Source organism: Balaenoptera borealis (assembly GCF_965194805.1).
Source record: "Balaenoptera borealis genome assembly, chromosome: 19".
Lineage (NCBI taxonomy): Eukaryota > Metazoa > Chordata > Mammalia > Artiodactyla > Balaenopteridae > Balaenoptera > Balaenoptera borealis.
This window is the reverse complement of record NC_138878.1, coordinates 62,505,205-62,607,111: the sequence shown is the minus strand read 5'-3', so window position 1 is coordinate 62,607,111 and position 101,907 is coordinate 62,505,205. Positions and strand designations below refer to the sequence as shown.

General features: G+C 55.2%; 7 protein-coding genes across 16 annotated transcripts; 4 read left to right on the top strand and 3 right to left on the bottom strand.

Moving 5' to 3' along the window:
- Nucleotides 1-13,231: 13,231 nt before the first annotated feature.
- ATF5 (activating transcription factor 5) lies at nt 13,232-17,244 on the bottom strand. The gene is made up of 3 exons (XM_082367663.1): nt 17,106-17,244; nt 15,560-15,856; nt 13,232-14,685 (listed from the first exon to the last, which is right to left on the bottom strand). The coding sequence occupies exons 2-3, from the start codon at nt 15,735-15,737 to the stop codon at nt 14,021-14,023; spliced, it is 843 nt and encodes a 280-aa protein (XP_082223789.1). The 5' UTR covers nt 15,738-15,856; nt 17,106-17,244; the 3' UTR covers nt 13,232-14,020.
- Nucleotides 17,041-42,673, top strand: NUP62 (nucleoporin 62). Of its 2 annotated transcripts, XM_082367643.1 has the most exons (3): nt 17,099-17,180; nt 22,016-22,071; nt 39,958-42,673. In XM_082367643.1, exon 3 carries the CDS (start codon nt 40,022-40,024, stop codon nt 41,570-41,572), a length of 1,551 nt encoding a protein of 516 aa, XP_082223769.1. In that variant the 5' UTR covers nt 17,099-17,180; nt 22,016-22,071; nt 39,958-40,021; the 3' UTR covers nt 41,573-42,673. The 2 variants fall into 2 exon arrangements, with proteins under 2 accessions (XP_082223768.1, XP_082223769.1); XM_082367642.1 differs by lacking the exon at nt 22,016-22,071 and having other exon boundaries at nt 17,041-17,180.
- Nucleotides 17,051-56,383, top strand: IL4I1 (interleukin 4 induced 1). Of its 3 annotated transcripts, XM_082367616.1 has the most exons (9): nt 17,051-17,180; nt 20,203-20,406; nt 22,016-22,071; nt 50,562-50,800; nt 51,491-51,603; nt 52,217-52,418; nt 54,523-54,591; nt 54,943-55,079; nt 55,437-56,383. In XM_082367616.1, the coding sequence occupies exons 2-9, from the start codon at nt 20,216-20,218 to the stop codon at nt 56,344-56,346; spliced, it is 1,917 nt and encodes a 638-aa protein (XP_082223742.1). In that variant the 5' UTR covers nt 17,051-17,180; nt 20,203-20,215; the 3' UTR covers nt 56,347-56,383. The 3 variants fall into 3 exon arrangements, with proteins under 3 accessions (XP_082223742.1, XP_082223743.1, XP_082223744.1); XM_082367618.1 differs by lacking the exons at nt 17,051-17,180; nt 20,203-20,406; nt 22,016-22,071 and adding exons at nt 50,085-50,119; nt 50,438-50,472; XM_082367617.1 differs by lacking the exons at nt 17,051-17,180; nt 20,203-20,406; nt 22,016-22,071 and adding an exon at nt 46,637-46,772.
- Nucleotides 56,384-56,649: 266 nt separating this feature from the next.
- Nucleotides 56,650-69,706, bottom strand: TBC1D17 (TBC1 domain family member 17). Of its 2 annotated transcripts, none has more exons than XM_082367614.1 (17): nt 69,503-69,706; nt 68,964-69,062; nt 68,680-68,754; nt 64,061-64,184; nt 63,076-63,283; nt 62,490-62,616; nt 62,228-62,386; nt 61,733-61,861; nt 61,542-61,645; nt 60,917-61,011; nt 60,341-60,457; nt 60,147-60,247; nt 59,969-60,068; nt 58,381-58,478; nt 58,098-58,214; nt 57,465-57,551; nt 56,650-57,383 (listed from the first exon to the last, which is right to left on the bottom strand). In XM_082367614.1, exons 1-17 carry the CDS (start codon nt 69,521-69,523, stop codon nt 57,177-57,179), a joined length of 1,968 nt encoding a protein of 655 aa, XP_082223740.1. In that variant the 5' UTR covers nt 69,524-69,706; the 3' UTR covers nt 56,650-57,176. The 2 variants fall into 2 exon arrangements, with proteins under 2 accessions (XP_082223740.1, XP_082223741.1); XM_082367615.1 differs by having other exon boundaries at nt 62,490-62,601; nt 69,503-69,692.
- A 141-nt stretch (nt 69,707-69,847) lies between these two features.
- AKT1S1 (AKT1 substrate 1) lies at nt 69,848-78,228 on the top strand. 3 transcript variants are annotated; one of them, XM_082367656.1, is made up of 5 exons: nt 69,848-70,000; nt 73,928-74,313; nt 75,416-75,493; nt 75,587-75,756; nt 77,170-78,228. In XM_082367656.1, the coding sequence occupies exons 2-5, from the start codon at nt 73,935-73,937 to the stop codon at nt 77,311-77,313; spliced, it is 771 nt and encodes a 256-aa protein (XP_082223782.1). In that variant the 5' UTR covers nt 69,848-70,000; nt 73,928-73,934; the 3' UTR covers nt 77,314-78,228. The 3 variants fall into 3 exon arrangements, with proteins under 3 accessions (XP_082223782.1, XP_082223783.1, XP_082223781.1); XM_082367655.1 differs by lacking the exon at nt 69,848-70,000 and adding an exon at nt 70,540-70,642; XM_082367657.1 differs by lacking the exon at nt 73,928-74,313 and having other exon boundaries at nt 69,907-70,000.
- A 200-nt stretch (nt 78,229-78,428) lies between these two features.
- Nucleotides 78,429-85,281, top strand: PNKP (polynucleotide kinase 3'-phosphatase). Of its 3 annotated transcripts, none has more exons than XM_082367640.1 (17): nt 78,429-78,949; nt 79,042-79,159; nt 79,415-79,578; nt 80,218-80,264; nt 80,605-80,913; nt 81,684-81,763; nt 81,843-81,900; nt 81,993-82,100; nt 82,481-82,552; nt 83,592-83,640; nt 83,758-84,002; nt 84,090-84,186; nt 84,263-84,324; nt 84,603-84,712; nt 84,792-84,879; nt 84,965-85,026; nt 85,108-85,281. In XM_082367640.1, the coding sequence occupies exons 3-17, from the start codon at nt 79,428-79,430 to the stop codon at nt 85,223-85,225; spliced, it is 1,656 nt and encodes a 551-aa protein (XP_082223766.1). In that variant the 5' UTR covers nt 78,429-78,949; nt 79,042-79,159; nt 79,415-79,427; the 3' UTR covers nt 85,226-85,281. The 3 variants fall into 3 exon arrangements, with proteins under 3 accessions (XP_082223766.1, XP_082223765.1, XP_082223767.1); XM_082367641.1 differs by having other exon boundaries at nt 78,450-79,159; nt 83,758-83,828; nt 83,910-84,002; XM_082367639.1 differs by having other exon boundaries at nt 78,429-79,159.
- An 822-nt stretch (nt 85,282-86,103) lies between these two features.
- Nucleotides 86,104-95,312, bottom strand: PTOV1 (PTOV1 extended AT-hook containing adaptor protein). 2 transcript variants are annotated; one of them, XM_082367653.1, is made up of 13 exons: nt 94,965-95,212; nt 91,945-92,082; nt 91,724-91,806; nt 91,598-91,655; nt 91,347-91,454; nt 89,656-89,811; nt 89,051-89,137; nt 88,879-88,952; nt 88,745-88,802; nt 88,469-88,573; nt 86,697-86,894; nt 86,517-86,588; nt 86,104-86,232 (listed from the first exon to the last, which is right to left on the bottom strand). In XM_082367653.1, the coding sequence occupies exons 1-12, from the start codon at nt 95,133-95,135 to the stop codon at nt 86,577-86,579; spliced, it is 1,248 nt and encodes a 415-aa protein (XP_082223779.1). In that variant the 5' UTR covers nt 95,136-95,212; the 3' UTR covers nt 86,104-86,232; nt 86,517-86,576. The 2 variants fall into 2 exon arrangements, with proteins under 2 accessions (XP_082223779.1, XP_082223780.1); XM_082367654.1 differs by lacking the exon at nt 88,469-88,573 and having other exon boundaries at nt 86,697-86,819; nt 94,965-95,312.
- Nucleotides 95,313-101,907: the final 6,595 nt, after the last annotated feature.

Genomic DNA, 101,907 nt, shown 5'->3' with positions numbered 1-101,907 from the left:
GACTCTGCCCCACGTGCCTTTTCCCTGAGCTGATTTTAATCTCTATCTTTGTCCTGTAATATACTGTAACCATGAGTATAAAAGCTTTCAGTGAGTTTTGTGAGTCCTTCTGGTGAGTTATTGAAATTGAGCTTGTCTTGGGGACCCCCAAACTTGGTAGTAGACTATAATTATTTTGGGGAGAGCCTTGTGGCATCCTGTCTTGGGGAGGTGAGGTAGGAAGTGGGGGGAAAGTGGGTCAGCGGTCCAGAGAGGAAGGAGGAGGTGGGGGTAGGGAAGGCCCAGTTGGAACTGAATACAATCAGTAAGATGGCTGGGTGGTGGTCCTTGGCTCTGAGAGAGGAGACAGAGAGCAGAGGGGAGAGCACTCCCAGGTCACTGGGCTGGGTGACTGTGTTGATAGGGTCCATGAGGAAAAGCCTATGTGGGTCATGATGATCGTCTAAGTCATCGAGAGGCAGTCAGCACTGCCCAGGGGCTGGGTTGATGAGCATCTGTCCCTCTCCTGAGGGTTGGGACAACATAGGAATGAAGGACACATATCTGGGACCACTCTGCTGGCATCCAACCCAACTCCTCAAGTGACTGGAAATGCATGTAGTAAAGAATTAACCTCATCCAAAGAGAGGCGTGGGCTTTACCCAGCTCCTGGGAGGGAATCCTAAGCCCTTGGCATGTGTGTCTCAGTGTCCACATTTCCTTTTTATTTTTTAATAAGAATACCGGTCATATTGGATTAGGCCCACCCTAATGACCTCACCTTAACTTCATCACCTGCAAAGACCCTGTTTCCAAATAAGGTGACATTCACAGGTACTGGGGGTTAGGTCTTGAACATCTTTTTTGGGGGGACAAAATTCAACCCATAACAGGCCCCCAATAAAAACGCTGGACACCAAGGTTTATACTCCACAAATGCCGTCACACATCATCGCTGGGAGTATTGGTCAGCTCTGAGTTGCCATAAGATACCACACACTGGGCAGCTTAAACAACAGAAATGTATCAACACTTTCTCACAGTTCTGGAGGCCAGAAGTCCAAGATCCAGGTGTTAGCTTGGCAAGGGTCTGCTTCCTGGCTGGCAGATAGCTGCTTTCTCACTGTGCCCTCACATGTCAGAGACAGAGAGAGGGAGAGAGAGAGAACTCTGGTGTCTCTGTGTCTCTTCCTATAAGGGCACAAATCCTATTGCATAAGGGTCCCACCCTTATGACCTCATTTAACCTTAATTACCCCCTTGTTTCTATCTCCAAATACAGTCACATTGAAGGGGTTAGGGCTTCAACATATGAATTGAGGATGGGGGGATTCAGTCCTTAGCACTCAGACAATTAAGCACTGTCCACATGACTCCATTGGGAGAGGCCACTGGAACCTTGTGCCTGGTCTCCCTTGGGCCCTGTCCTATGAACTTTGCAGATTTTATTCTATTCTATTCTAAATTTTTTCCTTTGGTCGTGCAGCGTGGCTTACGGTATCTTTGTTCCTCCACCAGGGATGGAAGCCGGGGCCCCAGCAGTGAGAGTGCGGATTCCTAACCACTGGACAGCCAGGGAATTCCTTCCTTGGCAAATTGTAATGTGTATCCTTTTGTTGTAACAAATCCTGAGTATAACAGTTTCTCTGAATTCTTTAAGTCCTTCCAATGAATCATCAAACTTCAGGGTGGTCTTGGGCATCCCCAGAACAGTCTGTTTCCCTCCTCCTCCTCAGACTGTGGTGCAGAAAGCCACTGTTTACCTAAGTGGGGGCGACGGTACCCACCTGCCTGGGTCTGCCCATCCTGGGGACCAGCGCTTGCGTTTTCGAGCGCCCTCTGGTGGACCTGCAGTGGTCAGCTCTCAAAGAGCCCAGAACTTGTCTAGGATGGGAAGTTGCTGACCGGGAAATTTGCTGAGTTTATCACAAATACATAAAAAGGAAATGGGATAAATGCAGCCTGAAAAGCACAGAAAATGCACAGAGGAAACCCTCAGTTCCTTTTCATCTACAACCAGTTTCTCACTTTACTTCCCTATCGCTTGTCTCTCAAACAGGAGGCAACATCCCTTTTTTTTTTTTTTAATATTTACTTTTTTTATTTGGCTGCTTGGGGTCTCAGTTGTGGTATACGAATCTTCGATCTTAGTTGTGACATTTTGTTTTGTTTTGTTTTTAATTGAGGCACGCAGGATCTTCAATCTTCCTTGTGACATTTTTGTTTTGTTTTGTTTTTAGTTGCAAGATGCAAACTCCTAGTTGAAGCATATGGGATCCAGCTCCCTGATCAGGGATCAAACCAGGGTCCCCTGCACTGGGAGTGAAGAGTCTTAGCCACTGGACCACCATGGAAGTCCCTGGAGGCAACATCACTTTTAACTAAATGGTCCCAGCTGGTACCAAGGTGCCCATCCCTCCTCTTGCACTTGCTACACTGTCATCTACAGCCCAGCCTGAACCCCACGGAGAGCAGGCCTTGGGGGCAGGGTCTGAGGAGAAGGGAAACCAGGATCTCTGTCTCTGACTCAGTCGCTCTGCCTTGTCTTGGTTTGAGTCAGTTTTCCAGTTTCTACAGAATTGCAAAACAGGCCCCAAAAACTTCCCTTCTTTCAAATCAAGTAGACTATTCATTGCTTTTCCAATAGATGGCCAGAAAGAATGGGGGTGGGGAGGTTAGCCACTGGTAGGATTTCTGGGAGACCCAGGACCACACAGCATGGACACTTAGTGCTGAGGACCAAGGTGTCACCCAAAGTCAGGAACACTATTCTTTCTCTTCCATGGGAGATGTCATTGCCTCTGGGCCTCCTTGGCCTGAAAACTAGGTCCAGTTGCCTGGATATAGAGCTCCACCATTCCCGGGAGAAATAGTAGGGTGGAGAGTTTACCCCAGGACTCACAATGAATAACACCCAAATGTGTGTGTGTCAGCTTGTGTATGTGTGCAAGTGTGTTTGGGGCTCAGAGCAGGCCATCTCAAAATGTGCTTCAATGGCATATTGATTATGTTGCATTATAGTTACTCAAGAAACCGCCAGGACTTCCCTGATGGTGCAGTGGTTAAGAATCTGCCTGCCAATGCAGGGGACACCGGTTCGAGCCCTGTTCCGGGAAAAATGGAGCAACTAAGCCTGTGCACCACAACTACTTAGCCTGTGCTCTAGAGCCCGCGAGCCATAGCTACTGAGCCTGCACACCACAACTACTGAAGCCCATGCACCTAGAGCCCGTGCTCCGCAACAAGAGAAGCCTCTGTAGTGAGAAGCCCGCGCACTGCAACGAAGAGTAGCCCCCCGCTCACCACAACTAGAGAAAGCCTGTGCGCAGCAACAAAGACCCAGCGCAGCCAAAAATAAATAAACAAATAAATAAATAAATACAAACGGCCAACTCAAGAGGACACTGACCCTCCTTTCTGCTTCCCTGAGAGCAGGACATAAATCTCTCATGTGAAAGGTGCCCTCCCCACATCTGGAGGGAGAAGGACACCCTTATCAGCAGACCTAGGGAATTCGAGGCGAGAAGCCTGTGTAAACAAACCTCGTTACTTCTTTAATTTACTATCCCAAGCCTAAATTCTCACTAGATTCTTCACTAATTGGGCACCCAAAGCCTAAGTCTCTTTGTCCTGTCAATTCCTCACAGATTTGTTTCTTTGCCTAAAACGCATAAAACCTGCCCGATTTGGCCACTTCTTAGGTCCCATTCCAGGTGGAGGATTCCAGAAGACAGTGTATGTGATTGGCTGAATAATGGCCCCCAGAGACATCCCCGTCTTAATCCCCGGAACGTGTGAATACGTGTTACCTTGCAGGGCAAAAGGCCTTTGCAGTTGTGATCACATTACGGCTCTTGGGGTGGAGAGATTCTCCAGGTGGATCCTCATTGTGATCATAGGTTTATAAGACAAAGGCAGAGGGAGCATGGACCACAGCAGGGGTAAATGATAGATGATGATCAAAGAGATTGTAGTGATGCCGTCGCCAAAACCTGCAAGAAGCAAGAAAGAGATTCACCTCGAGATTCTCCAGAAGGAACCAACCCTGCTGACACCTTGATTTATCTCCCTGAGACTCTGTTTGGCCTTTTGGACTCCAGAACCGTAAGAGAATGCATTTGGGTTGTTTTAAGTTGAAATTGAAGCCCTACGCCCTTGAGAGGCTCTAGGGGAGAATCCATCCCCTTGCCTCAAGGCCCCTTCCGCCATCTGCAAAGCCAATGGCATAGCTTCTTCTCTGTCTGCCTCTGCTTTCATCTGCTTTTCCATCACACGGGCTTCTCTTCTGTGTTCAAATCTCCCTCCACCTCCCTCTTAGGAGAATGCTTGTGGTTACATTTAGGGCCAATGCAGGGAATCCAGGATAATTGTCCCATCTCAAAACGCTTAATTTAATCACATAGGCTAAGTCATTTCTGCCATAGAAATTAACATTCACAGGTTTCCAAAGATTAGGAACTGGATATCTTTGAGGGCTTTGTTCTTGCACATAAATATTGCATGATTTCCTTTACATGAAGTATTCGGACTGGGCAAAGCCACAGGGACAGAAAGCAGATTAGCGGTTTCCAGGAGCTGAGGGGAGAGTGGTTTTGGGGGTGATTGCTTAACGGGTCCAGGCTTCCTGTTTGGGGGTGGGGGAGGGGATGAAAAAGTTCTGGAACGAGATAGTGGTGACGGTTGCACAACACTGTGAATGTGATAAATGCCACTGAATTATACAGTTTAAGATGGTTAAAATTGTAAATTTCATGTTATGTATGTTTTTATTGAAGTATAGTTGATTTACAATGTTGTGTTAGTTTCAGGTATACAGCAAAGTGATTCAGTTATACATATATATCTATCCTTTATCAGATTCTTTTCCATTATAGGTTACTACAAGATATTGAATATAGTTCCCTGTGCTATACAGTAGGTCCTACTTTATATATAGTAGTGTATATCTGCTAATTACCAATTCCAAATTTATCCCTACCCCGCTTTCCCCTTTGGTAACCATAAGTTTGTTTTCCATGTCTGTGAGTCTATTTCTGGTTTGTAAATAAGGTCATTTGTATCATTTTTTTAGATTCTACAAATAAGTGATATCGTATGATATCTTTCTCTGTCTGACTTACTTCACTTAGTATGATAATCTCTAGGTCCATCCATGTTGCTGCAAATGACATTATTTCATTATTCTTTTTTATGGATGAGTAATATTCCATTGTGTGTGTGTATATATATATCACATCTTCTTTACCCATTCATCTGTCGATGGACATTTAGGTTGCTTCCCTGTCTTGCTGCTGTAAACAGTGCTGCTATATATTTTGTATTTTTAACACAATTTTTTTAAGTCCTCAGGGCCACTAATACAGAAACAGCACATTTCTGGCTATTGTCAACATAGTAAGTCAAACTAGCTATGAAACAGGACTGAGTCATTTACCACCTGGTGGATTATTTTCCTAGCACTACTGTAATAAAGCACCACAAACTGTGGTGCTTAAAATAACAGAAATGTATTTTCTCACAGTTCTGGAGGCTAGAAGTCCAAAATCATGGTGTCGGCAGGGCTCTCCTCTCTCTGAAGTCTCTAAGGAAGGACCCTTCCTTGCCTCCTCCAGCTTCTGGTGGCTGCTGGCAATCTCTGGCATCCCTTGGCTTGTGGATGCATCCCTGCCTCTGTCTTCACTTGGCCTTCTCCCTGCATGTCTGTCTCTGTGTTTCTTTTCTTCTTGTAAGGACATCAGTTATATGGGATGAATGACCCACCCTACTGTAATGTGACCTCATCTTAACCAATTACATCTGCAATGACACTATTTCCAAACAAAGTCACATTCTGGGGCTCTGGGAAGAACATAAATGTGGAGGAGACACTATCCAACCCAGTACACTTGGTCAGATGGTCATTGGGAACTCCAAGTGAAACTTGAACATGGTTGAACATTCAGGGCAAGACCACAGAGCCGCATACGTAGGTGATACAGGAATCTTGGGACCTGTTAATGTAACTGACCTTTGCCTTCTGGCCCTGTTAGATCCCTTCTCCTGAAGGAGGGCTAATGCCACGCCCAACCTTACTTCATAATTCATCACAGTTCAGTACTGAAGAGGCAGTGTAGCTCCATAACACTTATTGACGAGCTCACACTACTTTCTCTTTATGTCTTTACTGCAATCTGGATGTCGTTCATTGTAAGAAAATGATTTATTTACTTGTCTGGCTGTTCCACTGTCCCAGAGACAGGGCCCAATGCTAGATTCAGCTGTGACTCCAGTACTAACTGTTGTCTGGTTGGACCCTGGGCTCCTTTGGAGTATTTCACTGGCTTTGGCAGCTCCCCCCTCCCCGCCCCCACCAACTATGCCAAGGGAACTGGGTTTACTTCTACCCCAAGCACAATACCGAGGAAAACCTCTGGGCGTGGAATCAAGATCACTGGACTCAACTCAGAGATCTCCCTAGGTGGGGAAATGTGGCTTTGGTGATTCACTCCCCTCCTCTGATCCTCAGTTTTCTCTTCTGTAAAGTGGGAATTTTTAGCAATTGGTTTAACAAACACACCAGGCCCTTCAAAGTGATTTACAAATATTAACTAATTTAATGCTCAGACAGCTCTATCAAGTAGGTGCTATTAGTCCCATTTTAGAGCAGAGGAAATTGAGGCACAGAGAGGCTAAGCAAGCTGCCCAAGGTCACACAGCCGCCTGGGTTCCACCCCGGGTTGTCCCGCACCAGACTAGGCGGGGAGGCCTTCCTGTACCGTCAGGGTGGTGAATTTGAGGTCTCGCCCGTCCTCCCATACCGGGATGTGAGCTCTGGGAGGTGCACAGAGGCATTTAACAAACATTGTGGAATGAAGAGATGAGTGGATATTTGAGGATGGCCACATCCCTTCTTGACCACCTGCGCCCTCCTGCCGCTCTCTGTTCTGGGAATTCTATTCGTGGTCAGGGCTTCTAGTCCCAGTAAACCGGATCCTCAGGGCGAGAGGGGACCCCAAGGAAATCACGGGCTTGGGCTGAATCGAGGTTGGAGGTTAACCCCCTCACAGCGTGGCACGGGCGCCACCTGGCGGCGGAGTCCTGCTAAGACAGAGCCGCCGGGAGACCAGGACCGTTTGCTTTGGGCGTGGTGGAATCGGCATCTTTGAAAGGGAGTTGATAGCGGGTGGGCAGTTGTCTGAAAATCAGTATTTGATACTGGGTGCTTCATAACTTTGGCTTCCAAACTTTTCTGACCGTGATGCAAAGTAAGATATGATTTCACATCAACATAGTTTCACAAAATACCACTCTGTGATACATGGTATTTTATATTCTGTTCTATTCATATCTTTAAACACTGGTCAGAATCCTTTAAATTGATATCCAACTCTATAAAGGGTGCCCATCTGCACCATTTTTTTCAGCTCACAAAGAAAGATTATGATGGAGAAAGGGTTAGTTCCCAGATCCAACTCTTTCCAAATTCCTCGTGATTTCTCTCCACATTTGTACTACCTCTCAGGTCCAGCATTGCCATGCCTGACTTCAAGATAAGGAACCTAAGCTCAGAGAGGCAAAGACGCCTGTTCAAGGCCACACAGCTTGGATGTGCAGTGCCACCTTCTGCCTCATTTCTGGAGGAGAAAAAGCACTAAGTTCTCCTAATTTCACTGTTATTAAGTCAAGTTTAATTTAGTTCTTTCTCCTTGTTTACTGATAAGATCGAGCTGCACTGGCCTGTGGTTTTCTTGTCATGTACAATGTAAATTATTGACATTCCAGAGCTCGGGCTTTTTTTTTTTTTCTGGCCTTAAAATTGCAAGTCTTCATAGGTAACAAAACGAATCAGAGATGGAGATCAAGAGTCTGTGCCTATTCTAGATTGTTCAAACAAACCATCCTTCTTAAATCTGCATAAAGGTGACAGATAGAATATGAAAATCATCTTCTGAGCAACAATTGTCAAGGACCACCCAAGCCAAAATCCACAGGAATGCCAGAGGAGAGTTAGCACTAAAGATAATTTGTCTTGCGGGCCTTGGCTGCTCCAAGCAAACTTGAACTTGGGCTTTTTTTTTTTTTTTTGATTCCTCATTTTATTTATTTATTTATTTATTTATTTTGGCTGTGTTGGGTCTTCGTTTCTGTGCGAGGGCTTTCTCTAGTTGCGGCAAGCGGGGGCCACTCTTCATCGCGGTGCGCAGGCCTCTCACTATCACAGCCTCTCTTGTTGGGGAGCACAGGCTCCAGACGCGCAGGCTCAGTAGTTGTGGCTCGCGGGCTCTAGAGCACAAGCTCAGTAGCTGTGGTGCACGGGCTTAGTTGCTCCACGGCATGTGGGATCTTCCCAGGCCAGGGCTCGAACCTGTGTCCGCTGCATTAGGAGGAAGATTCTCAACCACTGCGCCACAGGGAAGCCCCGAACTTGGGCTTTGACATTTGTGTTTACTTCTACTAGGTAGCAACACCAGTCAGGGATGCTTTAAACTAAGTTCGAGCTCTGAGGGTCCCTGTCCCCCCAACTACGAGTACCCAGAATGAATATCCACAGTAAGTCTGGGCTGTGGCCACAGCTTCTCAGAGATGTATTTTTCCTATTCTTTTTTTTTTAATCTTGCTGTGCTCAGCACCAAGAGATGAAGGATAATGAAGTAAAAGAGGTCCCCAAGTGGGGCATCTAAAAGATGACCCTTGGGACTTCCCTGGTGGCGCAGTGGTTAAGAATCTGCCTGCCAATGCAGGGGACACCAGTTCGAACCCTGGTCTGGGAAGATCGCACATGCCGCGGAGCAATTAAGCCCTTGCGCCACAAGGAAGAGTAGCCCCCGCTCGCCGCAACTACAGAAAGCCCGCAAGCACTAACGAAGACTCAACGCAGCCAAAAATAAATAAATAAATAAATAACTTTAAAAAAAAAATTGGAGGGAGAGCGTGCATGTAAAGTAACTGCTTAAAGGGCATGGGGCTATATTTTGGCATGATGGAAATGTTTTGGAACTAGATAGAGGTGGTGGTTGTGCAACATTGTGTGAACTAAATGTCACTGAATTGTTCACTTTTAAATGGTTAATTACATGTTATGTGAATTTCACCTCAATGAAAAACAATTCAGACTTGGTAAAGAAAGACTTTCTTCGAAAGGATTACTGCAAAGCAGAGGAGGGGCTATTGCAATGGGAGAGGCATTATTATAATCAGGAAAACCGCCATAAGATTTGCAAGCTGCACAAGGGTCAGGCAACAGAGTTTTTCTTTTATAGAGAGGAGTAAACAAGGCTAGAAAGAACGAGATGTGGGGAAGTGGGATGACAAGATAGCTTGCTAGAACAGTAGATCAGAGAGAATGGTTTATCCTGAGGCCACCCTATTCAGAGGTTGTATTAGGGCTCAGGCTAAGGATGGACCAAAATTCTGGAAGGGATGTGGTGGGAGACTTAACTTAGGTTTGGTTAACAAGCATTTTGTGCCGACTGATCCATGGCGGGCAAAACAGCTAATCGTTTATGAGTCCAAAAAATGGAAATTAGGAGGATCTGTGTGTTGCCTTGTCTTAGGTCAACAAGGGGCTCATCCATGGGTCTTATCTAAGTCATATGGGGAAGGGTGCTTCTTTGCAGTAAGCCACTTCCTGGAAAACAAAAGTTGGGGGTGGGTGCAGGGCAGGGGATTTCTTCTGTGTTGTCCAGATGCATAAGGCTCAGGTAAATGTCAGCACTGTCACAAATAAATATGCTTTACTGTCGGGTGGAGAAGGGCAAAACCTGCCCCTTAGGACAGGTCAGCCCTCAGGTGGAATTTCAGCCCCAATTCACAACACTTGGCTGGCCCAAGTGTCGAGACTCGAATTTAAGTAGAAATAAATACGAATACAGCAGTTCTCACCCTTTTGGGTCTCAGGGACCCCTTTGCACTCTTAAATAAATAACAGAGACCCCAAAGAACTTTTGTCTGCATGGGTTATATCTATCAATATTTATAGTCCCACGTGCCAGCACTCAAACCCAGCCAAAATCCAGAGTGGGACTTGAAACCACAGTCTTTTTTTTTTTTTTTTTGGCTGTGTTGGGTCTTCGTTTCTGTGCGAGGGCTTTCTCTAGTTGCGGCGAGCGGGGGCCACTCTTCCTTGCGGTGCACGGGCCTCTCACTGTCATGGCTTCTCTTGTTGCGGAGCACAAGCTCCAGACACGCAGGCTTAGTAGTTGTGGCTCACGGGCCCAGTTGCTCCGTGGCATGTGGGATCTTCCCAGACCAGGGCTCGAACCCGTGTCCCCTGCATTGGCAGGCAGATTCTCAACCACTGCGCAACCAGGGAAGCCCCCCACAGTCTTTTAATTGAGATCACACACCTGGTCTCAGAGGACTTAATGAAGCTCAGGTTCTTGATGTCTCATTTCAGAAAAAATTCAGTGAGAGACAAAGTGATAGGTAAGAAGTGGATTTATTTAGAGAGAAACACAGTCCACAGACAGAGTGTGGACCATCTCAGAAGGCAAGAAGCCCTGAAATATGGGGTGGTTAGTTTTTATGGGCTGGGTAATTTCACAGGCTAATGAGTGGCAGGATTATTCCAAGTATTTTGGGGAAGAGGCGGAGATTTCCAGGAGTTGGGCCACTCCCCACTTTTTGGCCTTTTATGGTCAGCCTCTGAACTGTCATGGCCCTGGTGGGTGTGTCATTTAGCATATGCTAATGTATTACAATGAGCATATAATGAGGCTCAAGGTCCACTGGAAGTCAAATCTTCTGCCATCTTGGACCTAGTTAGTTCTAACCAGTTTTTGTCACGTCCTATGGTTATGTCATCCTTTTAAAGGTTGAGCCCTGTTCCTTTCCTTCCTGTTTCAGTTTTATCAATTAAAATTGCAAAACTTTTAAATCGAGAATACACAAACACATATTCCATTAGCCGTCAGAGTAACGATGTCATACATCACATAACCTCTGGAAAATTCCAGAGAGAGAGAGAGAGAGAGAGGGAGAGGGAGAGAGGGAGGCAAATAACATCTTACTATTACTATGAAAATAGTTTTAACTTTGTAAAATACCTGAAAGTGCCTTGGGGACCCTGAGGTCCCCAGACAGCACTGGGAACTGCTGGCCTAGAAGCCCCTGTGTCCCTGTATTCCTGACCCTGGCTGACTCTCTTAGTTCTGTCTTAATGACCAGACTCCCTAACATCCATTTTCCCCTTTTCCTTTTGGTAATAGGACCACCTAGGCTCTGGCTGAGAAAATGACCACCCATCTAGAGACTACATTTCCCAGGCTCCTTTGCAGGTAGGTGTTCCCACGTGACAAATTTCCAGCCAAAGGAAAGGAGCAGAAAAGATGTGGAAAGCTCCCAGCTCACATCCTTAAAAGGAGGGTCCTTAAAAGGAGGCTGCTTGCTCTCCAGTATCTCTTTGCCCTTTCCTGCTTGCCGTAACAAAGTTATAGTGATGATGACTTGGGTTCAACCGTCTTGAAGAGGCTGACACTTTAGGAGAATGGTTCCCAAATTGTGGTCCCCAGACCAACTGTAGCTGCAGCAGTGGCACCTGGGGCTTTGTGAGAGAGGCAAATTCTCAGGCCCCATCCAAGACCTGCTGAATCAGAAACTCTGGGGCATGGGGCCCAGGACTGTGTTTCCATAAACCCTCCAGGGGATTCTGATGCACAATCAAGTTTGAGGACCAGAGCTGGGAGATGTGGAGCAACAAGATAGAAGGAACCTGGGTCCATGGATCACCTCAGCAGGTAGGGCCGACCTACTCCCTGCCCCATCTACCAGTGTGGATATTTACATGAGAAAATCAATCCATCTCACTAAAGCCTCTGTTATGTGGTCTTTGGTAAATCAAGTCAATACCTTAATCGACAGTATATTTGAATACACTCCTTGATTCTTTTTGAATTAAAAATTTTAGGCGTACACCACACAACCATCAGGAATGGCTACTATTGGGTTGGCCAAAAAGTTCGTTCGGGTTTTTTCCATGATGAACCTTTTGGCCAACTCAATATTAAAAAAAACAAAAAGGAAAAGAATAAGTTGGCAAGGATTGGAGAAACTGGAACCCTTGTGTACTGTTGGTGGGAATGTAAAATGGTGTAGCCACTGTGGAACACAGCTGGGCATTTCCTCAAAAAATTAAAAATAGAATTACCATTTGATTCAACAATTCTACTTCTGGTTGAAACTTGAGGACCTTGAATAGTACCTCATATAAGTGGAATCATACACTATCTTTTGTGACTGGCTTATTTCACTTAGCATGATGTCCTCAAGGTTCATCCATATTGTAGCATGTGTTAAAATTTCCTTCCTTTTTAAGGCTGAATCATATTCCATTCTTACAGCTAGGAGTACCCATGTAACATAGCTCTAGACAATGAGATGTAAGCAGAAATCTACCAGAGTCAGCTAGGACAAATTTGACTTCCTGTCTCAAATTTAGATACAATGCCTGGAGCTGCGGCCTCCATCCTGTGACCATGATGTAAAAGCCAAGAGAATCAGGGAGACCTCGGTAACAGCAGCACCCTCCCTCTAGACTTCTGTGGAAAAAACTTACGTGCGCACCACTGATGGGCAGGTCTGCTGTTACTTGCAGCCAAAAGCATTTATAACTAATACACTTGGTCAAGTTATATCACCTCTGTCTCCCCAACCGGAATGTAGCTTCCACAGTGGCAGAAAACATGACTTTGTTCACCACTATGTGACCAGCCCTTCCTCTCCCAGCCAGCGCCCGGCAGACACCACACAGTTGGAATGAGTGTTTGTGGTTATTCATCCAAAACCTAACAATACCTTCCTTTTGGGTTGACTAAAATAACCATGCAAAATGCTTAAAATAGCACTTGGTACACAGTAAGCCTTCAAAACACAGATGTAGCTGAATGTCTCCTCCATGGCTACCAGGCCACCTCCCACTTCCTCCCGACTTCCCCTGGGAAGCTTTGCTCAGACAGCTGGCTCTTCATCACAGGGTACCCCACAACTGTGCTGCAGCCATCCAGCCCCTTTTGGTGTCACCCTTTTTGGTGACAAGGACCACGGGGAGCTTGCACCTTTGGCTATTCTCTCTTTTCCCTGTCTACGTAAGTAACAAATGGAAGCTAAAAGTGGGTCTTGTACCTTTACCAGTCAGTCAGTCCCATCTTGGCCTTGACCGTGTGTCGGTGTGTGTGCTTGACCGTAAGTATTATGTTATTTCCGTTACTATCATTATCATCTTTGGTCTAAGACTGCCCTCCGAGCAACTTCTCCTCTCAAAGACAAGACGCACAGCCAGAGGAAATTCTTCATTTTATTTCCACTCACAACCCCCAGAAAGGATCAGTCCCCGCCCTCCCTCACCTAGATGCAGCCCCTCCCCCAGCACCTTCACAAAACACTGATTTCCTCCCAGAGCTAAAATGAACACCCAGTCACCCATTATGGCCATTCCCCTCACCCGCCCACCTCCCCAGCTGCCCACTTATCCACCTGCTCTGTGAACTCGGCCACCTTTTGGTTCCACCCCCAAATGTAGTTCCCCAAGGTCACTTGGCTTATTTTGCTTGTATTCTACGGGCACCTTTCTTAAAGCCCTCCCTGACTTAGTCTCCAGATGGCTTCCCTGTCCTCCTTTGCATAGACGTTCTGCAGAGATTCCTGGCCTCACTTCCCTGCTTGAGAGACCAGGTTTCCAAGCTCTCCCCTGCCCCCCCAATTCCCCATGGGCCTCTGTTCCTCAGCTGTTAGTTGAAGGGTATAGATGTTGACTAAGGCCAAACATTCCATGATTCTGGGGAGGGAGGAGGGGAGCAAATTCAGAATGGACAGGAAAGGAGGCAAGGATAAAAGGGGAGGGGGGGAGGGAGAGGGAGAAGGAGGAGGAAGGGGGGAGGAGGGGGAGGGGAGAGGGAGGGAGAGGGAGAAGGAGGGGGAAGGCGGGAGGATGGAGAGGGGGAGGGGGAGGTTTGGAAGGCAGCCAGAGGCAGGGGGATGACTGGGGACCTCCCACCTCAGCCCCAGAAACAGAGTGAGCCACAGCTGAAGACCAGCACCCCCGCTATGGCCTGAAGACCCTGCCCAGCTAGCTGCTCCGGGTCCTCTGGCTTCGAGCCTTGTACACTTCGATGAGCAGATCCTTGACGTACTGGATCTCCCGCTCCACCGACTCAGCCCTCTCCCTCAGCTCCCGGTTCCGGGCCTCCAGCCCCTGGCACTCGCCCTCCAGGGCCTCGCCCTCTGCACGCTTCCTCTGGCGGTACCTCAGAGCTGCTGACTTGTTCTGGTCTCTCTTCTTTTGCTTGCGGTCCCCTCCGGTGGCGGCAGGATTGGGGTAGGGGGTGGGGCGGGAGGGTTGAGGGGGAGGAGGAGGGGGTTGCGGTGGGGGGGACAGGGGCGCCAACCCCGAGTCCCCCTGCGCGGCCTCACTGCGGCAGTAGATGGCCAGCAAGTCGAGGGTGTCCGGGTCAGGGGTCGGGGGGAGGTCAAAGGTGGGCAGGGGGAGGGGGAGGGAGAGGGAGGGTGCCGGTGCTGGCTGTGTCGGGGGTGGGGAGGACGGTGGGAGGAGTGGGGCATCAAGGAAGAAGTCTTCCATTTGCTCCAGCTCCTTCTTGAGGAGGGAGGCCATAGCTTCCAGGTCAGGTGGTGGTGGGGAAGGTGGGGGGAGGGCACCTGAGGGCAAGGGGGTCTCCAGAGGGAGGAGGGCTGTAAAGTCGACCCGCTCGGTCATCCAGTCAGAGAAGCCGTCGCCTGGAGGATTGGAGAGGGACAGAAAGCTCCTTGAGTTCCTAATCCTCCACCCAGCCAGGTCCCACTCACAACTACCTCATTCGTCCCATTCGTTGAGTAAAACCACCAACCAGCCAATCAGTCAACCAACCGATCAACGAATCATCAAACCAGTCAACAGACCAACAGACCAGCCAACTAACCGACCAATTAGCCAAACAATCAATGAACCAGTCAACCAACCAATGACCCAAACAACAAAACAGTCAACCAGCCATTTCTTCAACCATTCCAACATCCTCTTTACTGATTAGCCTGCATCTGTGGTTTCTTGATTTACCCTCTAGTTTACTTGGAAACGGCAAACTAAATCACACATAAACACACCCTGTTTCATCTTTAATTAATTATTGAAAACCCACTGTGTACCAAGCATTTGGGATACACTAATGAATAAAACACTTCCTGCCTCAGGAGCTCTGCCTATGCTGTTTCCTCCACCTGAAAAGCTCTTCCCTTTTCATGGCTCATTCCTTACCATTCTTTAGGTCTCAGCCAAAATGTTACTGCCTTGGAGAGGGTTTCCTGGCTCCCCGCTCTAAACGTGTCCTTGTTGTCATTTTTAAGCTCAGCTACTAAGTGTTTCCCACGTATCCCCATGCATCATCATTTAATATGTCTCTTGTCTGTCTCCCCAGTAGAGTGTGAGCTCCAAGAGGGCAGGGATCATGTCAGTCTTGTTTCCAGCTGTATCCCCAGCACCTAAGACAGTGCCTGACATATTATACATGCTCAATAGATACTTACTGAATGAATGAAAAGTGAATGAATGAATTCTTCTCCCCTGCCCCCCACAGCCCAGCTCACCCCACCTCCATTCTTTGCCTGCCCTTACCTGACAGGGGCTCTCCCCCCCCTGGAAGCCCGCCCTCCAGGGCTCCCCCAAGGACCTCATAGGGGCCCAGGGGGGCAGGGGCCAGGGGGAGTTTCCCATAGTCTACGAGCCAGCCCAGCCCGCTAGCTGGGAGCAGGGTCCTGTCCAGCTCCAGCCCCAGGGTCGCCAGGAGTGACATGGCTGCAGCACGGGCGTTGGGCACGGATGGCAATGGAGAAGGCTGCACCAACAACTGGGAGGAGGCTCTGGAGGTTACTCAGCTGGACGAAGACAGGCACCAAGACACAAGTGGAGTACCTACGAGTGTGACACAAAAGTGAGTGGGTCGGGGCCAGCCTCACCTACTGCCAAAGCCACGGGGAAACCAAGCCATACCCCCAGGGCCCCGGGATTCCTTGCCCTTTCAGAATTCTAAATCTGCCCTTTCTTTCCCCAAATCTGAGCCCCACCCACTCCCAAGGGAATTCTCTTTAGGCCCGACTTACTTTTCTTCAGAATTCCCCAGACCCAATTCTTCCAATACAGAAACCTTATGGTCTCCCAGGGGAATTTCCTTAAGTCCCTCCCACCTACTGCATAATATTCCGTTTCATTAAAAAAAAACCTCAATCCCAGGGGAATTTTCTTGCAGCCACACCTCTTCCTCTAAAATACAACCTTTAGGCCCCACCTCCTCCCTAGAGTCCATCTCAAATCTCTTCCCAGGGGAATTCCCCCCTGTCCCGCCCCTTCATCAATGTCATCCATTCGAATCCCACCCTTCCCTTTGAATTTTGCGGTGATCGCCACTGTCCCTCCAAGTCCCGCCCCCATCCCCTCAGCTAACGGTTTTCTTAGTCCCGCCCCTTCTCACGGTGTGTTACCCCCCCCCCAGCCCCACCCTCCGTGACGCCTCTTATCCTAGCTCCATCCCCTTAAACGGGTCGTTTCTAAGTCCCGCCTTCTCCCCTGTCAATCTAAACCAGCCCCCCCACCCCCAGCAGGTGCCTGAATGAAACTGAGGGAAGATGAGCAAAGTGGAGGCGGCGGGTGGAGCCTGCAGGCAGAGAACAGCTCCCCACTCTCCACCATCCACACGCGGCTCTCTCGCCGAGGGCTAAAGCGCATGCTCCACCGCCGGAGCGGCCCCATTGCTCCCTCAGGCCTCCGCCCTCCTGGGGGTCAGTGCGCACGTGCGGCTGCTTACTGCCCGCTCTTTGCATAGAAATACTACCGCTGGTGGACAGATGCGCATGAGCAATCGCTCGCAGACTCATTCAGAGCGGGGGGGGACCACCACCCCCTCTGGGAACTAGTGCGCAGGCGCAAACGCACAGGGGCTGTCTTTAAACACCAACATTGTCTGGAAGAACGCACCCTCCCCCCCCCAATCGGGCCGAGTGCGCATGCTCGATCGCGCGCGAACGGCCCGTCTTCCCTCTTCTGCGCCTGCGCGACCGTGATTCCTCAGTCTCGTCTCCCTACCCCCCAGGTCTGGTCGTGAGGGCCGCGAGCTTCGAAAGGGCGGGAAAGGCCGTTGGAGAGGGAGAGGCGAGCGGTTACTCACTCCATGGCTGCGCAAAGGAGAGGCGGCGGCGGCCTCGGCTGAAGAAAGAAGGCAGGAGCGGAGAGCGCAGGCGCGGTGAGCGGGGAGACTGGCCGGGGGCACAGAGGGGTCGCGGCTACAGAGCCATGGCCGGGGCTACGCGGGCTGAGGTGGCGTCGCGGTAGTGTGAGGAGAGATCATGATCTGAGGATGGGGAATGAGGCGACCCCGGGGACTGGGGACAGATATACCGGGGGTGGCGCAGCACGGCCTGCCCGGATCCTTCCGCGCCCCGCCCCGCGCGGCCTCAACCATGCGGCGGGCCTCACCGCCCGCCCTCGGGGATCCCGGGATCCAGCCCCCTCCTCCTTCCGACCCCGGGAGTTCGGGCCTCTCCTTTCTCTGACCTGTGGATCTAGCCCCGCTTTCCTCCCGACCTCGGGGGTTCCGACCCTTCTTTTCCTCTGACTCTGGGGTCCGGCCCCATCCTCCCTGTGGTCCGGGATCCGGTTCTCTGCTCCCTCTGATTTGGTAACTCGGCCCTTCCTCTTCCCTGAGACCCGCACTAGTTTATTTCTCCTTTCCTTTCCCCTGCTTCGCGAATTTCCGGTCAGCCACATGTTGATCTCTTTATCCTTAACTGCCGTCCCACGGTGAGAACAACACTTTTTGTGGCTTAGAATCTGGCGTGAGTCACAGAGCACGCTCCGTTCAAATCAGAGACCGGCGAGGGTGGCCTTGGGCAAATAACTTAAATTCTCTAGCCTCTTAGATAGGGGATTATTTGTAAAGTAAGGAGAATAATCAAGTGTACCTGGTGGGGTCGTTTGTGAGAAATAAGTCCATTCCTGTGAAACCCAGATCCCACCACCTACATGCTCGCTCAGCCTCTTTTATGATAAGTAGGAGGGAACTCTGGGCCCCAGCGTCAACCGTTCCGAACCCCGTGGCCGGAGCCCCAGACACTTAAACATGCAACACTTGCTAATAGGTCGTTCTTGTGTTTCCTTCACCCCTCCAAGGTGATTTCCAGCCATCCCCGCCCTCTCCCATTCGCATGATGGACGCTCAGCCCCATCTTGGTGCAGGGAGTCTGTCATCGCCCTCAGTCTTATCTTTTCTCCATCCCCTGCCTACCTCTCCTCAGCCCTTATCCTTAGCACTCCTTTCAGGCCCGTTGGTTCATTCTTCCTGTCCCTGCCCCTCCCCTAGACTTCCTTTCGAAGGATCCTCTACCTCGGCTGCACCCCCCCCCACCCCGCCCGCTGCCACTAGATCAGTCTTCACACTCTGCCAGAAAGAGGGAGAGCTGTACTTCCATTGCTTAAAGAAATGGGTCTTCCTAGCCATCCCCTCCCCCTGCACTGGACCCTCCACCAGCCCCAAGTGGATGTGGGTCTTTCCTGTGCAGCAGAAACCCCTCCTTTTCCCACCCTGCATTCATCCACATCAGGACCTTACACCTGGAGTTCAGCTTTTCATCACTTTTGTGGTGCTTATGAGACTGAATCAAGATCCAAAGAAGGTGGGGGACCCTGATCTTGAGCGTTATCTGGGAGTGAAGACGCACAGGTTTTTTTTTTTTTTCCTTCCAAACGCGTGTGCTCTTTTTTACGCATGTCCCAGTTTTATTGAGATATAATTGACATGTAGCACTGTATAAGTTTAAGGTGTGCAACATAATGATTTGACTTACATACCTCGTGAATTTATTACCACAATAAGTTTAGTGAACATCCGTCACCTCCTACAGTTACAACACTAAAGAAATAGAAAAAATACATACGTTTTTCCTTGTGATGAGAACTTTAGGATTTACATTCTTAACAACTTTCATATACAGCATATAGCAGTGTTGATTATATTTATCGTATTGTACATTATATCCCTCGTGCAGGCTGCTGTTGCGTACAGGAAGTCTTCCACGGGATCTGACCGTGTTCCCTTAGGATACTTACTGTCCACTCTGCCAACTCTTGCCCTATAGGGGCTACGTTATTACCAAGGCAGCATGGAGTAGTGGTGAAGAGCACAGTCTCTGGAGCCAAGTTGTTGGGTTCAAACGCTGAGTACACCCCACTTACTAGCCAACTGGCAATTTCCCTTCCCTGTGCCTCGGTTACCATTAACAGTACCAGAATAAAGCATGGAGTTGAGTTAATAGAAACGTACTGATATACGTGGCCGTTAATAGTACCTGCTTCTTAGTACTGTTTTGAGGATTAAATGAGTTAATCCAGGTCAAGTGCGCTTAGACTAGTGCTTGGGACACAGTAGGTGCTACATAAGGGGTTTTTATTATTACTGTTACTGAGGTGGGTATGTTTTATCTCCATTGCTAAGCAGTAGTGCTTTTTTTTTTTTTTTAAAGGAGAGTTTTCCCTTTCCTTTGTTTTTTTTTTTTAATTAATTAATTAATTTATTTATGGCTATGTTGGGTCTTCGTTTCTGTGCGAGGGCTTTCTCCAGCTGTGGAGAGTGGGGGCCACTCTTCATCGCGGTGCGCGGGCCTCTCACTGTCGCGGCCTCTCCCGTTGCGGAGCACAGGCTCCAGACACGCAGGCTCAGTAGTTGTGGCTCACGGGCCTAGTCGCTTAACGGCATGTGGGATCTTCCCAGACCAGGGCTCGAACCCGTGTCTCCTGCATTAGCAGGCAGATTCTCAACCACTGCGCCACCAGGGAAGCCCAGCAGTAGTGCTTTTAAAGTTCTTTTAAGTAAGAAGTAAGGACCGACTTCCACTCCTCTCAGTGTAGATATTTGAGCGATAGCAGGTGGGATTAGGGGAGTCTTGGACAGGCCGCTGGCAGTGAGGGGGCACAGTCACTCCCCAGTCTTCTTCGAAAAGACCTTCTAGATTATAACAGGTGGACTAGGTAGAGTATTTTTCTTTAAATAAACTTTTTATTTTGGAATAATTGTAGATGTACTGAAAGGCTGCAAAGACAGTGCAGAGTCCCCTTATACCCCTCATCCAGTCTCTGTCACTGGACATCTTGCATTACGCTCGTACATTTGTCACAGCTCAGGAGCCAACATCAGTACGTTTCTATTACCTAGACGCCACCTTGTCTTCTGATTTCACCAGTTGTTCCCTAACGCCCTTCCTTTGTTCCAGGATCCCCTCCAGGATGCCGTCTTGTCTTACACTTAGTCGTCGCGTCTCTTTAGCCACCCTTGGTCTGCGAAGGCTTTTTAGACTTTCCTTGTCTTTCATGACCCTGACAGTTTTGAAGAGTGCAGGTTGGATATTCTATGGAATGTCCCTCCATTTGGTTTTGTCTCATAGACGGGGATTATGGGGTTTTGAGAGGATGACCAGGTAAGATAATTTTTTAATACCTGGGAATGAACTTAGTGTGGGAATCTTGCTGCCAGTAGATTGCAGTGTTTGCTGACTGAGAAGACCCTGGTCCCCCTGTCCCAGCCCCTTGTGCCTTTTTCTCTCTCCATCTGTTGGGTCCCATAGAGTTGAGTTCTGGTGCCAATTACCCCACCCACGCGGCCTGACTCAGTCCTGCAGAGCTGGTGCCAGCTTGCACACTGAGCTCCCTAGCCCTTCAGGGCATATTCGAATTTATGGGCGGTGGGTCATCAGTGGTGCCTGTGAGCCCAGGTCTTGGCACCCTGAGCCCTCTCCCCACGCCCACCTCTGGACCTATTGCCCATCCAGGACTCAGATGCCTTGGCCTCCCCCAGCTTCACAAAGTCCTCTGGGGTCCAGCTGCCCCAGGCCCTTCAGCTCCTGAGCTGGGGCTGGGAGCATGGGTGGGGCTGCTGGGGACTCTTTTTCAGTGCGGAGGAGCCAGGCTTGGGGAGTGAGGTGGCAATTGCAGGCAGGTTGCATCACCCTGGCTGTTTGATGGGGAGGGGGAGTGGGGGGATTCTCTGGGGGCCCCCCTGCGCACCTGGCAACGGTTCCTGGTTAGTGGAGCCCTGGATTGGAGAGAGGCCCCAGCACAGCAAGGGAGGGGTTTGGGGAGGGGGAGAGAGAGCAACCTGTGCAGGACCCTGAGAATCAGGCTCGATGCCAAGAACTACCAAGAACAGACTCAGATCACAGAGGCTGACCCGCTCAGCTTGCAGGGGGCAAGGTGTCGTGTGCAGTCACACTGCTGGTTAGAGCCCGGGCCTCCGCCATACAGCTTCCAAAGCCCTGCTGGTCCCAGGGAGAGCCTGTCCGCTCTCAGATGTGTGGGGTCCCTGACCCCCAGCTCAGGATGTAGCCTGCTGGGAGGCCACCAAGCCTGGACCTTCACCTCGGGTCTGCTGCTGCTCACAATTGCCAAATTGTATTGATTGTGACCTGCCCCTCCCCATCCCCTGTCCCAGAGGAGGCCCTCCTCACCTGTCCTATCGCAGAACCTCAAACTGGTCTCCCAGTCAAGGTGACGGGCCTGCCGTGATGGCAGAGGCACCGAGTTTTCCATCAGATGGACCCAGGTTTCAATCCCAAGCCCATACCACCTAGTTCTGGCCAAGGGTGCACACGAGGCCCTTACTCTGCCTTGGCCTCAGCTGCCTTCTGAAAAGTGGCTCAGATCACTTCTCAACCTTTTGGCTAAGATCAAGTGAAAAGTGGCTCAGAGCCTTGACTCTGGAGCCAGCCTGCTGGGTTCATATTCCCAACGCCACTTATTTGACCCTCGGCAAGTGACATCTTCTCTCTGTGATTTAGTTTCCTCATCCATAAAATGGGGATAAGATGACCCACCTCCTGGGATTATTGTGAGGATTAAATAGGTAAATGTATGTAAAATTCCTAGAACGGAGCCTGCCTAATTATGAGCATTCATTATTTCTCTTTAAGGCTTAGGTGCTGAGGGGATTATATGAAATGATGTAGGTAAAGCCCAGCTCTCACTAAGAACTCAAGGTCAACCCATGTTTGTTTCTCTTCGTATTCCTACCCCACTTTGTTCTGCTTTCAGAGCCGCCTCGAAGGCAGACGTCTGTGTATGTGACTGTTTCCCTGAGCACTTAGAGGGTAAGTCAGGACCCTCCTCATTCCCAAGAATCATTCCTCACAGCCCCCAGCCCTGTGCTGTAGCCTCACTAGGCATCAGTTCTTTTTTTTGGGCCGTGCTGTGGGGCATGCAAGGATCTCAATTCCCCGACCAGGGATCAAACCCGTGCCCCCTGCAGTGAAGCACGGAGTCCCAACTGCTGGACCACCAGGGAAGTCCCGCATCAGTTTATTTTTAAATGAGTTGCTCAGGCACAGAGACTGGGGAATTCAATCCTGTGGCCTCTGAGGGGGCACTAGGGCAGGTGTCTGCGTCATGCAGGCCAGGAGGGCAGAGGTTGGGGGTGGGCGTCTTGGCAAACAAGGGCCGGAAGGCCAAGGCCAGTTCAGCTGGGGAAAGGGCAGTGCAGGGGCCAGGCACACAGAACACAGGTCTGCCACGTGGCCCAGCAGCTCAGAGTCCTCCAGAGTCCCTTCCCTCCCCTCGCTCCTGCTACATCTTCCTCAGCAGAGGTAGCCACAGCTCTCAGAGCCTGGCGAGGCCCCATACTGCTGCACCAGCTCCAGCACCCTCGATGGTCATCTTCTGTTTTCATTTCCTGTGACCACTGTAACAAATTGCTGCAAACTTAGTGGCTTAAAACAACATGCGTTTATTCCCTTTCAGTTCTGGAGACCAGAAGTCTAAAAGGGGTCCTTCTCGAGGCTCTAGGGGAGAATCCATTTCCTGGCCTTTTCCAGCTTCGAGAGGCTGCCTGCATTCCTTGGCTCGTGGCCCCTTCCTTGAATCACTTCTACCTCTGCTTCCATCATCATGTCCCCTATCTCCTCCTTTGATACTCTTGCCCTCCCTCTTATAAAGACCCTTGTGATTACGTCAGGGCACACCCCAAAAATCCAGGATAGTGTCTCCATCTCAAGATCCTTAATTTAACCACGTCTGTAAAGTCCCTTTTGCCGTATAGGGTAACGTTCACAGATTCTAAGGACTAGGATGTGGACATCTTTGGGAGCGTTGTCCATCCTACCACGCCTCCTCTCTCGGAGCCTCAGTTTCCTCATCTGGGAGCTAAAGGCTAGCGCCAGCCCTGGCATACCCCTCCCTCATGTGCCCACAGGGAGTGGACAGGGTAAACTGAAGGTAATTGACAGCATAGTGTCCTGGAGCTCAGGACACATCACTTACCACCGTGTGGCCTTCAGCAAGGTGCTGTGCCCCCACGTGCTGCATCAGAAGAGCAGGGACAATAGCAGAGGGCAGTGGTGAGGACCAGAGATAACGTGTGAAAAGGCCTGGAACGATGCCTGGCTCCGCGAGCGAGCTGTCCCCGCAGGCACGGGTGCTGCTCAGGGTCGGCCCACGTGCCCTGCAACAATGCCGGCCTGGCAGCACAGAGCTTCGGGTTTTATAGAAGTGAGAAATCCAGACTTTTCCATGAGATCCAAGTTTTAAAAGGTTGGTGAGTCACTCAGAGAAACCTCAACAAACCACGAGTGTGGATAGGCTGGGGCCGAGGGCCCTCCCTGACCTTTGTGTGCAGTGATTCCCACCCCCCTACTCCCAACCCCACATCTGTCATCCTCTGCTCAGAGCAGAGAACTAAAGGAACTGAGGACTCCTCGGTGCAGGGCCACACACACCCCCGAGCTGCTCCCCCCCACCCCCCACCGGACTGACCCAGCTTGAAAGGGTGCCGGCCTCACTTAGACTCTGCCCAGCCTATGTGCAGTTGGGGAGGGCAGTGTTTGTGGGGAGTAGGGAAGGGGGTCTCTAGGGAATCATCTGGGAAGGTTGGGTTCCTGCTGAAGGGGGGCTGGTGTCCTTCATCAGCCATCCATGCCCCCAGGACCACCAGTACATGTAGTCAAACCATTTGGGTTTCTTGCTTGTCGCAGCTGCGGGACCACCCACCTTGGGGGCCCATGGGGCAGCTCAGGAAGGGGGTGTCAGAGAGGACTTCTAGGGTCTGGGCTGGGTTAGGTGACTGGGGAGGGTTCAGGGAAGAGGGGTTTTGCTCTGGATTGGAGGCCGGCAGGGAGCAGGGGCAAGTCTGTGACCAGCATCCTTTATCAGTGGAGTTGATGCTGTGCTTAGTTAAGAAGCAGCCGTCAGCTCTGAGCCAGGAGAGTGATGTTTGGTCACCTTTGTGCTTTGGACAGCGTGTTTTCTGTCTGTGTTGAGACGTGTCAAGATCCATCACAGTCAGGGTGGCCTTGCCTGATGTGTTCTGTTAAGTTGTTTATGCCCAGCAGGAGAGTAGCAGGGCCAGCTGTCAGGGCTGCTCTTCCCTTTCTCACAGCCCACCTGCTCCTCGTGCCCAGTGGGGGATGGGAGGTGGAGGGCAGCTGCAGCGCAGCCTGTGCCCCTGCCTTGAGGTGGGCCTTGGAGGCGCCACACCCCCAGGTTTGCTTGGGCACAAAGGAAAGTTGCAGGGCCTGAATGAACGCGGTTGGCACCCATTGGGATGGCCAGTCATAGGGGGAGCCGAGGGAGCAAGAGAGGGGGTTTGAGGCAGAGGCAGGGAACCACAGCAGGAACACGTCACAGGCCTGAGAGGTCCCCCAGGACTGCCCCACGGGGGGCTTTGAGGGCCAGCAGCCAGCAGGGCCCCAGACCTCAGAGCTGTTAGGTTTGTTCAGTAGCCCTTTGCCCGTCTTCTCCTGCCCGCCCCCACCCAGAGCAGGAACAGATTCCGGCAGGGGCCGGGGGGGGGGACGCGGGGCAGGAAAGAGCAGCTGAGGCCCCCGCTTCACTCCAAGCCATCAGGAGTCTAGCCTGCAGTGGGGGAAAGCAGACGGCACCGAATTGGATTTGAGAGTGAAACCTGCACCACTAAATTAGTCTGGAAGGTGACAGAGATGGCCTGGGATGTCATTAGGGAACAGGAAGGGGGTGCTGGACATGGCACGCGATGGGGGGGCGTAGTGGTGAAAAGGGTCACACTGGAGGGGCTCCTGATGCCCCAGCTTAGCTCTGGGGCCAGACAGCCTCGGTCAGTCCAACCACCTGGGCGACTTTGGGCAGGTTACTGAAGTTCTCTTGACTTCAGTTTGCTCATCTGTAAAATGGGAACGCTGGTAGTTCCTGCCTCTTTGGGTTGTAGTCAGTACAGGTAAAGCACTACAAACAGGGCACGGCACATAATAAGTGTCCAGAAGTGTTAGTGCGGTGGTTGATACCCAGGGATAGGTAGGGGCTGTGATTGGTTCTAATCTCAGAGTCAAAGCCACCCTGCCCCCCACCTCTGGTGGTTTTCACCTGGTTCCCAGAGAAGCCATCTCCATGGCAACTGCCTCTGCCACAACCTGGACCTTTGCATCCCTCCCCCACTGACATCACTGCCTCTCCCCTGGGACACTGGTGTTGATTACAAGAGAGAGGCTGGGGAGGGAGCACAGGTGGTGTGGTTCTGTCTACAGAACACGTGTCCACCTGTGGTGCTCTTAAAGTCCCTTGGCCCTGGTGCTTCAGCCCCTCACTGAGTCTTGTATCTGTGGTGTATCTGTGCCAAGCTGCGTTTCCACTGGAGCCCCTTGTTGGCCTCAGCTGACTGGAGCATTTCAACTACAGTCTCCTCCCCAACCCATTCTCAACCAGCTGTACTCATCCCCGCAAGAAAGTGTGATCCTATCTTTAGAAGCAGCTCTGCCCAGCCCCTGCCTTCTCAGCCCCTCCCTGGCATCCCATGCTTGGCTGGTTGGTTTAATGGCTTTGTTGAAATACTGCAAAAAAAAAGCATAATTCACCTCCGTTTATTAAAGTGTAAAATTCAGTGGTTTTTATACATTCAGAGTTGTGTACTCATTACCACAATCTAATTTTAGAGCATATTTATCACTCCAGAAAGAAACCCCGTACCTCTTAGTGGTCGTTCTCCATGCTCCCATCCCTAGGCAACCACTAACCTGCTTTCTCTCTCTGTAGATTTGCCTATTCTGGACATTTCATATGAATGGAATCATACAATAGGTGGCCCTTTGTGTCTAGTTTTCTAGGTTCATCTGTTTTGTAGCATATGTCGATACTTTATTCCTTTTTAAAGCTGCATAATAATTTCATTTTATCCATTCATCAATTGATGGACATTTGGGTTGTTTCTGCTTTTGGGCTGTTACGGAATATGTGTGTACTAGTTTTGTATGGACATATGTTTTCATTTCTCTTGGGAGATACCTAGGAGTAGAATTGCTGGATCATAGGATAACTCTGTGTTTAACCTTTTGAGGAACTGCCGTACTGTTTTCCAAAGTGGCTGCACTATCTTACGTTCCCACTAGCGATGAGGGTTTGAGTTTCTCCACATCCTAACCAACGCTTGATATTGTCCACCTTTTTTGTTATTGTCATCCTAGCGGCACCAGTGAACTGGTATCTCATTGTGGTTTTGATTTGCATTTCCCGACGGCTAACAGTGCTTTTCCCATGCTTATCACCCATTTGTGTATCTTCTTTGGCATCTTGTGGTTTTCACACAGGGCATTTAACACTGTTCTTCAAGGCAGCCCTTGCCCATCTGAGCTTTTGCCTGGAATGACCTATTGATCTAACCCCTTCCCACCCTGACTAACTCCTCCACATCCTTCAAAACAGGCTGAAACATCCCTTCCTTCTCTAGGACAGTGTCCTTGCCCCTCCCCTGGGCTTCCAGTAGGTTCTAACCAAAGCTCTTTCATAGTGTCTACCTGTCGTCCAACAATTTATCTCTTTGTTACCCTCAGTAAACTCTGAATTATTTAAGGGCAGGAACTTTGTCATATCCTGACTTTGACATTTATGTTGACATTGAGCACGTTACTTAACTCTAAAAGGGAGATGCTAATGGCACCTACCCTGTGGTAGAAGCAGTGAGAAGTAAACCAATTAGTATATGGAAAGCACTTAGAATAGTACCTGGCACAAAGCAACCTGGATCTGTTTATTGGGTTAACAAGCATTTGCTGAGTGCCCCCAGTGACCAGCAACTGTCACAGACATTGGGGTACAGCAGTGGAGATCACGGACCAAAATCCTGCCCTTCATGGAGCCGTCGTTCTAATGGGGAGACAGACAACAAACGAGGTCTGTAAATGGAATATATTGTATTTCAGATGATGCTGGGTCCTAAGGATAGCTGGGGAAGACCTCACTGAGTAGGTGACATTTTAGCAAAGACCTGAAGGAGGTAAGGGAGTGAGCTATGGGGCCATCAGAGTGTTCCAGAGAGAAAACAGCAAGTGCAAAGACCCTGAGGCAGGAGTGCTTTAGGCGTGTGTGAAGAACAGCAAGAAGGCCTGTGGGGCTGGAGTGGAGTGATGGAGGCAAAGGGTGGTTAGAGATGGGGGCACCTTTTGGCTGTTGGGAATAATGCTGCTGTGAATGTTTGTGCACAGGTTTTTGTTTGACTACCTGTTTTCAATTCTGGTAGCTTTTCCTTCATCACATTTATAACACTGGGTTTTTGAGGACGGGTGGCCATGCCATATTGTCTTTGTTTGCCCAGCCCAAGGCCTGTCCTTTCCTAAGTCTCAGTGGATGTTTGTTGACTGAATGAATGAGGTATATTTGTGAATTACCCAACACATGCCGACATACAGTGGTGCTGAATGGTTGGTGCTTTTATCATTATTATTTTTTTAATGCAGTTCATACATCAGGTTGGCAATACCTTCCTAATTTCAGGTGCTGGCAGGTTGTAGGGAAATGGTTGTCTCAGGCACTGCCAGTTAGAATAAAAGCACATACAGGCAAGTTGGAGGGCAGTTTGGTTGTCCCTAGCAAAACCAGAATGCAGGTACCTGTGGCCAGCAGTTCTTCTGGGATCTGCCCTGGAAAAGTGTCTGTGCCTGTGCCCGAGAAAGCATGAGTGAGCGTGCTTGTTGCAGTATTGTTTATAATAAAGAAAAAATCAGGAGCATTCTAAATGTCCATCAGTAGAGGCACGGATAAATAAAATGTGGTCTAGTCACACTGTGGACTGGTTTACAGCAGCTAGAAGGAGAGGAAAACCTGTTGAAAACGCTACAAATTTTGGAGTGACACATGCAGTATGATCCCCTGTGTAGTAGAGAAAACATATGAATAAAATCCTTTCCTCTGGCTATGAAGGTACGCACAAGTACGTAGATAAGAGATACACAGCGGCTTTTAACCGGGGTGCCTCATGGGTGTGGGGACCAGGATCAAGGATAGTGACCAGGGGATGCTTAGCTTTGTTGGTGGTGGCCAAAACAATATTTTAAAGAGAGGACTGATGTATTGATTGTGTAGTTAAAATTTAAATGTTAAAAATGCAGTTAGGGGGACTTCATTGGTGGTCCAGTGGTAAAGACTGTACTGCGCTTTCACTGCAGGGGGCACGGGTTCCATCCCTGGTCAGAGAACTAAGATCTCACATGCAGCACGGCCACACACACACGCACACACACACACACGCAAAATGCGGTGAGGTAGAGGGGGAAAAAATATCTTTCAGTACAAGAGAAGGAAACAAAACAGTTCTTGGCAAAAAAGGTAAGGGACCCAGTACCTGAGTAATCCTCAGATCTCATCCAGTCCTATTATTTTATATTAAGAGTGCTTCTAGAATCTTCCTTAAAAATCTACTCCTCTGGTTGTTTCCTGACTTTTCCACATACGTCTAACCTGATTCGTTTTCCCCATGGGGAAATTTGCTGTTTGTCCCCCCACCTGAGCTCCTTCAGGTGCAGGTTTGGGCCTCAGGAGTGAGAAGGAGAATGTAATTGCTCTTTAGCCGTGAGGTGACTTCTTGGGGTAGAGAGAGTATTTTCCAGTGAAAGAAGGAAGAAGAGGGATGACTGAGAACCTCTGAGACCAAGAAGTGTTTAGGTACCAGCTGGAGGCAACCCGAGGAGCAAACAGCCGAGGGGTGCAAGGCAGTCCCCCTGTGAGAGCGTTTCCTCCTCCATCCAGTGAGGATGATGAGCCTGCTTAACATGACTTCTAAGGTATAGTCAGTGAAGAAGCAGAGTGCAGAATAGTGCTCCTGGCATATGCAGCCTTTTGTGTACAGCGGGGGAGAGTGCAAACTGCATTTACTTAAACACATTGAAAATCTCTGGAAAGGGACTTCCCTGGTGGCACAGTGGTTTAGAATCCGCCTGCCAATGCAGGGGACACGGGTTCGAGCCCTGGTCTGGGAAGATCCCACAGGCCGCGGAGCTACTAAGTCCATGCGCCACAGCTACTGAGCCTGCGCTCCAGAGCCTGCGAGCCACAACTACTGAGCCTGTGCGCCTAGAGCCCTTGCTCTGCAACAAGAGAAGCCACAGCAATGAGAAGCCCGCGCACCGCAACGGAGAGTAGCCCCCGCTCACCGCAACTAGAGAAAACCCACGCGCAGCAATGAAGACCCAACACAGCCAAAAATAAATAAATAAATAAATTTATTTATTTATTTTTTTATTTTTAAAAAGAAAAAAAGAAAATCTCTGGAAAGAGGCAAAAGAAACTTAAAAGCTTGTCTGCAGGGAAGAAAGATAGCTGTGTGGGGCAGGGGAGGATCACAGAGACCGTGGAAGTCCCTCTTATACCTTTGGAACATAGAACCATGTGAACAAACTATCTCTTCACAAAAAGAATTTAATTTTCATTTTAAAAAATGACCAGTATGTCATTGGGTGGGTTGGGAAATGGAACACATGTGACACTGTGTCTTGGTCAGTTAGTATGCAGGGACATTTAGGGATCAGTTCATGTGACCAGGACAGGCAGTGAGGCTTTCCACATCCCCTCCCCTCCCCACAGCAGACAGACAGACACACCTCCTGTTTGTCCAGACAGGTCTCTAATGCTTAACATGGGTTCGTTATATTGATACCTGGGAGGGTGAGAAACCTGCAGTGTGCCCATCCACAGGGAGGAACAGGCCCGAGGAAATTAGGGCCGGAACCCCAGGCGGCTTAAGGAGGTGAGAGGGCAGTTGAAAGCTGCATCTGCCTGGTCTCTGTCCCACCCTCGCAGCTGGGGAGCCTTGTGCTGGGGAAGAGAGATGGCCTTTACATGGAGGGGAGCGCTGAGGTTTCCCTGCTGCAGACTGGCTTAGAAAAGCCTCTCTGCCCCTCTCGGGGGCTCCGTTTCCTGTGCCTGGGGTTGGCCGGGCCCACCAGGCAGGGTGGTTGTGTAAGAGCCAGACAGAGTGGCCCAGGTCACCACCGGCCCCCGCCAGGCGACTGCTGGCGTCTTGCCCCACCCCACCTCCCAGCAACCTGGGCAAGTCTTTCAAAATGTAAATCAGATCCTGGAACTTCAGAACTCTCTCGAGGCTTCACGCCGTGCTCTGGTCTGGCCACACTGGCCTCCTCGCCGCTCTGGAGCCTGAGACTCTGCCTTGTCTAAGGTCTGGTTGGCAAGCTGCTCGTCGCTGATCAGTTGATTTCCATTCTTGAAGGGCAGGCTCTCTGGGCTCATCCGTTCCCTGAGGTTTAGAGGGGTTTTCTTTGACTCAAGGGAGAGTAGGGGATCCGATTCAAGAGAGATTTAAGAAGCAAGAGTCAGTGTCTCACATGTTGGTGAGACAACCCAGAGGAGATGATGGTGGGGGGCAGGGGACAGGGAGTCCCTGCACTAACACAGCAAAGGTACCGGCCGGGCCGGGCCTTTGAGCCTCAACGGGCATCACATTTCCCCAGGCAGGGCCGCGCCCAGCAGCGCTGGGCTGGGCTGATGACGACCAGGGGGCAGCGGTTCCCTCAGTCTCTGATTTCCTGCCTTGTCTCTCCCATGTCTTCTCCCCTCCTCTGGTCTCTCTGAGCCCGTGGCCACACTTCCTCCAAGTCTTAAATAAATAGCTAATTCCAAAGGGAAAATGTAGTTGGTACAGGCAGCTCCTGCCCTGCCTGGGCACTGTCTGGGCTCAGCGTTGTTGGCGCCACCAGGTGGCTGTGGGCAGAATGCCAGGAGCGGTTGCTCCCGTTACTTCCCAGAACCGCATTAATTTAACATTTCCTGGGTCCCGAGGATACACCAGACACGGTGCTAAGTGCTTGACACGGATTAGACCATTTCATCTTCACAGAGACTGTATGATTCTGGAGCCGTCATCCCCTTTTTTCAGATGAGGAAACTGAGGCCTGGGGGATGAACTTAGAACTAAGATCCCAGGGCTAGGAGTGGAGGAGCAGGCGCTCGGGCCGACAGGCTGCAGCGCCCACTTGTCGTTGCTGGGCTGTGTCCTGCCGGGCGACTGGCAGAAGAGGATGGGCAAAGTCCTCTGTGCGCAGAGCTCACGGAAGTGCACGGCTGGCCTTCTCATGACCGCTGCAGGCCTGCTGCCCTCCTCCTGGCCCATCAGTGGACTAGACAGACCTGGGCCCCATTAAGGAGCCGTGGCACATGGAGTCCTTTGGCTGGACTCGTTGCTGCCCCCAGTGAAAGAGAGTTTCTGTTACGAAGGAAGGGGTGGATGTGGGGCAGCTGCCTCTGCCCCGGTGGATGAGCCTCGTGGTGGGAGAGTCACTTCTGAGGTGAGGAGGTGACGGGCCGCGGTGGGGCTGGGAGGGAAGCGGGGTCCCGGCTTTGTGTCCGGTGTGTGGGCTGGCTGCCAGTCTGCTTCTGTGACCCGGCCCTCGACCCCACTCCCCCTCAGCCTGCTGCTCCGGCCGTAGCTGTGCAGAAGCTGCCCTGGAGCTGTGTCTCTCCCTCGGCTGCTCGGCCGCGTGTCCGCCCAGAGCACCCCACTCCTCCATTAAGACTTAATTCTGACATCTCCCCCTCCCCTGCCCCAGAAGGAGCTCGATTCCCTTCTTGGGACTAGTGTTCGCCGCTGTGTGACCTTGAAGAAGTGACTTCACCTCTCTGAGCTTCTTTCCCATCCAGGAAGGGTTCAGTGTGCTGCTTGCTCCCTAGTGCTCCTGGCCGGGTACCGCTTACATAGGTGGCACTCAGTAAATGTAGTTAGTATCAGTTCTCAGGCCGTCGGTCAGTCACAATTATTTATTGGGTGCCTGCTGCATGCCAGGCACTGCTCTACGTGCTGGGGGTACAGCCATAAACAAAACAGAGGGAAATCCCGCCCTGTGGGGCTGACACCGTCACAACCGCAAGCCCTCCTTGCTGCTCCCAGGCCACCCTGGCCCTCCCCTCCGTCATACGTGGCCTGTCGTTGCTGGGTGTCACATCCACGCCCCGAAGAGGTCGCCCCAGTGGCCGGGGATGTCTGGATTTTCAGGATCACAGCTGTTCTTTCCCCACTAGCTCCGCAGCTGCTAGGGTCCCGCGATCGCAACACCCCTGTGTCCTCGGCCCCGACGCACAGAGGCAGGCCTGCCCTGGCCCCGTCGCCCCTCCCTCCTGCCCCTTTCTCAACCCCAACTCCAGGATGTGTTTCCCATCCATTTCTCTTTATTGAGTTCCGCCCTGTTCTTTATTTGTCCCCCACCCCTGTATTAGTTTCCTATTGCTGTTGTAACAGGTTACCACGAACTTAGCGGTTTAAGACAACACAAATATTTCCTCTTACAGTTCTGGAGGTCAGAAGTCTGAAATGGGTGCACAGGGCTGTGTTTCTTCTGGACACTCGGGGAGACCCTGGGTGTTGCCTTTTCCAGCTCCTAGAGGCCACCTGCTTTCCTTGGCTCATGGCCCCTTCCTCTGTCTTCAGAGCAGCAATGTAGCAGCTCTCGGAACGTTCTTCCACGGTCACGGTCCCTCTGGCTGTCCTCTTCTGCCTCCTGATTCCACTAAGAACCCTCGTGATTACATTGAAAGCCCACGCAGATAATTCAGGATCATTTCCCCATCTCAGGATCCTTAATCACATCTGTGAAGTCCCTTTTTGCCATGTGAGGTCACGTATTCACAGGTTCTGGGATTAGGGTGTGGACATGTCTCAGGGCTGTTATTCTGTCCACCACACACAACCCCTCCCCCATACCCTTCTTAATCTTTCTTTTTTTCTTGGTCCAAGGCTGAGGTCCCCCCATATTCATTCCCAAACACCCCTGTTCCTGGTGTCTAAGAAAAGGGGCTGGGGTAGGGAGGGAGGGAAAGGAGAGCCCAGGGCTCAGTAACAGTGCCGCCTGCCTGCCCTCCAGCCACACTGGCCTCCTGCTGTCTTGGTCCCACCCCAGGACTTTGTTCTGGCTCCTCCCTCTGGTCTCAGATGCTCTTCCCTCTGGCCGCCTCTGTTAATCCCCTCACCCCTGCGCCGGGCCCCCTCTTCCCCTTACCTTGCCCCACTTGGTCTTTTCTCCGTGACACTGATCCTCTTCTAACACGCCATGTAATTTCTCTGTTGTGTCTTGTTTTCCTGTTTGTCTCCCCCGCTGGAATGTAGCTCCACGAGAGCAGAGACTCCTCTGTCTCATCTACAGCCATATTTTCGGGGCCTTGAATAGTGTCTGTACATAGCAGGTGATCAACAATACCTGTTGTATGAACGACTGTTGTACTGCAAAGAATTTGTGTGCTCTCTGTGACTCCCCCCTCGGGGGACGGACCATTTTTCCTCTCTGTGTTGTCGTCACTGTACACAGGGTAGGACTGAGTAAATGCTAGAGTGAATAAAGTAGATGAAGTTCGGGTTTGGAGAGGCAGAAGAACTAAAGGTTAGTGGACCTGAGCGAAGGTGGAGGTGATGGCAGAGAACCCTGGTCCTCGAAGCTGGGGGTGAGTTGTGTCTGTAGGTGGGAATCCCAGACGCCCCAGGGCCATGCAGGTGGCCGGATGTGGTTTGGAAAATGAGGGCAAATGCGGGGCTGGTGGCTCTGCCAGTAACACCCTCAGTGACCTCAAGGCAGCCACTTCTCACTCGGGGCCTGGGTCCTACGTGGACCAACTACCCCAACTACCCCAGCCGCAGCTGCCCAGTTCCAAGCACCTGGCCCGGGCACACCCTCCCCTCTTCCCAGGAAAAGGCACCACTTCTCCAGTTTTTGTACCTCCCCGCTTGCCCTCAAGCAGCATCAGCTTCTCTTTTAGGAAAGCTCACCCCTTTGGTAAAAGTAGAAAAGCCCTCACAGAGGGCAGAGGGCTTTTTTTGCTTCTCTTTTTTTCACAGCTCACAATAGTGTGTATTTGTTCAGCCATGTTTTATGAGAAACTCCCAAAGTTCTGGTCGTCGGTGGCTTTGTTAACTGGGACAGACCCTGCAGAACTATCTATATAATGGTTTTGTCTCATTTTGATGCAGATATATACATGTCCCAACCTGGGATTCTCTCTTCTCCATCCACAGGGTCCTGGCTCAGGCCTTGGGCTCTTGGCCTAGACCGTCCCCCAGCCTCCTCCCAGCTGCCCCACCTCCAGCCTCTACTGCTCCAGTCCATCCCCCACCATGTTAGTCCCCGCCTCCCCCCGCCTTAAAGTCCCTCTGTGGCTCCCTCAGGATAAAGCCTGGCCATTATCGTGACATCGGTGGCTCTGCCAGCTTCTCCCTTCACATCACGTGGCACCATACATGAATGTGGTCACGGGTCCCCAAGACCACCCTCAGCTTCTGTGATTTGCTGGAAGGACAGATCACAACTCAGCAAAGCTGTTACAGTTATGGTTTATTACAGCAAAACCAAAACAGGTTAAAATCAGCAAGGGGAAAAGGTATTCGGGGCAGAGTCCGGGAGAGACCAGGTGGAAGCTTCCAGTTGTCTTCTCCCAGGGGAGTCACACAGACAGGGCTAATCCTCCAGCAGCAATGTGAGCACACGCGGGACATTGCCCACCAGAGAAGCCTTGCTGTCCGGGGTGGTTTTAGCTACAGTCACACAGGCACCTTGTCACCTTCGTTATGCAGTCTCTAGCCCCCTCACGGGGCAAGCTGATGCCGTGTGGCCCAAGGCCCACCTTAGAGAGACTCTGTCAGGCAGGATGGTCCAAGGGCTTGGAGGTTCCCTCCCCAGAGCCGGGCAAGGGCCAGCCCTCTCTTTGGAATGTGCAGGGTTCAGCCCTGCCCTGTGCACGTTCTCCCTCCAGCCCATGCCGTTCTCCCTCCAGCCCATGCCGACGGCGCACTCAGGCCCCAGAGCCACACCTGCTGGTCAGCCTCTCTCTGCCTCCACCCGGGCCCTCCTCCCTGTCTCAGGGCTGACCCCTCGTCCTTCAGCGCTCAGCTCAGGCATCTGCTCCCACTACCTGTGACCCAGCCTCGCCCCTGCCTGCAGCCCTGGTACTGAAACCGACGTTTGCTGCGTCTCTGGCTGCCTTCAGGGTTTAGGTCATCTTCCTGGGCCTCACTCTCCCCATTCGTCAAATGGACTTGCTTTCAGGAATAAGTGAGCCGTAACACACAGGGTGGGCTGGATCAGTATGTGTTCACCACTCTCAGTAGGTCCCTGGCATCCGAGGTGTTGGAAACAGATGAGGCGTTTAATAAATAGAGAACCGTCAAACCAGACAAGGCCCCACGGGAGATTGTTTTTCTTGTGGTATAAAAAGCAAAGAGCTTTCTATAAATGCTTTTCTGAAAAATTTTAGCTGCAGCTTATAAATAGCAGAAGCTCTCTCGAGTGAGGTCTTGAGAACTGAGGCACGTGGGTGTAGCAGTTCGGATGCTTCTGGCTGCTGGCAGCAGACCCAGCTCGAGGTGGCTCTGCAGTGAGCCGGGGGGCGTGGGCGTCTCTGAGCAAGAAGGGAACTGGTGCAGGGCCGGGCGCCGGTGGTCCCGGAGGCTTAGGCACTTGCGGTGGCGAGAGTGAGAGGCCTTTCTCGGAAGCCCCCAGAAGAGCTTTGTAAAAAGGCCAAGGTCATGATCCCGCCCCTGGAGAGAGACTGGTGTTGGTGATCTGATCAGCTTACATTTTGAGTGTATGTCCCAGGAGGTGGTGGGTCGGAGGAAGCCAGTTGAGGTCTGCTGGCTCAGGGCGGGCGGCCCCGGGCGCCTCTCCCCAGAAGCACATGGCTGTGTGGAGGAGACCGAACAAAACCAGGGGTCTGCGGTGGAAGGTGGAGGGGCAGCTACGTAGGCAGAGGGAAGAGGAGACAGGACTGGCGGATGCCTTCTCTGGGCCAGGCACGCGGCCCCTCAGCCATGACCTTGTTTATTCTTCAGCGTGTGAGGAGAGTATCCTCATTACAGGTGGGAAAGCTGAGGCGCAGAGCGGTTCAGGAGCAACCTGCGCCGGGACCCACAGCTAGTGAGTGGCGGGAGCAGAGTCCCAGCCCGGGTCTCTTCTTCAGGCTTAGAGACCAGCTTCGTGCCTGAAAGCAGGGAGCCGTCTTGCAGCTGCTTTTAAATGAAAGGAAAAGAAGCACATGAGGGTGTGGGGTGGAAGCTGGGGTGCAGAATAGCGGCCATGCCCCCAAAGCAGGGCTGCTTGCCCTGTAACCGGGATGGCGGGGGGTGCGCATTTGATGAAGTAGAAATGCAGAGGGCTTTTCAGTGCAGGGGCGGGGCTCTAGGGCCCACCGTGGGGTGGAATTGCAGGCTACTTCCGGCTGAGCCTCTCCTCCCCAATCTGTGCGCTGGGGCCATCGTCCCGACCTCCTCGTAGCACAGGTGTGAAGTTGGCTGAGGAGGGGGTACGTAGCACAGTGCTGTCGGGGCCGGGGTCGGCTGCCCCAGAACCATGCTCATTTCGACGCTGGAATGGGTCATGCAGCCTGAGGCCCGCTGAAGAGTGGCAGCTGACCGTGAGTTCGTGTTAAACTTGAGGTCAGCCACAACCTCCAGGTCTTTTTCCTGGGCACTTCACAGCTGGATTCACGCCCACCTCCACCACCCCCCCCACCCCCGGCCTCCCTTCCTTCCTCTCCAGCTTCGCCCCAGAGTGACGGCGCAGTGCGTGCCTGTGCGCAGCGACCGAGGCCATCAGCACCGCACCCAGCTCCCTCCCGGCTCGGCCATGCTTCAGCGTCGCAGGGGCCACTCCCGCTCTCCTGATGAGGACGCTGAGTCTCAGGGCGCCCTAGGGAGTCACGGGGTCCCCCTTCGTATCCGTCAGACACTTTCTACTCCCCAACTGTATTCGTGTCCTATGGCTGTTCTCACAAATTATCACAAACTTATTAGCACCTGAAAACAATGCACGTTTATTCTCTGTATTTACGGAGATCAGAGTCCAAAATCATTCTCACTGGGCTGAAATCAAGGAGAGCTGGTTCCTACTGGAGACTCCAGGGGAGATTCCATTTCCTTGCCTTTTCCAGCTTCTAAAGGCCACCTGCATTCCTTGGCTTATGGCACCTTCCTCTATCTCCAAGTTAAAAATGCGTTACTCCAGTCTCTGCTTCCATCTTCAGGTGGTCTCTTCTCTAGTCAAATCTTTCTTTGCCTCCATTTTATAAGGACACTTATGGTGACATTTAGGGCCCACTGTTTAACCCAGGATTATCTCCCCGTTTCAAGATCCTTAATTCAATCACATCAGAAAATTCCTTCTGCCGCATACGGTAGTATATTCCCGGGTTCCAGGGAGTAGGACATGGGTGTCTTTATTTTTTGTTATATATTAAATTTTTTTTTTTTTTTTTTAATTTATGGCTGTATTGGGTCTTCGTTTCTATGCGAGGGCTTTCTCTAGTTGCGGCAAGTGGGGGCCACTCTTCATCGTGGTGTGAGGGCCTCTCGCTATCGCGGCCCCTCTTGTTGCGGAGCACAGGCTCCAGACGCGCAGGCTCAGTAGTTGTGGCTCACGGGCCTAGTCGCTCCGCGGCATGTGGGATCTTCCCAGACCAGGGCTCGAACCCGTGTCCCCTGCATTGGCAGGCAGATTCTCAACCACTGCGCCACCAGGGAAGCCCCCTATTATATATAAATTTATTTATTTATTTGTTTTTGGCTGCGTTGGGTCTTCATTGCTGTGCGCGGGCTTTCTCTGGTTGCAGTGAGCGGGGAGCTACTTCTTCGTTGCAGTGCATGGGCTTCTCATTGCAGTGGCTTCTCTTGTTGCGGAGCACGGGCTCTAGGTGCGCGAGCTTCAGTAGTTGTGGCACATGGGCTCAGTAGTTGTGGCTCGCGGACTCTAGAGCGCAGGCTCAGTAGTTGCGGCGCACGGGCTTAGTTGCTCCGTGGCATGTGGGATCTTCCCAGACCGGGGCTTGAACTCATGTTCCCTGCATTGGCAGGCGGATTCTTAACCACTGTGCCACCAGGGAAGTCCGACATGGGTGTCTCTAGAGGACCACATCTTTGGTCCTGACCTGGCATGGTGGTATTTACACATGCCGGCTCCCCTGCTTCCTTGAGCCCAGCCTGTGGTGTCCAGCCCCTCCCCACACCCAAGGCACGTTTGGGGCAAGACAAGGTGTGATTGAGCACCAGCCTAGGGGAGGTTTGTTTAATTCAGTCTCCCCATCTGTCCCGCTCGAACTGTGATTCTAGAATCTGGCTACACAAGTTCTCTGGTTCTTCAGAGTATATTTACACCCTGTAATACGAAGGTCTCTTTCAAAAACCAAGCTTATCAATTATGTGTCTATTATACAGATGGAATGAACATTTGGAAGCTACTGCAAATTAGCAAGGAGACCATCCACCTGTAGTCCCACCAGCCAAAGACAGCCCCCAGTCACATGTCAGTGTATTTCTTTCCAACTCTCTTTGTTCAGAGTAGTTCTGTTTTTCCACAGCTAAGATCACACTGAACTAGTAAATTTGCATTCTGCTTCCCTTTGTTGTCATTTCCTGCATTTCTTGAATATAGTTAGAGGCCGTGTCAGTGGGTATAATGCAGATCTTCCCTTATATTTGATACCTAATTGATCCCCTAGTTCGGTGCAGGGAAATGCCCTGTCACCTGGTGCCCGCGCTGGGTGAGGAGCTTCGTGGATCAGGCCCATGGCCTGGGGTCAGCTCCTGGTAGGTCACCACAGCCCTCTGAGCCCAGTTTCCTCATCTTGGACGTGGGGACATAACCCCTGCCGCCAGACAGTAGTGAGAGATCGTGTCCGTGAGCAGCCCGCCTGAGGGTTGGTGCTCAGCGTGTGATCACTCGCACCCACTGACCTTTTCCTCTCCGAGTCACCTTTGACTTTCCAGCTAACAGGCGGCTCTGCTCAGGGCTTTTTCAGTTAGAAATTATGGAACTCAGTCAGCTTAAACTGAACAGGGGCGTGCTGGCTCATGGCGCTTCTGAGGAGGACGGAGTGGGGCAGGTGAGCAGGACTGGATTTCCTGGGGCTCTCGCGCTCTCTCCCCCGCCCTCTCTCCTGTGCGCTCTCTGGTGGCAACTCATCATCTCCCGGTGCTCATCCTCTGTGCCCTGCACCTGCAGGTGGAGGAGGCCCCTCTGTAGCACCTGGAGAGAAACCCGGGGGAGATCTCTTGGCCAACTCGCATCTCCATGTCCCCTTGAACAAGTCTCTGCGGCCGGGGGTGCCAAGCGCTCTGATTGAGCACTCGGGTCTCATGCCCACCCCTGAGTTAGAAGGAGGGTGAGGGACTGCGCCAACATTCCCTCCATCCTCCTAAATGGTGTGGGGTGTGCACAGAGGGGGCCTTTGGCACCCAAGGCCCTGGCGTACGGCTCAGCTTCCTGGGGCCCGTCTCTCTGTGAGGTCCAGAAGGGCACGTGGGGTGGCACTGTGCCGAATCAGCCTACCCCCACCCACTTGCAGTCAGCAGGGAGGCCTGCGGAGCAGGTCCCAAAGGTGCTTGTGTGCCTCTAGCCCCGCTCGCCAGAAGCGCCTCGAATCCGACCTCCTCCTCAGGGGCTGAGGTCGGTTCAGGCGCCCGCTCTTCGGCCTTCCCCTCCTTGGCAGCAGGGCTCCCACTGGTGCTGGCTGTGGCCATGAGCGGCCCAAGCACCTCCAGCTCCTAGTGCCTGACCCCCGGGACGGGCTGTGCACCCCGGTCCTTCTTTCCTAGTTCAGCAGGGCCCGGTTAGGCTACACGTTGAGAAGAGGAAGGGTGGCTGTTTAATCAGAATTATCGAGTCCTGCCACCCTGCAGACGGCTCCGTCGTGCCGCCGAGGTTGCCTTTCCAAAACCGCCATCTGATCATGTCACTTCCTCTGCTTTAAAAAATCTCTCCAAGGTTGCAGACACCGGTGGATTTGCTTTGGGAGCCGGAGTAGCTGCTGCCACAAGAGTCTGGAGCCATGAGCGGGTTTAATTTTGGAGGCACTGGGGCCCCCACAGGCGGGTTCACCTTCGGCGCTGCAAAGACAGCAACAACCACGCCTGCTACGGGGTTTTCCTTCTCCACATCTGGCACCGGCGGGTTTAATTTTGGGACTCCCTCCCAGCCAGCCGCGAGCACCCCTTCCACCAGCCTGTTCTCACTCACCACCCAGGCTCCGGCGACACAGACCCCAGGATTCAGTTTTGGAGCCACAACTCCTACAGCAGCAGCAACTGGATTTTCCTTAGGGATCAACAGCCCAAAGCTAAACTTGAGCGGCGCGGCTGCCACCCCGGCCACGACGCAGCCCAGCGGCTTTGGGCTCGGCGGCAGCACCCTCACCAATGCCATCTCGAGCGCCGTCACGTCAGCCCAGGGCACGGCGCCCACCGGCTTTGTGTTTGGCTCCACCACCACGTCTGCTGCCCCGTCCACCACACCTGGGGGCTTCTCGTTCACGGGTGGAAGCACGTCCCAGACCGGGACCTCCGGCTTCAACATTGGCTCCATGGGGAGTTCGGCCCAGCCCACGGCCCTCACCGGGCTGCCCTTCACGCCGGCCACGCCAGCGGCCACTGGGGCAGGGGCCACACAGCCGGCTGCTTCCACACCCGCCGCCGCTACCACCAGTGCTGGGCCCTCGCTCTTTGCCTCACTGGCAACCGCTCCAACTTCGTCTGCTGCCACCGGGCTCTCCCTTTGTGCCCCAGCCACCACGGCGGGGACGCCCGGAGTGGGGACGTTGGGCTTCAGCCTGAAGGCCCCTGGAGCAGCTTCCACCGCCTCCACGGCGACGACCACCACCGCCACCACTGCCGCCACCGGCTTCTCCTTGAATATAAAACCACTGGCTCCAGCTGGGATCCCCAGCAACACAGCGGCCTCCGGGACCGCCCCAGCCGGCCCCAGTGCAGCCACCGGGGTGTCCGCCAGCCCCGCCATGACCTACGCCCAGCTGGAGAGTCTGATCAACAAGTGGAGCCTGGAGCTGGAGGACCAGGAACGGCACTTCTTACAGCAGGCCACGCAGGTCAACGCCTGGGACCGCACGCTGATCGAGAACGGGGAGAAGATCACCACCCTCCACCGCGAGGTCGAGAAGGTGAAGCTGGACCAGAAGAGGCTGGACCAGGAGCTCGACTTCATCCTGTCTCAGCAGAAGGAGCTGGAGGACCTGCTGAGCCCGCTGGAGGAGTCGGTCAAGGAGCAGAGCGGGACGGTGTACCTGCAGCACGCCGACGAGGAGCGAGAGAAGACCTACAAGCTGGCCGAGAACATCGACGCACAGCTGAAGCGCATGGCCCAGGACCTCAAGGACATCATCGAGCACCTGAACACGTCGGGGGGCCCCGCCGACACCAGCGACCCGCTGCAGCAGATCTGCAAGATCCTCAACGCGCACATGGACTCGCTGCAGTGGATCGACCAGAACTCGGCCCTGCTGCAGAGGAAGGTGGAGGAGGTGACCAAGGTGTGCGAGGGCCGCCGCAAGGAGCAGGAGCGCAGCTTCCGCATCACCTTCGACTGAGCCGGCTGCCCCGAGGGTGCACAGCGGGGCTGGGGACGTGAGTCTGTCCCGTTGGGGGTTGCAATGAAATACGTGTTTCTTTCTTTCTTTCTTTCAAACAGTCGTGCTGTTGAGAGAACTGTTCTGCAGTTTGACTTTCCACCATAGCGAATAGAAAGGATTCTCAGCGCTCCGGTCCAGGCAGCAGCCTCGCAGGTGTGGTTTCTGTGTGTATCGCCTGTGTGTCCTAGACTCTCTCCATCTACTACGACCACCCGCCTCCAAGAGCTGGAGAAGCACTGAGCCGCCTGAGAACCACCTGTCTCCCAGCCGGGGTGCCACGCGGCAACTCTGTCCAACGCACAGTCATAGGTGCAGGGAGAAAAGACTAAGGTTGAAGAATCTCCATCCTCAAGGAGCCAGCAGCCTGGTATAAGTGTAACCAGTATAGAGCAGTGACTTGTGAATGGAACGGACAGTGGGACATAGAATTTCAAAGGAGGAAAGATAGGTCAGATGAGGGACTTGAATGAGGTGTTGAGAAAAGAGGTCTCATCTTGCCTGGCTGACACACCTCGTCCTCGTCTCCTTATCTCAGGCTCCACCTCCTCCGGGAAGCCCTCTCAGCCACCCTGAAGCTGGGTCAGGTGGCCGTCCTGCATCCTGCGGGCCCCACACCACACTGAGCTTGCGAGCTCACATCTTTGGTTACACTCGTCACACTGTATTGTGCCGACTGTTTATTTCTCTGCCTCGCCGTTAGGTCGTAAGCCCCTGTGGGCAGGGACTGTTTCTTGTTCCCCTTGTGTCCTCGGCACAATTCCTGTCACACTTGTCAAACAGATGAACAGAGATGAAACCAGCATAAAACATTAGTCCACAGGATGCCTGTTGAAGTGGCCGGGGTGCCAGAGGCGGCCACAGACTTGATTCTGAACCTCCCAAAGCCAAAGCAAACCTAGTCAGTTGCAGTGAGATCCACGGTGTCCAGAAGGCAGAATCCAGCCAGCTGTATCCCAGGTGTCTTTTGTATTTGTCTTTACACTCTGCTGCACTCTCTGAAATACCTACGGCTGTCTTTTGCTTTTCTAAATAAAATAAAGTTTATAGTGGAATAAAAAAGCTGCTGTTAATGTGGATAACTTAGAAGAAGGTTGGGAAAAGAGCAGGTTCCAGATCAAATGGGATGCCATTTGTCTGAAACTCAGAAGCAAGCACACCTAAATGCACTGCCAAGGCGTGCATACACGTGCATACACACATACACATGTTCACAACGTGGGTTCCTCTGGTGCTGATGGCAGGAGAGGAGCAGGTGGGGAAACCCGTTATAGCTGGGTCATATCTTCCAGTACACGTAAATATCCAGTCATCTGTCACCATCCCCAAGGCGTGTCATCAGCAGCATTCCTCTCCCTGTTACCTGGGGCTGGCCGGAGGGTTCTAGTTGTGCTTCAACGGTGGTCAGCAGGTAAAGCTGGGCTGCAGCTTTGTATCGGGTGATTTCCAGATACTGGCCTGACGTTCTCCCTCTGACCCTGGCCCCTGTAGGCGCCAGTGATGCCGAGCGCTCAGGTCTTGCTCCTGGCGCAGGGCATTGGAAGTCTGCCCTCCACCCTCCCGCAGCCTGTGCCACACTAAGCCGTGTTTTGGCTAAGGAGGGCCCAAGGACACTGGACATGTATGGGCCAGCTTCCCAAAGTCATGATCATGAGTCATTTCCTCAGGCCATCTTGGGCTTCTAAGAGCCACTGTCCCATCCAAGCAGAAGCCATGGAAGAGGGAGGGGAACGAGCTAGAAGAGGGAGACCCCGGCAACCCCAGTTGCTTCTCTCCAAAGGCTCCAGCCCTGCGACAGTGGCCCTTTGTGCCATCTGTGAACCATGACTTCATCCGGGACCTGTATCTGACTCCCTCACCTGAGGTGAGGAGAGATGGGGAGGCCTTGAGTCCTCTTAGAAAGTAGGAAGTAGTGTTTTACCTACATGTATTCATTCAGCACCCTTCTTTGGAGCACCTGCTACCTACCAGATCCTGATCTAGCATTGGGGTTTCAAAAATGGGACGATAATTCTCTGCGCATGAGGTCACTGGCAGGGGCCACACAATCTCGATAAGAAAAAAAAAATTCCTTGAGCTTGCATTTCCAATGCATATACCTATTACTTTGCATATTAAACATTAGTGGAGCTTAATTGCTTTCTTATAGTTGTATTTTTTAAATAAAAACAAATTGAAGTTCTAATATTTTCCTCCCACACCCCAAGGGATCTCAGGCACCCCACTTTGAAGGACACAAGCGATTATAATAAATCGACACAACAGCCGTGCCAGAGTGGGGGTTCCAGTGCTTGGGCACCATGGGAATGGCTTCAGTGGCTTCCTGGGGGAGCCAGGGGCGTTCCCAAGATTGCAACAGGGTCAGCAGCTGACTGGGTACCACCCCACGGATGCTGGCTTCATTGTAATTGCAGTTTCCCTTTCTAGGAAGAAAACAGATGCATTTCCTTCTCAGTCCAAACAAATGGCCTCTCCTTAAGTTCCTCTTCATTAATTAGCATGAAGACAAGCGTGGTGACTAAATTCGGAGTCAGAGGCTTTTAAAGGTGAATCTCTCTCTCAGTAAGCTGTTACGGCATTTCTTCTCCCTGTTTAGGGGTAAGAGTGGCAACTGTGGGTTTATGGTTACGGCTCACTTTTCATCTCCAGGACACCCTCAAACAACTGCCTCCGTTATGGCCTGGCCCTTTCCCCAGGATGATGCCCCAGCCTCATCTGGCACAGCTGGGCATCAGAGAGTCAGATGTTTGAAACAGCCAGAGATTTCCAGAGGTCGAGCAGCCTTGATCTCCAAAGGGAAGTTGAAACAAATGAGTCTCAAGCAGTGGTGTGCTGGTAGCAGTCGGCCCTCCAGGGTCAGGGAAAGCCCTGACAGCATATGCCCATCCCCATGGTGTAAATTCTCCCACTATGGCTGATTTCAAGCCACTAAGGTGAAGTCACCAAACACAAATTTGGGAAATTGACACACACTGTGTAGATGCAACTAATTCACCTCGAGAGTATATATGTAATAGTAAAACGTAATCAGATAACTACGGGATGAATTTTGAGTATTATCTTCGTTTTTAATAAAATTAATTGTAAAGATTTTAAATTTTTAATAATGGCTAGCAAAGCAAAACCAAAAAAGAGATCCGAAAATTAAATGGTCGGCTCTCGTGAATAGGTGTGAGCCAGCTCCAGCACACCACTGCTCCCAAGGTTTTCAGTCAACCTCAGAATTGCCTTGGTGCTTTAAAAGTCTGCCCTCAGACCAGCAGCTCTCTGCAGAACTTCCCAGGAACAAAATCCCTCACCCTCTGAAGTCAGGTCTGCTTGTAGACACCAGCCAACCCCCAGCCAGACCTAACTGTCCTGAGCCACCGCTGGGCCTGTCCCACAGCCCTCACACACCTTGGCACTGGTCACTTCACACTCCAGAGACCCATCTGGGCACTGCCCACACCTCACCTCCAGACACCATCCTGGTTCAACCCCATGACCTGCTGAGATTTCCCCGAGGCAGAGCCCAGGTGTGCTGCTCTGCTAGGCTCAGGCCTAGCCTGGGGCCATGGGGCCACATCAGACCCCACCCCTGGGTTCTAAGAACATAGACCCCCAAATCCACTGAACTGAAAGTGACACTTCCTGACAAAGATACTCAGTATCACTCAGATGCAGTGTGGGCTCTGTGAATGTTGATTCAAACCAACTGTTAAAAGAAAAAAAAGTTTTGATGGGACTTCCCTGGTGGTCCAGTGGTTGAGACTACGCGCTCCCAGTGCAGGGGACACAGGTTCGATCCCTGGTCGGGGAACTAAGATCCTGCATGCTGCATGGTGTGGCCCAAAGAAAAAAAAAAAAACACATTTTGAGATAATCAGGGAAGTGTAAGCATTGATTTAATATCATTTTTAAATGTGATAATGGTATTGGAGTTTTATTTTTGAAAAAGCAAATAAGTTCTTATCTTTTTTTTTTTTTTTTTAAAGCTGGTGGAAGGTAAGCTTGCCAGCCATGAGCCATCTTTTTTTTTTTTTTTTTTTAATTTTTTTAATTTATTTATTTTTGGCTGTGTTGGGTCTTTGTTTCTGTGCGAGGGCTTTCTCTAGTTGCGGCAAGCGGGGGCCACTCTTCATCGCAGTGCGCGGGCCTCTCACTATTGTGGCCTCTTGTTGCGGAGCACAGGCTCCAGACGCGCAGGCTCAGTAGTTGTGGCTCACGGGCCTAGTTGCTCCGCGGCATGTGGGATCCTCCCAGACCAGGGCTCGAACCCGTGTCCTCTGCATTGGCAGGCGGACTCCCAACCACTGCGCCACCAGGGAAGCCCAGTTCTTATCTTTTTAAATTAATTTTTATTGGAGTAGAGTTGATTTACAATGTTGTGTTATTTTCTGCTATACAGCAAAGTGATTCAGTTATACATATACATAAATCCACTCTTTTTTAGATTCTGTTCACATATATGTCATTACAGAGTACTGAGTAGAGTTCCCTGTGCCATACAGTAGGTCCTTATTAGTTATCTATTTTATATATAGCAGTGTATATATGTCAGTCCCAAGCTCCCAATTTATCCCTCCCACCAAGTTCTGTTCTTTTAGCGCAGAGGTTGGCAAACTGTGACCCCACTTCCCGTTTTTGTAAGTAAAGTTTTATTGGAACACAGCCACACCCATCCATTTACATGCTGTGACTGCTGGGAGGACAGAGTTGAATAGGCGAGGTGGAGACCACGTGGCCCCAAAAGCCTCAAATGTTTATAGAAAAACTTTGCCAACTTCTGTCTTACGGAAACATCCTCAAGTATTCACCTACAAAAATGATAATATGTCTGGGGTTTGCTGTAAAATAATCAGTGGGGGAGGGAGAAAGTGTAAATGAAACAAGATAGGCTATGAGGCGATGAATGCACCTGGCTTCATCATCCTAGTCTGTTTTTATATGTGTTTGAAATTTTCCGTAATAAAAAGCTTTCGAGAAGGGGGCATCTGCGCTCCACGGCCTCCCAACTGCTCTGACCCCATACCAGGACCCTGGCATCTCTGGTCTAACAAGGGAATCGGGACAGAGCCAGCACCACTCAGCCCGGTTTCGCACACACCCAACGATGACTTCTGTCCCAGGCTAACCAGAAAGGCCATGGGCGCTGAGAGAGCCCACCAGAGCCAGCCATGCAGTGAGTGCCCCCATCAGAGCCCTGGGATTCTGGAAACTGGGGAAGGAGGGGAAGGGGGCTCTGAGGGAAGGGGGCCCCTGTCTAGGGGTCAGGCCAGAGATCAGGGCCTCAAGTAGGTCTGTCCTCTGCCCTCTGCACCCCTCCCCATCCAGTTCTGGACCCCCGACTTCTGCCTGGGGCCCTTGGCATGCCCTGGGTAGGCCCTGCCCTCCTCTGAGACTTGGTGAAAGTTTTAATACTGACCACTCAGGGTCTTTGGACTGACTCAGAGGAAAGAATATATATAAGGCACTAGCCCTGTCCGTTGCCCATCTCTGTGGCCACCATCACTAGTAGCTGCCCTGAGGGGCCACAGAGGCCCCCCCGGGGCGGTGGGGGGGAGCGGGGCCAGGTCTCTGGCTGCTTCGGATGTGACCTAACCCCATTAGAACTGTCATTGTGGTTCTAGAAGCCAGGCAAATAAGGTAGGGTTTTCTCCCTAGAGACAATTTTTACCTGAAAGGGTTGAAAAAGCCCCAGGTCTTTCCCACCATCTGCCCCCACCCTCAGTTCTCGCTGTGTGTCCTATATCTCCTACTCACAAGCTTAGGAAACCTAACCTAATCCAAACCACTCTTTCTCATGACCCTAATTCATACCCTAATACCCTAAATTCAACCCTAACACCAATCTCTGATTTTATCAGGAATGAGTCTGGAAGATCCAGTTATTTCTACCAAAGCAACCCCCAAATTACTCATAATCTCTTGACCCCAAAACAACCTTTGGTGTATGGCCTTCCAGCATTTCTTTTCCTGCCAACTGTACCGTGGACCATATCTGGCCGCTCTTGGGCGTTCCACCCAACATCAACCAAACCCTAGCCCCGTGCTTCTCAGCCGGGGCGATTCTGCCTCCCCTTCCCCCGGGAATGGTTAGCGATGTCTAGAGACATTTGTAGCTGTTAAGCCTTGAGGGGCAAGTGCTACTGGCATCTGGTGGGTAGAGGCCAGTGATGCTACTCAACATCCTACAATGCACAGGACCTTCCTCACAAAAATGGTCCCAACTGCATAGCACCGAGACGGGGAGCCCCTGCCCGGGCCCCATCCCCGGTCCACGAGCCTGAGCTAACCAAGTGTTAACCATCCTGGAGCCGGGCCGCTGGGATCAAACACAGGTTCTGCCCCTTCTTAGCCGGTGCCTGATCTGAGCCCCAGTTTTCTCCACTGTAAAATGGGGACAGCTCAACCCACCCTGTGAGACTTGTCACTGGAGTCAGTGAAGTAGAACGTGTAGCGTGTCGGGCACGCAGTACTCAGCAGGACCCACCGTCACTTTATCAGCATCAAGGAGACCGAGCAGGCCTTGCCCTCGTAGCCTCCGTGAGTCCTGCTCGCCTCCCCACCTGACTCCTTGCATGGGGTCTCTGGGGTAAGGCTGCACGCCTTCCATAGAGTCCAGGGGGTGAACTGGGGGTGTGCCCGGAGCCAGGAGAACTGTGAACAGAGACCTTGTGCAGGAGAGACCAGGGGGTCAACCCAGATGCTCTGCGGACCAACACTCCTTGCCCAGACGTGCCCTGGGAGCCCCTTGGCTCTGCCGCCTCCATCCCTTTCTGCTTCCATGTTCTTGCTGCTCCCTTTCTCTGTGTGGGACATTGCCATGAGGCCGTAGAGCAGAGGGGCCTCCGGGAAGGGGACGGGGTGGGGGTAGGGACCTGGGATCCGGTGGACTCCCAGCTCTGCTGTGTCCCACTGTGGGACCCGGGGCAAGTGCCTTCCCCGCCGCGGGCCAGGTTCCCTCTCCCTCACAAGGTGTGTAAGGTCCCGACGAGATGGCACGCCAACCCTCCACGTCATTGTGAATGAAGCAGGCGGGGTCTGCGATGGGAAGGCCTGTGCCAGTCCTGGGGTCCGCCCCTGCCCGGCCCCTGGCCACCTCTGGGCCTCAGATTCCTCCTCTACCCAGGGCAGAGCTCTGAGCACAGGCCACCTCAGAGAGCGGCAAGCCTCTCGCTACTGGTTTTTGCTGACTCTCGCCCTTGGCTTTCTCTCAGTGTCCAGCTCACTGATTTTGTTCCCTTCTTGGCCACCGCCTCCCCACCCGCATCAGATGTTTTCTGACTCACTGGTATGCACCCCCTCCAACCCCATACCTCCGTCAAACCACATCCCTCTTTCATTTACTGTTTGGATTTTCCCAACTGGTTGCTGCAGAGGACCTGCCGCCCTCTGGCTTTCCTCCTCACCACTCGCCTGGTGCTCTCTCCTCCAACCCCAAGAAAAATCCCCAAGATGCCTCTCCCCACCCCCTTCAAGGGACCCACCATGTGTCCCCTTGGCTAAAGCCCCAAAGCCATGAGCCACGCAGGGTCTCCTTGGAGCCGGGTCGCCCTGTTCTCACTGCCTGCCCCTCGCCCCTCAGGAGAAAAGGGCCCACGGACAGCGGGTGGTGATGGCCACAGCCAGGGAGAGAGACAGAAGCACTGGACAGTTTCTCCGAGGTTCCCCCCCCCCTGCCGCCGAAGCCCTAGCCTGAGCCGAGCGCCACAGTGGTTCTCAGCGCAGGGGAGACGGGCTCCTTGCGCAGGGCTGGGGTTGAGGGGGCCTTCACTGAATCCCTCTAGCACCCGCGCGGCGGCAGCAGCTGGCATTTCCTAAGAAGCAGCTTCTAGTACTGACCCGGCTGCTGTTCCCAGGGCCCCGACCTGGATTCACTGCCTACTCCCGCCAGCACAGGAGCGACCCCCCTTGACAGATGACACCGGTGCCAAAGAGAGGGGAAGGCCTGCTCCAAGTCCCCCGCTGGCAGGTGCCAGACTCAGGACCCAGGCAGGCTGGCCCAGAGCTCGTGCCACCGACCACGAGCTGCTGCCTGCGAGTCCCCTGCTGTGCCCGTTTCACTGAGCTCAGAGCGGCCATGTGGCGGGGGCCAGCGAGGGCCCTCCAGCGCACAGGGACGGCTGACACAGAGAAGGACTCAGAGGCTGTCGCAGGGCACACGCAGCCCCAAGGCCAGAGGCCGCCTCTCCCCCTGCTCTGAGAATGAAAGAGGCAGAGAGGGCAGAGGAGAGGGCAGACACAGGGGCCCTGCGATCAGATCAGGGGGACCAAGGGCTCGGGGCAGGCCAGACTGATTTGCTTCCTCCCGACCCCTTCCTCCTCCGCCGCGCCCCCTCCGGCCTCAACTAGACTCTGAGCATCTGACCCGCCGCCCAGGAAAGGAGTTTCGTTTCCCACAGCTCGATTACCCAAAAGGGAGGGGAGGGCGGGGCTCGGCTCGGTTTAAGGACCGAGAGGGGGGACTCGGCAGACAGGCGGAGGGGACAGAGGAGAGAGGAGGTGCTGCTGCGTGCGGAGGCCGAGGTAGCGAGGAGGCTGCAGAGAGACTGGGCCCCACGGAAATAGACGGGGAGACAGGGCTGAGCAGGGCAGATAAGGGAGAAACAGGGAGACCCAGAGGAGGTGAGAGAAAGAGGGGACAGAGAAGAGAGACAGGAGAGGAGGGGAGACAGGCGAGCAGAGACCAGGAGCCGGCTAGCCCGGGATCAGGGGACACACACGTCTAGAGAGACCGGAGCCATAGTGGGGAGGGCTGAGGTGGGCGCGGGGCAGCCCACAGCGGGCCAGGCTGGGGGGGACACAGGCTCCTGTCACAGTGGCCCTGCTTCCCCTCCAACCCAGACACGTCTCCCCCCAGAGAGACATGCACTTCTTGGGTAAGTAAGCAGGGGAGGGGGCAGAACCCGCTTTTCTCTCCCCACATACCCGCTGACCTGCCCGCTGACCCTGTCCTTCTTCCCCCCAGCCTGGCGCCTCCTCGCCCTGGTCCCCGTCCTCCTCAGCCTGGCGGCCTCCCTGGACTGGCAAACTGCCCAGAGCCACGACCCCTTCGAGAAGTGCATGCAGGATCCCGACTATGAGCAGCTGCTCAGAGTCGTGACCTTGGGCCTCAACCGGACCTCGAAGCCCCGGAGGGTGGTTGTGGTTGGTGCGGGCGTGGCTGGGTTGTTGGCCGCAAAGGTGCTCAGCGATGCTGGACACAAGGTGAGAAGTGCTGCTTGCTGTCTACCTTGAGTCTTTCCTGCTGCGGCTGGGAGTCCTGGGTAGAGGGACCTGGCTACGTCCCTGTTGAGGGGTGGGGGTGATGGGAGGCGGAGAGAGGGAGCTATGCTTTCCTTGTGGTCTGGGGAGCGAGGCCTGGAACCCTCTGCTCTAACATGAAACCCAGAGGGAACGTGTGTCTGTGCTGAGGGGGCTTTGACTTTCCCTGCCCCACTCTCATCCTGGAGGAAAGTCCCTTGAAACCTCCTCCAACCTCCTGGGGGGAACGTGTGTTGGTGGAGATGGAAACTCCACACAAGGGGAAGTGCCCCCTGAAGTCTAACCCCTGTCGCTCTCGCTGAAATCCAAGAATGAGTATGGGCCAGGCCAGTGGCTTCAGTACACACGAGAAATCTCCCCACTCCCTGAGCTGGGAAGTCCCTCTGAAATCTGGCCAGCGGCCTTCCTGCTGCAGTCTGGAAATTGTCACATTGTACATGTTCACTATGACTTTCTGTTCTCCCACCAGCCCCTCCCACCTCCCCATAAAAAAAGATCCTTCCTTCATCTTCATCTGTGCTGCTGTGGGGCTGGAAGGTTGGGTGGGTGCCCGGGGCGGGGGCTGCAACAGGGTTGAGATGGGGGGTCAGTGGGAGGAGCTAAAGCATCTGCTTGCTGCCCATCGTCCCTCAGGTCACCATCCTGGAGGCAGACAACAGGATTGGGGGCCGAATCTTCACCTACCGGGACCGGAAGACCGGCTGGACTGGGGAGCTGGGAGCCATGCGCATGCCCAGCTCGCACAGGTGGGGCCTGACCTGGGGGCCAGGCAGGTGCGGGGCCACCCCAGCCCCCACCTCTGAGCCCAGACTCAGCCAGATTCCCAGCTCAATCACTGCTCCAGTGCCAGCACGAACCTCAACTCTGACCCCAAACCTGGCGCCCCAGTCAAGTCAGGCCTAGACCCAGCCTCCAGCTCTGCCCTTTTCCTGACTGACACTTCCAGGCCTCCCGGCTCCAGCCCCACCACTGAACCCCTGAAGTGCTCAGGCCACTGCGTCCAGCCCTTCCAGACCCCCAGCTCTATCTTCCCCGACCCTGGTCCTTTCCCCATCCCCAGCTCCCACCCCCATCCAACACAACTCTGTCCCCATTCCTACTTGATCCCCAGTGAAAGCGACCTCCCCCTCCAAAGCCAGTCCTGAAGTGCTGCCGCCCTCAGCCTTCCAGCCTTGTTCCCCTTTCATTCCCATCCCTGGCACTGACGACCCCTAATCTAGCCCGGCTCCAGCCTCATGCCCAGCCCCAAGCCCCGTCCCCAGCTGCCCCACCCACCCCCTTCCCTTCTCCAAGCCCCACTGGGGAGAGGGGCCCCCACCTCCCCCGCCCGACCCTCACCAGCGGCTCCCACTCCCTCAGGATCCTCCATGAGCTCTGCAAGAGCCTGGGACTCAATCTGACCAAATTCACCCAGTACGACGAGAACACGTGGACGGAGGTGAATGAGGTGAAGCTGCGGAACTACGTGGTGGAGAAGATGCCTGAGAAGCTGGGCTACAAGCTGCATCCCAAGGAGAAGGGCCACTCTCCCGAAGAAATCTACCAGATGGCTCTCAACAGGGTAGGCGCGTCCGCGAGCCCTGCAGCCCTGTCCCCCTGCCCCCGTCCTCCACGCTGTCGTGTCCCATGCCCTTTCCTCCTCCTGGCCTAGCTTTCCTTTTCCCATTCCTTCTGGTCTCCCATCACTGGCTCTTCCATCTTTAGTTTCCCCATAAGCCCTGCTGATCCCCATCTCCCATCCCCTTCTCACTCACACACTGGCCGGGACAACCTCACCTTTCTACACCTTTGGGGTTTTTTGTTGGTTTGTTTTGGGTTTTTTTAGGCTGCGTCATTCGGCACATGGGATGTGGGATCTTAGTTCCCTAACTAGGGATTGACTCCATGCCCCCTGCATTGGGAGCTCGGAGTCTTAACCACTGGACCGCCAGGGAAGTCCCTCTACACCTTTGGTTTAAACTATGATCTGTGGGCTTATGTTTTCCAAGTCCATCTCCTGAGACCCAGACCTATGTCTGTCTCCCCCTGGCCATCCCCCAGCACCCTCCAGCTCCCACTGAGCTCAGCAGCAGCTTCCCTGAACCTACTCAGATTCCTGGGTTCCCCATCTCACAACAGTGCCATCATCACCACCCCCAGTCACGAAGCGGAACTCCAGGGGCCATCCTCGCTTCCTGCCTTCCCTGTCAGGCCCCAGCTCCATCCGTCCTGCCCTCAACTGTCTCACACTGTTCCTACCTCTCTGTCCCCCCAGCTCCAGCCCCAGCTCAGGCCTGGACCGCTCCCTGCATCCTCACCCTGGCCCACCCTGCTCACAACCCCCTGTGCTCCCTAGCGCCTCAGCCTCAGGTTCAAGCCCTGAGCAGTCTGGTCTCTCCCACTCCTTTAGCCCCATCTTCTCTCCAAGAAATTTTTATTGCCCACCCCAAACTCTCATGGTGGCCCAAACACCTTCGGCTCTGTACTCCTTCGTATGCACTATGCTTGTCCGCCGTCCCACACCCATGCCACTGACCCTGCCTGGAAGGCCTTTTCCTTTTCCCACCCAGGGAACCCTTTTCATCCCTCAAGAACCAGCTTCAGTGTCCCCTCCTCCAGGCAGCCTCCCCTGATGCCCTCAGGGAGGAGCCAGCCTAAGCCTCCTATGGGAGCTCCTAATTGTCCATCTCCTCTTGTGGACAAGGGTGGGCACTTAGTCCAGGCCATTTCTGTGCCCTGCCAGTGCCCAGTTTAAGGAGCCTAGGGAAATGTGAGGGGAAAGGTGAGTGAGTGAGTGAGTGAGTGAAGGGACACCTCCTTCAGGGAGTTCCCCGGCCACAAGAGAGAAGCCAGGTGGACAAAGGAGAGGGCTGAAAACAGAGGGCAGCGAGTCTTCCGGGAGGGGATGAGACTTGAACAAAGCAGTGAAGGATGACCACTTGGATGCCCGGCGAAGATGAGGGGGATGAGCAAGTGCAGGGGCATGGAGGCGGGGGAGACTCAAGGGTGGTCCGGGCCCTGGACACTGTGCTGTAGACCTGAAGCTGCCCTAAGAGATGGTGACCGAGGGGCTGGCAGCGGCCTTGAACGGCAGGCTGAGGGCTGGAACTCTGCGGCTCCAGGCACTGGGGAGCCACAGAAGCCTGTGGGCAGGGAAGGTGCCGTGAATAAACCCCTGTGAGCAGTCATGCCCTGTCAGGGCTGATGGGTGGGTGGCAGAAGGGACTCCACTTCCGTCTGCGCCCACAACGATCCAGGCGACAGATAATTACCGTCCATAAGGACACAGCGCTGACTGAGACAAATAATTACCGTCCATAAGGACACAGCGCTGACTGAGACAAATAATTACCGTCCATAAGGACACAGCGCGTGGAGCGCACAGGCTGGGACAGAGGCAGGCAAAATAACACCCAACCAGGATGAGTGTGACATTGTCCGGGTGGACCGAGCGCCCGGGGAATGAGGGGTAGGAACGACTCAGGAAGACTTCCCAGGGTGGCGATGTAGTTGCAGTGGAGGGCAAGGCTGAGGGCCGAGCGTGGGCAACATCCTGGCAGCTTGAACAAGAGAGGTAAATGGCCGGCCATGGGCAGGAGCAGGAAGAGAAGCCAGGTTTGGACCCCGGGTGGGGCCTCCCCGGTCCTGTCCCCACAGCTCAGCGCCATCTGCTTGTCCCGCCACAGGCCATCAAAGATCTCAGGACACTGGGCTGCAGAAAGGCAATGATGAAGTTTGAAAGGCACACGCTCCTGGTGAGTGAGGGCCTCGCTGTCGCTGTCTGAGAAATGACGACAAGGAGGGTGCCCATGGGGCCTTGGGCGGGGAGTCAGAGGGCAGGAAACTGGGACCCCAGGCCTGCCACCTCCTCCCTGCCTGACGGGGCTGGACACGCCCCTCTTTGGGCTTCGTTTTCCCTCATCTGTCACAAGGGCGGGGGGGGGGGGGGGGGGCGCCATATCGCTGAGGTGCAGGGAACCGCACTAAGCGCGGTCGTGTCACTGAACTAAGTAAGAGGCTCCGCGGGGAGCGGCCCCGTGGGAGGGGGTACGGAGCCGGCAGGTGCAGCCTGCCTGGGCCCTGACCTGGGCCCCGCCGTCCCCCAGGAATACCTCCTCGGGGAGGGGAACCTGAGCCAGCCTGCCGTTCAGCTCCTGGGAGACGTGATGTCCAAGGACGGCTTCTTCTATCTCAGCTTCGCCGAGGCCCTGCGGGCTCACAGCTGCCTCAGCGACCGGCTCCGGTGAGGCGGCGGCTGGACAGACGGAGCGGGCGGGGCTGGCGGGGTGGGCGCGGCCTGTAGAGGTGGGGGCAGGGGCCCAGGGGGCGGAGAGGCGCGCTCGTCCCGCCACACTCGCCCCCGCATCCTGGGTCCTCCAGGGGAAGAAAGGTACCTGGAGAGTGGCGTGGCCCTGAGGGGACGAGGCGGGGTTCCCGGGTCACACCGCTCTGCTCCCGGGCCTCGGGGGCCATCGGGGACTGACGAGGGCGGGGGTAGATGAAGGGGTGGGATTAGAGGGAGGGAGCGGGGAGTGTCTCGGGAGGGGCCGCTGTGGAGATGCAGGGCCCGAGAGCCCGTCACGCACCCGCCCCGCCGCAGGTACAGCCGCATCGTGGGCGGCTGGGACCTGTTGCCGCGCGCGCTGCTGAGCTCGCTGTCGGGGCCTGTGCTGCTGCACTCGCCCGTCGTGGCGATTAAGCAGGGGACGCAGGAGGTGAGCGTGCACATCGAGGCCTCGCGCCGGGCCCGGAATCTGACGTCCTTGACGGCCGACGTGGTGCTGCTGACGGTGAGCGGGCCTGCGCTGCAGCGCATCACCTTCACGCCGCCGCTGACGCGCAAGCGGCAAGAGGCGGTGCGCGCGCTGCACTACATGCCGGCCACCAAGGTGCTCCTGAGCTTCCGCCGGCCCTTCTGGCACGACGAGCACATCGAAGGCGGCCACTCGAACACCGACCGCCCGTCGCGCGTGATATTCTACCCGCCGCCTGGCGAGGGCGCGCTGCTGCTCGCCTCGTACACGTGGTCGGACGCGGCTGCCACGTTTGCTGGCCTGAGCCTGTCTGAAGCCCTGCGCTTGGCGCTCGACGACGTGGCGGCGCTTCACGGGCCCATCGTGTACCGGCTCTGGGACGGCAGCGGCATCGTCAAGCGCTGGGCGGAGGACCCGCACAGCCAGGGCGGCTTCGTGGTGCAGCCCCCGATGCTCTGGCGAACCGACAAGGACGAGGGGCAGGAGCACGATTGGGCGGCCCCCTACGGCTGCATCTACTTCGCTGGAGAGCACACGGCCTACCCGCACGGCTGGGTGGAGACGGCCGTCAAGTCGGCACTGCGGGCCGCGGTCTTGATCAACGGCCGGACCAGCAGCTGGAACGACCCCCGGACCATCAACAGCATGGGGCGTGTGCACGTGGCGCCCGCCCACCACCACCCGTGCAGCCTCGAAAGGGGGCGGGGCACCCACTCTCCAGCCTTACATGCGGTCACCGCTCCGCACACGACCTAAAAGAGGACCCAATATTAAAGTATTTTTGGAAACAGCAGTGTGGTCCCGCCCCCTCCCTGGCTCAGTTGCTTCCCCAGTTTGCAGGGAGCAAAACCATTAGCCCTCTTGGTAGAAGGGGCTGCGCCTGTCCTGGAGTCCCAGAAGCTGTCCTACTTCTTCCTGGGCCGTGGGCTCCGTTTGGGGGAGTAGGAGGTACAGGATGGACACCGCTTTGCGCCACTGGTAAACGTTAATCACAGTGCCCACCACGGCTGTCACGACACAGCGGGATCCTTATGTAAGTAACAAAAAGCCCAGCCGACATTGGGTTAAACACGAGTTTATTTTTCTCATAACAAGAAGCTGGTAGGCAGGGCCCCAGAGGGAACAGCCCCGCAGGCCCTTCCATCTCGGTTATGTCCGGGATGTGCCCCTGCACCCCAGCACCCCATCCTAACTCCTCCAAAAGCCCCAGACTCAGGCAGGTAAGGGAGCCCTGCCTCCACAAACCGCCACCATTCACCCCCAGGGGGCCTCCTCTTAGGCCTCATTGGCCGGATCAGGGTCACAGTGGTCAGACATCGACTCTGCACAGTGGTCAGAGGAGACCACGAGCCACCACCCCCTCTCCATCCAGAGCCAAGCCAACACGGTGGCCTCCCTCCTCCACCTACTCGAGGCCAACTAGATAGGAAAGTGTCAGTTTCAAGAAACCAGCTAAGAGAAGGGAGGCCTGGTGGAGAGCCCCGCCCCTCTTTGCGCCTCCCCTCCCCAGCCTCCGGGAGGGGCGGGGTCGTGGGGGGGAGCTGGATAAAGTGTCTGGTACTGAGCAGGCCGCCTCGCCCACACAGTTAAGAGTCCGCACATTCCTCCTCTTCCTCCTCCTCCGGCAGGATCTCCAGGCTGCTGTCAGGCTGCGGGACTGTGTCCGCGGGGGGCGGCGGAGCCGGTAGGGCGCCGGTGGGCGACAGCGGCAGTGGGGAGGCAGGTGGCGAGGGGCTCTGGGGCTCTGCGGGGGGCGCCAGGCCTAGGATCTCCTGCACGTTGTGGGGCAGCTCCTGGAGGGTTGGCGGGTAGGAAGCGAGAAGTCAGAGGTTTGCTGGGGGTTGGGGGGCTATCGGGAGGGGTCAGGGACTCACCCGGCAGGAGGTCAGCTGCCGGTAGAGGGCCTCGGCCCGCGTCAGCACGTCCTCCACGCTCAGCTTCATGGTCAGCTCGTTGATGTGCTGCGGGCGGGGGTGGGTCAGGCCTGCCTGCCTGCAAACACCCAGCCACCACCGCCCGAGCGCCTACTCTGTGCCTCGTGCCGGGATACGATTGAGGGAAGGCAGCCCGGGCTGGCCCTCTTGGGGCTCACAGTGGAGCTGGGGGATCAGGAGAGGTCATGTTCTCTCCGGCTGCTTGCCAGGCGCAGTATTCAAGGAAGGAAAAGGGCACCGAGCCCCACCGCCGCGGCCGCGCCCCACATTAATGCACTGGGGCAGGGGCAGGTGGCCCACTCATGCATGGGCCACATGCTCTGTGAGGACACTGCAGGGAGCCAGGGATAAGATGGGGTAGGAGACGGACAGACCCCGTCTCCTGGCCACCGTGCTCGCGGCTTAGCCAATCATACTTTCAACAATCCTATTCTGAGTGCCTACTACCGAAAGGTACTGTGGCACAGGGCAAGGCCAGCCTCCATGGAGTTCACACCCAGGTGCTGTGTCTTCTCCACACAGGTCAGGATGGGCAGGGGGAGGGAGGGGACTGGGAGGGAGCCAGGATCTCACCTTGAGGATCTCATTGGACCCGAAGCCTGAAAGCATGAGCGTGTCCCGCTCCATGTCCAGGATGGCGCAGGCCACCAGCAGGTGCAGGCTGGGGCCAGGGAGCCCCGTCCACAGCACCTAGCGGTGCCCAGGGGAGGGGTCACTGCAAAGCCTCTGCCTCAGGTCCCACCCAGGTCTGCCCCACGCCCTGCCCACCTCCCACCAACCTCCCTGCCCCACCCACTGGCAGTACAGCCAATCCATTTCTCCTTCTCAGCCCTCCCACCCAAACTGGCTGGCTCACCTCCCACAGCCGAAGGACATCCGGGAAGGGGAATTCCCTCTTGAACCAGATGAGCAGCCACCGGAAGCAGAAGCAGAGAGAGCCAGAGTCCTGGGAGTCTAGGGGAGGACAGCGGTGGGAGGGGCAGCACTCAGCTGAAAGCAAGCTCAAAATCGACTCCAACCCCGCTCTAATTCACAGGGCGCCCGGTGGTCGGACTGGACTCTAAGAAGTCACCCTGGCTGTAAGAACCCGCACCAGTCCGGGCAAGTGGAGGGGGCGCTTCAGAGCAGGCGCAGGGATGCTCGGCGTCAGCAGGAACCTTTCCCATCCTGCCTTCCAGGCTCCAGATGAAGTGAGCTAGCCCCGTGGTCCCCACCCTCACGTGGAAGGGAGGCAGTAAGACCAGTCCACTCAGGGAGAAAAATCTACTCAACATCCAAAGCTGGGGGAGGTGTGAGGAAACTGGCCCTCGTGTACACTGCTAGCAAAAACGTAAGCTGGTAGAACTTTCTGGAAAAGCAGTGATGGAGACAAATGTTTCAAAAGATGTAAAAATATGTACTGCACTGGATACAATATCACTTCTTGGAATTTAACCTAAAAAAATAATCCACGAATATAGATTCATCATGGTGAAGAACTACAAATAACCTAAAAGTCCAGCAGATCAGGTTAAATCTATTCTTATACATCATTAAGATGGACAGAACACCATGTAGTCGATAAGACTGATGATGTAGGGCTTCCCTGGTGGCTCAGTGGTTGGGAACCTGCCTGCCAATGCAGGGGACACGGGTTCGAGCCCTGGTCCAGGAAGATCCCACATGCTGCGGAGCAACTAAGCCCGTGCGCCACAACTACTGAGCCTGCGCTCTAGAGCCCACATGCCACAACTACTGAGCCCATGTGCCACAACTACTGAAGCCCACGCACCTAGAGCCCGTGCTCTGCAACAAGAGAAGCCACCACAATGAGAAGCCCGCGCACCACAATGAAGAGTAGCCCCCGCTCGCCGCAACTAGAGAAAGACCGCGTGCAGCAACGAACACCCAACACAGCCAAAAATAATAAATAAATAAATAAATAAATTAGCTTATCATTATCTGCATTCAAAAAAAATAGTACGAGCAACAGCAACTTTAACTTTCTTTTCTTTACGTGAATTCCCTGCATTTTTTACATTGAACAAGCAATGCAGTCAAATTTTAAAGCCGAAATGTAGCAGTCCCCGCCCCAGGAGCCCAGAGAGCCAGTTTCCAATCCCAGCTCAGGGGTGATTGGAGATAAGAGCTGGTTGGAGATGAGGAGTGTGAGGAGCTGCGCCCAGGTCCTTCATCTGAAAAGTCTGACAGGACACGAAGGAGCCACCTCAGCCGGCAGCAGGGGCGCGTCTGGCAGGGGTAGGGGACCCACATCTGCATTCGCTGAGGTTTTGCTCCAAACCGCAGTCCTGCTTTTACATATCAATTCTGGGTTCTGTGGGGATGTTTCTCTTGTTTGCACTATGTCCAAACATCCTGGACATTGTCTGTGGCCACTCCCAGAGACTCTGCAGCAAGGTCTGTGGTCCCACCATCATCCCCTGCCTACCCGCCGAGACACGTACCCAGGAAGTCGCAGAGCGGAGGGTCCAGCACCCTCAGGAGGAGCAGGAGTTGCCCGAGTTGCCGCTTCATTGTCTCCTGACTCTCCTCAAAGTTCCCATGCTGTGGGAGGGAGGGCCACGTGAGGAGCCAGACCCCAGCTTTTGAGGGGGCCTGTCTCCCACCCCTGCCGAGCCTCACCACGAGCTCCATGAAGCCACAGAAACACCAGAAGGCATCCACCTCGTTCTGAGTGACGTAGAGGATCGGGGAGAGAAGGTCACTCATGCCCTGGACGTAGCCTGGGGGGACATGGGGTCAGGTCCCAGCCGAGGCCTGCAGTGCGCTCCCCCCGCAAGGCCAGCCCCCAGCGACTCCCCCGGGCTGTGCCGCACCGAGGTCGAAGTGGTACATGCAGTAGGTAAGGAGAATGTCGTTCAGCAGGCCCAGCCCCGGGTTCTCGGGGCCCTCGTAGAATTTGTTGGTCCTGTCGGTGCGGCTCACATCTCTCTCTGTGGGGACAGGGGGCAAAGTGCAAAGGCGTGAAAGGTGCGCCCTGTCCCTGCCGGCTGGCCGCCAGCACACCTAGGCAGGTGTGGGTCGTCCAGAGACCATCTCGAACGCTCTCACGTGAAGTGCTGTGCTTCACGCTCACCAGCTCGCCACACCCTCCCAGCAGCTGACAGTTACTAAACCATCAACAGATGGGGAGACTGCGGCCCAGGGAGGCAGAATCACTTGCCAAGATCTCACAGTGAGCAGGTGGTAGATCTGAACCCACGGGGCCTGGCTCCCCTCCCGTGCTCCCCCCATCCCCGACCCCAGGGCCACTCCTCCCTGCTCACCCCCGTCTCACTCCCCCTCCATCCCTACAGATGGCCTCGCTCCTGCTCTCAGGGAGACAGGGGGCTCCCTCGGGTCCCTCCCGGCTGTTCCTGGTCTCACCATCCCACCCTTGCCCCCCCACCAACCAATGAGGCTGCGGTATCCGTGCAGCAGTGAGTTCCTCCGTTCCTGCTCCGGGCTCACAGATTTCCACTGCAGCTTCATGCGGAAATACTCGTCCCTGAGGGGAGGGGAGGGGTGAGATGTAGGGACACCCCCCCCCCACCCGCCTCCTCATCCTACAGGGCTCAGCCTAGGTCACCGCCCCTGTGCTTCCCCTTCCCCACATCTCTCATGACACAGAACACCCTGTGGGATTTTTTTGTTGTTGTTGTTCAAAGTCTGTCACCCCCATTGGACAGAGAGCACCAGGGGCAGGGACCGGGACACACGGCAGAGGCACAGGATACACCAGGAGCGACGAGAGGCGGCCCCATGGGGTTAGGAAGCCCGCTGCAAAGCGGTGACCACTGAAACGGCACGGCGCCCGAATGAAAACGGCATCGGAGGTGGGCTACGGGCCCTACAGGGGCGGGGCCTGGCCCACTGCCTCTGTCCCCGCTGTGCTCAGGTCGACGGCCCGTCTGTGCACGCGTAGCGCGCCGGTGCCGGGCCGCCCACTGGGATATGCTGTTGATCAAAAACCTCCAGTCGACTCAGGAGGCCAGAGGCTGGAGCGCAGCAGGGCAGGAGCCACGGCGTCTCACTCACGTTTTCTTGCGCACGTGGGCCTTGTGCTCCTCGGCTGAGCCCTCCCAGCTCAGGTACCCCAGGAGGAACTTCCAGGCCTCGCGTCGCAGGCTGGGGCTCAGACCCTGGAGGGCAGAGGGCAGCTCAGATGGGCCTCCCCTTGGCTGCCCGCCAACCCTGCCCAGGCCTGCCCGCCCCACTCGGCTCCTCACCCCCGAGAAGATGCGGGCTTTCAGCTCAGGGACCTGCTGCAGGCGGCCCTCGGGGCCCACGTGGCGGGCCCACTCCTCCTCTGTGACCGGAGGCGCCCGCTCCACAGCCGGCCTCGGCCCTAGCTCCACCTGCGGGACACAGGACGAGTGAGCCCAGGGCCTCGGCCCAGCAGCGCTCCCCAGCCCCACCGCGGGCCACTCCGAGTCAGCTCAGAGCCCTTCTTAGCTGCACGGACGGACAGAACGTTCGGGGCGGGAAGCATCTCCTTGGGTGGGTCAGTGAAAAAGTCATTCCCCAAGTCAGGAAACCCCCCCTAGTAATAACAGGCACCAGGTGCACAGGCTACAAGCACCTTCCACCAAGTCACTCATGAAACCCGATGAGGGCGGTGCTGTTATTATCCCCATCTCACTGGGGAAACAGAGGCCCAGGGAAATGCAGTCCCATGCCCATGGTGACAGCCAAAGAGCAGCAGCGTCCACCCTGATACTCACACAGGAAATGACCTCGAACCCAGGCTCGGGTTCGTCATCGGGGCCCGGAGGCAGGTCAGGGGAGGCCCCCTCCTGGTGCGGCTGCAGAGCTCCCCGGAAGAAGTTGGTCACACGGGAGAAGCTGCTGAAGGTGGTGGAGTAGGGGTCCTGGAGGAAGCGCTGGGGACAGCGCCGAGGGGCGGTCACCGTCCACCCTCCCCGCCGGGCCTGCACGGCCCGCCCTTCCCTGCCCACACCGGCCAGCCCGGCGCCGGGGACTCACAGACACCACGTTGGAGCTGTCCTGGTCAAACAGCTGGAGGTGGTGGAAGGAGCTGGAGAGGGCCGAGGAGTCATGCGGGAAGACGAGGTAGAGGCGGGAGTCCTGCGGGGAGCTGCGGGCAGGGCGTCTGGGTGACACACACGCAGGGTGCCCCGCTTTTTTTTTTTTTTTCTCAGTGTCCCGACTGCCTTTGGGGAATCCCTCGTCTCAGGCCTGAGACCACAGCTGGACCCCAGGGATGGCACAGGGCCCAGGGCTGGTCAACGAGGGCCTTCCACCTCCCTGGCCGGGGTGACTGACTCAGGGACAGGCCAACGAGAAGCAGCCCCAGGATGCTGCTGGAACGTGGGAAAGAGGTGCTTTCTACCCACCGGGGCCCCCAGAGAGTGACAGCAAACTCAGAAGGAAAAAGGGCAACTCCTTCTGCGTTCTGGGACCCGGGTCCCGCCTGATGTCAAACTGCCCTTTGATTTCACGGTTACACGCGCCTCTCAAGTCTCTTTTTCCTGCCTTTCAGTCAGTCTGGGTTGTATTACTTTCACAGCCGTGAGGGAGTCAGGCTGGTGGGGCCTGGGACAAGGCTCACCTGGCCAACAGCAGGTAACGGCTGAGGACGCGGAGCAGGGCGCGGGTGCCCCCGCGGTGGAAGTGCAGGACGGGCAGGGAGCCTCCGGCCTGCGTGACCAGGACGACGTATGCCCAGCTGAGGCCCGGCTTGGAACGGCGGATGGACTTGAGCTCCCCCAGACTCACGGAGAAGGCCCAGGAGCCCCGGGGGGAGCTGGGCTCTGCACCTAGGGGGACAGCAGCGTCGGGAGCAGGCGAGGGGCGGGGGGCGGGGGCGGGGAGCCAGAGGCGGCTCAGGCATCTCCTCAGAGCCCGCTGCGAGCCAGCCCCAGGCCCTCTGGGAAAGGAACCCAGTAAAAGTGGAGGGGAGCCTGGGGGACACGTGCCTGCCCCCAAATCTCCCCAGGCTCCCCACATCTGTCCCCTGCCCCCCCCCAACCCTGCCTGTCTCACCTCTGACCCTCTCTTCACTCTAGACCCCTCTCAAGCCACAACAAAAAGGCTGTGGTTTCCTAAACACACCTAGTGCCCCACACCTCTGGCCTTGCCCCCGCTGCTCTCTGCAGGGACAGAAAACTCTCAAGCAGCCTTCAGAGCTAGGCTGTGGCACCACCTCTTCCTGGAAGACTTCTCTGCCCCCTAGGGGGCTAGATACCTCCTCTGGTGCCCCCAGCACCCTGTGCGACTCCAGGGTGGCCCGAATTACCCTGTCACCCTGCAACCGTCACCGCCACAGCCTGGAAAATTCCATGGGCAGGACTTACGTGGAGGTGCCCACAGCCAATCAGGGAGCCCGGCCTGATGAGCAAAGCTGCAAACCCCAGAGACGCCGGCCACGCTGGACCTGGGCTGGGGACCGCCCTGCACCCCTCACCCACTCTCCTGGGACTGGAGGCCAGTGTGGGCGGCCATCTTGACCGTGGGCAGCAAAGCCCATGGAGCCATAACCACTGAGGGTAAGTCGTGTCTCCACCTGCCCCCCCAGGGGCACCAGCTTAGTCTACCTCTCGTGGGCTCTGAGTGGCGGGGCCGTGGCCGCACGGTGCTGATGACGGCCCAGTCGGGTTCATAGCCGGGGTCAAAGGTTGGTTCCTCCTCAGAGGTGCAGGAGTCTCCCCCACTGGTGTCCTTGGGGGAAGACAGGAAAAGAGACTGAGGGACTGTGGATTCAGAGTTTCCAGATCTGAGCCTCAAGGCCACCCTGGGAGATAGCCCCATTGAACAAAGAGGGAAACTGAGGCACAAAGAGGGCACAGCACTTGCTCTCAGGGTCGGTCACCCAGTGCAGCCAGGGAATGTGCCAGGACTTGAAGCCAAGTCTCATGGTGGCTCTAACCAAAGCACCCCCACGTGGAAAGCAGACAGCTAGGCAGGGGTTGGGGTGCTTTGCAGTCAGACTGCCGGAGGTCGCTGTCCTTAAAATAAGTAGGTAGTAGTTACTAGAGTAACTCAAATCAGGACCACAATCAGATACCACTTCACACCCACTAGAATGGCTAGAATAAAAAAAGACAGGCAATAGCAAGTGTTGGTGAGGATGTGGAGAAACTGGAACCTCTTACACTGCTGGTAGGATTGTAAGATGGTGCAGCCACTGTAGAAAACAGTCTGGCAGGTGCTCAAAAAGTTAAACATGGAATTACTAATATGACCCAGCAATTCCGCTCCTAGGTATACACCCCAGAGAAATAAACACGAACACCCACACAAAAACCGACATATGAATGTTCACAGCAGCATTATTCATGACTGCCAAGAAGTGGAAACAACCCACTGTCCATCAAACTGATGAATTAACAAAATGGGTAGATCCATACAATAGAATTTTATTCAGCAATAAAAAAGAAGGACGTTCCAATTGATGCTACAATACGGATGAACCTTGAAAGCAACCTAAATAAAAGAAGCCAGTCACAAAGAACCACACAGAGTATGATTCCATTTATATGAAATATCCAGAATAGGCAAATTTATAGAGACAGAAAGTAGATTAGTGGTTGCCAGGAGCTGGAGAAGGGGAGTACAGGTACAGGGTTTCTCTCAGGGATGATAAAATGTTCCGGAATTAAACGGTGGTGATGGTTGCAAACGTGTGTGAATACTAAAAACCACTGAATTATGCACTTTGACAATTTTAAGTTTTCATAAAGCTTGAATTTTTTTGAGTCTGATGGTAAGTGAATTCTATCTGAATAAAAGAAAAAAATAGCTGGCTCGCATTTTGTTATGAAAATAACATGAAGTGCCCAGCATGGGGCCAGCTGGTGGCTGCTTTTATTGACATGAGCTCAGGGGCCTGTTGGGCAGATTCAGGGAAACCATGCAGAGCAGGGCCATGCTGAGGGTCAGAGTGCAGTAAAAGCCGATGATGCTGGCCATGAGCCATGGGGGAGGGCAGGGAGGGGACAAAATGTGTGAGGATTGCAGCAACTGTGAAAGAATTCACAGCTCATGTATCTTCTTCCTCTATGGGAAAGGCTAGAAAGGTAAAAATTTCCCAGGCTCCCCTGAAGTTGCGTTCCAGGCACAAGAGCCTACCAATCAGATGCACTCAGATCTACAAAGTGGAAATTAGATAAGGGCAACTTCCTGCCACTCTGGCTGGTGTTTGGCTGACAAGGAAAAAGGAGGAGTCTTATCTCTGTCTTCATCTTCCTGCACACAGAGCGGTAACTGGGGCAGCAGTGGGGCCGATTAGCAGCTCTGATGGTAGTATTCTCGAATTTGACAACTCTAGTGACAGTCCCATTCCCTACAGCCCTGCCCTCACTGGATGGCAGCTCCCCTGGCAGGTCAGTTCTGCAGCGTCAGTTCTATTCCTCCAGCTTTTGTAAAAATTCTGTAAGCCTCCACGTCTTTGCATTTAACCCCTTGCTGCTTAAAGTAACTGGAGTGTTTTGTGACTCCTGCAGTAAAACCCTGCATGATTAGAAAGACTCAAGACTGTGAGTCTACCCAACAGCCATTTCTGCTGGATATTCCAGACTGACAAGCCACTCCCGCAACAGAAGCTGAAATATCCCAATATCCACTTTCCCAGCCTTCCCTGCATTTCTGAGTGGCCTAGGGACCCAACTCTGGCCAGTGGAAGCTGAGGGCACATCTGCAGGGAGTTTGCAGAAGGGAATTCCTGATAAAAAGGCACCTACAGGAGTGAACACCCTATTCAGGTTAGCCTCTATGTGCTGTCAAGGGAGGACATGGTGTTTGGAACTGTGGCAGCCAACCAGGGCCATGAAAGGAAGGCCAAGGAATGGCAGGGACACCTGTCCACAAGCTGCCAAACCAGCCCCTGGCAAAGCCATCTGTGCCCTCCCTGTTTTGTGACATGAAGAATTTGATAACTTTGCCAATGTTTACACAAAATAATGATAATTAGTAGTGTTGTTTGTCAAATATTTGCAGCTCTCCGCCCCTCGGCATACAGTAGGATTACAGCTCATTGAACTCTACTGGCTGAGTGGAGACATGCAACTCGTTCTGGCCAAAGGGCTGGGATATATCACTTCCAAGATGGACTGTTTAACTGCCAGGGAAAGACTTCTAGAGATCTCTTTCCCTCTGCCACAAGGAATGAGACCTTTAAGATGCTGGCTGCTCTAGCAGCATGCTTCCTTGAGTAATCATGATGAGCAGAGCTCTTTTGCCAACCTGAGATGCACATGTAGAGTGAACAAAAACAGTTAAAAAGGCTGGAGCTCCAGCAGCCCTTCTGGACCAGAAGGCAGCCTTAAGGACAGATGCCACATGTTGAGGATGGATGCCACATGCTGAGGATCACAGAGCAAAGTTGGAAGGAAGCTGAGTCATTGATAACATATGAACCTATACTGCTGACTTCTGGGCTTTGTAAAAAGAGAGAAATGAGCTGTTATCTTGTTTAGGTCGCTGGTATTCCTGTTTCTATTACGTACAACCAAATGCAACTCCTAACTCATGAGAAGGTTTCTGGGAAATCTCTTGTTTTTCCTGATAAAAAGGACAGATACGATTGGTACCCTGCTGGCCCCTTTTTCCTGCCTTAAAAGGCAGACGCAATGGCTGCAGCTGAAGTGGTCATTTAAACACCACTAGAGCAAGCACAGTAGGTTCTCAGCAATCCAGGCCCTGATATCACTAACCAAGGACAGCAGCCTCATACCTTTTGGAGTCTTATGAGGTGAAAGAAACAAACTTGTTTGCTCACTGTGTTGTCAGCTCAGTTTTGTGTTCCTTGGAGCTGAATGTATCCTGAATTCATATGTGCCCTTCCCATTGATGCCCATCTCAGTGGGTTTCTGTTATTTGAAAATAAGAGCGCCAAGGAGAACAGCAATATTCTCAAGAAAGGCACTCAGACTGCCTGTGAGGTTGGTGAAAATGCAAAATCCTGGTTGCTGCTGCTTCACCTTCCATAGGGGAGGCTCTGGAATCTCCATTTGAAACCCCAGGGCCCCAGCTGAGGCTTCATCCTCTCTTCCTGGCCCATCACACTGGCCTCCTCCCCGACCTCCCAGCCCCCAATCTCCCTCCATTTGGTCCTTCCATCCATCTCCCACATGACCCCCCAGATGGGGCTTTCCATACCCATACCTTTCCCCTCCCAAGGCTCACCTTGGTCCCCAGAACAGAGTCCAAGCTTCTCAGCCAGGCATTTCAGGCCCAACCATCTTTCCAGCAAAACCCTCTACAGAGATGTCCCACGTTCCGTTGTGCCCTGAAACACCCTTCTTCCTGCTGTCCCTGAAACATATTCTTTTGTTTTTTTGGCCGTGCTGCGTGGCATGTGGGATCTTAGTTCCCCAACCAGGGATCAAACCCGTGCCCCATGCAGTAGAAGCACAGAGTCTTAACCACTAGACCACCAGGGAAGTCCCCGCTGAAATATATTCTTGCCTGCTTCTCAACTTTAGAGTCCCAGCCCAAATGTCTGCTCCCCAGAAAGAGACGTGCTCTGGAATCAGTATGTTTGGGTTCAAATCCAAGTTCCAGTACTTCCTAGCTTTTCTGACCTCAGGAGAGGATGAGAGGATGAGGCTTCCTCTCATCGTGCCTCAATTTCTCAAAAACAGAATGAGGGGTGAGGGAGGACTTAGGCAGTGTCTGGGTTGGATTCATCTCTGGGTCCCAGCACCATCCAGCACAAGGGCCTGACAAGGAGACATCTGGAAATGAGAAGGGCGAGGTCTTGTACCCAGGGAAAGAAGGAATCTTGGCGAAGTGGATGAGTAGCCTCTGTCGGGTCTTGTTCCCTCTCTGGACATGATGGCAGGACTGCCCAAGAGAAAATGCCACACTCCGTCAAGTCCTTATGGGCTGAGAGCCCGTGGAACCTGAATCCACAGGCTGAGTTGTCCTCTTGCACCCTGGCAGAGCTCTCCCAAGAAGCAAAGGGGGTGAGGAGGCAGGCAGCTACCCCCATGGCCACAAATCTCATAGCGTCTACTTTCTTTCCGTGAATGGGGATCTTCAGCCCCATTTCACAGAGAAAAGGAAAGTGAGGAACAGAGAGAACTTAGGTCCCAACCAGGACCACACATGCTCCTAGGGTTGGTCTGGAATTGTATTCAAGTCCTTCAAATGCTTTCCACTGCCTCGACCTAGAAAAAAGCAAGTGGAGAAAGGGGAAGCAAGAGTAGCCTACCTTCTTGGAGAAGAAGATTTGGGTGGAATCTCCAGCCTCCTCTACAGGAGCCCAGTGCAGGAGGACGTCATTGTCCTGAGTGAAAAAAAGAGGGGTTGGGGGGGGGGCTTCCCTCCAAACTCCCCAAACCGTATTTCCAAACTTCCTCCCAGTTCTGGACCCTCAGCCTTAGAAAGCCACCTCTCCTTCCTAATGTCTCATTGCTGACCTCCACACTATACTCCTACAGATGTCGCCTCCATCCTGCTCTGGGCCTGCTCGAGCCCTGCTCTCTCCTGGCCTACCTTCTCCACAACACGGATGACGCCGGCGATGAGGGAGTCCGGGTCTTGGTGCTTCTTGGCACTGGTGTGCAGGTACACGCCTCCTTTCTCAAATACCACCTAGGAACGGGACCATTGAGGGGCAGGGCCCAAGCGTGGGAAGACACTCAAGGGGGCGGGGCCCTAAAGAGAGCCAATGGGAGCAGACTCGGGGGAGGAGCTATTCACCAGGGGGCGGGGCCCGGGTACATTTACCTAGGGGATGGGGCCCGGAGTGAAGCCTGTATAGATCCAGGCTTCTCTGGCACTCCGGAGGATGGGGAGGGGAGAAAGGGGGAGTGCATTCCAAACTGGGCGAGGCCCAGGGGGCGGGGCTAAATGATATGGGTCTCCCTAGGGCAGTGGAAGGAAGGGTGACAGCGCGTTTATTAAGGGAATGGTGTGCTTGTTAAGGAGGTGCTGGGCTCCCAGAGTCCCTGCAAGGCCTGAGAAAGAAGCAGACCATCGGAGGGCGGTGTTTCGCATAGACAGAAGCGAAAGAATGCGTCTTCAGTGCTTACCCTGTAACCGGCGCCCTCCATAGCCGCGGCCGAGGCCTCACTGCCCCGGCTCCCTCCTTTTCCGGGTCAGCGTGCTGTCACATCCGGATAGGAGACTCCCCTCAAGCCCAGACAGTGGTGGCGTCCCCATCTGTTCTGGAATAGGAATGGGTGTAACCATTTTTCAGAATGGGGTGGTTAAACTTGAACCACGAGGTTTCAAGTCACGTCACAGACGTTAAAGGTGGAGCGGCCAGTGCGCAGGCACAGTAAAACAGTCCTAAAGGAGAAGTAAACAAGGGGGCGGGTCCAAGAGCTCCACCCCCTCGCTCAAACTGGCTCCGAAAGGCCTACTCCTTTCTCCATATTGTGTACTGGCATCGAAGCCAAAGAGATGCCATTTTGCTCGAGGGCACGGACAAGGCCGGTCAGCTGCGGCCATGTTAATGCGGGGCAGTCCCATCTCTCTGCGGGGCGCGAAAGCAAGGTCCTGGAAGAGCGAAACAGTTAAAGAAAAAGGTGAGAGGAGCTGTACATCCCACGAGGCCCCGAAGGACTCGGGTTAACGGGATGAAGCCGTCAGTATCCCCGGGGACGAAGCGGTCCCAGACGAATTCCTGAGTCACCGGCAAGAGAAAGCGTTCTGAGCCGCCATATTGAAGCTGGGCAAACCGAAGCAAGAAAGGATGCCATGTTGGATCTTTGCCAGCCTTGGTGCTGAGGGGGATAGGCTGGAGAGAGAGCCCATATATACATTATGGGCAAATGATGCCAGGCTGGTTGCCATGTCATTAACGGGCCCTGCTTTCCACCAGTTCTGTGGAAGAGGTTATTATGGGGGAGGGACGTTAGGTCGCTTGCATTAGTATACTGTGGTCCTGAGTGTGCGTGCGCATTTTCCCCGTATTTATTGGGGAAATGTTTCCGAGCAAGCTGAAGCTTTTCTTTCACCATCTTTCTTATGGGCACCCTGCCGTCGCTATTGCCCCACTGTGATCCGGCGAAGCCCCCGTGGCCGCCATGTTGGTCTCGGGCGGCCGGGATAAGGGAGGCGGAGTGTGCAGATTGGAGGTGGGCCAACCACGCGGAAGTGACGCAAGGCGCCGCCATGTCTTTTGAGGGCGGCGACGGTGCCGGGCCGGCCATGCTGGCTACGGGCACGTGAGTGGAGGCGGCGTTGTGAACCGCGGTGTGGGGAGAATTTGGCAGTCCGGAGGAGAGGGGCGCAGGGAGGGCGAGCCGCTCGCGGGAGGGGTATAGCCAGCGTAGATCAGAGGGCAGAAATCGCCCAGTGACCCTACGCTGAGCGCTGGAAAGGTGTCGCCCGCGGGAACCGTCGTGTCTGACCCGAGACAACGCTTAGACAGCCTTATCCTCCGGTCTCTAGACCCACTAGGATCTTTACTTTGGCCGTGGACCATGTCCACAGGGTCGGGGGGTTACTCGGTGGGGCCTCGGGGCGCCCCTCACCCGTCCAAAGGAGGGACTTCCGGTCCTGGCCCCCACCTGGGCGGGCTTTCCTGTTTTCTTCCTAGAGAAGTGGGTTTTTCCCTGGACCCCCGGGCGAAGTGGGGACTCTGAGCGGTAGAGAAAGACCCCAGACATTAACCTGCCCCCGGCCCCTGGGTGCATCCTCGAGTTCCTCCCACCTTGGGGCGGGGGAGGGGTTTACTTCCAGTTTGACAGGTGGTTGGAGGGGACTTCGCTAGCATCCCTCATTCCTTGGGGGGCTTTTCCTCTTTCCTCGTCTCTTCCTGGAGTCACTTTCCTCACTTCATCTCCTCACCTCATCCTAAAAGGCCAGTCACCTTACCTGTCCCTTCCTCCTCCTGTGGAGGACAGGTCTTACCTCCCTCTCTCCCTAATCTTGAACACCTCCATTTGGGGGGAGGGGGGATCTTCCATCTCTAAGCTCCTTGGAAGATACAGGACTTCCTCCGGAAGCTGAAGGGGTGGGAGACTCTCCTGTGGGGTACTTGGCTTGGCTACTCTCCTGTTGGGTAACCGACGCCAGAGAGCTCCCAAGCCTAGGCAGAGAGGTCTGAATGAATCACCCTTCTCCTCTTTGAGGTGTGTGGGACACTCATGACCCACTCACTCCCACTTCACTCTTTTCAGCTATTCTAAGCTATAGGAGTTTGATCTGCTCTTAGAGATGTCGTCTAAGAGAGGAGTTGAATCTTGGTGTCCCAAGGGAGTGAGAGCCCCCTGGCCTAGCACTACAAGGCTTTGTGACATTGGACCAGTCATTTCCCTGCCCTGAGCCTCAGTTTCCTCCATCAGATGGGGATGACCCAAGGAGTGGCTGTGAGACCCTGTGCAGCTCCCAGTTCTGTTGGGTTTTGGAGTCAGGCAGACAGCAGTTTCACCCCACTTCTGCCCTTTCTAGCTGTGTGCCTTCTGACCAGTGCCTTAAGCTCTCTGAGCCTCACTTTTCCCATCTGGACTAGGAGATCATAAATCTTTCCTCATAAGGTAGGCAGGATGGCATTTGGGATTAAGAACAGGTTGCCAGATCCAGGTCCCAGCCGTCCATCTCTCTAGCTGAATGACCCCAGGCAAGATATTGAATCTCCCCGGGCCTCCATTTGCAACTGTAAAGTGGGGTGATCATAGCTCCTCCCTCATAGGGCTGGTGGGAGGGTGGAATGAGATTGTTGATGACACACTCGGGTCCCTGCATAGCCTGTGGGAGGTGTGGTATAAACTTGCTTCAGGGTCTGTCAGGACTGGTACTGGTTGTGCCTCACTGCAAGGGCATTGTACTCAGTGAGCTTCAACTGCCTCATATGTAAGGTAACAGCTCCCACCTTTGTGGGTCAGGTAGGAGGGGAGATGACAGGTACAGAGTTCCTGCACAGAGTAGGTGCTCAGCAAACACTGGCTTCTATGATCTTGAGTCACAAAGGGCCTGCGAATTGAAATCAAACTTCTACAGCCCTGGAGGGCTAGATCACAGCCCTGCTTGAATCCCTCCAGTGACGGGGAGCTTGCTGCTTCTCTGCGGAGGCTCCTCAGCGGCCCAGCAGGCCTAGCTCAACCACTGGTTTACAGGGAGAAGACAGGCACAGAGAAGGCCATTCAGTGGTGCAAGGTCACACAGCAGTCAGGGCAGGAAGCCAGGCCCCTTGTCCCTTGTTCTTCTCACCTTGTAAGGGGATGCATCCAAGCAGATTATCTGCTTAGGGCAGACCTGTCCTGGGGCCACGGATCACTGACCTCGGGTTGCTCATACTCTGATGGAGGAGGCAGCCAGAGGTACAGCTGTCACAGGCTCGTGTGACATGAGCTATAGTGGAGGTAGCCCAGGGCATTGTGGGTCTAGGGAAGGCATCTGATCCATCCTGCGGGTCAGGGAAGACTTCCAGAGGACCTGCCGGACAGTCTTGTAGGAAGTGCAAGAGCTTTGTGGGCAGAGGACAGCCAGCACCCCATTTTCTGCTCAACCCCCGCTCTCTGAGACCTGGCATGTGCTGGGCAAGGCTGGTGTCTCAGAGATGAATCTGACAGGGGACGCCCACACTGGCTGGGGAAATGGATGTGGATCTAGGCAGTGCTCCCAGGGGGATATGTGCTAGAACGGGGGTCACTCAGACATTGTGGGAGCCCACAGGTGGGGAGGGGCCAACCTGAGCTAGGGGTGAGTGCAGGAGTGACAAGTACATGGACGACAAGTGGTCCAGGCAGAGGGGGTCCACCTTGACTGAAGGAGCGTGTAAGGCTGTGAGGCCGGGGGCAGGCCCTCCAGTGTCGGGCTGAGGGGCTGTGACCTTGTCCTGGGGATGCGGGGGAGGAGCTGAGGCAGCTCCAGGGGTAGAAGGACCCCCTGGGGGGCTGTGTGCCAGCTGGACTGGAGGCTGGGGCGATGGTCCAGGGCAGCACCGTCCATCAGAAATATGATCTGAGCCACCTGCATAATTTCAAATCTTGTTTGAGCCACATTAAAAAAGTGGAAAGAAAACAGATGAAATTCACTTTCACCCTATATTTTATTTAGCCAGCATAAATAAATGTGATCATTTCAACATTTAATCAACTTCAGATTGCTCATGAGATATCTTACATCCTACCTTTTTGTGCTAAGTCTCGAAAACCCCGAGTGGATTTCACACTCGTGGCACCTCTCACTTTGGATCAGTTACATCTCAAGTGCTCCCTAGTCACATGTAGCTGATGGCTCCCGTATTGGACAGGGCAGGGCCAAGAGGAGAGAGCGGGGCTGTGGGGACGAGGGATGGGGCTGGGGGCTGAGGACAGGGCCTGGAGGGCTGGACGGGGAGGAGCCCTGGGGGAGTAGGGGGCTGGGGGAAAGATGCGGAGCTCAGCTGGGATCAGGTGGAGAGGAGGGATGGGGGTGGAGTCCAGGGGCTGGTGGACACACGGGGCTGGGTGTGGACGGCGAAGTCAGCCAAGCCTCAGCCCACTGTGTCCTGCTCTGCCCCGCAGGGCGCGGATGGCGTCGGGGCGCCCCGAGGAGCTGTGGGAGGCGGTGGTGGGGGCTGCCGAGCGCTTCCGGGCCCGGACGGGCACGGAGCTGGTGCTGCTGACGGCTGCGCCCCCCCCGCCCCCTCGCCCGGGCCCCTGCGCCTATGCAGCCCACGGTCGAGGGGCCCTGGCCGAGGCTGCCCGCCGCTGCCTCCACGACATCGCCCTGGCCCACCGGGCTGCCGCCGCCGCCCGGCCCCCCGTGCCCCCACCAGCACCGCAGCCGCCCAGCCCTGCACGGAGCCCACCCCGGCCTACCCTAGCCAGGGAGGAAGATGAGGAGGACGAGGACGAGCCAACGGAGACAGAGACCTCTGGGGAGCGGCTGGGCGTCAGCGATAATGGAGGTGAGAAGGGCAGGGGCAGGGGCCGGGGTGGTTCTTGGTAAGTTACCTCCTCAGTGGGTTTTTCTGGAGGGGTACAGCTTGCTTGTCTCTGAGCCCTAATGTTCATGGAAGCTGCAGGCTTGCCTGTGACTCACTCTGTGACCTTGAGCGAATCATTTCTCTTCTCTGAGCTTCAGTTTCCTTCCAACACGTCCGGGGGCCAGCTCTGTGCTGGGAGATGCTGGGCACAGAGAAAGCCAACTTGGGGTTTTTTCTCTAGGGACTCTGGGTCTGGCCAAGGAATTGGAGTCCTGACATGAAGCAGTGCCCTGTGGAGGCCATGGCGGGGGAGGGAGCCTCCTGAGCCGGGTGCATGAGTAGAACAGAACTTGTTTCCAAATCTGGGGTGCCTAATGCCTGTGAGAGCAAAGACAGGAGTTAAAGAGGAGTCAGGGATACAAGCAACAGCCGAAGAAGCAACTAGCTGCACTGGGGGAAACGTGGAGGTTGGATGCTTCCCAGAGACTGCACTGTAACATTAGGGCTTTGAAGAGTGAGTAGGAGTTCTCTGGCAGTGGGTGGGTGGGGGATCCAGTAAGTAGTTACTCATTTGTTACTGCTACTACCAATGGCTGACTTCCTCACTGTTGCTGGAGAAACCCTCATAGAGTTAAGGGCACAGACTCTGGAGCCAGGTGGCCTGGGTTCAAATCCTGGTGACACCACTTATTAGATGTGGGACTAAGGGCAAGTGAGTGAATCTCTCTGTGCCTCCGGGTCCCCATTTGTCAAACAGGGATCATAATCATCTCATATTTCTCTCAGCCTGTATTTTGAGTCAGTTTATCCCAAACAGATCTTACAGATTTCATGTTCGTCCAGCCAGTTGCTTTCACCTGGGGATGTACCACATAGAGAGAAACTGGATTTATTTCTGCCGAAGGCCAGTCAGATAACCAGGGGAAAGGTGTTCGTGGCAGAGGGAATAATTATTCCAGAAGCCCCGAGGCTTGCAAGGGCCTGGCCAGTGCAGGGAACGGGGAGGCGGTGGCAGTGGCTGGAGTCTAGAGCGCATGGAGTCCAGCGGGACTCAACTGGCCTGGGCCTCTAATGCCATCCACAGGACTCTTTGTGATGGACGAGGATACCACGCTCCAGGACCTGCCCCCCTTCTGCGAGTCAGACCCTGAGAGCACGGATGGTGAGTGTCACAGGCTGTCCCCATCCCTGGAGAGGGGGGTGGGGAGCTGGGAGGAAGGCAGGGACAGAGGCTGAAGTCCACCTTCTCTCCCAGATGGCAGCCTGAGCGAGGAGACCCCCGCTGGGCCCCCAGCCTACTCAGTGCCCCCGGCCTCAGCCCTGCCCACACAGCAGTACGCCAAGTCCCTGCCCATGTCCGTGCCCGTCTGGGCCTTCAAGGAGAAGAGGACAGAAGCTCGGTCATCCGATGAGGAGAACGGGCCGGTGAGGGGCAAATGGGAGGTGGGGAGGAGGATGTCAGGAAGGGCTCAGAGCTGTCTCCTCCAGGAAGCCCTCGGACGTGGATGCCACGTTTCTCAGGATTGATCCTCCCCTCCTACTCATAAGGCTGGCTCTTGGGCTAGAGCCCTGCAGTTTTAACTATCGCAGCCTTGTAATGTGCCCCAGTGCCTTGTAGAGAAAGCAGCCTCTCCTTTCCAGGAACAGCTCCACTTATAGAATACGTGGTCTGCACAGGGCACAAGTATTTTAGTATCCCCTCCGGATGGGGAAACTGAGGCTCAGAGGGGTCAGGTCACCTTCCACCCCCACCCCACATATTCCTGGCCCCTCCTGGAATTTGTGCCACCTCCCTTGTCCTCTGTTCCTCCCTCCCACACTGTCCTACACATGGAGTTCCTGGGCTGGCCTGGGTGGGTCCTTATCTCCCATCACTAAAGCTCCCTGAAGCAGAGGGGAAACTGAGGCACTGAGAATACACATGACTTCCTGAGACTCAGCCCGTAAGGGGCAGCGCTGGGATTGGAACCTAGCTTACTTTTGGAAAAGAGCTATGGACTTGCAGGGAGGAGGCCTTGCATCCCATGGTTCCCCCTCCCTGTGACACCTCTCAGTGTCCTCATTTACAGACTAGCAGGGCCCATCAGCTGCTGCTGTCCTTGTTTGTCATTGGTGGAAACACAGTTAATTAACTGAACCTTTGAGGCCTGAGTGCTGGGTCCTGGGCTGGCCTCCGAGAGGGCCCGGGTCCAGCTTCTGTTCGTGGCCTCTCCCATTCCGCTGGACGTCAGGCCCAGCTCAGGGTGACAGGGGCCCTAAGGGAGGTAGTACTAGGTGCTGGGGCTGCAGGCAGAATGACAGGACCCCTCCCCAGTGGAGACTGACAGGGAGAGGGCTCCTTTCTCTACGACGCTGGTGACATGGTCGTTCACCCTTCTTTAGCAATCACTATGCTGATTATCTCAGACCCTGTTATCAGCCCCGTTTTTCGAAGGGGAGACTGAAACCTAGGGAGGTAAAATCCCTGTTGACAGCTAGTGGGTGGCAGAAGCCTGATTAGAACCTGACTGAATCCCGAACCCGGATCCTTAGATGTGAGACCCTCTGGGTGCACACAGCTGTGATGGTCAGCAGACAGGCAGCACTTCCACTATGTGGAAGGACGGCGGTGAGACAGGCCTCTGTGTGTGCACATAGGAGGCCGAGAATGGGGGGAGGAGAGGAGCAGGAAGGTTCTTGGAGGAGGTGGTGTTTTGAGTTGGGTGGCAGAGCCCTAAATGGAGCAGGACAGGGTGAAGGGCCTTCCTGGCCGTAGGCATCGCAGGGGCAAAAGTGCTAGGAGGGGACCTGGAGCCCAGGGTGTAGGCTCTGACCCCGTCCGTGTCGCCGTTCCCGCAGCCCTCCTCGCCGGACCTGGACCGTATCGCGGCGAGCATGCGCGCGCTGGTGTTGCGGGAGGCCGAGGACACTCAGGTCTTCGGGGACCTGCCGCGGCCACGGCTCAACACCAGCGACTTCCAGAAGCTGAAGCGGAAATACTGAGGCCCAGGGAGCTTCCCGGCCCGGCGTCCGCCCCACCCCCACACTACACCCCTGCCCCGCCCCCGGGGCCCGCCAATCCGAGTCAGATCCGGGACCGGCCTCCCGGGCCACCAGGATTGACCAGCCCCTGCCAACCCCCGCCGCCCTTCCAGCCCACGACCGCTCCCGCGCGGATGAGCGAGGCCTGTCCAGTTTCCCGATTGGGTCTGTTTTCTCTCTGCCCAGCGACAGATTCTTTCTATTAAGGGATTGTCTCGCTCCCCGATCGGGGCGTGGCTAGTTGGCCAACTCCGTCGTTTTCTGCCTAGCAACAAGGGCTTTGCTCGCACGGCATTGGCTCCATTCCTGAAAGAGCACAGTCAAGCTCCAGGATTGGGTAGTGGCCCTCGACTTCAGCACAGTGAACGGGCAGCTCCTTCACTTGATTGGCTCGAACACTGTAAAGGGCTTGACCAATCTCCCGACAGAGCCATCACCCTTCCTGAGTTCCCCCACCTGATTGGCTCCACTTCTGGGGGCGTGGCCAACCCTCTTCCTGTGCCCAGGATTGGCCTGTGGCCTTAAATTTACGTTCTTTACACTACTGGGGCTGGGGTCGTCTTTTGCCGAAGTCCAGACAATTGTCCCTCTGGCCCCCTCAGGGATGGCCCGATCCTGTTCCTGCGTCTGACACCCTCTCATTGGTTCCATCCCACAACAGCCTGCCAATCAAACCCGTCCTTGCATCCAGGACGTTACCAGCTCCCGCCCCTCTCCCCCCACCCCCACAGGTGCCTTAAAGGGCCCTCGTCCACCCAAGGTGGGGGGCAGGGGGCCTCACTCTCCGGCCCTGGTGTGGGGGAGAGAGTGGAGGGTCGGGATCGGGAGTTGGGAGGGGCGCTCTGAGATTAAAGAGCTTTACCTCTGACAAATGAGTATGAGGTGTGTTGTGGGTATTCATTTAACATTTTCTGGAGCCAAATTAGCAGCGTCTCATTGCTTCTCAGTGCAACGCTGGGAATGGGACTCGTCCCCATTTTACGGACAAGAAAAGAGAGATTCACGGGGTGGGAGGAAGGATTCCATTCCTGTATGATCGTGGAGTCACAATCTTCAGGGCTTTGAGTGTTGGGATCGGAATAGTTTAATGAGTCAGTCTCCTGAGCCCACATAGTGCCCAGGAAAGCCAGGAACCTCCAGCTGAGGCCGGGAGTTTTCTGACTAACGTAAGACAGCTGGAGGTTAGAGAACAAGTGGCGCCTGGTCCGAAGATGTAAACGCGGAATCCCCATGTCCCATCAGACCACCACCGATGGAATGCTAACAACAGACAAAACGTAGGGCAAACTATCACCTAGACACTTTTATAAGTTATTTACATGTACTAACTCATTTAATCTTCCTAGTAACCCCACAAAGTGGAAACGATTATCCCCACACTGTAGATGAGAAAACTGCAGCATCCAGGGTAGGGTTGCTGTCGGGGCGGGGTTTCTTCGACTGACAATAATCGTAACGAGAATTTCCTCCCGCTATAACTGTCTCCGGCAAAGGGAATGAAAATTAGAGTTCAACGTGGAAAGAGGAAAAAATGTGTGAACAGGGAATCTACCCCCCCTACTGGCCTGCGTCTCATACTGCATCAGGAGAGATGAAGGTCAGAGCAGCGGAGGGACCTTAGGGGCACTGTGTCTGGGAAGGGGTGGGGCTTATGGCCAGGCGGAGCCAATGCCCCGCCCACTTTGGTAGGACGAGTCATTTCCGTCCGCGGAGAAACAGAGGCAGCCGCCGGCCGAGTTGCGAGCAGAGCGCCTCCGGCAGGCCCTCCCTGGTCGGAAGCGGCGAGTGAGCCAAGCGGCGGGCAAGGGTGAGTGTGGGGCCGAGGCGAGAGCGCTAGAGTTTCTCAGCCTTTGCCGTGGGAAGTTGGAGTCCGGGGTTCCGGAGGGAAGGAGTGGGGCGTCGTCGCCTGGGAAACGGCGCGAGCCCCAGGCCGGCGAGTGGGTGGGATTTCCGGAGCCTTTAGCGGATGAAGGGAATTCCTGGTGTAGAGGGTGAGAGGAGGCGGGACTTCCTTTAGCAACTGAGGGCTGCCGCTCAAACCTATTAACCTACTTTCCTTTAGGCCGGCTCCCAGGATGGCCAAGGTGGAGGCCCAGGGCCGCCTGTGGCTGGAGAGCCCCCCTGGGGGAGCGCCTCCCATCTTCCTGCCCTTGGGTGGGCAAGCCCTGGTGCTGGGCCGGGGACCCTTGACGCAGGTTACCGACCGGAAGTGCTCCAGAAACCAAGGTGGGCAGGGAGGAGCCTGAGCTGGAGGGGGTGTGGTCCGCTTCAGGAGCGGGAACACAATCAATGGGAAAGATAGTCCAGGAATTGCGTGGTGCAGCCAGTCCTAAAGTTGGTAGGTGGCATGTGGGGAGCACAGGAAGAAAAAGGTTGTGCCTGACCTGGAACTAGCCAGACACCTTGGGCGGGAGCGGATGGAGTCAATCCCGAGACACTTTGTCACTGGGAAGACGATACTCACAGGCCACCGGGAAGGCTTGAATCAGGCCACGACCCTTGTCAAGGAGAGAGACGATCCTATGGAGAAAAGTGCATATTGCTAAGCAGAGATGGGTGGTAGCGGGCCAAGCCCAGAACCTGCATCTTGCCAAGGTCTGCGTTGTCAAGGAGAAGCCAATTCTATACGGAAAAATACCTGCCCTGCCCCTAGGCGAGGACCAGTGACACAGGCAATCGTTAAGGCCTTTATCTGGGTACTGCATGTCAAGGAGTGAGCCAATTCTACTTAGAAATAAACTGCTTCCTCCTGCCGGATGGGTGCTGTAGCCCCATACTGTGGTCTGAAGTTGGCCATGCTCCCCAGTAAGGAGGGAAGCAGTCACACAAGGATTCAAATCCTGACTCCACCCCCTCAATCCTCAGTGGAGCTGGTCGCTGACCCTGAGACTCGGACGGTGGCAGTGAAACAGGTACCAGTTCGTTAGCAAGGGGCCTGGGGGTGGAGTGGCGGTGGGGGGTGTGGAGAATCGCCACCCAGCGGGGAACAGGCCCAATTGGGAAAATCTGATTCTGGGAGGGGAACAGGTGTGCCTGTTTCAATGTGGTAAACATCCATCCCCGTTTAAATTGGGTAAGACTGGATGCTTATAACCTTCCCAGAGCCCTGATTGGTGGTACAAGGTGAAGAGGCGGGACTTAAGGATCTGATTGGCTGGTGGAGAAAGGCGAGTCCTTTCCCGGGTTATTTGATTGGAGGAGGTTGCCGCTGGGGGTGGAGCCAGTTTGAGTCCTCCCTCTCTCTCTCTACAGCTGGGAGTTAACCCCTCAACTGCCGGGACTCAGGAGCTGAGAACAGGGTTGGAGGGTTCTCTGGGGGTGGGGGACACGCTGTATTTGGTCAATGGCCTCCACCCGCTGACCCTGCGCTGGGAAGAGGCTCGCACGCCAGAATCCCAGCCAGACACTCCACCAGGCACCCCTCCTGTGGCCCCGGAGGAGGAGGAGGAGGAGGAGGAGGATGAACAGCAGAAAAAGCGGATAAGGAAGTCATCCCCTGGCTGGGAGAGCTTCCAGAAGCTGCTAGTGTTCACGGCACCTGGTGTGAAGCCCCGGGGCAAGGTGAGGCCCAAGCTGGGGACTGAGGGAACACAGCCCCTTATATGCAGTTAACACCCAAACAAAACTTAGCTCCTGTTTGGATTTTTATGGCTATTAGCCCTCCGAGGTGAAAGAGGCCAGGGGAAGAGACTGGGTCGGATATGAAACCCATTTTATTTATTTATTTATTTTAAAGAGGAAGGCCTGCCTTTTTTTTTTTTTTTTTTAAGTATTTGTTTATTTATTTATTTATGGCTGTGTTGGGTCTTCGTTTCTGTGCTAGGGCTTTCTCTAGTTGCGGCAAGCGGGGGCCACTCTTCATCGCGGTGCGCGGGCCTCTCACTATCGTGGCCTCTCTTGTTGCGGAGCACAGGCTCCAGACGCGCAGGCTCAGTAATTGTGGCTCACGGGCCCAGCTGCTCCGCGGCACGTGGGATCTTCCCAGACCAGGGCTCGAACCCGTGTCCCCTGCATTGGCAGGCAGATTCTCAACCACTGCGCCACCAGGGAAGCCCTGAAACCCATTTTAAAGATTGGAATACTGAGGGGCTCAGGAGGAATAGGAGGTAGTAGAGTGAAGATTTCACTCTCTGAACTCAGTGTCCGAGATGCATCTTTGCTGTGCCTTGTCCTTACATAAGATGTGTAGGCCCGCTGTGACTCAGGTTCTCCATCTGTAAGGGGTGGGTGGTAATAGTCCCCAGCTTGCAGGGTTGATGTGAACCAGCCTGTGAGTGAGGGGGATCAGAGGTGTAACAGTGCTGTTCTTCCTCTTTTCTGGGTAACGCCAGGTGGCCGGTTTTGATCTGGATGGGACCCTCATCACCACACGTTCTGGGAAGGTCTTTCCCACTGGCCCCAGTGACTGGAGGTGATAAGAGACAGGAGGAGGGGGTGGGTGAGGTGCACTCCGGGCTCCACGTCACGTTGCTCTTCCACACCCGCCCTAGGGTCTTGTACCGAGAGATTACACAGAAGCTCTGGGAACTGGCCGCCGAAGGTTACAAGGTGTGTGTGCGCGTGCGCGCGTGGTGGCGGGTTCACAGGGCAGGTCCGGGCCTGATGAGGAGGGCGCCGGCTGACACCCGTCCGCTTCCCAGCTGGTGATCTTCACCAACCAGATGGGCATTGGGCGCGGGAAGCTGCCAGCGGAGGAGTTCAAGGCCAAGGTGGAGGCTGTGGTGGAGAAGCTGGGGGTCCCCTTTCAGGTATGGCTGTAAGGGAGGCTGAAGGGCTATGTGGAGGGACAGAGACTCTGAGACAGGGCTGGGGGGGGGAACAGGGACCCAGAGAGAGGGGAACAGAGACAGCGAGATGGGACAGAGGGAACAGAGACCCAGGGAGAAGGTATGACATGGTGAGCAAGTTGGAGAGGTGGGGGGAACAGAGACCCTGGGTGAGTGGGGTGTGGGCCCCGGGTGGGGTTATGCTGACAAACCCATTGTAAGTAGCAAGTTCCAGGGCACCGGGCGCTCTCCTTGGATTGGTGAGGGTCAGGGTAGCATCCTTGGGACCCATGTGCCCTTGAAGGACTCTGGGTGCTGGAGGAGGAGCCAAGGATGGTGTCTAACCTCTGCCCCACCCACAGGTCCTGGTGGCCACGCACGCAGGCTTGTACCGGAAGCCGGTGATCGGCATGTGGGACCACCTGCAGGAGCAGGTGAGCTTCGGACTCCCAATGGCTCTCCTTTTCCCTCTGTGGCCCCTTGCTCTCTGCCCTGCCTCTCCACTCTGGGTCTCTGGTGCATGACCTTCCTCTAATCCCCTACCCTGGGCTGGCCTTCTCAGTTTCTTTGCTATCATGTCCTAGTGTTGGTATGTGAGGCCAGTGCTCACAAACTGTGAAAAACAGTGGTGGAGAGAGAAGTCACTCATGGATCCATTCATTCGTTTGGGTGTGCGTTTGTTCTGAAGTTCAACAGCTTCTTGAGCTGAAAATATTAGTGAACAAGACAAGCCTGCCTGCTGCCAAATCAGGGAGGGTGCAGACTATAAATGCATTGACGGATGTGTAAAATAGCAGAGTGAGGATGAGGCAGGGTGTTGGTTTACCTACGGAGCTCAGCGAAAGCCTCTCTGAGGTGCCCTTGAGTAAAGATATAAAGCTGCTGAGGGAGGGAGCCATGTGTGTATCTGAGGGGAAGAGTGGTCCAGGTAGGAGTAACGCCAAGAGCAAGGGTCCTGAGGTGGGACCGAGCCTGGTGTGCTCATGGGCAGTGAGGAGGCCCGTGTGGCTGTACCTGAGTGGCTGAGGGGGAAAGTGAGGGGTATGAGGTCGGAGAGCAGGGGTCAGGCTCTCAGGCTTCGTGGGCCACAGCGAGGTGGCCACCGGGAGGATTGGGAGGAGAGCGTCCGGAGCCGCGGTAAGTGGGAACTTGCGCCCTCTGGCGGCCGTTTGGGGAACAGACGGGCGAAAGTGGAAGCCAGGAGACCAGGACGGAGTGACCAAATATTCCAGAGACGTGCTGGTGGCCAGGATCGAGTTGGTGGTGCCGGCAAAGGGGGTGAGAAGTGGCCGGAGGGCGGGGCCGACAGGATTCGCTGATGGATTGGGTGTGGAGCATGAGAGGTTAGAGATAGGCCTCATGTGGGGCACAGACCAAGCTGAGCATCCCGGCAGGACCCGTTAGTGCTCTGGGGGGGATAGATGTGTGAATAGGTTCCTTACTGCCTGTCGTCTATCACCTGTCCCTCCCCAGGCCAACGAGGGTGTGCCTATCTCCATCGGGGACAGCGTCTTTGTGGGAGGTAAGGGCCTGGGGGTGGGGAAATGTGTGGGTCCGCAGGGCTGATGCAGGTGGGCTGGGGACCCCCGTCCCCAAGGTTCCTGGTGGAGACGGGTTTGTATCCTCCCATGTGTTCCAGATGCAGCTGGACGCCCAGCCAACTGGGCCCCTGGGCGCAAGAAGAAAGACTTCTCTTGCGCTGACCGCCTGGTGAGGCCCGCTCTATCCAGTCCCTGCCCCCCCCCCCCGAGCCCAGCCACTACCCAGTCTGACGTGTGCCCTTGCCCCCAGTTTGCCCTCAACCTGGGCCTGCCCTTCGCCACGCCAGAGGAGTTCTTTCTGAAATGGCCCATGGCCCGCTTCGAGCTCCCAGCCTTTGACCCGGTGAGGCCCGAGGGGTGGGCTGGGGGCAGAGTGGGGGGCATGCAGGGATGGGGAGGGGGTCTCGCTCATCATGTCTGCCCCTCCCAGAGGACCGTCTCCTGCTCTGGGCCTCTCTGCCTCCCTGAGTCCAGCTCCCTCTTAAGCTCAGACCCCGAGGTGGTTGTCGCCGTGGGATTTCCTGGGGGTGAGACTCCTGCCCCCCAGAAGCCCCAGCCCTGCTCCGACTTCTCAGGCCCCCACTAATGCTGCGCCCTTCACAGCTGGGAAGTCCACCTTCCTCCAGGAGCATCTCGTGTCGGCCGGATACGTCCACGTGAACAGGGTAGGACCTCATCCGCAGCCCCTCCATTGGTCTTGAGTCCCTCCCCTCCGCCCCCCCCCCCCAGAGCTGTCCTCTAGGTCTCTGCTCCCCCGGCATCTGTCCTTCTTTCCGGCTCTGCCCCCTGCCCCCAGGTCCTCTCTCCAGGTCCCTGCCCCCCTCTCTCTGCCTTTCACCCCTACCCTGGATCCCTAATCCTGTATCTCTGGGTCTTCCTCTCTGGTGCTGTCCCCTGGGTCTCCTGGCCCCCATCCGTGACCTACTCTTTCTGGGTTCCCCAGGACACTCTGGGCTCGTGGCAGCGCTGCGTGACCATGTGCGAGGCGGCTCTGAAGCAAAGGAAACGGGTCGTGATTGACAATACGAACCCGGACGTCCAGAGCCGGGCCAGGTACTGGGGTCCCAGGGGAGGCCTCTGTAGGGTGGGCCCCGGGCCCTTTGCCAGCTCCCCACTTCCCCGGCCCCCACAGGTACATCAAGTGTGCCCGAGACGCAGGCGTCCCCTGCCGCTGCTTCCTCTTCAGCGCCACCCTGGAGCAGGCACGCCACAACAACCGGGTGAGCCGGCCCCTGCCTCCCCAGCCCCCCCACATGCCCCGTCCCCCCGCCCCGGCCTGGCCAGCCTGACCTCCGCCCCCCGCAGTTCCGGGACATGACGGACTCCTCTCACATCCCCGTGACCGACATCGTCATTTACGGCTACAGGTAGGCGCCGCGGGCAGGGAGGGACGCCAGGTCGAGCCTGTACGTGGGGCCTCACCTCCACCCACCACCCTCTGCCGCCAGGAAGCAGCTCGAGGCCCCCACGCTGGCCGAAGGCTTCGCCGCCGTCCTGGAGATCCCGTTCCGGCTCCACGTGGCGCCGCAGCTCGAGCGGCTGTACCGCCAGTTCTCAGAGGGCTGAGCCGACGCCCACCCCCCGCCTGCTCCCCACCCCACAATAAATGTTCTTTTTCTTCATGCTTGACCAGCATTTTGCTCCCAGCCGGGCTGGGAGCACAGGCCCACCAGCCCGGTCTCCCAGGAAGGCACTGCTGGGAACTTTGCCTCAAGCTAAACACTCAGCCCACCTTGGGGACAACTGCCTCTTGTGGACGGGGGTTCCGGCTTCTCCAGGCTGCGGCTGCTGGCGCTCCAGATGGCCGCCAGGGCATCCTGGCTGGCAGGGCCCGAGTGGAGTTCGCTGCACGCAGCTGCCAGCTGCAGAGCAAGCTCAGAGTTTTAGCAAGATGTGACCCGAGGCCAAGAGTTGGAGCTCAGATTCCGTGAGAAGTGAGGTGCTCTGCACGCTGGACTTGAACCCCGGGGCTATGGCCTGGACCTGCAGCAGCAAAGGGCGCCTGAGAGCCCGGCCAGGCCTGCGGCACGCCACCAACAGCACGGGACTGGAACCGGCCTAGCATTGCCTTGTGTTTGCTTCCAGCTAAGTGAGGTTTGTGGAACCCACAGGGCAAGGAGGGCAGCCTGGCAATGCCGGGAGTCGGGGGCTGCACCCCAGGAGCAGCCAGCCAGCTGTGCAAAGACCCTGGAAGACACGGCCCAGCAAGCACCACGCAGACCTGGCAGCTCCGTGAACTGCAGCGTCCCTTCCTGGCTCAGGTGACAGTGATCTCAGAGGTGACCCCTCTCCTGCGAATGGTAGAAATGCACACTCCCAGGCCTCAGCCGTGTCCACACTCAGGGGTGGGCTGGGGACGGCACTTGGGTCTGAGGACAGTTGCTGTTGGGAGGGGCCTGGCCTCTCCCGAGCCAGGGTGTCTGGACAGAGCGCAGTGGCCAAAGGGCTTTTAAAAGATTTTATTGGGGAAACGTACGAGGGTGGGGACTGTCCTTGGAGATATCTCAGGACGCTGTCCTCCATCTCACTGGGCAGGTGCAGCCCCCACGGGCCTCTGCTCAGAAGCATCTGACCTGGGGGCAGGGGGCATAGTGGGAGGGACTGGGCAGGTGAGGCTCCAGGGCCCCAGGGACGAGAAGAGCCTCTCCCTGCCCTCCCTGCCCCTGGCTGGAAACCCCTGCTCCTGTCACCGCCTGGTGGGGAGCGGGGCTGGCGTTTCCCAGGAGGCCTGGGACCGTGGGGGACACGCGTGCCTCTCTCTCTCTGCTCTGGTCTTCTCAAGGCCAGGGTCACACTACTTCCCGAACCCCAGGCAATTCCCAGGGTCCATCCTGTCCTTGGCCCAGCTGCCACTCACCAGTCTCGGCGGGGGCCTCGTCTGTGGCTCCTGGAGAGGCCCAGCCCGGGGGGGTGGCCACTACCCCCCCATCTGTGCGGAAGGAAGCCAGGGAGGAGTCAGCCGTGGGGTGGGGTGGGGTGGGGTGGGGGGCGGGGGGCGGGGACAGGCTCAGGTAGGCCAAGGCCACGGCCGCCTCACCCCTCGCTGCTGCTGCTCCTGCTCCAGGTTCCGCTGTAGGACCTGCTGCTGGTTGGCAATGACGCGCCGGATGCCGTTGACGAAGTTGCTCTGGTCGTGGGGGATGAGGCCGATGAAGATCTTCTTCTCGGAGGAGTACAGGAGCATGAGCACACGCACCTCGCACGAGGCCTTGTAGGAAAAGTGCACGCAGCCCGCCTGGCGGCGCGGAGCGCGGGGTCACGGGCGGGCCCTCGGCGCAGACGCTCCTCCCCATCGAGACACGGGCACAAACCACGCGGGTCAGCGCCCTGGCAGACGGGCGCCACGGGGCACGCCGGGCCTTCCCCGCCGCCATCCTCAGCCCCGTCACCACTCCCACAGGACACCAGAGGCGCCTGCGCAAGCACCAGCGGGCTCTAGAGCCGAGCCCAGGAGGCTGCTCGACGAGCTCCAGCGAGACTGCGGCCCCCACGCCAGCCAGCCAGCCAGCCAGCACCCGGGACGCCCACAGGACCAGCCACAGCCATGACCGCGACTGCGCACGAGGGCCACGGCGGGGGACAAACACCAGGGGCCAATCTGGCCCCAGGAGGCCGGGCACCAGGGCTCCGTCCACTCTGCGACCCCCGGGGCAGCCGAGGGCGGAGAGGCTGGGCGGTGCTGGCCCACGGCGATGCGGTCACCGCGGCTTGGGACGTGGCTCAGCGTCACAGCGACCGCAGCACCGACAGGCACCAAGCGCTCCCTGACGCCTTTCACAGGATCCTCTCTCTCCAGGGCCCAGGGGTCACCGTCCCCATCTTACAGGTGAGCAAACCCAGGCTGAGAGCTCGAGGACTCGCAGGCCCCCAGAGCCAGAAGGGGCTATGCCTGCCCTCGGGCCTCTGTGCCACTGCAGGGGACAGTGGTGACAGGCAGCGAGGAGGAAGCCCCTCACAGCACCCCCCTGAGCTGACAGCATGAGGGGAGCCCGAGTGGGCCGAGGGAGGACCGGCCACGGTCCTCGAGGCCTCAGTTTCCCTGAGGGAATCCCACTTTTAAACTCTTTAACGCAAAAAAAAATACACAACCAGCCCCTCAAACGCACAATGGCACAGCTATGATGACTTCGGCTGACTTAGAGAGAAACATTAAGCTAATTCGGGGACAGCTATGACCCGGTACAGCGAACACCCACAAAGCGGACACAGACAGCTGCGCTTCAGAAGCACGAGGCCCGACCTCCGCACTTCACAGATGGAGAGACCGAGGCCCGGAGAGAGGGGAGAACTGGCCAAGGCCCACCAGCAGATGAGCACCGGGGGCTTTCAGAGCTCGCTCGGGCTGGAGGCAGACAGATGGCCCTGCCTGGTGAGGGCCTTGGGAGCCTCAGGTTTTCCACCCTGTCCCAGGGGAAGGGAGCAAGAGGAAGGCGGCAGGTAAAAACCTGGCAGCACAGAGTCGGTGCTCGGGGTGATGTCAGCCTCCTCAGCTGAGTAAACCCAGACAGCAGCGGGGAACAGCCCCGGGGGCCCGAACCAGACTTGGTCCAAGTTCCCGCCCAGCACTTGCCGGCACAGCCTCCGAGCCTCAGTTTCCCCATCTGTAAAATGGGGTCAGGACCGCCCAGAGCCCCAGGGGAGCCAGTGTCCAGGCACAGAGCAAACACGCTTTCCCACGGCTACCATCACGCCCAGCCAGTTTTGGGGAATCGTCCACTCTTAATCTCATTTCAGTTTTTAAACACCGAGCGGCTCTAGCTCTGTCTGTCCCACCATCAACCTGGCCCTGGGCCCCGCCAGCCCACTCACAAAGCCGTTGTCCATGATCCGGCACAGGCTCTTCAGCGTCTCCAGGTCCTTGGTGAAGTGGAACTGCACCAGGCGGGAGTTCCGGAAGAGCGGCACCAGGGTGGTCTGCGGGGAGGCCCCGAGGTGGCTCGGCCGGGCGCCAGGGCCACGCCGCCTCTCACACCCACATGGCAGCAGGCCCCGCCCCGCCGCCCCGCCTACCTCCACTTGCTGGACAGGCAGCCTCCCCCAGGGCCCCAAGGCCGAGGCGAGCCGAGTGCCGCCTTCCCCACTCACCAGCAGCTGCTGCGGGATGAGCTGCATGTACAGCTTCCGCGGCCACTGCTCGGTCCTCCTGCAGGGATGCGGGGACGAGGGTCAGGAGGCCAGGCTTCACCGAGTGCCGCCCCCGGGCCCTGCCCGACACTCACAGGATCTCCCCTTGGTTCACGTAGATGTGCGACGGCAACCACCTCTTCGACCGACTGTTAGGCTCAGGCCTGGGCTTTTGGGAAGAAGAGGGGAGACGTCAGGAGTGGGAGGGGCCCCACATCGGCGAGGATGCCCTGGTCCCGAGGTCACCCGGGCCCGCCCAGGGCTCACCTCCTGCCACTCCATGACTCCACTCCATGCCAGGAACTTGTTGTTAACCATCTGGACGGGGCCCGCGACACCACCGGGTCCCACTGCCTGGGGGAGGAGACAGGTGGGCTGGCGCCCCAGCAGTTCCCCGGAGCCCTCCATGCCCCCAGTCGGTCAGTCCCGAGCTTATCTACCTGCTGCCCCCGGGGCCCGGCCCGGCCCGGCCTCCTGCCTGGCTTCCGGCCTCCAGTCTGCCCACAGGCCCAGAGGATTCCCCAGAGCGGGCCCTGCCCCTCACAGACCACCCCCGCCCCCCATGCCCTGGGCCAAGCCCCCGCCCTCAGCCTGGGGGACATGGCTCACAGGGTCTGCCTCTAAGAACTGGGCAGCTGTATAACTTGCCGCACAAGCTGGGACACTTTCCGGTGAAGGGGGCACTGTGAACAGCCGGTGGGGCGTGAGCCAGGATTTGAGGGCACCCTCCTGCCATGAGTGCACCCGCCTGCCCATCTGCCTCCCTGCTCCCCACGGGCACCCCTCCTGCCGGGAATCACCCTGTCGGACCCCTCAAGACCCTCGTCCTTTAAAGCCTCAGACACATGCGGCGGCCGGGCCCAAGGGCACACCTGTTTGCGGGTGGTGATGACCTGCCGGATGGCGTTGACGAAGCCGCTCTGGTCGTAGGGGATGAGGCCCATGAAGATCTTCTTCTTGGACGAGTACAGGAGCATGAGCACGCGCACCTCGCAGGGGGAGATGTGGGGGAAGAGCATGCAGCCTGCCTGTGGGCGGGGGGAACGACGGGACAGAAGTCCTCAAGGTTAACACCAGGACCCTAAAGGAGCGCCGTGCAGCCAAAACGCGTCGTTCTGGGAGCCTGTGAACGTGCACCTCGGTGTCCCCCCCACCGTGACTCTGGGGTCAGGGCTGGGGCCCCATGTGCCGGGTGAGGGTCCTGAGAGGGCTCCACCTCCCGCCCACGTGCCCCGAGGTCAGCCCTGTCCTGGGGAGTTTGCTGCTGGGCCCCTCTGACGGAGGCCACCAGGCCCGGGGGTTAAGAGCACAGACGCAGGACCAGACTGCCTGGGCGTAAACCTGGCTCTGCTACCTCCTAGCTGTGTGACCTCAGGCAGGTCACCTGTGGACCTCAGTTTCCCCGTGTGTAAAACGGCACAACAACGGCGCACAGAGTAAGTTCCACATAAACGCTCATTACACAAGCTGCTACTGCCTCCTTGGTGGGACTGCGGGAGAACCTGAGCCTCACACACGTCCCCACCCAGGGTGTCTAGACAGAGGGGCATGCGCGTTCTCAGCCCTGGGGTCCGCTGGCTCAGGGACCCCACCCCTGGCCTTCCTGGACCCATGTGCGATCGGCTCTCCCAGAGCTACTAGCCGGACCCGGAGCGTAACCGGACAGGCCATGGAGGGCGCGTGCTGACGTCCACCTTCCCTGCAGCCTGGGGGCCCCAGGCCCTAAGCAGACGGTGCTGAATGAAGGGGTGACCGAGCAGACAAGAGACCCCACACCAGTCACAACCCAGAAGAAAAGGGGATCCGCCCAGGCATCGAACGGTGGCACACAGCGCCCCCCGGAGGCAGCAGCCAGGAGCTGGAGGGGGGTATGTCCCAAAGGGGACCAGGAAAGGGAGAGGACCCCAGAGCTGAGTCCTCCAGGCAGACGACCTCCTCCCACCTCAACCCAACCCTTTCCCAGCACCTGCCATCCCACAGCCTGAGCCCTGGGGGGTGTGGGCAGCGGCTGAATCCTGGTCCCAGACACGTGGGTGCTGTGGCCCAGACCTGAGAGGCTTGCAGGGACCACGCCCACTGCGTCCTGTGTCTGAATCCCCAACTCTAACAATCTCACCAGCTGCATTTACTGAGCACTCACAACGCCCCCAATGCTTTACTCACTCCTCCCAGTGGCCCCAGGACCGCAGGTGAGGAAACTGAGTCCCAGCAGGCCATCTCCACTGCTGGCTCCCTCTTTCCCCCTGGCCGCCCCCAAATGCCAAGTCCCTGCCATGTGCTATGGCCCCAACAAGCTCCTGGGTCCCAGGAGGGCTGGCCCAGGCCCCTTCCTTCGCTCCCGTGCCCGGGGGCGGCTCCAGCTTGGCCGGGAGGCGGGCTGGGTTCCTCTGCTCTCCAGGGACGGGGATGCCCCCCAGGGAGAGGTCACCCGGACCCTGCCACCTGCCTTGGGTTGTCCCAGCAGAGCTCTGCCTCCCGCCGTACTTGGTCACCACGGTGCTTCCAAGGGGCCCTTCTCGCCCTGTCCCCGCCCGCCCGCCCCCAGCGCCCCCGCCCCACTCACAAAGCCGTTGCCCATGACGCGGCAGAGCCCCTTGAGAGAGTCGCAGTCTCTGTTGGTGAAGTGAAACTGCGCCAGCTGGGAGTTGCGGAACAGGGGGCCCAGGGTGGTCTGGGGGCGACAAGGGGACAGCTGGGTCAGGGCCAGGCGGGCGCTCTGGGGCCAGGGTAGTCTGGGGGCGACAAGGGGACAGCTGGGTCAGGGCCAGGCGGGCGCTCTGGGGCCAGGGTGGGCAGCAGAGCGTGGGGCCTCACCAGCAGCTGCTGCGGGATCAGCTGCATGATCAGCTTCTGTGGCCACTGGTCGGTCTCCCTGCGGGAAGAAGAGGGTCAGGGGAGCGCCCCCGCTGCCCGCCCGCCCGCCCCCTGCCCACCACTCACAGGTTCTCGCCCTGGTTCACGTAGGCCTGGCAGGGGAGGGCCCGCTTCAGCTTCGCCGTGGAGTCCGAGTAGGGCCTGCGCTTCTGTGGTGGGAGCGGAGGGGTCACTGGACACAGCCTGGGTGCCCAGGCCTGCCCCCCACCTGCAGGGGCAGAAGGGACCCCTGGGGCCAGCCCCCAGCCCCCCGCAGACTCACAAGGGGACCTGACGCGGACGCTCACCTCCTGCCACTCGAGGACGCCGCTCCAGGCCAGCAGCTTGTTGCTGAGCCGGTGCTCACCTACGGCCAGGCCCCCGAGGGCGAGCCCGGGCGAGGAGGGCCCGATGGGACCCAGGGCCCCGAAGACCCGAGCACCTTGCTGTGGCAGAGGGGGTAGGGAAACTGAGGCTGAGGGGCCCGCTAGGGGAGCTGTCCCCCACATACCCCAGAAGGGACATCCCAACGATGAGACCCCGACCCCCAGCTGCAAAACCCCCAAGGCCATCTCCAAACCCTTTCTCCCAGGGTCGAGACCCTGAGTGGCTGACCCCCCATGTCCTTTTCCTGCTGCCACCCCAGGACCCTTCCCCGCCCCAAGGCTACTTGTCACCTCAACACTGGCCCATGCAGGGTCCCTTCCAGCCTTTGCTCCAGCTGTGCTCGCATCCTAGCGGGCCATCCCCCCCACCTTCTTCAGGAGATGCTCCCCACTCATCCTCCCGAGCTGATCAATTTTTGATTCCTCTATTGAGACAACTCAGAAGCAGCTCTCTGGGGGTCCAGAGCCTCCCTGAAGCTCCCCCCTCGACGCACAAGCCAGCCTGGGTTGTGTCTGTCTGTCTGGCACACTGGTTTGCCCCATCCCATCCAAGCTCAAAACCCTTCCAAAGCTCTCCCAGGCCCTCAAGAGAAAATCCAGGGACTCCCCTGGTGGTCCCGTGGTAAAGAATCCGCCTTCCAATGCAGGGGACACGGGTTCGACCCCTGGTCGGCAAACTAAGATCCTACATGCTGCGGGGCAACTAAACCCACGTGCCACAACTACCGCGCTTGCGTGCCTCAAACTACAGAGCCCATGTGCTCTGGAGCCCGCAACTAGAAAAGCCCACGTGCCACAACAAAAGATCCCGCATGCTGCGACTAAGACCCGATGCAGCCGTAAAAATAAATAATTTAATTAATTTAAAAAAAAAAAAAAAAGGAGAAAGAAAATCCAGACTCTCCTCTCTGGCTCCCGCCAACCTCCCCAGGCAGTTGCCAGCCTTCCCTAGCACAGCCCAGGCTGCAGCCACATCAGGCTGACCACGGGGAGGCGGGAAGGAACCAGAAGCACACACAGAACAGAACTCTCCAGGGAGGTGGGGACACATTTACAACAGGGAATCTGACAACACCTGGAAGGGTCTCTCAAACACAACGTCTTGAGAGCATCTGCAAAACACCAGAAGTTCCATCAATAAGGCCAAGGAAAGCTACACAATTTACTCACAAGGCACTCCCCAGTTGTCTTTTTTTTAAACCCAAAACATCTCAAAGCAAACAAGGCTTTGAAACAGCCTGACAGCAGGAAACCCTGAAAACCTCCCTAGTAGGTGCTTCCAGGCAGCAGAAATAAATAATAGTTGTTACTTTTCATCTCATTACTAATGAGTATTTTCCAAATTTCCTATAAAGCACACAGGTGTCTTCTACCCCAGAATAACAACAGGCAGGAAAAACTGTATTTTGTAGAAGCTTAAAAAGCAAAAAAAAAAACCTGAGCAAGCATACTCTCCACCTGGGCAGGAGGTTCTGGGATTCAGGCAACCGTAAGAGATCAGAAGAAAAGCAGAGAGCATCCTGGTGTAAGAACATGGTTGGAGCATCTGAGACGGAGAAAGACTGTTGTAGCCCTGGGTGTGCAGGTACCACAGCCAAAGCCCATAACGTCTGAGAAAACCCAGTTAAATCACACACCTGGAGGAGACTTTGGGATCCAGGTGAACTCACTTTAGGGCCCAGTTAATGTGAGCACCAGAGACACCTGTTTAAACTCTGCTTGTGTCTGGAGACCAGGTTGACCACGTTTTAACCTGGGTGTAAAAACCAGCGATGCTTAAGCTCAGGTCTCCCCGAAAGCAGGATGCATGTCAAGGTGGAGGACCATGTTTAAAGGCTAGACCTACGTGCAATCCTAAAGGAAATCTCACATCTGGGCAGGCGTGTGTAAAATGCCTCCCACACCTGTTCTGTTGCTCACTGCATAGGAAGCCTATTTAGTACCTGGAAGAAGAATGAAAGCTTTAAGATGTACGTTTAAGGACCCAGGAGGCGCTTCTGAACAAGCAGACATGAACGCTAAGGAACGGAGAAGGCAATGGAGTGAAGGATGATGTTTAAGTTTAGAGAGATGTTCAGAGTCCGGGTACCTGAATACAAGATCCGAGAAAACCTGGTTAAGGCTAGTGTGGAGCTGCCACAGCTCCCCGCCACGCACAATGTTGGGGCAGGGTATTTAAGAAGGGAGCTTGAGCGCCAGGTTAGGGTAAAACGCGCATCTGGGCAAGCGTGTCACGGCTTGGCTGTGCGTGAAACGTCGGGATATGTAGATTTACAGCTCCAGAAAAACCTTAAGATTTTTGACAAGTATGTGCATCTTTTAGGTCTCGGGAAGCATATGTAACTTAGCATACCTGCAAAGTTAGATGTTTATGTTTAAGATCTAGACTTACTTGGCCTACTGCCATCAGTAGGGGCACCCAACATCTGGGCGAGCGTGCAAATAAACCCTGGGCGCACACACCACGGGCGCCGTGAAGACGCGTGCGGGCCCAGGGAGAACGCCCCCGGGGGCAACACCTGGGCGCGCCAGTGCGCGATGCGGGGCCCTCTCGCCGCCGTCCCCCCAGCCCCCTCCCCCATTTCCAGATTTCCTGCCCGGAAAAAGAGCAACTTTCCAATTGGAAAAACAACAACACACGCCGGCCGCCCGCCCGCCCCCCACCCCGCGTTTAAATCGGGTCGCGGAGTCAGCAGTAATTTGAGCCCTTCCCGCCCCCGTACCCCACCCCCGCCACCCCATCCCGAATACGAAACAAAGGGGAAAGCCCGACGCGTACCACCCAGGGGGTTCCACGGGGAAGCCGGCCCCAGGCGGGACCACCCTTCGGGTCACCGGAGAGACCCCCGAGGGGGGAGGCCGCGGACAAAGACGCCAGTCCGGGAAAGGGGCCGGCGGGGGCGGGGCCGTGGAAAGCTCTGGAAAAAGGGCGGGGGGCTCACCATGGGAGGGGCCGAGCGAGCCCGGATCCGCGGCGGCTGCGGGCCCCGGGGGCTGGCCGGCCAGGAGCGCGAGCGGGCGGCGCGCACCATGAGGTGCCGCAGGGGGCGGCCGCGACCCCCGAGGGGGCCCCCAGCGCCGGAGCGGTGCGGGGCACGGCGCGGACGGACCATGGCTGGCGCGGACAGAGCGAGCTGGGGGCTCCACCGACTGAGTGACGCGGGCGCGCGGCTTCGGGGGGAGACAGGCTGGGCTGTACCAAGCGCGGGGGACGCACCGCCGGAGAGGGTCGCCGCGGCCAAACCACTGCGGCGAGCAGGGGAGTGCGGCGCGTACCAACAGCGTCCGCGAGGGGGCGTGGCCGGGGTGTACCAAAATAGGGCTGGGGGAGCCCCGGGAAAAGGGTGTGTGGGGCGGGGAATACGGCAATTGGAAGATACTATGGGCCGCTCGAGCACGGAGGGGAGGAACTGAGAGGACGTGAGAGAAACCACTTCAGGGGGGCGTGGCTGGAAACACCAGACCGAAGGGTCACCGAAGGAGATGAACGTAGAGGGTGATACCAAGTGAGCTGGAGGGTGGCAGGGAAGACCGTGCCCTGAGACCCAGACCTGTGGAGCCGGGAGACTACATCAAGACATGTAAGCAAAAGGAGAAATAACAGGCCTAGGGGCCGGGGAACCTACCTAGAGGTTCGGGAATACGGGTCGTACAAAGCCTAAGGAGAGGACTTCGGGTTTGAAGGCAGTGACGTGGCTAGGTGGGCAGGGGACCACAACTCCCAGCGGCCGCCGCGCGGCCTGGGCGGAGCCAGATACCCCAGGAGACGCCGCCAGTCACAGCTGCGTGCCCATTGGCCCCCGGGCCCTAGGCTCCGCCCGCCTCCCTCTGCATCTCCTTGCCATTCGCCTCTCGGGGCCATTCATTGATTCGCGCACTCACTCAACGATTAAAGGACTGCGTATTCACTTACTAGTAGTTGTGTAAGATTTCCTGCTTCAATTTCCTTGTTTCTTAAATGTGGATAATAGCTAACTCTAAAATGGTTATGAGGATCATATGAGTTAATAAAGTATTAGTATCGATATTTGGCACAGTAACGACCTAAATGGTAGTTTTTCTCCTTTTAAAATCATTATTAGTACCATTTCCAGTTCTGTGCTGGGCAACGAGTATACCGTGGTGACCAAACAGACCAGGTCCACTGGAAAAAATAAATAATCGCAGTTTGTGATAAGTGTTATAGAGAAAATGCACAGAAGGGTGGGATGGTGACCATGAGAAGTCAGGAAAGTGACCTTTAGGCAGCCTGCAACTCCACGTAGGCTGGAAGAGTGTGCTAAGATGAGGGAACAGCCAGGGCACAAATCCTGAAAGTGGAAGGAAAACAAGGGGGGCCAGTATGGTTGGAGCAGAGTGAGAGTGGAGGAGAGCTGTGGAAGTGTAGAGTGGCCAGGTGCCACAAGCAGGGTCCTATAGCCTTGGGATGCAATTTGGATTTTAGTCTCACTTTGCTGGGGAAAGGTTTTTACCAAGGAAGGGACATAGTCTCATTTACATTTTAAACAAATCATTCACAAAATGCATAGAGTCATGCACACAATGTCTCTACAAGTCTACAGAAGCAGCTGGGACCCAGAGTCACCTCTGAGGAGAGAAGGCAGCAGATGGAGTGGGGAAGGGGTCACAGGAGTGGAAAGGAGACTCAGTTTATTCTTTTAGACTATTTGGAATTCTTACCATATACAAATGTTGCCTATTGGAAAATAATTTTTGATATATTAACATCTTTAAGGATCCCTCTGGCTGTGTTGAATATAAGATTGTAGGGGATAGTGGAGCAGGAGGGCAGAGAAGAGACTATGGCAATAATCCAGGTGAGAGGCACAGGTGGGCTGGATCGCAGGCAGGGTGGCCGCGGTGGAAGTGGTCACTTTCACAATTTATTTTCAAGCTGGAGCCGAAAGGACTTGTGCAGAGAGTGAATGAAAGAGAGGGGTGAAGAGATGCCAAGGTTTTTGCTTGTACAGAAGTGTCATTTTGTGAAAGGGAAATGACTATGGGAGGAGAGAGTGGGAGTGGGGGGGAGATGGAAATATCACTTCTGTTTCTATGTGGTACATTTAAGATGTTGACTAAACAATGTAGATAGGGAGTCTGGAGATATAATTTTGGGAGCCTTCAGTGTTGGAATTGATGAGAATGAATGAGAGATCACGCGGAGGTGTGTGTGGACAAAGACTGGATACTCCATCCCTTTAGAGGTCAGATCTATGAGGGGCAACCAGCAAATGAGAGGAGAGACGCGTGAAATTTGAGGAGAAGCCCCAGGCAAGGTCATATTTCTCATCCTTGCTTGCCTGACCCACTAAGCTGCCTGCCCAAGGGTTTCCCAGGGCTGATGGTGCCCCAGCCTGAGCCCCAAATCTGGCCTGGATTGTGGCCAAATAGGGAACCAGTGCTCACTGGACCCAGACTGCAAGTTTGATATCAAGAGTTACCTCCAGAGCCCTGACAATGTCAGGACACCCCACCGCTGGCAGCAGGAAGGAGAAAGAATTGTAGGGACAGAAGCCTCCTTCTCTTCCTTAATCTCCCTAAATCCTCAGTTCTCACCATTCTTAGCGGTCCAAGCCATTGTGATCTCTTGCCTGGGTAACAGCCTCCTAATTCTTGCCACCTTGACTCTCATTCCACGAATCAAAACACTCCAATGGCTTCCCAATGCCCTTAGAATTAAATACAAACTCTTTCTCTAAGGCCCTGCATGGTGGGACCCCTACTGCTCTCTCCAGGCTGATCTCTTCTGTGCCCTTTCTGTTCTCCACCTACTTGATGCCTTCCCATCCCTCAGATCCCATCAGGACACATGTGTTGGTATGAATTCCTAGGATTGTCTAAGCATGGAGAAAGGTGTGCCAGGATACACTCCAGCATGAGCAAAATGGCAACACATCAGAATGTGAAATGAAAACATAGGCTGAAATTCCATTAGTAATATTACAGTACAGCTCTCTGAAACCATCTAGCTTACCCAAGTTGCCAGTTTGCAAGCCACTGTTCATTTATCTGTAAAACCTACCCAGCCTAGCTGGCTACTATTATGACAAAGCAATTCTGCTCCCATCTGTTAAGCTGTACACTTCCTGAGGAGTAGCTGTTACCAAACCTGTTTATGCCCGCTATGCTTAAGTTAATAACTTAACCCTATCAGATAAATGAAATATTAATGCAAGAGAGTTGTTTGTATGCAAAGCAGGTTGCCTGCATTGGAAAGAATAAAAGTGAGCTACTTTAAAAAAAAAAAAAAATGCTGCCAAATTAGATGCAAGCAAAGCAACCGTAAATGATTAAACAGAAAAGCTCATAAAAACCTAGGAAGGTCCAGCCTTCAGTTTGCTTGATAAGTGTTTTTAGGTTCTCAAGTCACTTTTTAAAAAAAATAAATGTATTTATTTTTGGCTGCAGTGCATGCGCTTTCTCTAGTTGCAGCGAGCGGGGGCTACTCTTCGTTGCAGTGCGCAGGCTTCTCATTGTGGTGGTTTCTCTTGTTGCAGAGCTCGGGCTCTAGGCACGCGGGCTCAGTAGCTGTGGTGCACGGGCTTAGTTGCTCCGCGGCATGTAGGATCTTCCTGGAACAGGGATCGAACCCTTGTCCCCTGCATTGGCAGGCGGATTCTTAACCACTGCGCCACCAGCGAAGTCCCTCTCAGGTCACTTTTTAAAAAGAACTGGAAATGATAAATGACTTTGTGGTTTATGGGTGCAGTTTATACAAGCATGTGACGTATGAGAACTGGGAGACTTACACTTAAAGAAAAGGTTTTGGGTACTTCCCTGGTGGCACAGTGGTTAAGAATCCGCCTGCCAATGCAGGGGACACGGGTTCGATCCCTTGTCCGGGAAGATCCCACATGCTGCGGAGCAACTAAGCCCATGTGCGACAACTACTAAAGCCCGCGCGCTCTAGGGCCCGTGTGCCGCAACTACTGAGCCTGCGTGCTGCAACTACTGAAGCCCACGCGCCTAGAGCCTGTGCTCCGCAACGAGAAGCCACCGCGATGAGAAGCCCGCACACCGCAACGAAGAGTAGCCCCTACTGGCCGCAACTAGAGAAAGCCCGCACACAGCAACAAAGATCCAGTGCAGCAAAAAAACAACAACAACAAAAAGGTCTTGGTTCTACATAGAGGGAAGAGACGAATGTCTTTCTAAAATGTTCTTGATGAAAATAAAACATTTAAAGTGTTTAGATGTTCATTAATGCTATTTGCCCTATTTTTCTAACTCCCCACTGGCCCAGCAATTGAAAGGATTGCACTTCCTGACCCCACTACATTTGAGTGGGGCCATGTAATTAATTCTGGCTAACGAGGTATGGGCGAAAATGACACATGTGAATTCAGTCTGGAGCATTTAATTACTGGTGCCACACCAGAGCACTCTATGCCTTTCCCATGCCACTTGGCAATGTTTAAGATCTCTCAGCATGGGCTCCGAGCTGATCCTCCATGTAGCGCGAGTGAGAATATCCGCCTTTTCTATTTTAAGTCGCTGCAGTTTGGGGGTTGTTTGTTATTGCAGCGTAACCCAGCCTATCCTGACATAGAAATGTCCTTTTCAAATAATCCTGTTTAACCAATCTGATTGTTTTTACTGAAAGGGCAAGCTGGGAGTACGAATAGATGCGTGTGTGGCATAGACAAGGACATGAAGACAACATGGACAAATAACACTTTATACTACAAAGTGGGAGTAAGGTGATCTCTACCTTGAAGTTTCTCTTTTGTTTTTGCAATTACAAAATAATGTTCTTAAAAAAAAAAAGGGTCTGCCTAATACACACTCTTCAAGCTCTATACATTCTTCCTTAAATTTTCTCATCATGATTTGTAATTATTTGTGTCTCCCACATTAGACTGGGAGCTTCTTAAGGACAAAGACCATGTCTGGCGTACTCACAGCTATATCCCAAGAACCCAGCACACAGCTCTCTGGGTCTAAGTGTACAACCCCCTAGAACACCCTCCACACCTCTAGAGAGGATCTGTAATGTGTTCACTCTTCCGTTTCCCCTTCCGGGGCGCACCAGGAAACCACCTGTCCCAGCTTTCCCTGCAGTAGGAGGGGACGATTGAATTCTCACCCGTGGGAGCGTATGCATGAGCGTCATGACGTCACGAGCGAGCGTCATTTCCGGTCCCAGGCCGGTAAGAGCCAGTGTACGCTCCACGTGCCCTTGCTCTATTGCTCTTTCCAGTGTTGGAGACTAAAGGAGGGTTTGGTTATTGGATGGAAGCAGCAGGACCCCCGAGTCACTGTTGGAGAAGAGCCGCCAGAGGGAACAGCCTGACCCAGGCTATCATGGTGGGGCAGCGCCGGAGGGAGGTAAACCCTCTGTTAAACCAGTGAGATTTAGGGATTTGTTAACATAACATAGTCTGATCTGACCCCCCACACACACACACACACACGGCTCTTTAATCCTATTTGTCTACCCACCCCATGCGCTCTGTAGTCTGTAGCCTCCAGGCCTTCGTTTAAACTGTCCCCTCTACCTACTGTGCCCTTCCCTTTGGTTGTACCTATCAAAGAATGACCCATAATAGCATATACTTTTCATTAAGCATGAAACTGGGAGTTCTCATTTAATTCCCACAAGGACCCTTCAAGGTTGGCTTATGAGAGCCTCAACTTACAGATATGAGAGAACAGGGTCTGCAAGGTGAGCTCCCTGATTTCTTCCTGCCAACTCCAGGAAGGCAGGGACCACACCTTTTCACTGCCACAGCCCTAACCCCTACCAGGCATCCAATAAATATTTCCCAAACAAATGAACTGCAAATTTTCGACCTCCAATATCAACTGGCCCCTGCTTCCTGCTTCGTATTGTATAAAGTTCCTTGATTACCTCCTAGAGTTTGGTTGATCCTCAGCCATACACACCAGAGTGGGTCAGACTGGTTGCTAGAGCTGGTGCCAGCCTGTATCACTTAATTTAAAAACATATCATCCTTGGAGGGACTTCCCTGGCAGTCCAGTGGTTAAGACTCTGCAATTCCACTGCAGGGGGCGCGGGTTCTATCCCTGGTCAGGGAACTAAGATCCTGCAAGCCACGCAGTGTGGCCAAAAAAATAAAATTAAAAATAAATAAATAAAAATATATCACTCTTGGAAAAGCAATAATAATAAACATGTCTTAGACGCTGCTAAGCACTTCATGTCTGAGCTCACCGAAGACTTACACACCAGGCCATGAGCGTGAAAATCTTATTAACCCATTCTACAGAGAGGGAAACCAAGGACCAGTGAGGCAGGAGCCTGTGGTCACAGGCCGAGGAGAGGCAGAGAGAGATCACAAGCCCAGGTTTGTTCTTTTTCTTTTTTTTAAGATTTTTTTGATGTGGACCATTTTAAAAGTCTTCATTGAATTTGTTCCAATATTGCTTCTGTTTTATGTTTTGGTTTTTTGGCCGTGAGGCATGTGGGATCTTAGCTCCCCGACCAGGGATCAAACCTGCACTCCCTGCATTGGAAGGCAAAGTCTTAACCACTGGACTGCCAGGGAAGTCCCCCAGGTTCGTTCTTAATCTCAGCAGAAGCCCTTGGCCCCTAGTTGGTGGAAAAAATGAGGGGCATTAGGCGTGACCGCCTCAACTTTCTGTCGCTCCTGCCCAAGGACCACCCAGGGCCATCAGCTAGGGGCTGGGACCCTCCCGTCCTCGTCACTGCGACCCTCCCGTCCTCGTCACTGCGACCCTCCCGTCCTCGTCACTGCGACACCTCTCACATCTGCCTCTCAGCCACCACCCACCCCCACAACGTGCACCGTTCCAAACACTCCCAGATTGGAAAAACCCAGACCTCGCCCACCTCTAAGCCCAGAGGCCTTTCTCCTCGCCTTCAGAGGCAAGGTGCCTTGAGATGGCCGTGTCCTGCCCAGC

Coding starts and splice junctions, on each gene's coding strand:
- NUP62 (XM_082367642.1), top strand. CDS start 40,022: ATGAGCGGGTTTAATTTTGGAGGCACTGGGGCCCCCACAGGCGGGTTC.
- AKT1S1 (XM_082367655.1), top strand. CDS start 70,590: ATGTCTTTTGAGGGCGGCGACGGTGCCGGGCCGGCCATGCTGGCTACG. Junction 75,494..75,586: donor AGACCCTGAGAGCACGGATG/GTGAGTGTCACA, acceptor CTTCTCTCCCAG/ATGGCAGCCTGAGCGAGGAG. Junction 75,757..77,169: donor CCGATGAGGAGAACGGGCCG/GTGAGGGGCAAA, acceptor CCGTTCCCGCAG/CCCTCCTCGCCGGACCTGGA.
- IL4I1 (XM_082367616.1), top strand. CDS start 20,216: ATGCCGTCTTGTCTTACACTTAGTCGTCGCGTCTCTTTAGCCACCCTT. Junction 52,419..54,522: donor ACCAGATGGCTCTCAACAGG/GTAGGCGCGTCC, acceptor GTCCCGCCACAG/GCCATCAAAGATCTCAGGAC. Junction 54,592..54,942: donor TTGAAAGGCACACGCTCCTG/GTGAGTGAGGGC, acceptor GCCGTCCCCCAG/GAATACCTCCTCGGGGAGGG.
- PTOV1 (XM_082367653.1), bottom strand. CDS start 95,135: ATGGTCCGTCCGCGCCGTGCCCCGCACCGCTCCGGCGCTGGGGGCCCC. Junction 91,656..91,723: donor GTGAACCAGGGCGAGAACCT/GTGAGTGGTGGG, acceptor TTCTTCCCGCAG/GGAGACCGACCAGTGGCCAC. Junction 88,803..88,878: donor GTGAACCAAGGGGAGATCCT/GTGAGTGTCGGG, acceptor GCATCCCTGCAG/GAGGACCGAGCAGTGGCCGC.
- PNKP (XM_082367640.1), top strand. CDS start 79,428: ATGGCCAAGGTGGAGGCCCAGGGCCGCCTGTGGCTGGAGAGCCCCCCT. Junction 84,003..84,089: donor AGCTCCCAGCCTTTGACCCG/GTGAGGCCCGAG, acceptor TGCCCCTCCCAG/AGGACCGTCTCCTGCTCTGG. Junction 84,713..84,791: donor GACGTCCAGAGCCGGGCCAG/GTACTGGGGTCC, acceptor CGGCCCCCACAG/GTACATCAAGTGTGCCCGAG.
- TBC1D17 (XM_082367614.1), bottom strand. CDS start 69,523: ATGGAGGGCGCCGGTTACAGG. Junction 63,284..64,060: donor CCACTCAGAGCCCACGAGAG/GTAGACTAAGCT, acceptor CTGTCCCCCTAG/GTGCAGAGCCCAGCTCCCCC. Junction 57,384..57,464: donor GGCAGCTGACCTCCTGCCGG/GTGAGTCCCTGA, acceptor CCAACCCTCCAG/GAGCTGCCCCACAACGTGCA.
- ATF5 (XM_082367663.1), bottom strand. CDS start 15,737: ATGTCACTCCTGGCGACCCTGGGGCTGGAGCTGGACAGGACCCTGCTC. Junction 14,686..15,559: donor GGGGGGAGAGCCCCTGTCAG/GTAAGGGCAGGC, acceptor CCAATCCTCCAG/GCGACGGCTTCTCTGACTGG.